General features: G+C 42.5%; 4 protein-coding genes and 1 long non-coding RNA gene across 19 annotated transcripts in view; 4 read left to right on the forward strand and 1 right to left on the reverse strand.

The window, feature by feature from the left end:
- Positions 1-5,308, forward strand: part of MANF (mesencephalic astrocyte derived neurotrophic factor) — a 6,646-nt gene extending 1,338 nt beyond the window's left edge. The window contains exons 2-6 of the mRNA XM_049642228.1: positions 756-1,150; positions 1,231-1,459; positions 2,205-2,332; positions 3,552-3,693; positions 4,881-5,308. Of these exons, the coding sequence (XP_049498185.1) occupies positions 756-1,150; positions 1,231-1,459; positions 2,205-2,332; positions 3,552-3,693; positions 4,881-5,065 (1,079 nt within the window). The 3' untranslated portion in view covers positions 5,066-5,308. The remainder of the gene's footprint in view (positions 1-755; positions 1,151-1,230; positions 1,460-2,204; positions 2,333-3,551; positions 3,694-4,880) is intronic.
- Positions 5,309-5,402: 94 nt separating this feature from the next.
- RBM15B (RNA binding motif protein 15B) lies at positions 5,403-10,663 on the forward strand. Its single transcript, XM_049640559.1, has one exon. The coding sequence runs from the start codon at positions 7,650-7,652 to the stop codon at positions 10,338-10,340; it is 2,691 nt and encodes an 896-aa protein (XP_049496516.1). The 5' UTR covers positions 5,403-7,649; the 3' UTR covers positions 10,341-10,663.
- A 1,463-nt stretch (positions 10,664-12,126) lies between these two features.
- Positions 12,127-103,250, reverse strand: DCAF1 (DDB1 and CUL4 associated factor 1). 13 transcript variants are annotated; one of them, XR_007459855.1, is made up of 26 exons: positions 96,386-96,564; positions 85,849-85,966; positions 80,880-80,956; positions 78,694-78,767; positions 75,926-76,039; positions 65,350-65,487; positions 63,274-63,786; positions 62,855-62,956; positions 58,995-59,153; positions 57,049-57,228; positions 56,230-56,439; positions 55,385-55,554; positions 51,438-51,562; positions 49,023-50,286; positions 47,713-47,911; positions 46,215-46,297; positions 45,564-45,648; positions 41,843-42,076; positions 40,877-40,970; positions 40,247-40,351; positions 39,965-40,038; positions 39,330-39,431; positions 19,405-19,657; positions 15,038-15,130; positions 14,053-14,106; positions 12,131-12,810 (listed from the first exon to the last, which is right to left on the reverse strand). XR_007459855.1 is itself a non-coding variant. In XM_049640552.1 (24 exons), exons 2-24 carry the CDS (start codon positions 85,956-85,958, stop codon positions 15,072-15,074), a joined length of 4,524 nt encoding a protein of 1,507 aa, XP_049496509.1. In that variant the 5' UTR covers positions 85,959-85,966; positions 103,014-103,250; the 3' UTR covers positions 14,163-15,071. The 13 variants fall into 13 exon arrangements, 8 of the variants coding, with proteins under 8 accessions (XP_049496509.1, XP_049496508.1, XP_049496510.1 ...); XR_007459856.1 differs by having other exon boundaries at positions 12,131-12,529; positions 14,053-14,129; XR_007459854.1 differs by having other exon boundaries at positions 14,053-14,129.
- LOC125929411 (uncharacterized) lies at positions 102,245-110,383 on the forward strand. Of its 2 annotated transcripts, XR_007459860.1 has the most exons (4): positions 102,245-102,473; positions 109,037-109,186; positions 109,377-109,467; positions 110,193-110,383. It is a non-coding gene; the product is annotated as an uncharacterized LOC125929411 (long non-coding RNA). The 2 variants fall into 2 exon arrangements; XR_007459859.1 differs by lacking the exon at positions 110,193-110,383 and having other exon boundaries at positions 109,377-109,531.
- A 14,620-nt stretch (positions 110,384-125,003) lies between these two features.
- The window catches only part of RAD54L2 (RAD54 like 2), a 112,124-nt gene continuing 92,948 nt past the window's right edge, over positions 125,004-144,179 (forward strand). Inside the window, exons 1-2 of one of the 2 annotated variants that reach the window (XM_049640568.1) lie at positions 125,005-125,254; positions 127,513-127,657. The gene's annotated coding sequence lies outside the window, so the exon portion shown is untranslated. Of the gene's footprint in view, positions 125,255-127,512; positions 127,658-144,179 lie in introns of both variants that reach the window. The other variant, XM_049640569.1, reaches the window with a different exon arrangement.

Here is a 144,179-nt window from a genome sequence, read left to right on the forward strand (position 1 = left end):
CTAACCTTTTTTTTTTGTGTGTGTATTTATGTTTAAAAAAGTGGTTTAAAAATTATCTTATACCTGTACCAGAAAGCAAAGTTAAGAGGAAAAACAATTTGTACTAGTGTCCCAAAAAGTATTTTACTGTATATATTGTGGTAGCATGTTCTAAATCCAACAAGTAATGTGAATTTTAGATGTAAATATCTGCCACTTGATTCTCCCCCTTTCCCCACTCCTTTGACTGCTGTGATGTGAATTAAAGATGAATACCTGATACTGACCCACTGAATTCACTGAATGGGAGCAGCCCAAGTGCCCCTCTCCATCCCTTGTCGCTGGGCTCCAAGCCCTTTAGCCCCATAGAAACCTCTCTGCACGGAGCACGGAGCCAGCCTTTTCCACGCCCTGCCTTCAGACAGACAGCCAAGCCCTGCACTTGGAAGGGAGGGCAGCCAAAGAGGAAACCCCCTCGAGTGCTCATCGGCTGACTCGCGGGCCCCCACCCAGGAGGCGCCCCCGGCAGCCAGGGATCCTGAGGCTCGGTGGGAAAACCGGAGGCGGCGGGCCAGTCCTTTAGCTCCTCGCTGAGGCGGGCCGGCTCGGATCTTACAGCCACAGCACCTAAGGAGGCCAGGCGCTCCCCGAGGCCTAGGACGGCCGCTCGGAGAGGGCCCTTCCAATGAGAAATCCTCCAGCCCAGCTTCTGTCCACCCCGGCCGGCGTCCAGTTAGCTCCTACAAGACGGGTTCCGGCCTGATGCGGACATTCAGACCGGGTCGGCAGGCCTCGCGGGCGCAAGAGCTTCCGCAGACGTTCCCGAAGCCTGGATCCTCCGCCCACGGTATCGTTTGAAAAAAAGAAAAGAACCTCCCGAAACCTGGCCTGCAGCGGTCAGCTCTCCCTGCCTGCCCTTGGGGCCCCGGGGCGGGGAGGGATTTTTCGGGAAGACGTGGGTCCCAGAGCAGGGACTACTCGGGACAAGTCAGGCGCAAAGCTGAAGCCGAACCCCACACCAGTCCTCTGCGCCAGTCCGCGGCGCCCCGCCTCTGTCACAGCTGCTGCCCCTACTCAAGATGGCGGCCCGGATCCCTTCCGCCGCCTTCGCGGCCGCTTCCTGCCGGCCGCCCTGGTTCAATCAGCGGCCGACAACTGTCTAGGGCCAAGGGCGGGCGAAGCTACCAGCCAATAAGAAAGGGCAGCGTGGAGCCGCCCGTCTGGGCTCCCGGGCGCGTGGACCAATGAGAGCGCGGCGTGTGGGAGGGCGCGGGGTCCGCCCGCCAATGGGGAACTACGGCGCGCGGCCGGGACCCGGAGGCAGCTCCTCACGGCGGGCGCGGTTCAGTCCGGCAGCGGCGGCGGCGGCGGCGGCGGCGGAGGAGGAGGAGGAGGATGTGGGCCACGCAGGGGCTGGCGGTGGCGCTGGCTCTGAGCGTGTTGCCGGGCGGCCGGGCTCTGCGGCCAGGCGACTGCGAAGGTGCGGCGGGGCCGGGGTCCGCTCACCGAGGCCGGCCTGGCGGCGGCTCTGAACCCACCCAGACCACCGAACGGCCGAGAGGCCGGGGCTGGAACGGGCGGGGGCGGCGGCCGTCCCAGCGGGGTCCGCCCGAAGAGGGGCGGACGCCGGCCTAGAAAACAGTTCCTGAGCCTAGGAAACTGGTCCAACAAGAAAAAGTTGGAACTAGATCGTGCAGAAAACTTGGCTTGAAATTGAGATAACGCCGGAGTTTCTTTCCTTTCCCATCACGAGGCAGAGGCTCTCCCTGGCCCAGGTCGGGAGTCCCCAGGGCCGGCCATGGGCACCATTCTGGGGCCGGTGGGCCTGCGAAGCCGCACCTCGGGTTCGATGTTGTATTTGGAAATGAGAAGCGTTTGGATTGTTTTTGTCTTCGCCCTCCGGTTTGGCCTCTTCTGAGGTCACAGTGAGTCCATCCCAAGGACACGTGTTCAGTCTCGGCTTAAACTTTATGGAAGGAGCAGGGAGGAGCCATGTGTGGGTCACTGGGTGATGCTCGTTCCCCATGTGCCCTAGGTGTACCAAGGGACCCCAGCAACCCGGAGGTGGGTTCTGCCCGCCCGTGGGCACCTGAGAAAACCCGGTGATGGAAAAACTCATCTCTCACCTTGTCTGCTATTTAAATTGATGACGGAGTTCCCTCCTGGTGGATTGGGGCGCACCTTGTCAGTGATTGCTGAGCATCTCCCTTCCCTCTCTTTTCCAGTCTGTATCTCTTATCTGGGAAGATTTTATCAGGACCTCAAAGATCGAGATGTCACATTCTCACCATCCTCTGTTGAAAAAGAGCTTATAAAATTCTGCCGGGAAGCAAGAGGCAAAGAGAATCGGTTGGTGAGTAGCTGGTTACCCTCCTTGGCTGGCCCTGCCCACTTGCCTGTTCAGGAGGTTAACTGTTCTGTTAGTATGCTAGTGTGGGACTCCAGTCTCCAGTGTTTTCATGAATTCTGCAGTTGTGAGGTTTTGTTACCCTGTTAGTATTGAATGAGCACGTACTGGGTGCTGGGCACTGGGAGTATCAGTGGGGAGAAATGACAGGCAAACAAATGACAGCAGTGGGATGAGTGTCCAGCAGAAAATAGACCACGGTGCTCTGGCAGAGAGGGTAGATGCTGATTTAGGCAAAATAGTCAAGAATCTCTCTGAGGAAGAGTTGTCATTGCAAGGCAGGAGGGAAGAGCATCCCAGGAAGAGAGAACAACCATGTGAGTGTTCAGAGGCCACGTGCGAGGACACAAGATAACAAAGTGGGCACAGGGTATGCCAGAGCTGAATTGGGACAAGAGCCCTAATGAAATGATTTTTGTAGCTTTAATTTCCCTGGCAATCGCTGGTTTGTCTTTTTTTATTTTTATTTATTTATTTCTTAATTTTTTTAATGTTTTTATTTATTTTTGAAGGAGAGAGAGAGAGCATGAGCGGGGGAGGAGCAGAGAGGGAGACACAGAATTGGAAGCAGGCCCCAGGCTCTAAGCTGTCAGCACAGAGCCAGATGCGCGGCTCGAACTCACGAACTGTGAGATCTTGACCTGAGCCGAAGTCAGACGCTTAACCGACTGAGCCACCCAGGCGCCCCTGTGTGTCTTTTTTTTTTTTTTTTTTTTTTAACGTTTATTTATTTTTGAGACAGAGACAGACAAAGCATGAACGGGGGAGGGTCAGAGAGAGGGAGACACAGAATCTGAAACAGGCTCCAGGCTCTGAGCTGTCAGCACAGAGCCCGACGCGGGGCTCGAACTCACGGACCGCGAGATCATGACCTGGGCCAAAGTCGGCCGCTTAACTGACTGAGCCACCCAGGCGCCCCAAGTGTGTCTTTTTTTTTAAAGGTCTGAATCCTGGCGACTCTTAAACTTATGTGGAGGTTGTCAGCTCTGGGACTGAGCATGTACTAAGAGCCCAGGGTTTACGCTGACTGAATCTGACCGCTGGTACAGAGAGGGCGTGGGGAAAGGGGGTCCTGGCAAAGAGATGTTTTGAGATATCAGTGTTTTGTGGAGGAGAAGGCTTTCAAGGGAAACCTCCTGAAGGTCATTGTCCTTTCTTGCTGCAGTGCTACTACATTGGGGCCACAGATGACGCTGCCACTAAGATCATCAACGAGGTGTCGAAGCCCCTGGCCCACCACATCCCTGTGGAGAAGGTCTGTGAGAAGCTCAAAAAGAAGGACAGCCAAATCTGTGAGCTAAAGTATGGTGAGTGTGGCTAAACCTTATTTAACAAACACGGACCCTCTGAGCTCAGGCATTAGGAGTCGACTTTGTAGCTGGGAGAGGCAGGTGAGAAACGAGAGCCTCGTGAGCTTTATAGCCAGGTAGACTGTGCTAAGTGAGGGGCAGGGTGGATCTGGCCTCATGGGTGGAGGTCTGAATAGGCCTCACTGAGGAGGTGACGTTCAACATACTTTGGAGGCAGGCGGTAGATTAGCCAAGGGGAACAGCTAAGGGAAGAACATTCCAGGCTGAGCAAACAGGCAGTGCAGAGGCAGCCAGAGGCATGGCCGGTAGACAGGGCACAGAGGGCCTTGCAGGTTGGTGAAGATTTGGCTTCAGATCTTTAATCTGAGTCAAGTTGGGAACATGGGATTTTGAGCAGAGAAGGGATGTGGCCTGACCTGTCCTGGCCATAAGCTCTGAAGGCCCAGCAATCTTCCTCATTTTGAAGAGAAATGCTGTGTGTGGACAGGCAGGCCAGGAGTTCCAGCTGCTGCAGCATCTCTCTTGCCGACAGTACTGGTGGGGAAAAGCAGGCCTCAGAAACAGGACCAGGAATAGTTGTCCTCGTCTGTAAAGTTTAAGCAGCACCAGCATGTTTTACTGTGACTTGAGTGTCCAAGGGCCTGTGTTTGTCCACTTGTGTCAAGGATGCCCAGTCTCCTGACTGTGACCTGACAGGCTGTTGGCTCAAGGTCTCTCTGTGGTCACAAGTGGTTGTGGAGAGAGTAAGCTCTTGACCAGGGCCTGTGTTGGGAAATTGGAGCTAGGGGGTCTCTCTGCTCTGTCACCGTGGAGCTGTCATTTTACAGTGACTTGACCTCTACTGTGACTATTTTTCAAGGCACTTGGAGTGGGAACCACATTTCTCCTGTAAGGTTCCTCCTGTAAGAACCATGTAGCCCCCATCCCTGTCCTTGGCAATACTGCATGTCTGGGTGGATGCTGCCAGCATGAGACCAGCCTTCCGGTGAAAGGGCCCAGGCCAGTTCCCCCAGTTCAGGGCATTGGGCACAGACACACACCTGCAGGTGTCTGGAAACGTCTGTCCCCCTCTGACCAGTAGGACTGCTTGTTTTAACGGATGGGAGGCTGTGCTGGGGTGACCCATGCCAGGACTATGAGGGTCCTTGGCCACTCCCACGAGCTCTCCCTACTCTCTCCTCCAGACAAGCAGATTGACCTGAGCACAGTGGACCTGAAGAAGCTCCGGGTTAAAGAACTCAAGAAGATCCTGGACGACTGGGGGGAGACGTGCAAAGGCTGTGCAGAGAAGTCTGACTACATCCGGAAGATTAATGAACTGATGCCTAAATATGCCCCCAAGGCAGCCGGTTCACGGACTGATTTGTAGTCTGCCCGCCCCCCGCTGCACCTGTGGGGAAAGCATTCCACTTGCGTCTTCCCTGCAGCCTTTTTGTAATTTATTTTTTAGGCAGGCTCCTGACAATGTCAGGTGTGAAGCCTGGAGCTCTCCTGCCGATGCTGGCTCTACAGCGCCCCCTGGGGGGTTCACTTTGTTCTGTTGCTGGTTTACTCTAGGACTTCAAAGTGTGTTTGGGAATTTTTTATTAAAGGAAGAACATTTCTAGCTGTCCCTGGAGAATTAAAGTGAATCTGAAATAGGATTTCAGCCCTAACGAAGATCCCAGCAGTTTATGCTTTCCAGTTCACAAGAGTTGTCTGCTATCTTCACATCTGCCCCTTGGCCGCCAGTGCCGGAGATGCCAGGCAGGACACGGGCTGAGGCATGGGGGCTCGTGCAGGACTGGAGGCGAGCCCGGGAGAAGACTGGGTCCCATGCCTCACCCCGAGGTGACTTGGAGTGGAAGTCCCACCTGGGGAGCTGGAGGCCGAACAGCCTCTTGGCAGAGCACAGGGGGTTGAATCTGGTGTGCAAGGGAGGGGCTTATATCAGGGCTGGGTCCGAGCAGGACTGAGGGTATGTTTAGTATGGTTTTCTGGAATGATGACTTCAGTAGCTGCCTGTGTTCAGTACCATCACATTTCTAAAGATGCTCTTGGCCTGGCTTCCTCCACCAAGCACCATCCAGATCTGGCCATCTACTTGGTCATCTGAGTTTGTGGTGTAGGGTCAGTCCCAAGCCTCTGATGCCTAATTGGGGTTTTGTGAGATATGCAGAGGTCAGTTTATACAAAGAGTCAGTGAGAGCTTGCCCTTTGCCTTTGTTTACCCAAGATAAGTCTAAAATAGTTGAGGTCTTGTCCCCAAAGTGTCTCCAGAGTCTGTTTTTTTTAGTTACTTCTGGGGTTGGCTCTTGGGGAACCCAGTTGTCAGCGTAAGCTGTGGCTTGGTGGACACCCCTTTGCTTCTTGGGCCTGCAGAGACCACCTGAAGGGAAAGACCAGTAGTGCTTTTCCAAGAAAGACTTCAGTCTTCCTTTTTTGCAGTTTATAAATTATACAGTTGCTAAATTCAGTTTGCCTACACAGGCCTTGTCACAGCCTGCTGTGGCATCCACTAGTGCAGTGGCCCCACATTTTACACATCTACAACACCACGTCTAAGAGGAAAGCAAGGTTGAGCCACTTCTCAGGCCAAGACTTCCTTGTTTTGGAGAATGAGCTGTTAGGATCTGACAAGCACAGTGTCCTGATCCCCTTACAGGCACTGAGAAAATCCACAGCTAAAGGCAGAAGCCTTAGGAGATGGATGGCCATGGCCTACAGGCCACACTGAACACAAGAACAGGGAAAACAACAACCTCTCCCACTGTAGGGCTGACCCCCGAGGTTATCTATGAAAGGGTTAACTCGTCCCTTCTGGAAGTGTAGGTCAGTTCTGGCAATGTTACAGGTGTTTTTGTTTAAGCTTTCCCCCTTGCACCTGCCTCAGCTGTTCCAGGAGTGGTTTATTTATGGTTGTGGGAGGAGGAGGAACTGGTAGGCTTTAACCCACCCCACAGTTGCCTTGCTGAAGTTGGGTCAGGTTCTGCAATGCTTCCAACAGCTCTCGGGGGAATGGAGCCATCCTGAGGGGGCTTGGGCGCCTGGGCAGAATTCATTCCACCCACCCCACTGGCCCCACATCTCGCCTGGAGGTGAACAGAAGGGCACTGGTCAGCCAGAGGTAAGCGTGGCAAGCTGTGGTAACTACTGGATTTGGCTTTGTCTTCACCCATGGCTCCGTGGCCCTGTCCTTACAGCCCACTGTCTGCTCAGGTGGCTGCAGCAGAGGGCGGGCCCAGTGGCGCCAAGGAGCCTATTCCCACTTGGTAAACAGCAGGTTTGCTGGCTCGCCTGCCAGGTCTGGCCTTGTGCATTCAGAGCCCATGGCCTCGCGGCCTTTACGGCGATCACTGCATAGGATACCAGAACGCTAAGGATGCCTGTTCTGTGGGCGGTGGGTCCTGGACGGGGCCTATGGAGGTTCTCGGGCCTGTCCATTCCGGACCCTAATCGGGAGACGGTCGTGGTGGGGATTAGGGGGAGGCCACGTAAAGAGCCACTGGGTTAAGACCCGGGAGCCCGGCGCCCACAGACGCTGCCACTCCTACTCTACGCGTCGTGGGACGCCCAGGGCCCGCAGCCCACGGGCGTCAGAGTCAGTGCAAGCCAGCCTGGCTCTCAGGAGGGCCATGATTTCCGCGTAGCCCAGAGCCTTGGCCGCGGGGTGGCGTCAGAGCTCACTTTCAGGCCCACCCGGGGTCATGTGGCACGGAGAGGCGCCGTCCGATGACGTATGCCGGCACAGCTCTCGCCCCACCCGCCGCCGGGTCACGTGACAGTCCGGCGCAGCCTGATAACGCGACGCCCGGCCCCTGGGCGCTGCTCCCGCCCCGCCCCGCTGCCACCGCCGCGCTGAGTCCTTTTGTCCAAGATGGCGGCGCCGGGGGCGCTGCCTCCTCGGCCGCCGCCGCCGCCGCCGCCGCTGTGAGGGGCCTGTGGGCCGCCCGCCCGCCCGCTGCGCCGGCGCCATGAAGAGGCAGAGCGAGCGAGACTCGAGCCCAAGCGGGCGCGGCTCGTCATCGTCGGCCAAACGGCCGCGGGAGCGCGAACGGGAGGCGGAGGCGGGCGGGCGGCGGGCAGCGCACAAGGCCTCGGGCGGCGCCAAGCATCCCGTTCCAACGCGGGCCCGCGACAAACCCCGCGGCGGCGGGGGTGGGCATCGCGACGGCCGCGGCGCCGGGGACGCGAATCACCGTGCGAGCAGCGGCCGCTCCTCGGGCTCGGGCGCCGGCGGCGGGGGACGCGGCGGCAAGGCCTCCGGGGACCCAGGCGCTTCAGGTGCTTCGCCCCGCGCGTCTCCGCTGCCGCCGCCTCCGCCACCGCCCGGGACCGAGCCCGCGGGTCCCGGCTCGTCGGCGGCCGCACCTGAGTACAAGACGCTGCTCATCAGCAGCCTGAGCCCTGCGCTGCCCGCCGAGCACCTCGAGGACCGGCTCTTCCATCAATTCAAGCGCTTCGGTGAGATCAGCCTGCGCCTGTCACACACGCCAGAGCTGGGCCGCGTGGCCTACGTGAACTTCCGGCACCCGCAGGACGCACGCGAGGCCCGCCAGCACGCCCTGGCCCGCCAGCTGCTGCTCTACGACCGGCCGCTCAAGGTGGAGCCCGTGTACCTGCGCGGCGGCGGCGGCGGTGGCGGCGGCAGTGGTGGCGGCGGTGGGAGCAGCCGGCGAAGCAGCAGCAGCAGCGCTGCCGCCTCCACGCCGCCCCCAGGTCCCCCCACCCCCGCGGACCCGCTAGGCTACCTGCCACTGCACAGTGGCTACCAATATAAGCAGCGCTCGCTGTCCCCCGTAGCCGCCCCGCCGCTGCGGGAGCCCCGTGCTCGCCACGCCGCCGCAGCCTTTGCCCTGGATGCTGCCGCCGCTGCCGCAGTGGGACTATCCCGGGAGCGGGCCCTGGACTACTACGGGCTTTACGACGATCGCGGGCGTCCCTACGGCTACCCGGCCGTGTGCGAGGAGGACCTGATGCCTGAGGACGACCAGCGCGCCACGCGCAACCTCTTCATTGGGAACCTGGACCACAGCGTGTCTGAGGTGGAGTTGCGGCGGGCCTTCGAGAAGTACGGCATCATCGAGGAGGTGGTCATCAAGAGACCTGCCCGTGGCCAGGGCGGTGCGTATGCCTTCCTCAAGTTCCAGAACCTAGACATGGCCCACAGGGCTAAGGTGGCCATGTCAGGCCGGGTGATTGGCCGCAACCCCATTAAGATAGGCTATGGCAAGGCCAACCCCACCACTCGCCTCTGGGTGGGTGGCCTGGGACCTAACACCTCACTGGCTGCTCTGGCCCGGGAGTTTGATCGCTTTGGGAGCATTCGAACCATTGATCACGTCAAGGGAGATAGCTTTGCTTACATCCAGTATGAGAGCTTGGATGCAGCCCAGGCTGCCTGTGCAAAAATGAGGGGCTTTCCCTTGGGTGGTCCAGACCGAAGGCTGCGTGTGGATTTTGCCAAAGCAGAGGAGACTCGATATCCCCAGCAGTACCAGCCCTCACCCCTCCCCGTGCATTATGAGCTGCTGCCGGATGGATATACCCGGCACCGAAACCTGGATGCTGACCTGCGGGTGCGGGATAGGACCCCCCCACACCTCCTGTACTCAGACCGAGACCGGACCTTTTTGGAAGGGGACTGGACCAGCCCTAGTAAAAGCTCTGACCGGCGAAACAGCTTGGAGGGCTACAGCCGCTCGGTGCGCAGCCGGAGTGGGGAACGCTGGGGAGATGGGGACCGGGGCCTGCCCAAGCCCTGGGAGGAGAGGCGGAAGCGGAGGAGCCTTTCCAGTGACCGCGGGAGGACAACCCACTCCCCTTACGAGGAACGGAGCAGGACCAAGGGTGGTGGGCAGCAGGTGGACCGGGGCTCTGATCGCACTCCTGAGCGCAGCCGTAAGGAGAACCACGCCAGTGATGGGACCAAGGAGTCAAGCAGCAATTCTCTCAGCAACAGCAGACATGGGGCTGAGGAGAGGAGTCACCACCACCACCATGAGGCTCCAGACTCTTCCCACGGGAAGAAGACACGAGAGAGCGAGCGCAATCATCGGACCTCTGAGGCTGAGCCCAAGCCTCTGGAAGAGCCAAAACATGAGACCAAAAAGCTCAAGAATCTTTCTGAGTATGCCCAGACACTGCAGCTGGGTTGGAATGGGCTCCTAGTGTTGAAAAACAGTTGCTTCCCGACATCTATGCACATCCTAGAGGGGGACCAAGGGGTTATCACCGGCCTCCTCAAAGATCACACTTCTGGGAGCAAGCTGACCCAGTTGAAGATCGCCCAGCGCCTGCGACTGGACCAGCCCAAGCTCGATGAGGTCACACGGCGCATCAAGCAGGGGAGCCCCAATGGCTATGCAGTGCTTCTAGCCACCCAGGCAACCCCCAGCGGGCCTGGCACTGAGGGGATGCCCACGGTGGAGCCAGGCCTACAGAGGCGGCTTCTCAGGAACCTGGTCTCCTACTTGAAACAGAAGCAGGCCGCGGGGGTGATCAGCCTGCCGGTGGGTGGTTCCAAGGGCAGAGACAGCACAGGCATGCTCTATGCCTTCCCACCCTGTGACTTTTCACAGCAGTACCTCCAGTCAGCACTGAGGACATTGGGCAAGCTAGAAGAAGAACACATGGTGATAGTTATAGTAAGAGACACTGCCTAGCCCAGACCTGTTTCCAGCTCCGCATTTGTGTCACAAAAGCAGTCATTTTAAAATCTGATTCCCCACCTCCTACTCCCTTGGTTTGAATTCTCTGCTGGGTTATTTTGGTTCATTTGGTGGGGGAACAGAGTCCTGACCCCTACCAACACTAAGTTCTTAGATTTTTGAGGGTTTTTTTACAGCGATGAGCAAAGGGACTCCTGTCACATTGATTTCTAGTGTACAAGATACTGTCTGCTGTGTTCTGTATTTTTTTATTTTTTGACTAACTGTATGGAAAGTTGTCAGTAAAGCCTTTGTCAGAGGATGGATTTTTAATCCTGTTCAGAGTCTTGGTTTAATCAAGTTTTTCCCCACTGCACACAAATGCGCCATCTTTGCGGCACTGGTGTAGCTCAGAGTTCTGATGGATTGTCCGCTCTCAGTCCCTCAGCTCTTTGGGCTGAGTCAGGACTGTGTTCACGTTTTTAACCTTGGCTGAGAGCAGGTGGGCTTCAATTTGCCTCTGGACCCTACCTTGCCTGCCTGAGCAAAGCCCATGCAAAGGGAAGGGGTGAGCCTAAGGTCTATAACCAGCAGCTGTGGTAGTTTTGGAGTTTTTGTTCTCTTGCCCTAAACGTGCGTGTTCATCCACTTGAGGTGTAGCTGTTGGACAAGGTGCCCGATCTTGAGGTCTTTTTGCGAGCCGGTAGTCTAGCAGTTGTGTGGTCTTGTAGTCATGGGGAAGAACAGTGTAATATTGGTGCCAAGGGGCCTCATTCTCACATATCCACGCAGGCTCCCCCTCTTGTTCAGCCTCGCAGCCTTAATGTGGCAGCCCAGGAATGCTCAGTTGGAGACCGAGCTGCCTCAAACTCCCAGGGACACTAGAGGCCAAATGTCGGAATGGAGGGTGAGAGGAAGCTTCTCTGGGCTAATTCTTGAACTTGACCCAATGTTTGTGAATTCTGGTTCTTCCTTTGGTTATTCGTGGCTGATGTGTCAAAGGAACAGGCCTCTGCCCAGTAACTAGAGCTTTTGTGAGGGACACTGAATCCCCAGACCGAAGAATTTTTGCAGTGCTGCAAGGGAACGTGATGGGTTAGGAAGATGCTCTTAACTGGCTTACCTGTTTCTCAGGTGCAAGGTAAGAGAGAGTGCCTCAGCCTCTTGCCCTGCTGCTGAGGTGGAACCACTGGAAGAAAGGTGCTTCTGTGGGGAATGCGGTCACAGGTACCAAGCTTTGGCTTGTTGGCTTGAATGGCTTTGACTAGCACTGCCCAAGCTAGGGGGCAATGTGGAGGCATCCTTGAGCTGGGAGGGACTCTTTAAAGAATTACTAATGCTGTCATCCCTGGTCTCTAGTGAGGTCATAGGGCAAATGAAGCCAGCACCATTGGAGACCAGGGAGGGAAACCAGTCATACAGCAGTTGTCACCATGTCCCAAAAGGCCCATTGTCAGAGCTGAGGGACAGCAGAAGCCCCAGTAAGAGAAATGAACCCCCCAAAGGCCAGGAACTCTAAGTTCTGTGGGCCATGCCACTCTCCTGGCCTGGCCCATTACCCCAGCTGGGGCAAGGCAACACAGGTGACAGCCGGATGTTTTGAGAGAGTTGTGAAGTGGAGGCTGAGGCTCAGTGTATCCTGCATGGAGAATACATGCTTGTCCACAAGGACAATGAAGGAGGTGGCTTTTAGGGACCTTGGAGATTTAAAATGAACAGGATAAGGTGCCTGGACAAGTACTGCTCACTGGGCTAAAGCTGGTACTCATGAGAGAACAACATGTTCACAACAGAAAACCTTAACAAAGGAGGTGTTAAATGTGTTTGTCTGTACTTGATCTGTGGTAACACCTGCAGGGTGTCTAAGCAAGTCTATGGCGGGGGAGGGGGGGGGCAGATGACCACAGCTCCACCATCCTGGGGTAGCTCATAGTGCCAGGAGTGGCCCTTATCTTGTTCAGAGCAAGCGAGGTAGGGGTGACCTGAAGGCACATCACAGGGCTTCCTGCAGATCTTTGAGAAATGCCTGGGTCACACACAGGCCAGAGGTGCCTTGCCCCTTAAGTCCCAAACTTCTTTGGGCTGATCCTTCATAGAGTGGGTGCTCAGAACCCAGAATACTACACCTCCTAGCATTCCCAGATGGAAACCTGGAGAAGACACTTCAACGCTTGACTTGTCCGCTCTTCAGGGATAGGTGTTCTCTGTTCCCAAAAGGAAATACAGAGTTTTAGTAAAGAGCCACGCCTACTCTGTGACCTTCCTCCTCCTCTTCCTTGGACCCTCTTCTCAACCACTTCCTTCCTTTGGCTCTTAAGACACAGCAGGTTCTGTGAACTTCTCTCAGAAAGGCCCTGGCCAGCACTAGTAAGGGTAAGTCAGGTGGTCAAGGCACTGGTTGATTTCAGACTGCCCCAGAGAGAACAATTTAACTGCAGGCATCAAGCACCTCCACCTGGGGGTTCGGGTCCTCTCTGAGGGGTTGCTTTAAAAAAAAAAAAAAAAAAAACCTGAGGCAAAAAAAAAAAAAAAATGTGAAAAAAAGTTTGCCTCCTCATTGGTTTGCTAGTATCGTACAGATTTCTTCCTAAGTGACTCCAATCTTAAGCCCTGGTATAGTAAGAAACAGGGCTGATGTCTCAAGCCTCTCAGGGCGCTTCCCTAAAGGCACGTTGTCAAGTCAACCAGAACTTTGCTTTCCTGCTAGAGGTCCTCATCTCCACCCCAGAGACCCGTAGGCACTCCCAAGAGCTGCTGGCAGAGTTTAGGGACACAGCCAGTGGCTCAGCTGAGTTCCTGACTAGAATATAGCGCTTTTACTACTCGCCTTTTAACCTGCTTTCTTCTGCATCCAGCACCAGCAATCAAGGCTACACCATGGGTCAGGTGTTAGCAACCCATTAAAGCTGAGGCCTCAGCTCTCTAAAGGACCAAGAGCTAGCTACCTGTCTGACACAGGCCCGCGTGTGTGTGTGTGTGTGTGTGTGACAAATTGTATGGTATTCCAAAGCCCGACAGGGCTCTGCCAGCCCCTGGTGAGTTTTAGCCATGTTGTCTTGCTTACTTCACAACCAAATTTGTCCCCTCTTCTCTTGGCAAAGGGAGAAAAAAGTCTCTAGCCATGTGATACCTACATAATAGAAACCAAGAAGCTATTACTTGAGCGAACTCAAAGGAAGAGACAGGTCTGTTTACTGGGAAGGAAAGCAGGGTGAGGTGGGATCAGTGAAAAGGTCAGAGCATGTGGCACTTCCCTGGCAGTAGCGCAGTTTTAACCAACCGCAGGCTGATTTTGGAGGCCCGAGACTGCATCTGCAAACCCAGGCTGCCCAAGCCCCCGCTGCCCCCAAACCACCAAAAGTGAACAACTCCGGTCTGCTATCACTGTCCCTTGAGGAAACTGGTGACAGTCACCCACCCGACTATAGAGGTGGCCAAAACGTTTTCACTCCTTAGCTTTGCCAGCATGTTTCTCCAAAACTCCCCAGGACCCCTAACTTGCCAGTTCCACCAAACATGTACTGCAGAGCTGCCTTCTTGAGTCAGTCTGGGACAGAGAGATGTGCCCACGGTGGACAATGCCCAAGCCTCTCCTCCACCCCACGTGGTTGGTTCTCGGGCACAGACCGTTACTCCCTCTGGAGCACGGCTGCAGACCAGGTTTAGACACTGTGACTAAGCTACTTTTCTCCCCAGAGTGCTTTATTTGGGCAGAATGTGTTCTCACCGCCATCCTGGACTGCCTCTCCCAGAAGGCGTCTTCTCTACTGGCTGGCTAGAGCTGCAGGGAAAGGGACCATCACACTTTGGTAAAGAGAACAGGGAAAGGCCATGAACAAACAAAGACAGACTTGTAGTTTATTTTGTATTTTTTTTTAAATAAATACACTTTACATTAAAGAAAAAAGGCCTTTGATTTGTAATTTCCACATTGGGGAGAAAGGGAAGAAAAAAATTTTTGAAAAACAATCACAAAGAAAAATAGAGGGAGTGAACTTATATCCTAAGTTCCCTCAACTCCACAAAACCAATATCCACAACGACCTTGCTGCCCCCAAACCATGAAGGTGGGTGAACCTGGGAATTTACTCAGCAAACAAGCAGTGCCTTCCTCCCCACCTCGGGCACGAAGGAAAGCAAATTAACCTGACAGCATATGAGGCAACAAAACAGGTTAAAAAATCATATATTATATTTATAATAAAATACTCTTAATCCTTATCAATTTAAGAAACCACGATTTTCCTTTTCATTTAAATACGTATGTAAAAATGCCTCTGTATTGTTCTTTAGACATCATTTTCTTCCATAGAAAATGAAGTGCAGGGACAAGAGACCTGGTGGATATAAGTTCATACCCTCAGTTATAAATGCCTGTTTTTTTTTTCTTTTTAAGTTTTATAAAAAACTATTTCTTGTTCTTTAAGTAAAGAACGTTATACAAAGAAAATATATTGTGAAATAACCCCAGAGACATGTTTTTCCCCCCCCTTGAGGAAAGAGCTGTCCATCCTAGGAGAAGGGGGGAAGCAGAATAGGGCCTAAACCCTGTTGTCTTTTTGTGGTTGTTATTGTTTTAGAAGGACCCTCAGATTCCAGTGAGGCTCTCTAAGCCATATTCCTCTGAATGCAGGGCATGCAGTTCCTTAAAAGACAGCCCTGGGAGATGGGGAAGGGAAGGTGTTCTGAATTCATCTGACTCAGTTTCTCGCCTGTCAAGAATGTCTTCCATATGATGATGGTCCCTCATTCATTCAGAGATAAGATGATGTCATCTTCCAAATCAGAGTTGTCAGAGCTGTCCGCTGAAAGGGAAGACGACAGAGAGACTAGGTTATGCACTAGGCTTACAGGAAGCTTTTAGGAAGGAAACACCTACATACACACATTTATGCTTGAGCAGAGTTAACTGCCAGTTTCCAGAAAGAAGAAAACACAACAATTAACTACTTGGAGCTGGCTCTGGAGAATATACTTGTTGGCAACAGTGGCCACCCTGGGGCCTTTTACTCTCGTGCCCTTCAAAGGGCCTGGATGCAATGCTCTCTGCTTTCCAGAGGTGCTTCCTGCTGGGGGGGGGGGGGGGGGGGGGGGGGGGGGGGGGGGGGTTGGCTAAAGGAACAAGGCAAGCCCTGAAGCTTCTGCATAGCTGCAAAGGGGCAGGGCTGAGGGAGTAATGACTGAGCCCTTTGGCCTCGTGTCCTTCAGGGATGGGTGCACAGGCCTGCCCGATCCCCCTAGGACCACTAAAAAGGGAGGCCAAGCCCAAGCAAGAGTGAGATTTCTCTTAAACTCTCAACAACTCTCTTATCAAAGACCTCATAAAGGTAGAGACTGTCAACCTAGGATTCATTCCTCTGTAAGTTCTGAATATAATCAGCAGGGAACAAGCTCCCAGAAAGGTACAGGCCGGCATGCAGCAACACCAGAGGAGGAGTACCTAGAAACTCTAGGTTGGAGACCAGCAGGGAGTAGCTATGACACCGTGGAATGTGGCACCATGTCTCTGGCACAGGAGGAGCACTCCGCTTGACCATCGGCCTTCTCAGGCAGTGAATAGACCACATTAACACCTCTGGAAGGATCCACTGAGGAATGAAACTAGGCAAAAGAACCTTCAAAATGAGGTAGATACACCATTGTCTGGCTGATCAAGATCGGAGGGAAACATAGTACCTAGGCTCCTAAGGACTCTAGTACTTGCTGAAGGAAGGTGAGGGAAAAGTCTTGGTGCCCCCTTTGATTACAGTTCAGGAAGCCATGAAACCTTTTTAACAAGGTCTCCAAGGAAGTAGACAGATTGTGAGCGGGAGCCTTGCAAATGCCCACAGGCTGTGGGGTTCCCACATAGAGAGGGACACCAATGGTTCCAAAAAATTCCCCATCAGCCTTTCCCAGATACCTGAGAACTCTCAGGAAAGCTGAGGCAAGAACAATGCATGTTCCCAAACCTTCCTTCATTCACTACAATCTCCTTTACGAAGAAAACTGAAGTGGATAAAGTGAAACCAGCAAACAGACGGCTGTGATACAAGAAAGCCCTGAATGTAAACAAGAGGTAACTGGAAAAGTCAGTGCTTCTGGGCCTACAAGGGCACAAGCACGACCCAACTACTGGTGAGGAGCAGGGATGTCAGGGCAGGAAGATCAGAGAACTAACATCTGAGCTGAACCAAACGGCCTTGTCAGCTTCCCTGCTGCAAGAACTCCAGGAGGAAGCGCCAACAGAAAAAGGTAGGGCCTGCTCTCCACAGCCAAGCACAGCACCGTGTCCCAGCCGTGGCAGACCTCCAGGGAGTCCCCTAGTGCTCCTGTGATGTATGATCCAACAATGCCAGACCGCCTGCCTGACACCTGACCGTCAGCTGTGCAGCTGCTAAGAGCTTAACAACTGTGCCTCACATCTAAGGAGTAAAAATGCAGCTGCACAAGGACTGAGACACAATCTTTAAGCAAATCAGGCACAGGGTCTGAGAGAAGCTTCAGGGCCTGGGCGCAGACTCCATTCTTGGTGGTCAGGTGACAGGACATCTTTCTCTAGCTTCCTTAGCCTCTTCTCACCCTCAACTGTTGAAGAGCCCCAACCCCAGACTCTGGTCAGGACCTCTCCTTCTAAAAGGCCCTCTGAGGCAAAGGCAGTCTAGATGTAAAAAATCAGTCCCTGCAGTGTTTAACCTGCTGCCTCTACAACACACAAGCTTTTGGGGAAAGCAGAACTGACTGCAACAGAGAAACACACAAGACTTCAGCATCAAGGTGTTTTCTCTTCCTAAGGCTGGGGCTCTGCATGTGAAACTGATCACTGGCTCTCTATAGGACCTGGGCCTAGCAAAGTTATGGGGTGGCACAGGGCTGCGGTTTTCAATAGTCTCAATGACTTTCATCACATCCTAAAAGGGCTCCTACATGAGCTCAGAACGGTTAAGAGCTAATCTGAGTAGTGTGACACAAAATATCAGCATACCAAGGGTACAGAGAATGCTCCCTCTGCTCTGCTGTAAACTCCGGGAAGGGGCCGGGGGGAGGGGGTTGTTCTCTACAAAACAGACAGCAATGCAGTACATGCTATATCCATGCTGCCTCCATATCACCACTTCAGCTCTGGAGCCCAAGCTGAAATGTCCTCAAGTTGTCGACTATTACAGCATATTCACATCATAAATATTCCCACCAAAATAAAGTAATATTCTCATTGCTAAAAGAATTAAGGTTCACCAGATTACCTCTTGGGCCTGAAGGAATTTCCTAAAGAGTTAATAAAGGAGGCAGTAATTTTACAGGCCAAAAACAAATTTAGTGGCTTTATATTCAAGAATAAAAAAATGAGTGACCATCTCATGTCAGGAGCACCGCTGCCAGCTGCACTCCTGGCCTGTTACTTGTAATTGAAGGAAACACAACTTGTAGCCCATGTGGCACTATTCACAGATGACAAAAAGTTCACTAAAAATTGTCCTTTTACTCCCATCAATACTGTCATGTGTCCATGACCCTTAGTCCCTCTTACCTGGCTCTCTGACCATGGCTAGGGACAAGGCAAGTCCTCCTCCACTGAATCACCTCAACCTCCAATATAGAAAAATGGAAGCTGGTAAAGAGCAGACGAGCAGATAGAGAAGGCATTCCCTCCCAACCCCCACAGAGCCTCCTCAAAATACAACTTCAGCAAGAGGATTTCTGTAACAAAGTCTCCCCTAAGCCAACTGCCTTCCATCTTGAAGGCTAGAAGCACATGTAAGATTTATCCCAAAGAAATTGGATTTGGGTCACTGTGGAATAGAATCTTTTATACATATGTTTAAATATATACCACAACCACCCTCTGCTTACACACACACACGTTCCTCCTACCACCAAACACCAATGATTATAAAAACCAAGCAACTACTATGAAGACGCTTGGCATAAGTTGGGCCTAGGCCAGCACACAGTATTTCCTGTAAATGAATTTCATGTAAATGTTCTGCATCTGTGCTGTTCGAAATGGTAACCACATGTGGCTGCCAAGTACTTCAATTGTGGACATGAATGAGGAAATGAATTTTTAATTTAATTAAAATTTTAATGGCTGCATTTGGTTAGTAGCCACCATATTAGGCATAATACCTGCCATAGTTGTGAGAATGCTGGCCGGGTTAGCTACATGAATATGGCTGGGTATCAGAGAGACTGCTCCCCAGTCAGCCAGGGTAGCACAAGGAAGAACCAGGACCACAGCAAGTACGTCACTGTCAACAGGCAGCCAGATATGTCCTCTTGAAATGGGTAGAGTATAATTGCAGAGCCAGCAAACTCTTAGAACTAACAGCTGGTTTATTTGGGATTCATTAGCATAGTCAGGGGTCAACTTCAGAAACTTGTCCTAAAGAGAAATTAGTAGGAAAATTAGAGGTTGTTCTTGATAACTTTGAGCCGGGGGCAGAGCAGGGGATGAGTGGGCAAAACAGAAGCCAAAAAGAAACATTTGTTGCCTAGCCTCTAAGAAGGCTTAGGCAAAAGCACAGGAAAAGATTCCAACACAAGAGAGCTTTTACTTCTTCGTAACTTTAAAAAGAAGGAGGCACAGCACCCCCATAAGCAGCTGCTGACTCCGGCTCTGCCCCTCAGGAAGAACTACATTCTAAGGCTAATCCTCTAAAGCAGAAATCGACAGACTATGTGGCCCACCGGCCAAACCAAGCCCACCATGCATGTTTGTAAATAAACTTTTACTTCTGAATCAGAGCCACAATCATTAAATTATGTCTTGTGTCTGGCTGCTTTTACACTACAACAGCAGAGCTGAAGAGCTGCAAGAGACACCATATGGCCCACAAAGCATAAAATATTTAACTGTCCAGCCTTTAAGAAAAAGTTTGCCAACCTCTGTTTTACAGATGAGATAACAGCCTTTTAGTTACACAGCCTGGTGAAAGCAGAGGATTGGAGATGCGAAATCGCTTTTCCTCAAGGTGCCAGAGTGGTGAATCTATAGTTATGGGGCACAGAATCCTGGTGTGGCTTGCTGGCTGGGAGGGCGCAGGGAAGGGACCTCTCCCTGGGTACCAAGATTCAGCTTCAGGGTCAGCCCTACACTTACTGTCCCCCAGGATCAGTTCCACTTCCTCGTCCGCATCAGAGTCCTCGTCCTCCCCATCCTCTCCCTCCTCTAGAAGGTTCGCTAGCTCCTCGTCAGAGGGAGAAAAGTCATTGTCCCCATCCTCCCCTGCGTTCTCGTTGTTGTCATCCTCCTCCAACTCCGCCTCCAGCAACTGGTCAGTGTCAAGCTCATCTAGATCATCAGTGTCGTCATCATCTTCATCGTCATCTTCTTCCTCCTGTTCTTCCTCTTCCTGGTAAGAGAGCATGAGGTCCATTAAGAAAACACAGAGGCCTAAGCGCATGTGGGCCACATGGGGAATCTTTCCCTCCTTCTCAAAGGACAGGGGAGGAAACTGTCAGGAGAGAGAGTGGTAATCTAGGTAATCTAATGAAGACTGAGACAGGCCAGACATGTTCCCCAAGATTCTCAAAGCACCTCTCAGATAAGGATTACTGGTCACTCCACAAAGGCATTACTAGTCACACAAGAAAGCACACAACTCACCTCACAGAGGTCTTTGCCAGCAGCATTCTAGGTTCCTAAATAACTAATAACAAAACCCAGGAGGCACTTCTCTCTCTCTTGCGTCAACCAAACCAAGTAAAATCAGTTGGGGCACTGGAACAAAAGCTTCTACTAGAATCTAAAAAGCAATGCTTTAACAAGACAGAGAAAGAACACAGCTGCTGAGTCAGCTCCTAAGCCCTTCAAGTTCTTGCCCTTGCTCTTATAACCAAAGATGTGATCATCTAATTGTCCAACAAAACTGACTTTTACAATACAGAACAGATACCCACATTTTCGGTTATAAGCCACACACACAAAAACACACAAAAAGTATGTTAGAGAAACCATCCTTCCTTTCACATTCTTAAGAGAGCTTTCCAAGGCAGGAAAACTACCAGAAAACTAACAAAATACTTGGTTCTGGGTACCCTGAGCTTTGTAAAGGATACATTCTGGCATCTGCCAGAGTTCAACTTTGCACTAGAATTCAAATTGTGTCCTCTCCTGCTTGAAAGGAAACCAAGACACCTCTGCTTTGATAAGGATGACAGGTGTTCCCAAGTAAATGTAACCAACATTCACTTATCCTTCTGCTCAAACACCAACTGTCAACCTTGCCAGTAGCAAAGAGCTTCTTCTAATTCCTGCAATAAAATATAAAATTCACTTAATACATTGCCCTAATGAAAGCCAAGAAAGAACAAGCCCAACATGCACAGAAAAAAATATGTAGAACACATTTTTAAAAGTGCTGCTACATGGCAATCACTTAAAAACCAAAAATTCTGTGCTCATTTGGCCACTAGAGTTCATCAACTATAATGTAAATTAGGCTCACTCACATTCAGCAGAGTAGCCCTGCTTTACGGACTTTTGATAATTTTGGAACCATCCTTTAGAGACATTTTGACATACTGTTTGACCCAGTGACTTGGACTTTTCAACAATTTCTGGCAGCTATATGGGAAAAACTAATCCCTTTAAATACCCAGTAATCCTAAGGCCTGTACAAACGTGTATATGGTCTAGACCAGAGTTTGTATGCAATTGTGTGTGAAAGCACACGACAGCCTGATAACAGTGTTCCCACAGCCTTGGCCACGTATCACCTCCACAAGGATGGCTAAGTAAGCATTCATCCACTGAAAAAATGCTGAGAGTACTTGGAGGCAGTAAAGACAAGCTCCTCAGCCCCTACAAACACATGAGCTCATACAAATACTGGGAGAAGGCAGAAGGCTCAAAATTCAGGGAAATAATCCAAAGTGCTTACCAAATTACAACTCTTGCCTCTTTTTTCCAGGCATATTTTCATGGCCTTGACCAAAATTAGTTTAATCCATTAATAAAGTACCACAGTTAAAAACAAGTACATTAAAGAAGAGAATATCCAAAGCCCTGTGTTTCTTAAGCCTCTGTGGGACAATATATAAAATTTAAGACGGCATAATTTTTTATTTTTGATTCTAAAATTAATAGTTACTGATATGCATGTTCGGCATTATTTAAAGACTATGGGACAAGGGGCGCCTGGGTGGCTCAGTCAGTTAAGCGGCCGACTTCGGCTCAGGTCATGATCTTGCGGTCCGTGAGTTCAAGCCCCGCGTCGGGCTCTGTGCTGACAGCTCAGAGCCTGGAGCCTGTTTCAGATTCTGTGTCTCCCTCTCTCTGACCCTCCCCCGTTCATGCTCTCTCTCTGTCTCAAAAATAAATAAATGTTGAAAAAAAAAAATTAAAAAAAAAAAAATAATAAAGACTATGGGACAGGCAAAAATGCCCAGGCTTTGGGATCAAACACGCCTGGGTTAGAATCCTGACTTTGCCAATTACATGTTATGTAAACCTAGGCAATTTACATAAATTTTCAATGTCCCATAACTTTTAAAGGTCTACTGTTGAGTGGTTATGTAAAAGGTCACACTGTTCAAACAGGTATCTGTTAGCCAGCAAATTTCAGAAGGCCATTCGCTTTCATTTCTAAAGACATCAAAGCCTAGCTGATCCAAGAGAACTGCGAAAAACCTCCTAAATCAAAAGCAATCCTAGAAAATAACTCACTCAGAGTGTGAGCTCTGAACCATATATAACATTCCAAATTCCTCCAAAAGACTAAAAATCCAACCCTTATTTAATCTTGAAGTAGAAGAAATAGTTTATATATATTCACCCCAGAAGGCCATGAGGTCTCATAGGAGGACCATGAAAGGGCAAGGAGTAGGAAGGGGAGCTGTATCTGCATCTCAAGTAAAACCCATCACTTCATCATTTATACTCTATGATTAATGACCAACGCCGGTTTAATATATGTTGTTACACATGGATATAGCCATAAACTCACTTTCTAAATTTTAAATCTGAAACCCGAATCATGAAACAGCAGCTCACAAGATCTGTCCAAAATACTGTAGAATCTAATTCTGTGGCTGAACTCAATAGAAAGTCCAGGAAATAATTTTAGGAATATTCTCTGCTGGTTTTAAGTACCTGGTTGGTAACATAAGCCCCTCTCCTTCAGTGGAAGCCAGCCTTCCACTCATGCTCCACACAGCGGTCCTCTCTGGATCTCGTTACCACAGTCACTCACTTCCCACCCCACACACCTAAACTTCCCTCACACTTCTCTCACTGGCTTCTCACCTTCTCTGAAGAGGGTAAGCTTGCACAAACCGAACTACTTCTCAATCCACATAGGCTCCACATTACTTCCACCTAAACCCTATTCTAGGTCTCTGGACCCACTGCCACCTGCTCAATCATTAGTCGACTGATACAATACCTGACTTTGGGATGATTTACTCTGCTTCACAGAGCTGTTGCTAGGATTTAAGGGGGAGAAAAACATGTCTGCATGTACGCATAATAATCTCTTTGGAAAGTGCCTGGCATATATGAAGTGTTCAACAATAGTTTGTTTTTCCTATTATAAGGACGGAAACCTATTTCCTATTACAAGAAAAAGGAAGGCCTGAATGGTCAATGGTGGGGCTTCTCTATAGTGACTGACACTAATCCTGGCCTCTGCACTGGGTTCATCTGTACCAGGTCTCTTGCAGATTTCCTAGGCACACAGGTTCCTACAACTTTTATTTCTGTCTTTATATTTCCTAATTCCTAAATCTTGAACTCTCAGACAGCTCTACCCATTCGTACCACAGAAGTTTAAAATCTCTTAATTCTAAAACTGAATTCAAAGCATCTCTAAACCTAGTACCTTTTCCATACTTCTCCCAGTTAGCAGGTGAAAAATCTCATACATCTTTCACTTCTCCCACTCCTATGGCTTCACATCCAGTTGACTATAGTGTTTCCCACAAATCTCAGGTCCCCAGGACTCCCTCCTACCCACTCTCCTTACACTCACCAACCACATTCTCCCTCCTGCTGCCCATCTCTGGTCTCTCCAGCTCTCTATGGTTATCCCATCCCAGATCCAAAACCCCAGGAGCTCCAAAAACACGTCCATGTTCCAGAATTACAACAGAAGCACTATTTACTGAACATTTTTCTAATGCCAACTTCTGTGAATCTCAATTTCTTATTAAAGAGGTGATTTAATTTAATTTAGTCAGTGACTCCTATTCAGATAATGATTCTCAGAATCACCTGGGAAAAAGTTTTCCAAAATACATATTCCAGGCTGACAGAACTAACCTTTATGAATGAAGCTCACACAAGTGGATTTTGGAAAGGTTCCCCAGGAATTGTGAAGTGCACCCCCAATGAAGCACTGCACAAGATGTCCTCTAAAACACCTTCTAGTTCTAAAGTTCTACTTTTTTGTAATAATATACCCTATCCACAGACTCCTAATGACAGAATCAAAAAAGTGATTCCAGGTATTCCAATGACCTTCTCTGCTACATCCAACTGTCTTATACTCTAGGACTTAATGTGATTTTTTAAATTAGTGCAGCATTTGTGTCTAGACCATTCAAAATTCTTCTTGAATACATGTCTCTTTTTCAAGAGAAATAGCTTTTACCAACCTCTTAGAAAACCAAACTTCTGGTCATACTTTAAGAATAGTTCATCTTGGGGCACCAGGGTGGCTCAATTGGTTAAGCGTCCAACTTCAGCTCAGGTCATGATCTCATGGTCCGTCAGTTGTAGCCTCGCATTGGGCTCTGTGCTCACAGCTCAGAGCCTGGAGTCTGCTTCAGATTCTGTGGCTCCCACTCTCTCTGCCCCTCCCCCACTCATGCTCTGTCTCTCTCACTCTCAAAAATGAGTAAATGTTAAAAAAAATTTTTTTTAATATTAATAATAAGAATAGTTAATCTAGGGGCGCCTCGGCTCAGTCGGTTAAACATCCAACTCTTGGCTTCGGCTCAGGTCATGATCTCAATGATTCATGAGTTCAAGCCCCACATCGGGCTCTGTGCTAACAGTGTAGAGCCTGTTTGTGATTCTCTCTCATCTTTCTCTCTGCCCCTACCTCACCCACATTCTCTCTCTCATAAATAAATAAACTGAAAAAAAAATAATAATTAAAAAAAATAAAAACAGTTCACCTAAAAACTAGGATAGTTTGGGGTACCTGGGTGGCTCAGTTAGTTAAAGGCCTGATTCTTGATTTCAGCTCAGGTCATGATCTCACACTTCGTGAGTTTGAGCCCCATCAGGCTCTTCACTGACAGCGTGTAACCTGCTTGGGATTCTGTTTCTCTCTCAGTCCCTCCTCTGCTCACTCTCTTAAACATTTAAAAATCAAATACATACATACATAACCAGGATAGCTTTATAAAATGTAATTAAAACCTAAGCCTACTCTGTTGACATTCTAATGTGTCATATTTTTATAAAAGTTAAACTCCTGCTCCTCCTTTGGACACTTGTTCCTAGTGTTAACAATCATTAAAATAAAAGGTTTATTTCAGAGTCATAAACACTTGTGTTTTTCTCTCCTCATGAGCAGAATCTAATTCATGTACATTTTAAAAATTTAGGGGGAGAGAAAAAGGCCTTTCAGGAATCACTGACCAGGCTTATTGCAGGTGTGTAATCAGTAAAGACTCTTACCATCTGCTTCTAGGCAGTGCAGAACACACAGGAAGCACAGCACACAGTGTGTCCCAGATTCCAAAATAGAGTGGAGAAAAGAGAGCATTATTCCTTTTTAATTTAAGGTTAACTATAATTAGTTGAAATGTATTGCCTTTTCAAATTCTAGGGACAATTATCAATTAACTAATCTTTGGTTTTATAAGTATCCTAAAAGCCAACATCAAAGTTGACTGAATTGTTTTTTTTTAAAAATGACACAGACACCAAAATTCCAATGGATAATATGAGCTTTCACAAATGACTGACTTGTCTGTGCTTTCATCAAATGCCTGAAGGCTAGAGGACTAGCAACCTTAGGAACCAAATATTATGGATGTCAAACACATCATATATGTTTTCATTCAACAATATATTGATTCCATTCATCTCTTCTTGTTAATCTCCAAACTTATTTAAACATAAGGGTAAAAGACAACCATTTTTATGGTATGTAAATTATATCTCAATAAAGCTTTTTAAATAAATAACTATTTAAACAGGTACTTTATGCTGGACCATTTTATCAGGTGGCAGCTGACCTCATTCATACCTCTGATTTTATTTTGCTAAAATGAAAAGGCAAATTCAAAGATGTCAGTCACAGGTGCCAGCATCCCTGAGCCATATAAGTCAGACCTGGGAAATCTGAGAAGACCTAAGAGCAGATATCTAGACTAGGACAAACTTTGAATGGCAAATGACTTGTAAGAAAATTAATTCTCTAGTTTTAAAATTAGGTGAAGTGCACAAAGGAAAAATAGTTAAAAATAAAATCAAGCTGGCAGAGGAAAGACAGAAATCTGATGGCTGGTAAATACAGTAAAAACACTACTGCAAGATTCCAGGAGGACATGTGAATCAACAGAATTCAGGTTACAAGGGGAACTGCTTGAAGAGATATGGTCTATCCCACTAAAACATCTCTAAATAAAAACCAAAATGCCAATGACTTAAGAATAAAACCAGTTCTCTAATAAGGTCCTTTAAATATGAAATGCACCAGACAATCCTTAAGGACAGTGGTGTCAATATGTAATGAAACAAGCCTTGAAATACAGAAGAAATGCTAACTCACCTACATTGCCTGCAGACACCTAGTCTCCTCCCAGCTAAAGGCTTTTAGGTTTTTCCACAGACTGGGCCTTAGGGCCACTCGTTAGGACCCCCTTGAGTCTGCCCCTCTCAACCTTGGTTTTCCATGACAAGAAAGCCTCTATTTGATCCTTCCTGCATCTGAGTATCAGAAGGCCTAACAACTACCCTACCTACCCCTTTCTAATCTCTTTTTCCCTTAACCTCTCAAAAGGAAAGTTAAATAGAAGCACAGGAAAAAAATCAGTAAGTCCTTTCTCTTAAGTTGTTCACAGCTAGCCATGAAAAATTCCCCTCTTATCACTTCGTGTCTGGAGAGCAATGAGGCCAACAGAGGGAACAGCAACTCTCCAGACCCAAAGGTGTCTAGGGCAATGCTAGCTTCTTTTTTCTTGACCTTCTCCTTCAAAGATAATGGGTGCCACATGGACTGGACACAGGTGACAGTCATCAAGTAAGATTATTATTGCCACTCCCTCATAAACTGCAAGGATGTGGGAGGGTAGAAATAATGGTGTTGATAAGTAACTTCAAATAAGCCCAGTTTTTGGTTTAGGTTTACAGGACAACATGTAACATCCGAAAAGCTTGAGATACAACTGATATCTGGTAGTGATAAGATGGTCTGCAGCCACCTTTACCACTGTAATGTACTGACAAATAGCTCAAAAACATCATCTTCTTTATCTATTCAAGGATAAAGTACATCTTGTTTCATGACAGGTAAAGTGGAAAAGAGTATGATGCATTAAGGGAGTGGGATGTCTAAGGTAACAACAGGCCATGAGAATAAAAGAACAGACTCTATTAAGAAACCAACCTAAGGCTCACCAACAATGAAGCAACACAAAGAAATCAAGGAATCGATCCCATTTACAACTGCACCAAAAACCATAAAATACCTAGGAATAAATCTAACCAAAGAGGAGAAAAGTCTATACACTGAAAACTATAGAAAGCTTATGAAAGAAATTGAAGAAGACACAAAAAAATGGAAAAAGATTCCATGCTCCTGGATAGGAAAAACAAATATTGTTAAAGTGTCAATATTACCCAAAGCAATCTACATATTCAATGCAATCCCTATCAAAATAACACCAGCATTCTTCACAGAGCTAGAACAATCCTAAAATTTGTATGGAACCAGAAAAGACCCCAAATAGCCAAAGCAATCTTGAAAAAGAAAACCAAAGCAGGAGGCATCACAATCCCGGACTTCAAGCCATACTACAAAGCTCTAATCATCAAGACAGTATGGTACTGGTACAAGAACAGACACTCAGATCAGTGGAACAGAATAGAGAACCCAGAAATGGACCCACAAACATACAGCCAACTAATCTTTGACAGAGCAGGAAAGAATATCCAGTGGAATAAAGACAGTCTCTTCAGCAAGTGGTGCTGGGAAAACTGGACAGCGACATGCAGAAGAATGAACCTTGACCACTTTCTTACACCATACACAAAAATAAACTCAAAACAGATGAAAGACCTAAATGTAAGACAGGAAACCATCAAAATTCTCGAGGAGAAAGCAGGCAAAAACCTCTTTGATCTTGCCTGCAGCAACTTCTTACTCAAGACGTCTCCGGAGGCAAGGGAAACAAAAGCGTAAATGAACTACTGGGACCTCATCAAAATAAAAAGCTTCTGCACAACGAAGGAAACAATCAGCAAAACTAAAAAGCAACCGACAGAATGGGAGAAGATATTTGCAAAGGACAGATCAGATAAAGGGTTAGTAACCAAAATCTATAAAGGACTTATCAAACTAAACACCCAAATAACAAATAATCCAGTGAAGAAATGGGCACAAGACATGAATAGACACTTCTCCAAAGAAGACATCCAGGTGGCCGACTGACACATGAAAAAATGTTCAACATCACTCATCATCAGGGAAATACAAATCAAAACCACAATGAGATACTACCTGATACCTGTCAGAATGGCTAACATTAGCAACTCAGGCAACAGATGTTGGCGAGGATGCAGAGAAAGAGGATCTCTTTTGCATTGTTGGTGGGAATGCAAGCTGGTGCAGCCACTGTGGAAAACAGTATGGAGGTTCCTCAAAAAATTAAAAATAGAACTACCCTATGACCCAGCAATTGCACTACTAGATATTTATCCAAGGGATACAGGTGTGCTGTTTCGAAGCGACACATACATCCCAATGTTCAGAGCAGCATGATCAACAATAGCCAAAGTATGGAAAGAGCCCACATGTCCATCAATGGATGAATGGATAAAAAAGATGTTGTGTGTGTGTGTGTGTGTGTGAGTGTGTGTGTGTGTGTGTGTACACACACACACACACACACACACACACACTCACACAATGGAGTATTACTCGGCAATCAAAAAGAATGAAATCTTGCCATTTGCAACTATGTGGATGGCACTGGAGGGTATTATGGTAAGCGAAATTAGTCAGCAAGAGACAAGTATATGACTTCACTCATATGAGCACTTTAAGAGACAAAACAGATGAACATAAGGGAAGGGAAACCAAAATAATATAAAAACAGGAAGGGGGACAAAACATAAAAGACTCTTAAATATGGAGAACAAACAGGGGATTACTGGAAGGGTTGTGGGAGGGGGATGGGCTAAATGGGTAAGGGGCATTAAGGAATCTACTCCTGAAATCATTGTTGCACTATATACTAATTTGGATGTAAATTTAAAAAAATAAAATTTTTAAAAAAAGAAAGAAAGAAACCAACCTAAGGCAACCATGTAACATTTGGAGGCTCTAACACCACTTAGAAAACATGAAGGCCATGTCACAAATAAATCAAAGTTCTGAAGTATCCTTCTGAAGACCTCTCCCTTTTACCCATATCTCAGAACTCACGTGAGCTTTAAACACTGCAGGCTCCTCTTACCCATGACCAAGGAAATCACTGAGGACCCTCCAAGCCATGCAGCTGGAAAGCATTAACGGAAATCTCCTTCCCCACTAGGGATCCCTAGCTGCATTGGTTTCAACTCCAGAAGAGTTGAAGTGGTTTCAACTCCAGAGCCTAACGATCCGTTTTAATAAATATGGCATTCAAAAAACTATGGTACTGCTTCTGGTTTCCAGTGTGGCATATAAGAAGCTTAAAGTCACCAATCCTAACACGTAAAAAGCTTGATAAACTGAAAAATCAACAACTCCTCTTAAATTCGACAGAGGTGGGGTCAGAGAGGCACCACTGTCCCCAGAATTGGAGACACCAACAAGAAAATACAGAGAATAGAACTTGTCAGAGCATAAACCCAAAAGGATAAACCTTCACAGGAACCAGTGCCAAGGCAGGGAAACCTGAACTGTAACTGACAAATTGCTAGACACAATTCTAAGGATAAATGTGAGAGATAAAAACTCCAGGGGGACGGAGTCATCAGGGCCCCCACACTTTTGTGAGTTTCACCTCCCAGAGGTTGACCAGGTTCTCACTGTGAATATCAGAGAAAAATCCCCTTGGGCCTCCCACAGGAGGTGGAGGGGGACCATTTTGAAATACATCAGAGCATTCTCTTCTTCTTAACAAGACCTCCCCTCAGGAGAAACTATTTAACCAAAGCCTAACCTGCTGGGACATTATCAGAGCCTAACTGACCTGGGGGAAGGGAAATATCCAACTTCAGCCACTCTAGCCCTCTGATCCCTCCCAAAGGGGATAGAAAAGACTGAGAAATGTGTGAAGTTCACAGTACACAAGTATAGATTCACTGAAACACTGAGACCTACTTATAGAACTGTAAAACACTTCAGGGAGCCTGGGTGGCTCAGTCGGTTGAGCATCCGACTTCAGCTCAGGTCATGATCTCACGGCTTGTGGGTTCGAGCCCCACGTCGGGCTCTGTGCTGGCAGCTCAGGGCCTGGAGTCTGCTTCCGATTCTGTGTCTCCCTCTCTCTCTGCCCCTCCCCCACTTATGCTGTGTCTCTGTCTCTCAAAAATAAATAAATGTAAAAAAAAAAAAAAAAAAAAAAAAACTGTAAAACACTTCCCTGGCCCCACACCTTGCTACCACATTACCAAAGACCAATTTACAGCAGTTCTTTTTACCCAGCACATGATATCCAGGTATCAAGAAAAAAATTATAAGACATACTAAAAAGGAAAAAAAACACAGTTTGAAGAGACAGAACAAGCATCAGAACCAAACTTAGATATGGCAGGGGTTGTAAGAATAAGAATATAAAACAACCATGATTAAGATGCTAAGTGGGCTCTCTAATGGATAAACTGGACAGCATGCAAGAACAGATAGACAATGGGAGCAGGGCAGGGAAATTCAAAGAAAGAACCAAAAAGAAATGCTATCAATCAGAGACACTGTGGTAGCAATGAAGAATGGCTTTGATGGGCTTTATTAGTAGACTACACAGCTAAGTAAAAAATCTCTGAGCTTGAGGATATCTCAATAGATACCACCAAAACAGAAAAGCAGAGGAACAAAGACTGAAAAACACAGAACAAAATATCCAAGAACTGAGGGATGAGTACAAAAGGAATAACATACACATAATGGGAATTCTAGAAGGAAAAGAAAAAAAGGAACAAAAGAAATATTTGAAGCAATGATGACTGAAAATTTTGCCAAAATTAATGTCAGACACCACACCACAGATCCAGGAAGCTCTAAGAAAACTGAGCAAGATAAATGCCCCCAAAAAACCTATACCTAGGCACATCATTTTCAAATTACAGAAAAACAAAGATTAAAAAAAAAAAAAAAATCCTTAAAGAAGCCAAAGGGGAAAAAACATCTTACCTGTAGAGGAAAACAGATAAAAATTGTATCTCACATCTCCTCAGAAATCATACAAGCAAGAGAGAGGGAAGTGAAATACTTAAAATGCTGAGAGACAAAAACCACTAACCTAGAATTCCATAGCCCTGTCCTGTGAAAGTATCCTTCAAAAGTGGAGAAATAAAGACTTATTCAGACAAAACAATACAAAACCTGAGGGAATTTGTTGCCAGTAGACCTGTCTAGCAAGAAATGTTAAATTCTTCAGAGAGAAGGATAATCAAGGTCAGAAACTCCAATCTATATAAAGGAAGAAAAGCACAGGAGAAGGAACAAATGAAGGTAGACTAAACATTTTATTTTTCTTATTCTTTTTTTTTTTTTTAATGTTTATTTATTTTTGAGAGAGAGACAGAGACAGAGACAGAGCACAAGCGGGAGAGGGGCAGAGAGTGAGGGAGACACAGAAGACAAAGCAGGCTCCAGGCCCTGAGCTGTCAGCACAGAGCCCAATGCAGGGCTCAAAGCCATGAACAATGAGATCATGACCTGAGCCAAAGTCAGATGCTCAACCGACTGAGCCACCCAGGTGTCCCTTATTTTCTCATTCTTAATTGATCTTTGTTCAAAATAATAGTTTGTCCAAACAACACCAATAACTTGTGTGATTATGTATTATTATGTATATATGTACATATGCTTATATATAAATGAAGGACAGCAATAAGATATGAGAAATACATGGGAACTAGGATTATTCTACCATAAGGTGCTTGTACTACCTGTAAAGAGAGAGAGTATCATTTGAAAGTGGACTTGGATTACTTGTAAATGTATATATTGCAACCTCTAGGGCAACTACTAAAAAAAGTAAAATTAAATAAATAAATATAACTAATAGGCTAACAAAGGAGTGGAATCCTAGAAAAATGCTCCATTAAAACCACAAAAAGCAGAAAAAGAGTAGCAGACAGAAACAGGAAGAAAAAACAAGGGCAACACATAGAAATCAGCAAGAAATACAGTAGATACAAAGCCAACTATATCAATAATCACTTAGAATCTCATTCCAAATGCATCAATTAAAAGACATTATTGATGTGGACCAAGAAACAAAACCCAGCTACATATTGTCCCCTAGAAACCCACTTTAAATATAAAGACACATATAGATTAAAAATAAATGGTGGGAAAAAGATATACCATGCTAACATGAATTTAAAAAAACTAGGGTAACTGTATTACTTTTAGACAAAGCACACTTCAGACCAAGGAAAGTTATTAGTGATAAAGAAAGGCATTATGTGATGATAAAGGGGTCAATTCTCCAAGAAAACATAATCCTTAATACATGTGTGCCTAACAGAACATCAAAATACACGAGGCAAAACTGACAGAACTGCAAGGAGAAAATAATGAATCTACTTATTGTAATGGAGACTTCAATACCCCTTTATCAGAAATGGAAAAATACATCAGGCAGAAAACCAGTAAGGACACAGTTGAAGTGATCAATACCATCAATAAACTGAGTATAATGGACATCTACAGACTACTTTGTCCAACAACTGAATACACATTCTTAAGCTCACATGAAACATTCACCAAGATAGATGACATTCTGGGCCATAAAGCACACCTTAACAAATTTAAAATAGAAATCATAATAATGTTTGCTCTCAGACCACAATGGCATTAAACTAAAAATCAATAACAGAAATATAGCTAGAAAACCCCAAAATACTTAGAGATTAATTTTTTTTTAATGTTTATTTACTTTTGAGAGAGAGAGAGAGAGAGCATGAGCAGGGTAGGGACAGAAAGAGAGGGAGACACAGAATCCAAAGCAGTCTCCAGACTCTGAGCTGTCAGCACAAAGCCTGACGCGAGGCTCAAACCCATGGACCGTGAGATCATGACCTGAGCCAAAGTCCGATGCTTAACTGACTGAGCACCCAGGTGCCCCAAAATATTGGAGATTAAACAACACACTTCTAAATAGCAAGATTCAAAGAAGAAATCTCAGAAAATACTTTGAACTAAATGAAAATGAAAACTCACATAAAATTTTGTGGGGTACAGTGAAAGCAGTGCATAGAGGGAAATTTAGAGCACTGAATGCAAATTATTAAAAAGGCAGACCTAAAATCAATCAGCTAAGTTTCCACCTTAGGAAACTAGAAATAGAAGAGCAAATCAAGAAACTCTTGGGTGGCTTAGTTGGTTGGGTGTCTGGCTCTTGACTGCAGCTCAGGTCATGATGTCACAGTTCATGAGATCGAGCCCCCATGTAGGGGTCTGCACTGACAGCAGAGCCTGCTTGGGATTCTCTCTCCCCCTCTCTCTGCCTCTCCCCTGCTCACACACTCTCTCTCTCGCAAAATAAATATATAAACTTAAAAAAAAAAAAAAGAGCAAATCAAATCCAAAGTAAGCAGAAGAAAAGTAGGAATAGAAATTAAAGTAGAAATCAATGAAACTGGAAACAGGAAATTAATAGAGAAAATCAATGCAATCAAAATCTTGCTCTTTAAAAAGATATAATAGGGGTGTCCTCAGTTGGTTAAGCGTCCAACTCTTTATTTCTGCTCTGGCCATGATCTCATGGTTCATGAGATAGAGTCCCATAACAAGATCCAAGCTGACACCGCGGAGACTGCTTGAGGTTCTCTCTCCCTCTCTCTCTGCCCATCCCCTGCTCATACTCACTTTCTCCCTCAAGAAATAAAATAAAAAGATTGATAATTGATAAGTCTCTAGCAGGCTAAGAAAAAAAGAGGGCACAAATTACTAATATCAGAAATGAAAGAGGAGACATCATTACAGATCCCATGGACATTTAAAGGATAAATTCTATGAACAGGACACCTGGCTGGCTCAGTTGGAGAAGCATGTGACTTCTGATCTCAGGGTCATAAGTTTGAGCCCCACATTAGGTATAAAGATTACTAAAATAAATAAGTATTTTAAAAATTCTATGAACAACTCTATGCCCACAAATTTGATAACCTAGATGAAATAGACCAATTCCTTGAAAGACAACACCATTTGCCAAAATGCACACAAGAACGTGACAATCTCAATAGGCCTTTAGCTATTAAAGAGACTGATTCAATAATTAATAACCTTCCAAAACAGAAAGCACCAGGCCCACATGGGTTTGCTGCTGACTTCTACTAAACATAAAAAATTACATCAATTTTTTTAATATCTCTTCTAGAAGACAGAAGCAGATAAAATTCTTCCTGACTCATTATATGAAGCCAGCATTACACTAACAGCAACACCAAGGACATTACAGTAGTCCCCCTTATCCAACAGGGATGGGTTCTAAGACCACTCCCCCCAACCCACAGTGGATGCCTGAAACTGAGGATAGCACCAAACCCTGTATTTTTTCCTATACATGTACGCCTATGATAAAATTTAATTTATTAGGCACAGTAAGAGATTAACAATAACTTTTGTGAATATGGTCTTTCTCAAAATCTTATTGTACTGTACTCACCCTTCTTGTGGTGATATGAGATGATAAAAAGCCTACGTAATAAGATGAAGTGAGGTGAATGACATAGGCACTGTGATGTAGGCTACTACTGACCTTCTGACCATACATCAGAAAGAAGACCATCTGGGGGCACCTGGGTGGCTCAGTCGGTTAAGCGTCCGAGTTCGGCTCAGGTCATGATCTCTCGGTTTGTGGGTTCAAGCACCATTTTGGGTTCTGTGCTAACAGTTCAGAGCCTGGAGCCTGCTTCAGATCCTGCATCTTCCTCTCTCTCTCTCTGCCCCTCCCCCACTCACACTCTGTCACTCTCTCTCAAAAATAAACATTAAAAAAAAATTTTTTTGGGGGGGTGCCTGGGTGGCTCCGTCGGTTGGGCGTCTGACTTCAGCTCAGGTCACAATCTCACAGCTCGTGAGTTCGAGCCCCGCATCGGGCTCTGCGCTGACAGCTCAGAGCCTGGAGCCTGCTTCGGATTCTGTGTCTCTGTCTCTCTCTCTCCCCTCCCCTCCCCTCCTCTGCTCATGCTCTGCCTCTCTCTGTCTCAAAAATGAATAAACATTAAAAAAATAATAAAAAAAAATTTTTTTTTAATTTTTTTTAATTAAAAAAAAATGGGGTGCCTGTGTGGCTCAGTCGGTTGAGCGTACAACTTCGGCTCAGGTCATGATCTCACAGCTTGTGGGTTGGAGCCCCACTGTGCTGACAGCTCAGAGCCTGGAGCCTGCTTCAGATTCTGCTTCTCCCTCTCTCTGCCTTTTCCCACTTGTGCTGTCTCTCTCTAAAATAAACAAACATTAAAAAAATTTTAAATATGGGGCGCCTGGGTGGCTCAGTCAGTTGAGCGTCTGACTTCGGCTCAGGTCATGATCTCACAGCTTGTGAGTTCAAGCCCCGCGTTGGGCTCTGTGCTGACAGCTCGGAGCCTAAAGCCTGCTTTGGAGTCTGTGTCTCCCTCTCTCTCTGCCCCTAACCCACTTGCATTCTGTCTCTGTCTCTCTCAAAAATAAATAAACATTAAAATAAATGTTAATGGGGTGCCTGGGTGTCTCAGTCGGTTAAGCGTCCGACTTCGACTCAGGTCCCAATCTCGCAGTCCGTGAGTTCGAGCCCCGCGTTGGGCTCTGGGCTGATGGCTGGGAGCCTGGAGCCTGCTTCCGATTCTGTGTCTCCCTCTCTCTCTGCCCCTCCCCCGTTTGTGCTCTGTCCCTCTCTGTCTCAAAAATAAATACACGTTAAAAAAAAATTAAAAATAATAATAATAAATGTTAATATAATTAATAAATAAATAAATAAGGACCATCTGTTTCCAGACTGGAGTTGACTTCAGGTATCTGAAACCACGGAAAGTGAAACCACGGAAAGCAAAAGTACAGAGGGGGGGAAGGGGTACTACTGCACAAGAAATTAAAACTACAGTCCAACATGTCTCATGACCACAGACATAAAAATCCTCAACACAATATTAGCAAATCATATCAGACACTATATACAAAGAATTATAAAAGCACAACCAAATAGGACGTACTACAGCTATGCAAGGCTGGTTCACATTTTAAAATCTAATTAATGTAATTCACTACTTCAATAGGCTAAAGAAATAAGATTTTATCAACAGATTCAGAAAAAGACTAACAAAACCCAACACCCGTAACTAAAAACTCTTGAGTAAGATGGGAACGGAGGGTAACTTCTTCAACTAGATAAAGAACATCTATAAAAAAAAAAAAACACAGCTTGGGCGCCTGGGTGGCACTGTCAGTTAAGCGTCCAACTCTTGATCTCGGATCAGGTCATGATCTCATAGTTCATGAGTTCGAGCCACACGTCAGCCTCTGTGCTGATGGCATGGAGCCTGCTGGGGGCTCTGTCTCTCCCTCTTTCTCTGCCCCTCCCCGCCTGTGCTTGCTCTCTCTCAAAATAAATAAATAAACTTTAAAAAAATCAAAAAAACAAACAGCTAACACCATACTTTATGATGAAAAATTCAAAACTTTCCTGCTAAGATCAGGATCAAGATCACTGATTTTCAAAATCATACTAAAAGTCCTACTTATAAGACAACAGGAAATAAAAGGGTACATTTTACAGAAATAAAACTTTGTTTGCAGATAATAGGATTGTCTTTGCAGAAAATCCCAAAGAAATGACAATTAAAACTGGATTAAACAGGGGCGCCTGGGTGGCGCAGTCGGTTAAGCGTCCGACTTCAGCCAGGTCACGATCTCGCAGTCTGTGAGTTCGAGCCCCGCGTCAGGCTCTGGGCTGATGGCTCGGAGCCTGGAGCCTGTTTCCGATTCTGTGTCTCCCTCTCTCTCTGCCCCTCCCCCGTTCATGCTCTGTCTCTCTCTGTCCCAAAAATAAAAATAAAAAACGTTGAAAAAAAAAAAAAATTTAAAAAAAAAAAAACTGGATTAAACAATTATAGCAGGGTTGCAGGATACAAGGTTAATTCAGTCTTTCCTATATAACAGTTTTCCTGTACACCAGCAATGAACAAATGGAAACTAAAATTAAAAACACAATATCACTTATATTAGCCCCACCTCTCAAAATGAAATACTTAGGTAATCCATCAGGTATTAGGTAAACCTAACAAAATATGTACAATATCTGTATGAGGAAAACTACGTAACTCTGACGAAAGAAATCAAAGAATTAAATAAATGAAGAGAGTCCATGTTCATGGATAGGAAGACGCAATACTGTCAAGATGTCAGATCTTCCTAACCTGATTTATACATATAAACTCAATGCACTCCCTTCAAAATCTCAGCAAGTTATGTTGTAGATACCAACAAATGGATTCAAAAGTTTATACAGAGAAGCAAACAATCCAGAATAGTCAACACAATATTGAAGGTGAACAGAGTTGGAGGACTGGCACAACACAACTTCAAAACTTACTATAAAGTAAGAGTAATCAAGACAGTATAGTATTGGACAAAAAATACAAACAAATAGATCAGTGGAACACAGTAGAGAGCCCAGAAATAGATCCACATAAAGAAAGTCAACTGATCTTGGACAAAGGAGCACAGGCAATACAACGGGTATTTAAACTGGGCGTCTAGAAGCAAAAAAATTCATCTAAACACAGGTCTTACACTCTTTACAAAAATTAACTCAAAAAGAATCACAGACCCAAGTGTGAAATGCACAACTACCTATAAAACTCCTAGAAAATAACAGGAGAAAATCTACATGACCTTGAATTTAAAGATAACTTTTTAGATGCAACCTCAAAGTCACAATTCACAAAAGAAATAATTGATAAGGTGGACTTTATTAACACAAAAACTTCTGCTCTGTGACAGTGTCAAGAGAATGAGACAACAAGCTATAAACTAAGAAGAAATATTTGCAAATGACCTATCAGATAAAGGACTATTAGCCAAACCATTAAAAAAAAAAACTCTTACAACTCAATAAAAACACAAGAAACCCAATTTAAAAATAGGCCAATGACTCTGACACCTCACCAAAGAAGATCTACAAATGGCAAATATGGAAATGATGCTTCACATCATAAGTCATCAGGAAAATGCAAATTAAAATAACAATGAGAAAGCCTTCCACTTAGAATCTCCCTGAGGTGTGCCTGGGTGGCTCAGTAAGTTAAGCATCCAACTCTTGATTTCGGGTCAGGTCATGACCTGCCAGCTCATAGGATTGGATGGAGCCCTGGGTCATCAGGCTCTGTGCTGACAGTGTGGATCCTGCTTGGGATTCTCTCTCCCTCTCTCTCTGCCCCACCCCCGCTCGTACTTACTCGTTCTCAAAATAAGTAAATAAAGATTAAAAAAGGAAAAAGAAGGAACTCCCTAAAGTGGGGAAGGGGCCCAAAACAGACTGTGGAGAAAGTCTCCTTCCTTTTGGTCTGGTACCAGGCATCAGTAAGGGTGTCAGGAGGTTCAGTTAAATAATTTTCAGAAAACATTTGTAGCAGGCTCATAAAACTTCAAGATCTTGATTCCTTTCTACTCAAAAAAATCAAACCACACATTTTGATTGTGTGTAGAGGTTGTTCAACTAAAGGAACATCTACTAATTTTTTAATTAATTAAATAGTGATATATACTACTACATACCTATTAAAATGGCCAAAATCTGAAATAATGACACCACCAAATGCTGGTGAGGATGTGGAGCAATAAGAATTCTCATTTGCTGATGATGAAAATGCAAAATGGTATAGCTCCTTTGCTAGAGGGTTTGTCAGTTTCTGATGAAATTAAACATACTCTTCCCATACAATCTACCAACTGAACTCCTTAGTATTTACCCAAATACAAAAGCCTGCACATTGATGTTTATAGGAGCTTTATGAATAGAGAATGTAGTGTGAGCCCACTTGACAGGAAAGATCTGCTAGAAGTCAGAAGTTTAAGAAACTCTTCACAACTGATACAGACACACCACATAGGCAAACACCCAGCATAATATGACCGTAACTTAAAATCCCCTATGAAAAAAAGCAAACTAAGATTCTGTGAGACATACTACCTACCCACATTTTATAAATGCTTAATTTCTAAAAGCATCAAAATCTTCTCTCTACTTATAAGCTCCAATCCATTACTGTGAAAAAAGACTATGCTATAAAACTGAGAAAATGCAAACCACAACTTTATAAAGCTTAAGCCATTTCTGTGACCCATCTCAGCAGATTGATTTTTCTGTTTTGTATTGACATTGGGAATATGGGGGCTGCTCATCCTAAAGCCACACAAGGCACTACTCCTGAAAGTGAGTTCAAAGAAATCTCTAAAACAGTATCAGAGATTGCTAACATCCAAATTAATCTATAAACGGAACTCACAGAACTGTCAGGAACTGGGGTTAAAGTTTTATAATAACAAAAATCTACTTTCTTCAAAGTTTTAGTTAGTGATTTTAGTGACAACAGGCCTGCAGAATATGCCAACAGGTAACAAAAGCTGATATTAAAAAAATCCTTACAGCAAACCAGAAGACCATAACCTCTATAAAGTACAGCAACAAGAAATCTCAAAGACCACTGACCTGGTCCTCCTCTTCATCCTCATCCTCTGCCAAACGTTGCCTGCCCACTTCATATAGCCTGCATACTGTGTCCATGTTCAGAGCATCCATGCTGCCTTGGTTCTGAAAATAAAACACCCAATCCACAAAGAGCAGTTAGTTTTCAGAAGGCTCACATCTACATCTCAGTTATAACTGGCACCCATGCACCTTGACCCTGTAACTGTCAAAGTTTCTGATACCCAAAATTCTTGAACTAACTCTGAAAATGTTATACCCAGGCCACAGAAAGGGAAGGAAAACAGGATAAGAAGGCTTTGGCAGGGCAAGGAATATTAAGCAAAAGAGAGACCACCATCCTCAGAATGAACCTGTCTTGCTCTGTCAAGAGATCCAGACTCCTCTCAGAAAGGGATCACAGTGACTCCAAGATATTAGACGATGGGACTGTCCATGATGTTTTATACTGGAATTTTCTTATTATTTCTCTTACAATGTAGATCTCTCCATCAAGCAAGTAGGTTATCAATAATCTACCTTTGGAAATGCATCAACTTTAGAACACATCTTAGATCAGACAAAATGCCTGTAGTATAACTTGAAAATGATCCTAAAGATCAAAACAAAACAGCAGGGTTTCTGCTAGCTCCCTTTACCTCAATGACAGCAAGATAGCAGTCTTTGGTGTCTGTACACAGGTCAAAGATGTTCCGTTTCACATCAATGGTTGCTGGAAAACAAAATGTGTCAAGACTCAGGATTGGACTATTGCTCTGACCTTAAAACCAGCTTTTCCTCTAAAGGAATTTCAAGGTGATTGCTCCTAAATAGTTCCATAACCTCTTGGCTTTTCAATGAAGAATTACAGAAAAGGATGATCTTAAATATGGAAAACCAAAACATGACAAAACGAACAATGTCTGCCCCTTCAAGCTTACCTATAGGTTTGTAGTCAGTTGCATTAAATGTTCGGAAGGATGATCCAAAAGGGCTTTTCATCCTCTCTTCCATTAAGTCATCCTCATCATCTGCCTGCAACATAGCTAATTGGGAGGAAGGGGGAAAGGGGGCCAAGGAGCAAAATACTTTTAGAAATCAGAAACATCCCCTATTCACAAGTGCAGAAAATATTAATGGACAATCAAGACTTCAGTGAGTTTCTTTGTAGTAAATTCATTCTATCTAATTAGTCCCTTTCAACGTATCCTACTAGCATACCCCCGAACAGTATCCTCAACCTTTCATCTAGCTCCCAACAAGTGTTATAACTAAAGGCCAGCAACATCATAAAAGCACAAATGCAACAAGTTCATAAGGATACAGATGGGAAATTAATGCATGAAATTTCTTTCTGTACAAGATGTACTTGTTATCTTCACCCTAAATCAACACTATTTTCATCAATAAACTTTGTCACCATTTGTGCTATCATTTTATCTTTTAGGTTACAACCCTCAAATGCTTTCCAATTCACATTTGAGAGATATTTCCAAACCAAAAGTATCAAATTAATGAGAGGGGAGAGAAGGGAGAAAAAGAATAATGTAGAGAAGTAAAAAGTTTATTACCTCCATACATCACTGTCCCCGTGTGGTTGAACACAACACGACACTGATCCAGAGCAGGAACTGTGTGTAAAAGATGGAAAGTGCGAAGATCCCACTAGGAGGGAAGGGGTCAAGGAAAACTATTTTATACAAAATTTCTTATGTAAACTCAGGAGAAATTCCAAAATATCTCTTTTTTCCTCTCCTGTTGAGATATGAATGCTTTAAAGGGAATGCTTTAAAGGGAATGCTTTAAAGGTAAAGTAAAGAGGAACCTAGGAGGCTCAGTTGGTTAAGCATCCGACTTCAGCTCAGGTCACGATCTTGCAGTTCATGAGTTCGAGCCCTGCATCAGGTTCTGTGCTGACAACTCAGGGCATGGAGCCTGCCTCAGATTCAGGGTCTCCCTCTCCTCTGCCCCTCCCCTACTCACGCTCTGTCTCTCACTCTCAAAAAAAAAAAACAAAAAAAAAAAAAATATATATATATATATATATATAAAAACATGAAAAAATTTAAAAAGTAAATAAATAAATAAAGGTAAAGTAAAAATGCTTTCAAAGTAAACAAAAGCATATAGAATGCTTATTATCAAGTAACACCCTTGAAAATCTCCTATGGTATCCTCATACACATGAAAACTACACGAGCTCCCTTCATCTCAACAGCATCAATTCACTTTACACTTGTGACTTCTGCAGTGCAAAAGTAAAATCCTTCTGAAGATATAATAGTCAACTTAATATGTGGAGAAGTACAAGGTAAGAATCTGGTGGTCACTCTTCTCAATACAAAAAAAAAACATGCTAATGAAAGTTCACTGGTAATTACCAACCATTGGAGATTAACTAACACTTCAAATCAAAAGAGAGGCACCAAATTATTACCTGTGTGGATACTTTAACAGGGTGTGGGTGGAAAGATAAATTATTTCTGCGTCACAAACTAGATAACAAATGGAAAATAAGACATGGGTGTAAAGGATACAATCTCAGTATTAATGATGACCTCCAGCCCATTTGGATGGAAAACGCCACTGATGTTCATGTTGAACTTGTCAAACTTGTGGATGGCTTGTGCAGAGCGGACATCCCAGAGGACGCCATCATTTAAGACAAGATCATCTGTAGGATTAAAGGTGGCACAGTTCCTCTTGTAGTTGTTGGCAAGATCTGGGTTAAACAGAGTCAACAGCTTGTTGCCAGTCTGAATATCATAAATCTTTAGAGAAGAAGGGGTGGGAAGAGAAAAATCAGACCAATCCATCCACTAACAATTCGAAGAGAAGCTGTGTAAAATATCTCTCCATGCTTTCCAAATCCCAACAAAATCACAAAAGCCCTAATACTGTAGAATACCTGGAAAGTACGAAGAGTACACCCATCCAAGCAATGTTTAAGTGCTTTGGTTCCCATTCAAGGTTTGAAAAGTCTCTTTCCCACAAGAAAATGAAAAGAGAGATGGCAATAAGGATAAGAAAACCCTCTTCTACCCCTCCCTTTCAAGAAACAGAAAATGTTTCTACAATAGAAACTGAGAAATTAAATTCATATGGATGGACCAACGATTAACCATAGAATACTATTAAAGAGGGACTTTTTGAAGAAAGGCATCAATGACATACCCCTTTCTCCTTAAAAATCTCCCAATACACATATTTTAGCCCTACAATAGTAAAAGTTCCAAATGTACAATGTGCAACCCATACAAAGACCAGATCTTTCCCATCACCTTACAGACATGCTGTAGTATTTCCAATCTTTAAAAAAAAAAAAAAAAAAAGAATCCTCCTTTAATATAGGAACAATAAGGAGACACAAGAAAACAATCAAATCAAGATCATGAGACAAGACAACTAGCCTGGTCTCTTCAAAAGTCAATGTCATGAAAACTGGAGAAATGGTTCTTGGCTTTAAAACATTAGTAAGACATAACAACCAATGCAATATGTGAATCTTGGCTGGATCCTGGTTCAAAAAACAAAAAACAAAAAACAAAAAACAAAAAGCATTTGAAACCAAACACATCAGGAACAACAGGGAAAACTGAGTATGGAATGGATATTAGATGACACTTGGGAATTACTATAGATTTTCTTATATTTGATAAGAGTATAATTATGTAGTAAAATGTCCTTATTGCTAGAATATGCATGCTGTAAGACTTAGAAATAAAATGTGTTTGCAACTTACTTTCAAATGATTCAGAAATACATACATATTAACACAGGAAGAACATATGGTGAAATATTAAACTGATGAATCCAGGTAATAGGTGTATGTACTATTCTTTCAATTTCTCTACATATTTTAACATTTTCAAATGAAAAGTTTGAGAAACCCTCCCTTCACAACCCCATATTCCCACCATTACCCTCAAGCTACTACACCCCACTTTTCTGTTTTTTCTGCAAAAAACACTTCAGAAAACTTGTCTCTACTCAGTGTCTCCACTTCCCTGTTCTCTCATGAGAACAGATTTTCACCCCAGTGCACAGAACTAGCTCCTGACGAGGTTAACAAGAAGATCCATATTGTTAAATCAAAGGTAATTCTCAATTCTCATCTTATGAACTCATTAACAGTTTCTGACCAGTTGATCAATTCTTCCTTGAAAGGATCTTCCCCCTTGCCTTCTGGGGCACATCTTTTTCCTGAGGTCTCCTGCTGCCCATTCTTTTTGGTCTCCTTCTCAAGTCCCTCCTCACATGGCAAATTCGAAATATTGGCATATGCCAGGACTCTGTCCCCTCAGTTCTCTTCTCTAGCCTCCTTAACGATTTCATCTAGTCTCATGGCTCTATCAACCCGTGAATAACTCCTATATTTATATCCCCTATCCCAGACCTCTCTTCTGAACTCCCATTTTGTATATTCAACTACCCATTCCCTACCTGAATGTCTAATAACAAACTTCCTGTGTCCAAAAACCCAGAGCCCGGCTGTATCACTTCTCATCACCTGTACCATGCCCTCCTGGGCCCAGCCCCACTACAGTCCTCACATGTGAGCTGGCTTGACACACTCCTAACTGGAAAGCCTGCTCTTGCTTGTCTCACAGAAACCAGACTCACACTTTAGGAACTTTACATCCCATCATGTGTCTTCTGCTCAGCCTCCAGTGCCTGCATCTCACTCAGAGAAGCCAAAGGTCCTAACAACACCCTATATATAAGATGCTACTATGATATGTGTCACCCATTCCCCCACAACACTGAGCTGAGCTCTTACCCCTCTTCCTTCTTCCACCTCCAAAGGGCTTTTCCCTCGGTCTTAAAACACTTTTCCCCCCAGATATCTGCATGACACTTCCTTCAAAACATTCCTGGGGTGCTGGGTGGCTCAGTCAGTTAAGCATCCAACTTTGGCTCAGGTCATGATCTCACAGTACGTGAGTTTGAGCCCTGCACTGGGCTCTCTCCTGTCAGCACGGAGCCCAGTTCAGATCTTCTGTCCCCTCTCTTTTGCCCTCCCCTGCTTGTGCATGTGTACTCTCAAAAATTAAAAAAAAAGGTGGGGGGTGCGCCTGGGTGGCTCAGTCGGTTGAGCCTCCAACTTCAGCTCAGGTCATGATCTCACAGTTTGTGAGTTCAAGCCCCACGTCGGGCTCTGTGCTGACAGCTCAGAGTCTTGAGCCTGCTTCGGATTCTGTGTCTCCCTCTCTCTGTCCCTTCCCGCTCATGCTCTGTCTCTGTCTCCCAAAGATGAATAAATGTTAAAAAAAAAAAAATTTTTTTTTAATAAAAATAAAAAAATTTAAAAATTAAAAAAAAAAATACTCCTTAAACATCACCCTATCAGTGATACTGACCATCCTAGATAAAAGAGAAGTCCCTCACAGCACCATCAATTATTTCCTTTTACCCTGCTTTCTTTTCCTTGGCAGCACTTATGACATACCATATATTTGCTTCTCTATTTGTCTCCCCAGTGAGGCTTCATAAAAGCAGGGACTTATATTTCATCTAAAACTTAGTATTTGAGGGGCGCCTGGGTGGCGCAGTCGGTTAAGCGTCCGACTTCAGCCAGGTCACGATCTCGCGGTCCGTGAGTTCGAGCCCCGCGTCAGGCTCTGGGCTGATGGCTCGGAGCCTGGAGCCTGTTTCCGATTCTGTGTCTCCCTCTCTCTCTGCCCCTCCCCCGTTCATGCTCTGTCTCTCTCTGTCCCAAAAATAAATAAAAAACGTTGAAAAAAAAAAAATTTTTTAAAAAAATAAAACTTAGTATTTGAGGGGCGCCTGGGTGGCGCAGTCGGTTGGGCGTCCGACTTCAGCCAGGTCACGATCTCGCGGTCCGTGAGTTCAAGCCCCGCGTCGGGCTCTGGGCTGATGGCTCGGAGCCTGGAGCCTGTTTCCGATTCTGTGTCTCCCTCTCTCTCTGCCCCTCCCCCGTTCATGCTTTGTCTCTCTCTGTCCCAAAAATAAATAAAAAACATTGAAAAAAAAAAAATTAAAAAAAAAAATAAATAAATAAAACTTAGTATTTGAAAATAACTGCTGTGCTAATCATACCTTTCTTAAGTTGTCGGATTAGTTCATGTTTGGTCCCACATGGCTTATAACTACTTTACTACACTTCTAGATTTTATCTGGAAAGAATATCACTAAGTAATTTCTTGCTGCCCTTAGGACTGCCCTTCAGTCCAGAAGTTTTCATTACAAACAAATGGGCATAATCAGTTTGAAAGCAGTGGATTCTTAAGTACTTACGTGGGCAATGTCTCCTTTTGTACCTATGACTCGATCCTGAGAGTGCTTACTGAACTCAACATAGTGATCTTCTGTGAAGGAATGCCTACAAACAACAAAAGTACTTAAGTGATACACCTTCAGGAAACAGTCACTGAGCCGACTGAAAATAAACATGATTCTCAGCCTCCTGCCTGACTATACTCATCTGAGGATTCTCAGCAACCAAAGAGGAAAAACTGTATACTTAAGGTTTAAAAAAAAAATCCCTCCATCAGTTTAACCAAGCAGATCCAAAAGAATTAATTAATTAGCAGGAATTACTTTGTTAAAAAATAAATGGATAACAAGCCACACGTCTTTGAAACATACCCCAGCAAAGAGTACAACTATCATATGTGAACATGAGAAATTACACAGATGTGCCATTTTGGATTAGGGAAGGGTCAGCTGTGTGATGGGACTGGTAAGAATACTTGGTAAGAATATCTCAGAATTAAGGATAAAACCTTATTAAACATGAGCAACAGACAAGGAAGAGAGAAGTTAGCAATAACTCACAGCATTCGTCTTTTCCCAAAAGGCTTCAAGTTGAAGAATCGGATGAAGGGAAATATAAATTAGGTAAATTGTAGAACAGAAAGAGTTGGGTTATAAAAAATACATACATACTTCATATCAAATACTGATTTCATTCCCCAAAGTGCAGACAGAGGCTGGCTCCAAGTAGCAGATGTCAGCAGCAAGGACCCATCCTAAAAGAAGAAGGAGGCCCAAGGCGGGTAGTCACATGTTTATATAAATGCTGTCTGCCTATAGCATTTTAACATACAAGCTCAAAAATTATTATTGTATTATATAGAAAATAGAAAAACTACGAAGAACCAAGAAGTGTTCGAAACTGCTGGGATTTAAGTATGTGCACATGCAATGTCCTAAAAAAAATACCTAAATTTAAGAAAAGACTAACTCCTCCTGAGCTAGTAACAAAAAATACAATAGTTCCAAGGGTAGGGGAAGAAAAAAACTTGGAAAGATGTCAAAGATGGTTCCACCTTTCTTAACATTTGGCCATATATCTCAGTCTCCCTCACCTGAAATATCAGTCAAGTGAAAACATGTCTTAGACTTTCTTAGCTAACAACTCTTAGGATTTTTTCAAAAAGAAAGCCCATGGGGCGCCTGGGTGGCGCAGTCGGTTAAGCGTCCGACTTCAGCCAGGTCACGATCTCGCGGTCCCTGAGTTCGAGCCCCGCGTCAGGCTCTGGGCTGATGGCTCAGAGCCTGGAGCCTGTTTCTGATTCTGTGTCTCCCTCTCTCTCTGCCCCTCCCCCGTTCATGCTCTGTCTCTCTCTGTCCCAAAAATAAAAAACGTTGGAAAAAAAAAATTTAAAAAAAAAAAAAAAAAAAAAGAAAGCCCATTAAGGGGCCCCTGGGTGGCTCAGTCGGTTAAGCTTCCGACTTCGGCTCAGGTCATGACTTCGCAGTTCGTGGGTTCAAGCCCCTGGAGCCTGCTTTGGATTCTGTGTCTCCCTCTCTCTCTCTCTGCCCCTCCCCGGCTCACACTCTGTGTGTGTGTCTCTCTCTCTCAAAATAAATAAACATTAAAAAAAAATTTTTTTTAAATACTTTAAAAAAAAAAGAAAGCCCAATAAAGGCTGAGTCTCCTTTACTCTATCAGGAAAACTATCCTTGTCATCTTAACAGTCCTAACTTTTAGAAATAAAGGTGTCAATTCCATCCACAGAATACTAATAAACCATGACCCACTAGAACCATATAATGCTTTTTTCCTAAAAACTCACAGTACTTTGAGATTTCTGACACAAAAAGAAAACTTCTGTGATCATAGTTTCCATCTGAGGCAAATTAAAAAAGAAAGGTTCACACATACATACACATACGACTCTTAGAAGAAGGTTGGCAAACTTTTTTTTACTTAAAGAGCCAAACAGTAAACACATTAGGCTTTGTAAGCCATATGGTCTGTGTCACAACTACTCAACTCTGCCATTGTAGCACAGAAGCAGCCACAGACCACACATAAACAGATAGGCATGGCTATGTTCCAATAAAAGTTTATGTACAAATTAACAGCCAGCCCACAAGCCCACAGTTACCAACTCATCGAAGAAGAATGAATGAGAACCACCTAGGAAGGGACTCTTACCCTGGAAGGTTCAAGATGTGTGATAGCCGAATTGTGACAGTTATAGCTGGCTTCCTCTTGTCCACTAAACACATTATAGAGCTTCAACTGCCCAGTGCAGGTGCCAAGCATCAGGAACCGCTCCCGTGCTGAGAATGCACAGCAAGTGAAACCACTCTCATCCTCATTGGCTTCCCTGAACACTGAAATAGGACGGAACCTAAGCAAAAAAAAAAAAAAATCAGAGACAACGCACAAGGACTCCAAAAAAAGAAAACTTTGCTAAAAGGATGAAAGAAAAATTAAAAAAAAAAAAAAAGAGCATTTATGTTTCAAATGGGTTCTCCCAAAATATCATAGTGACCTTCAGTGCTTCCTTTTCATTTTAAGTGAGAGAAAAGGACCTCCACTTCCAAGTTTTAACAATAACAAAAGTCCTCATATTTGAAACTTGTGATCCCCTCATCTTTATGTGAGATTTGTAAAGAATCAGAACAGGAAACAACTGGACCAGCACAAAAACAAGTTTGGGAGTCTAGTTAGGAACAGGATGTTGCATGAGTTCTAGAAAACACACTAGTTGTAACAAGAACACAGAGTATCCTTATCCTAATAATATCCTAACAATAACAATCACATAAAGAACCCCTGGTTGGGGCGCCTGGGTGGCGCAGTCGGTTAAGCGTCCGACTTCAGCCAGGTCACGATCTCGCGGTCCGTGAGTTCGAGCCCCGCGTCAGGCTCTGGGCTGATGGCTCGGAGCCTGGAGCCTGTTTCCGATTCTGTGTCTCCCTCTCTCTCTCTGCCCCTCCCCCGTTCATGCTCTGTCTCTCTCTGTCCCAAAAATAAAAATAAAAAACGTTGAAAAAAAAAAAATTTTAAAAAAAAAAAAAAAAAAAAAAAAAGGAACCCCTGGTTGACAAAGGGGGTACAGTCACATTACTCATGTATTTACACAAAGTGACAATCACTGGTATTTCAGACCAACAAATAGTCCAGCTTTCTGGAATCATCACACTTTGATTTAAATAGAAGAATCATGGGGCGCCTGGGTGGTTTGGTCGGTTAAGCGTCCGACTTCGGCTCAGGTCATGATCTCACGGTCCATGGGTTCGAGCCCCGCGTCAGGCTCTGTGCTGACCACTCAGAGCCTGGAGCCTGTTTCAGATTCTGTGTCTCCCTCTCTCTGTGACCCTCCCCCATTCATGCTCTGTCTCTCTCTGTCTCAAAAATAAATAAACGTTAAAAAAAAATTTTTTTTAAATAAATAGATAGATAGATAGATAGAAGAATCATTCCAATTCCCAGGTAGTGAGGTGGCCTCTCCTTACCTGCTAAAGATAAGGTGCCTATCAAAGCATCCGCCATCCACCCCTCCATACTTTGGAAATGATGCCCTGCGGTTTAGCCTTGAGGTAAAGTTTATTGGCGCTTGCCGCCTCTGTTTTGGCTCAGGACACTGATGAGGAGTAAAGAGGGAAAAAGGTGGGCAGGTGGCAACTGGGTTCTTGCAGCGAGCATGCTGCTCTCTAAGATATTCTGTGATGATACTGTCCAGCGTAGGTGGGGAAGGAAGATGTCTGTCCAACTGCTTTTTTATGGCTGGGCTTTGGCTATAGGCGCCATGGTCCGACTTCTGCCGCAACACTCTGATTTTCCTGCCATTGCAGGGTGATGGCCTCTCTCTGATAAAACTGATCCTACCAATCAAGGGGGAATTGCCTGCGTAAGATGGGCCAGGCAAGGCTAGTGAACCTTGCGGGGGCCGTGGCTGAGGATGGGCAGTGGGGGCAGGAGGGGCAGTGGCACCCACAGAAGCATGGCTGCCCAGTCGAGTTGCAATGCCGTTGGCGATGCGAGGTGTTCGGGGAAGAGAGACAGGAGAAGCAGCAGCAGTGACTGGGGTGAAGGCAGAAGAATGAGAAGCGGCAGTCATGGGCAAGTCAGCCTCTTTCGTCAGCACGGTTGCTGTCTCCCCAAGCCCTTTAGAAATGAGATGGTTACGTATCAACAGAAGCAGCTCTTTCTCAGGGAAGGAAATCCTTGACTGGGCAACAACATCTGCTTTTTGCAGTCGTGCCAGAGACACATCAGTGCCAATGAGAAGAGGCTTTCCTGACACTCGTTCAATGAGCTCAGCGGCATACTTGCAGAACTTGACATGATCACTGCGCTTGTCCTGCAGCACAGGCTCCTTCATCAACTGCTGGATCTGGCAGCTGCTGAAAAGGGGCAGTTTGCTGATGATCTGCCGGACAGTGCTACTGCGAGAAAGGCCCACTAGGGCCTTGCAGGCCAGAGCCCTTATCTGGTCTGCATCAGTGATGGGCATCTTGATGGATAATAAGGACAGGAGCACCTTGATGCCATTGTTGGACTGAACCACATTCCACATCTTGGCCAGGGTGTGCTCGCTACTTTTTGGAGTCTGAGGCAGCTTTCTCCGAGGAGTTCCAGAGATAAACTTGCCAATACTGGAAATTCGGTTATCCGGGCCACAAACACAATTGATGATAATCTGAAGTGCTGACTTCTGAATTTCAGCATCATGGATAAAGAACTCACCCTCAGCCACTCCCAAAATAATGCTGATACCTATTGGGGAGAAATACAAAACATTTTATATTGTTCTTCAAAAAACTAACAGCCAAATTCAATGATTGTTCCAGAGTCAAAATTTAGACTTCGATTCATTTTGTTCCACCTGAAACTACTGTACCATTTTATTAAAGGACAAGGAACTTTTTGAATAAAATACAATCAGTTCTACTACAATATAGCTTCATGATACAATACTTCATATGCAGTTGTTAAACAGGGGAATGAGGTCGGTATTATGTGGAAGTTACCAGGGTCATGTGCAATTTTTCCTGGGTTAAGGGGAGCAAAAATAGCAGGAATAAATTAAAACCTTTAGCAGGAAGGAGAAAAACCCTCAGCCTGGCTGCCACAATGGCATCAGAAACCCTTTCTGCTATATATGAATAAAGTTAAAAACAAGTGGCTGCACCTCAGGCTTTCTCCCCAAAGTGGTACACCCCAAGACCCACAGCCAGTCATACCACTTCCCATGCTCACTTTAGCAGGAGCCCTTACCTGACCTGTTCTTAATACGATACATTTTCCTTTTGTTATTATGTATGATAGCTTCTATCCATTCTGAGCTGCTTGCCAATTACGGAGTTAGGGCTCAGATTACAAAGTTGCTTTAAGTTTTCTACTGTCTGCCCTAACCCATTTTTCCCATAAACTTTATTTTTGGCATAAGACTCTGGAGAGTACAGGTTTTCAAGAATGAACCTGTACCATCATAGCACATGTATCACTTAGAAAACCTGAGTTCACCAACACAACTGATTCCTTTATATAGGGGCAACTGGGTGGTTCAGTCAGTTAAGATTCCGACTCGGCTCAGGTCACGATCTCGCAGTTCATGAATTCGAGCCCCGCGTTGGGCTCTGTGCTGACAGCTCAGAGCCTGGAGCCTGCTTCAGATTGTGTGTCTCCTCTCTCTGTCCCACTCCCACTCGTGCAGTGTGCATGTGTCTCTCTCTCAAAAATAAACAAACATTAAAAATAATAATAAAAACAAATAAAAGTGTATAGCACAACTTAGATGGGACAAGGCATTCTCCACTACTACCTTCTGTTCTAATATTGCAACTCAGGTACACAACTATGGCCAGAATTGCAAAAGAAAACAAATCCAGACCAAGCAATCACAAAAATGGAAAGGTACAACCTACCTACAGTGGAGACGGTGGAGCCAGCCTCATCTAGCACATCCACTGATTCTGCCAACTGCAGCTGGATTTTTGGCACAACAGTGAGAATAGCCAGAACATCCAAAGCAAAGCGCACAGTATCATTCCTGGACAGGAAAAACAATTAGTTAAACAGAAACTAGGAGACAGTCAAAACAAAAAAGTTAAACTGAGATACAGAATAGATCAGAACTACTACCTATGTGGCTCTGTCCCTAGCCAAGACATGAAGAGAGCATTTGTAAGTCACCATGACATTACTTTCAAAACAGTGGGGATGGAATTTTCCCCACTGCTAAAATTAAAAACAAAGGATAATCCCTAATGCTGATAAGGATGTATAAGGACAAATGCTCTCAAACTTTTGGTGGGAGTACAAATAGGGCCCTCATTTTGAAAAACAATCTAGAAATAGGAAACAAGATTCTAAAAATGTGCCTAAGCTTTAGCCCAGGAATTTCACCTGGAAGAATTTGTCCTAAGGAAATAATCAGAAATACAAACAAGGGGCGCCTGGGTGGCTCAGTTGGTTGAGCGACCGACTTCGGCTCAGGTCATGATCTCACGGTTCGTGAGTTCGAGCCCTGCGTTGGGCTCTGTGCTGGCAGCTCGGAGCCTGGAGCCTGCTTTGGATTCTGTGTCTCCCTCTCTCTCTGCCCCTCCCCCACTCATGCTCTGTCTCTCTCTGTCTCAGAAATAAACATTAAAATTAAAAAAAAAAAAATACAAACAAGCATTTATGTGTTAAGATGTCCATTATCACATCGTTTAAAGTAACACAAGAATTAGAAAACCTACACAGATAGTAGGAACACATGTGTGTTAAGTTATAGTACACTCATCTGATGAACTATTCTGCAGCTACGGACAGCCCTTCTCAAAGAATTCTAAAGAACAAAGGGAGAGGCTCAAAATACAACATTAATAAAATAGAAAACATAAGATATAAAATTGTAAGCCTGACCATACCAAGTATTGATAAAAAGGCAGAGAAATGAGAATCCCCATATCCTGCTGTTGAGATGAAAATGGTAAAGCAACATCCAATAAAGATGAAATGCAGGCACCCTACAATCCAGCTATATACATCATATCCCCAAAGAGACCCCAAAAGGAGGTATGTGGTATCATTCATTTGATAGCAAAAAAGGAAGTAACAAACACTAAATGTCCATCAATAGGGTAATAAACTAATACAGAAACACGTGAATTCAAATAAATATCAACATATATACATCTCAAAAACACAAGGTTGAAAAAAGCAAGTTGCAAAAGATGCATACAGGATAACATATAATTTAAAAACATACAAAGGAGTATTCTATTATTGCTTATACACACACATGTATGTGGTATAAAAATATAAATGGAGAGATATACTCCAAATTCAGAAGATTGGTCACTGTGGAGAGGCAGAAAAAGGAATTGAGAAAGAAGCAAATAATGCCACCACATGCCAACACTGCATATTGGGTTGTTATGTTAGTCTCTGTACATTTTGTATATTGAATTATTTCATAAAAAGATGAATTTGGTTAAATTCTATGATCTCAATTAGGTATATTTACACACATTATGGAAAAAAGACTAGAGAAATTAACAGTAGCTGAAAATCATTTCCTTCTCTAAGGTTCTGTATATTCTAAACAGAAACAAGTATTTGATTTTTAGAAACAAACTTTTAAAGGACACATTCCCAATATATTTATATTCTCTTAGTAATCAAATATGAATTTGCCACTCAAAAAATGTATTTATAACATTCCTAGTTATCTTCTGAGCTTTCATCATCTTTTCAACAAAGTTCAAGTGAATATAATAATCTACTTTAATACTCTAAAACAGTGGTTCTCAGGGCACCTGCATGGCTTGTTCAGTTAAGGGTCCGACTCTTGATACTGGCTCAGATCATGATCTCACAGTCATGAGATCAAGCCCCACGTTGGGCTCACCACAGAGTGTGGAGCCTGCTTGGGATTCTCTCTCTCTGCCCCTTCCCACTCACACTCTCTTTCTCAAAATAAATATTTAAAACTTAAATAAGTAAATAAAAGTAAAACACAGTTCTCCAAGTGTGGTTAGGGGAACCCAGTGATCTCTGAGACCCTTTCAGAAAGTCCCCTGATATAAAAACTATTTTCAGGGGCGCCTGGGTAGCTCAGTTGGTTAAGCATCCTGGTTTCGGCTCAGGTCATGATCTTGAGGTTCATGGGTTCGAGCCCCATATTGGGCACTACACTGACCATGTGAAGCCTGTGTGGGATCCTCCCTCCCTCTGCCCTCCCTGGCGCACGTGCATGCTTTCTTTTTCTCTCTCTCATAAAATAACCTAAAAAAATTTTTTTTAATTATTTTCATAATAATACCAGGATGTTAGTTTCCTTTCTCACTTTCATTCTCTCACAAGTGGCTACTAGAGCTTTCTGAGGCTATGTCATGTGTGATGTCACAAAAGAGTGAATACAGAAGCAGATTATGAGATATTAGGCAGACATTTAAAAACCTTGCTGAAATCATCTGGTTTTATTCTGGAAACTTTTCATAAAAAATGCTAACGTGTAATAGGGTTAAGATTATTTTTAAGTAAATTCATAAGTATTTTTACATTTACTCAGTTTTACTTTCTAATTGTTAAATATCAACAGATTTAACACAAAAACAAAAGCTCTTTGGGGTTCTCAATTTTTAATACAATAAAAGGGTCCTGAGACCAAAAAGTTTTAAAATGGCTGCTCCAAAAGTTATCTCCCTAGATTTACTATCCTGGCATTTCACAAACAAGCCATATGCACCCTAAATAAGGCAGTCTTGTCTTTATGACAATGAATGGATAGGGAAAGAAGGTAAAGAATCACTCTTCATAAACTTTGTTACTGTCTTCTCTTCAGATTCTATCTTTTCCAAAATATAACTTTCTCTGATATCACGCTCAAGTAGAACCCACCCAAACTCCTGATTCTATCAGCTGTCCTTTTCTGAGCCTCATCCTGCTGTACCCTGACTGCTTTTAACTCAATTGTGAAAATCATAAAAGCACAAAATACAGTTTTCTGTGAAAGAAGATTATGTGTGGCTGTCAGCCAGTAGAGAGATGTTTAAAGTCTAAGTACCAAAAAAAAATACTGAACTGCAGTCTCAAGACAGGACTTCAAACCCACCTCTGCAGCTGTGTAAATTACATAACTTCTGTAAGAGCACAGACCTTGATCCCCATCTTTTGTGCAGTATTCATAATCATCAGAACCATATATATAAACAAAAATTCTGTAAATTAAAAATATTATCTTCCGGGGGCGCCTGGGTGGCTCAGTCAGGTTAAGTGTCCGACTCGGCTCAGGTCATGACCTCATGGGTTCGAGCCCCTTATCGGGCTCTGTGATGACAGCTCAGAGCCTGAAGCCTGCTTTGGATTCTGTGTCTTCCTCTCTCCCTGCCCCTCCTCTGCTCATGCTCTGTCTCTCTCTCTCTCAAAAATAAAGATTTTTAAAAATTAAGAAAAAATAGATTATCTTCGTAGGGGCACCTGGATGGCTCAGTCAAGCGTCTGACTTCGCCTCAGGTCATGATCTCATGATTTGTGGGTTCGAGCCCCACATCAGGCTCTCTGCTGTCATCACAGAGCCTGCTTTGGATCCTCTCTCTCTCTCCACCACTCCCCCACTAGTGCATGCGCACATGCACACGCACTCTCTCAAAAATAAACATTTAAATTATATATATATGTGTATGTGTGTATATATATACATACGTATATATGTACATACGTATGTATATATATATTATCCTCTTTAATCTACTTTCTCAGATTCACACTCAAAATTTCAATTCAGTTCAACAAATGTTTGCTAAGCATACACTATATACAAACCAATATCACCTTAACCAAAAGGCAGAATCTAACTTCATTTAAAACCTCTCTCTAATCCCACCTTGCATAATAGGTCTTCCAATTGCAGGCAATAGAAATAAGCTGCAACAAGAGTTGAACACAAGAAAGTTTGAGGAAGACTTCAGCTGGTTCCCAATATAGCTGCGCTGGACCATACTCTATCAAAAACTCCATCATTTCCACAATCTGTTCATGAGTATATGAACACGCCTATAAGGAGAGATGCATATTATTAAAGAACTCTATTACCTGCTTGCTACCTTCCTCATCACAGCTCAATAGTCAACAAGTTTTGATAAACCTAAGTAATAATAGCTTTCAAATTTCACAATTGAGTCAATAGCCCACATGTGAAATAATGAATATGTTTAATCTTTTACTTATAATTAGACTCATAATACATTTTGCCCAAAATAGGTAACAAAATGTTCACAACTTGTTGGTACATATATTTCACAACTTGGAAAAGAAGTACCACATAAAATAACTGGTTTCTTTTCAATTTGTGATTTTTTAAAACACATCTTTATTCCAAAACACATCAAGAAAGTTAAAAAATGATACAGAAGTGGAGTAACAGACGTGCCCTTTCAGAAAAAAAATTCCACACAGAAGGAGGCAGTATATCTAGTACTTTTCATAGAAGAAAGCCCTTTTATACACACTTCAGTTCATCTTTTAGTTTTAATATCCCAGAGAAGTAGCAACTTACAACTAGGAGCAAAACAAGTCCCTGATACATCCATGTTCAAGTATTCTGCCCCTACACAAGGCAAGTATAATCCAACAATGTACATACTGCATAAACTCCACTGATCTCAATGAGTGTTAGGCCCAACAATGTTATAAGAGTTAACTTTTCCTTTTATGGCAAGGTCCTCTCACCTTGTATGGGGGTTGAGGATGGACAAGAATGCCACCCTCAGTCCTCTGAAGTGACTGTTTTACTTGTTCCAATTTAATGGCCAGGTGAGCCTCAAAGTACTTGCGCAAGGCCATGCAGGTATGTTTCCCAGTTTGGCGGCTAGCAAATATTTCATCATCACTCAGAAGTGCACCCTGATCTTCCAAATTTAGAATCTCCAAAGTACTGATCTATTAGGAAAGAGACAAAAAGATGGGGAAAAAGGGAAGGAAGGAAAAAACAGAAAGAAAAAAGTAAAAGGAGGAAAAGGATTACAGTAAACTTTTATGCTCAACAAGACTAACAAACATCAAAGCATATTTGTCTATAAAAGATGTTAAGAGTTGCCATATATAAGCAAAACATTAAACAGTTACTGAAAAATTACATAGCTTGTAATCATGTTGAAAGACATTCAGGCACAAAACCACTGCTTTAAGAAAGATCAAGATTATGAACACAATTCCCCCTATGAGATTAGTATATTCAAGGCAAGTCTACAATGGCAGAGTCCTCTAACCGCTTAAGAGAAGTAAAAGACTTCATTCACAAAAAATGATAGCAAAATTCTTCTAGTCAAAAGCTGTTTCTTGGGGAGCCTGGCTGGCTCACTTGGTGGAGCAAGTGATTCTTGATCTCAGGGTTGTCAGTTCGAATCCCACATTAGATGCTGAGATTACTTAAAAATGAAATCTTAAAAAAAAAAAAAAAAAAAGGTTCCTCTCTTCTACACTACTGAAAGGCAGCCAAGACAAGCAAGACCCCTATTCCTCACAAAAAGAAGCCACTGAGAACCTCACCAAATTCACCAGACGACGAAGACCATCATAGCGGTCAAAGAGCTCCAACACAGCCCGGAAGGAGAAGCAAATTGAGAAAAACATGGTAGCATGGCAGCATCCTGAGGCATGAGAACATTCCATTAACCACAGAGTATAGTTCACCACATCAGACAGAACATTGTGGGGATGCATACAAACCTGCAAAAAATAAAACAGTTTTTAAAAATTTCAGGCAAAAGAACCTTCAAAAAGGGATGAAAAATTCACCACTGTAGCTAGCTATCTGTGCAGAATACAATGGTCATCACTAATGCAGTCATTCTGAGTTTAAAACTTAAGTTACAAATGAAATTCTGTAACAATCTATTCCAAACTGAAGACCCTAAATTTAGATACTTAAATTTGAGCTATTTACTGAATGCCAAATTTTGCAAATATTTACATCCTCTAACGCTCACAGTGCTCAGTTCCATAGGGTATCAGTTCCCACTTAGAAGGTAAGAGGGTGTCTGAACGGCTCAGTTGGTTAAGCATCCAACTCTTTTTTCTTTGTTTTAGAGAGAGAAAGAGAGAGAGAGAGCAAGCTCAATCAGGGGAGGGACAGAAAGAAAATCCCAAGCAGGCTCTGCACTGCCAGCATGGAGCCCAATGTGGGGCTCAAACCCACGAACGATGAGATCATGACCTGAGCTGAAATCAAGAGTCAGACACTTGACCAACTGAGCCACACAAGTGCCCCATAAGCATCCAATTCTTGATTTTAGCTCAGGTCATGATCTCACAGTAGTGAGACTGAGCCCAGAGATGGCTCTGTGCTGGGTGTGGAGCCTGCCTAAGATTTTGTCTCTCTCTGCCCCTCCCCAGCTCGCAAGTTCTGTCTCACTCTCAAAAAATAAAATAAAATAAAAAAGATGAGAAAGAAGCTCAAAGAGATAAGAGACTATCCATGGGTGATAAAAGTGACTTGAACCTTCTGATACTAAAGTCTACAAGTTTGTTATCCACTCACTGATTCGTTTCACATACATTTCGATGTCTCCTATGGATCAAAACGTCTCCTATGGATCAATGAATTCTAAAGTATTCCCCAGGTTTACTTTTTTATCTTAGCCATAATTAATTTTGTATACACACCTACAGATTAAGTTACTATTCTCAAAAGAATACATATCTTTGCATAATGTTGATCACAAAAGGGAAAAAAATTAAAACTAAAACATTATTAACAAATATGCAAAGATGAATCAAGACATAGCCCAAGAAGAATTTACCAACTTCACTCTACCAGAAGAGCCAAAACACACAGAACATTAGAAAAAATATTCCAGGCATGGAAATGATAAGAGCTTCCCTAGGTGTGTCTAGGGACCCACTACTTTTCAAATGTAACTCATTCAAAAATAAAAAATAAAAATAAATAAAAAATAAAAAAAAATAAAAAATGTAACTCATTCACATTTTTTTTTTTAAATCACTAAATAAACAAGTCTTAACTGGAAAAACAGAAGAACCAGATGGGGAAACTCTGGAGCCCTGAGAACAACGGGAATTATTTTATCTCCACCACACATTATTTGTTAACACATACAAAGCATCATCTGTTTTTATAATAGATTAACTCTAAAACCCAAAATATAACTCCATTAACGACATCTGACAAGAGCCCAAGAACTAATACTAATTCAACAGAAATGGCAAAAACTAAATAAAGCCCCTAGACCTCAATCTACCTTGCTTTTTTTTTTAATTCAAATAGGAGAAAAAACAATCTTTTGTAAACAATTTTACATTTTTAGAATGCTTTGTGAAAGCCATATATTCATCATGTTCTCTAATTCTTTCATTAAAATTATTTTCATTAAAATTTCATTAAAAAACTCCCAACTACTCATTTTTTTCTGTGAAGGTGCTAACAAGTCTCCTCACCAAATCCCATTCCCAAACTCTAAATGGACTGGACTTACTCTTTCCATGGCATCCTGGTTGTAGGACAGGTAATACAAGCACATGGATACACCAGTTGCAGCCATAGAAGGACGAGGAATTTCCAGTAATTTCTGTACTCCACCATGCGCAACAAACTCTGTGGCAAACTTGTTATGGAGCAGGAGAGATGCAAGGTGCTAAACAAAGAGGACACATGTTACTGTGGAAGGATCTAGAATAATCACAAAATCTTTTCACAAAACATTAAATCAAGCTGCTAAATAAAAGGAATCCTCTGAAGTAGACAACCACTCCCTCACAACAGAAATAAAACCAGTACTGCTTAAAGGGAAATAAAAAAACAGAGAAAACCCTCTATGGTATGTGAATTATATCTCAATAAAGCTGGGGGGGGGGGGAACCTATTAAGATTTCCTAACATCCCCTTCTAACACCAAAGGTTTTCATAAAGGTGAAAAACAAGAAATGAAAAATACTGCCATAAACAATGACATAGTCCCACAACCATTTTATTATTACATAGCTTCTCTAAAGGATTTTTCTTAACCTTCCCATTTTAATCCCTTAAATATAATCAGCCCTATGTTCTAGTTTTGGCTCAGTCACAGACTTATCATCTAATAAAATACCAAACTCTGTCTTCTTTTTTTTTTTAATTTTTTTTTTAATGTTATTATTTATTTTTGAAGGAGAGAGACAGAGCATGAGCGGGGGAGGAACAGAGAGAGAGGGAGACACAGAACCCAAAGCAGGCTCCAGGCTCTAAGCTGTCAGCACAGAGCCCAATGCGGGGCTCGAACTCACAACCGTGAGATCATGACCTGAGCTGAAGTCAGACGCTTAACTGACTGAGCCACCCAGACACCCCAAAATTTTGTATTCTTTTATACTGAAGCTCATTATATATAACTCCAAATAACCATCTTCAACAAATTACCAAACTAGCAAATGTTTGGAACTTATCAGAATGCACTTTAAACAGATCTTTAAAAGCATGTGATCTTTCAAGTTTTGTTAACTTCCTGTTCAGTTCCCACTAGTCTCTCTGGGTAGACCTCGTCTTCTGGGCAATTTTAAAGGCAGGAAGTACAATGCAAGCAGCAGGCTACTTCATGACCTTCAACCCAAGCTAATGTGGACAGGGCCTCGGAAGAACTAGAGCTCCCCCTCGTGTTTCTCGTGCCAAGGTGTCTTCCAGATGGTGAAGCAGGCACAAAGCAGAGACAAAACAGACTGGAAAGTATGTAACTGGATACAAATCTTGCCAGGGTTAATGGCAAAAACAACAGGTATGTACCTTCTTCAGAAGTTCTCTCAACACCCAGATTCAGACTAATCCTCATATGTAATTCAAATCTCTTACCTCTTTACTCTTTTTGTCTGTTATCCAAGTCTGTCCTCCAAGTAGCTAAACCACATATGGTTCCCTGCCAACCCTTAGAAGATGGCATGTAGTTTTTCTCACGTCCCTACCATAAAGTGGCAGTTCCACTGCCAGGATAGGTAGAAGAGAAAAGAGAGTAATAAGCAGGTTCAACCTTACCAATACAAAGCCTATAACCTAGATCACTTTGCTCATGTAAGCAAAGATTCTACTTTCTCTCTTTATATTGTATCTCCGTATAAGGTCTGGTTCTTCAAATGACTACATTTTAACCCATTTTTATTTTAACTTCAACACTTATCCCCCTCTCCTATACAACTGAACCTTCCTTTTGAACAAAGGAGTACATATCTTTCTACATTATTTCCCTGTAAGAAAGATCTCTTGCCAACTTTTCCCTGTTCACCCTTATTTCATTTTCTTTAATCCCCTATGACTCTGCATGGAAACAGCTGAATAACAATATCCATTATAATTCCTCATACATAACCTAAGGAAATAGCAACTGCCCAAATCCCCTCTTCCACTATCTCCTGGTTCAGGACAGGATGCTGCATCTGAAAGCAAGACCTTTGGACTAGAGAGAACTCTGACCTCTAGCTGCATTCCACTGTTGAAAGTATAATGAATTTACACACACACACACACACACACACACACACACACACACACACACACTACATCCACACACAGGGATATGTTATACAGGGTATGTCTGACCTCCTCCAAGTTTAAAATTTCTGGCATCTGAAAGGCAACTTTCCTCACCTCCATTTCATTTCAATATACTCTGGAACTCTGCTGTCCAATGCAGTAATCATTGGCCACACGAGACTAAGATAAAAAATTCAATGCCTCAGTGACACTAGCTACATTTTAAGTGCTCATACAGCTAGTAGCTACTGTATTGAAAAGCAGAGACATTGGGGCGCCTGGGTGGCGCAGTCGGTTAAGCATCCGACTTCAGCCAGGTCACGATCTCGCGGTCCGTGAGTTCGAGCCCCGCGTCAGGCTCTGGGCTGATGGCTCGGAGCCTGGAGCCTGTTTCCGATTCTGTGTCTCCCTCTCTCTCTGCCCCTCCCCCGTTCATGCTCTGTCTCTCTCTGTCCCAAAAATAAATTTAAAAAAAAAAAAAAAAAAAAAAAAAAAAAAGCAGAGACATAGAAAATTTCCACCATTACTAAAACTTTTTTTTAATTTTTTTCATGTTTATTTTTGAGAGACACACACACACACACACACACACACACACACACACACACAGTATGAGTGGGGGAGGGGCAAAGAGCGAGGGTGACACAGAATCTGAAGCAGGCTCCTGGCTCTGAGCTGTCAGCACAGAACCTGACACGGGGCTCGAACTCACAAGCTGTGAGATCAAGACCTGAGCTGAAGTCGGATGCTTAACCGACTGAGCCTCCCAGGCGCCCCTCTACCATTACTGAAACTTCTATTAGATAGCATAGCTCTAGAATATCAAAAATAAAGTTGTTTCTTTCTTTCTTTTTTTTTTCCTTAAAGTTGTAACTTTAAAGAGCCAGAAAGAGCATCACTTCTTTTTTCAGAGGTCTTTTCTGGAAACATTTCTCAGGAAGAAGACAATACTCCTTCCTTTGTGCCCCATACTTTTTCCACAACATCTATAATATCTAAAAGAAATCATAGGCTTACATGACTGTCTTAAGCAAACTATAAAGATTTGATTTACCTAAAAGTGTAAACATCACAGAAAGGTACTCTGTTCATTATTAGTTACCTGTTGAGTAGAATTATATGATAGCCACAATGTTATTCATTCAATTTATCTCTCTCCATTCAGATTACTTGAATAAGTATGAATTTCGTGGGCTAGCTAACCTGCCCTCCCCTATTTAGTGCCTCTGCAACTCAGGAAGTCACTTACCTCTACTGAATTTAGGTCTGCCTCTACTTCTTTACTCATTTTCCAATTCACATTTTGTTTACTCTAGATAAGCTAACATCATACGCTATGTAAATGATGAAGAATTCAGAAAAAGTAATGTTGCCTGACAAAGAATATTTAAAAAGTAGGATATAAGGTACTATACACATAGTTTTCCACTCCTATGCAGCAAAAATAACTGAGGCCATCCCCAGATCTAGATCCACTCTCTACCATTCAACCCTGTAGGACAGACTCCTGAATTTCTGTGAAACCACTTGGTAAGTAAGCCTCATCTCTTCTACCGAAATAAGAAATTTTCAATTGTTACTATTTTGACACATCTGGCAATGAAAATGCCCTGAGCAATAAAACTCAGAGATGCTATACACCAAAACACATGGGTACATCCATGTCAATACAACACTCAGTACCTAACATTTTCAAGAATTTTACCCCAAGTGGGGCACCTGGCTGACCCAATCAGTGGAGTGCACGACTCCTGACCTCAAGGTTGTGACTTTGAACGCCATGTGAGGTGTACAGATTACTTAAAAAAAAAAAAAAAAATCTTAAAAAAATTTTTTTACCTTGAGCGCCTCAAATGTAAGCAGGACATCATTAGTCTGTTTCAGGTCAATATAGAACATCATTAATTCCCGTGATCCAAGTTGCATGAATATGGGAAGTAACTGAAATGAAAACAAAAATAAATCTTAACACTGGGTTTATTTTCACATATTTCCTGTTCCATTATGAAGACAAAAGATTTTAAAAAAATGAGGTACCCCCCCCACTCCCTTATAAACATACAAACCCACTTTTATCAAATAGACCTACATCTGAAGTGACCTAAGACTTTACCAGTGGCATAAGACTTCACCAGTTTGAGGCAAAGACTTTTCTGTATTAGAGTAAAAACACCTCAGAGTATAAAATGCTACCTAAAATATCTCAGAAATAAGCACTAGTCCCAAAGTGTGAACAGCATTCTTCCCAATAAGCTTACCTCCTGATATTCTCCTAGGGGGGTCAAATACTGGAGAATGAGTCGCTGCTCAATAGCAGGAGTCATAGGATAAAGAGTATAATTGGTGCCAATCACCCAAGGGGACATTTCTGACCAGCTGCTATTAGATAGCTCAACAAACATACGATCTGGATCAGATGCTGAGAAACCCAACTTCTGCTTGGCTTTCCTAAAACTCTCTCTGTCACCCTGTTTTGCTGACTTGTTTTTCCTCAATCCTCCCTCGTCAGGTTTGGCTGCTGAGTTCACTCTACTACTGGTCTTGTGGCCTGAATCAAGATGAAAGGAAATCTCCATGTCCCCAGAGGCTTCCTCTTGTTCACCATCCACTACATCTACAGCCATGTCGCCATAGTCCATATCCACAGCTTCTTCATCCAGAGGCAAAAGGGGTTCAGAGGAGAGCTTTCGCGGGCTGGGACGCTTGTTTTCCTGCCTCAAAGCCACTTCCTGAAGTTGTAGCTCCCTCAGTCTTCGAAGTACTATTGCCACCTATCAACAGATATTGGAATAAAAGGCCTTATTTCTTCTGCATCTTAATTTAAATGAGTCTTAATAAATAATTCTTATTTCCATTTAAGGAGAAGTAGACCCTCATGCAGTTATTTCAGTATCTGGAAATGGCAAAGATTTGATAAATACTTTGACCTAATTCCTACAGCTTAATGAAATAAACAGCTAAAACTCTCATTCCTCATAAAATTTCCCAGAGAACCCAAACCACATTTGCACATCAGACATCATTCATAGCTGATCTATCTGGATCAAGCTGGGCTGGACCATCACACCTGAAGAGGCAGACACTAGACATATTCATGATTTTAAAAAAATGTCCAGGGGCGCCTGGGTGGCTCAGTCGGTTGAGCGACTGACTTCGGCTCAGGTCATGATCTCACGGTTTGTGAGTTCAAGCCCTACGTCGGGCTCTGTGCTGAGAGCTCAGAGCCTGGAGCCTGCTTGGGATTCTGTGTCTCCCTCTCTCTGTCCCTCCCCCACTCATGCTCCCTCTCTGTCTCAGAAATAAACATTAAAAAAAAAAAAGTCTGAAAACATGAAGGCTTCTCAAACTTATATCTGTTGTAAATGCATTGTTAGATATTGCCATCTACATAATTATACAATCTATTTTTCAAGTTCACTACTTTTTCATGTTTTAAGTACTTATTTTATTTTTTATTTATTTTTGAGAGAGAAAGACAGGGTGCAAGCAGGGGAGGGGCAGACAGAGCGGGAGACACAGAATCTGAAGCAGGCTCCAGGTTCTGAGCTGTTAGCACAGAGCCTGATGTGGGGCTCTAACCCATGGAACATGAGATCAGGACCTGAGCCAAAGTCAGACACTCAACCAAAGGCACCCCTTAAGTACTTATTTTTTGAGCCAACACTAAAATATAGCATTATGCTTAGTTTAAAAAAAAAAAAAAAGAAAGAAATTATGCCTGCAATTTACTTCAAACTACATAAAAAAAAAAGGATGGTGGATGAAATAAAAGAAAAGGTGGATGGATGGATGGGTATGCACGGGTATAGTAAAATGTTCACAAACAATTTAAGTGGTATGTACACAGCTGTTCTCTGTAAAATTCTATTTTGCTGTATGTTTGAAAATTTTCATAATCCAAATGTTGGGATATGATCCTTGATAAGATGAAAAATGGCTATTTTCAAGTTAAAAAAAGTAAAATCAAAACTATTATGAAAAGTAATTTTGAGGGGTGCCTGGGTGGCTCAGTCAGTTAAGCGTCCAACTCTTGATCTTGGCTCAGGTCATGATCTCACAGTCTGTGAGATCAAGCCCCGCATCGGGCTCTGCACAGACAGCACAGAGCCCGCATGGGATTCTCTCTCTCCCTCTCTGCCCCTCCCCAGCTCGCTCTTTCTCTCAGAATACACAGACTTTAAAAAAAAAAAAGTTATCTTGAAATGTCAAAATTATAGCTATATTCCAGTACCATATAATGAATAAGATCTACCTTTTCGAGTTCAGGTAGTAAGGAAAGAACTTGTGAATACTCTCCCACCTTATACAAAAAGTAATTCTAACATAGTCCTTACCAGCTGTGAATTCTCATCTCTATAGTTGGCAGCAATGTCTTGATTCTCCATAGCACCTCCTAACAGTCCAGTAGAATACGTCCTCAATGGCTGATCAGCCTCTCGGGCCCATTTGAAAAGATTCTCAACAATTCCCTCCTATAGTAAAGGAAATTAAATAGTACAATTCAGCAAAGACCATTTTCATAATTAAAGACATAAGCAAAGATTTTAGTCTTATGAAAGAATCTCTTAATAAGATATTTCAATGCTGCTCATAAATTTAAAAATGCAAGTAAAGTGTCTAAGTGGATTAAAGCATCTGTACATCTGTGAAATAGATTCCTATCTAGCCACTGAAATTCAAGCTAAAGATCAATAATCACATAACAGTCTTACCTTAGATGTTTGAGACCCAAAATATTCCATGACCAAGTGGGAAGCACTAAAACTTCTATATTCTTTGAAGTTCACAATGCACAATTAACATTACTAATGAGAAGTCATCCATCAAAGTACTTAACACCACATATCCCAAACTCATTTTTCATTAGTTTTTTTTATGAAATAGTACACATAAACATACATACTCCAGGGGCAACTGAGTGGCTCAGTCAGTTAAGCACCTGACTTCAGCTCAGGTCATGATCTCATGGTTTGTGGATTTGAGTCCCGCATCGGGCTCTGTGCTGATAGCTCAGAGCCTGGAGCCTGCTTTGGATTCTGTGTCTCCCTCTCTCTCTGCTCCTTCTCGCCACGCTCTCTCTCTCTCTCTCTCAAAAATAAATTAAACGTTAAAAACAATTTTTTAATTAAAAAAACATGTATAGTCCAATCAAAGAAAATGAAAATCACCCACGATCTACTTGAGATCTTCCATGTGTTCTTCCTTATACCACCTGTGTCCTCTCTTCCCAAAAGGTACCCATGTTACTAAATTTTAACAATTTTCTCATTAAACTTGTTAAAGTTATATGCTTTGAACTATATAAACCACATGATACTGCATTTTTCTGCAAGTTATTATTCACCATTATGTTCTTTACATTCACCTATATTATTACATGTAATTGTCACAAATAGCATTCAACATAAGACAGACTTTAGACACAATTACTTATTAACTTCTATCAACCTTACGTGATTAGGTAAGTATTTACTGAAAAGGAAACTGAGTCACAATAAGGTTAAGTAACACAAGTGAAAGAGCTGGGGTCTGATCCCAGGCAGTTGACCTCCAGATGTTCTTCACCTCCGTATTTTGCCGCTATTTTGTTGGCTTAAAAACCACAACTCTGTGAGTCTGAGCCCCACAAGAGGGCTCTGTGCTGACAGCTCAGAGTCTGGAGCCTGCTTCAGATTCTGTGTCTCCCTCTCTCTCTGCCCCTCCCCTACTCGTGCTCTCACTCTCAAAAATAAACATAAAAAAAAAAAATCTTTAAATAAAAAACTAAAAAAAAAAAAAAAAAAGAAAAAAACCAACTATTTTTGTGCAAGCCTATCCATAGCTATCCACAGAGCAGACATCTAGGATCAGAACTACTAAATCAGGGGGCACCTGGGTGGCTGAGTCAGTTAAGCATCTGACTCCAGCTCAGGTCATGATCTCACAGTTCGTGAGTTCGAACACCAAGTGCTAACAGCACAGAACCTGCAGCCTGCTTCAGATTCTATGTCTCCCTCTCTCTCTGCCCCTCCCCTGCTTGCACTGTCTCTCTCTCTCTCTCTCTCTCTCTCTCTCTCTCTCTCAAAAGTAAATAAACATTTAAAAAAAAATAAACTACTAAACAGGGGCGCCTGAGTGGCTCAGTTGGTTAAGTGTCCAACTTTGGCTCAGGTCATGATCTCACAGTCTATGAGTTCGAGCCCCGCATCAAGCTATCTACTGTCAGCACAGAGGCAGTTTCGAATCCTCTATCCTCCTCTATCTCTGCCCCTCCCTCACATGCGCACACTCTCTCTTTCTCAAAAATAATTAAAAAAAAAAAAAAACCTGCATCATGGATGTAGGATATGTGCATGCTCAACTTTACCAGAGAATGCCAGGCTATTTTCCAAAGTGACTGCAACAATTCACATTTCCACCAACAGTGAATACTTTTTTTCTACATCTCTGTCAACACTTGACCACAGTCATACTTTTCACCTTCTGTAGTCTGGTGGGTATAAAAACAGCACTGCATATAATTTGAATTCATCATTATTAATGAGGTTCAGCATTTTTTCATTCCTGTTGACCATTTAGGCTTCCATTTCTGTGAAATACACAGCTTTTACAAGCGTTTTATGATAAACACAAGCTCATAATTTTTATGTAATCATACTTAACAGTATTTTCTTTTAAATTTTGTGCATTTTGTATCTTAAATTCTTCCCTAAGGTCATGGAGTCATTATCCCATATATTTCTAAACATTTTAACCTCTTTTCAAAAAATTAACACTCTGAAAAACACATGCTGAGAAATTTTGTTTTAAAATATTGACATGAGGGGTTCCTGGGTGACTCAATCAGTTGAGCTTCAACTTCGGCTGAGGTCATGATCCCACAGCTGGTGAGTTCAAGACCCGTGTCCAGCTCTGTGCTGACAGCTCAGAACCTGGAGACTGCTTCAGATTCTGTGTCTCCCTCTCTCTCTCTGCCCCTCCCCTGTTCATTCTCTCTCTCTCTCAAAAAAAAAAAATTAATGAAAACATTAAAAAATTTTTTCAAAAAAATATATTGACATGAGAAGTGCCTAGGTGGCTCAGTCGGTTAAGTGTCTGACTCTTTGTTTCAGCTCAGATCATGGTATCACGGTTCTATCTTCAGCTGTGTCTAAACTTCACTCTAATTCATCTACTATATTTTTAAATTCAATAACTGTAAACTTTATACACACTAGCTCTCTGTTTCCTTTCCCAAATGGCCATTTTTCTCCCATGGTCTTGGACTTTTGTTAAGAATTTAGATTCTTTTTTTTTTTTTTTTTTTTTTTTTACATATCCAATAATTTTGAACCTTTTAAACCATTCTTAAGTGTACAATTCAGAGTGATTAAGTACATTTACAATGTTGCATAACCATCACCACTGTTTTTCCAAAACTTATTATCCCAAACAGAAATTCTGTACCCCCACTTTCAATAATAGATAGAACAACCAAACAGAAGATCAGTAAGGAAACATAAGAGTTGAACACTATAAACCAATTACACCTAACAGACACACAGAGAATACTCCACCCAACAAGACCAGAATATACATTCTTCTTAAGTACACATGGATCATTTTCCAGGATAGACCATGTTAAACAACAACAGGGTTAATAAATTAAGAAGAATAAACTCTTACAAAGAATTTTTTCCAATCACATTGAAATTAAATAAGAAATCAACAACCTAAGGAAAACTGGACAATTCATATGTGGAAATTAATACACTTTTAAATAACCCAGGGGTCAAAGAAGTCACAGGGAAATTAGAAATACCTTGAGATGAATGCATACCAAAATTTGTGGGAGGTGTCACAAGCATTGCTAAGAGGGAAATTCATGGCTGCAAACATACATACAATTAAAAAAAAGATGGATCTCAAATCCCTAATAACCTAACTGTACACTTTAAGGAACTAGAAAAAGAGCAAACAAAACCCAAAGGTAATAGAAGCAAATAATAAAGATTAGAGTGAAGATAAGTAAAACAGCAAATAGAAAAATACAGAAAATGAAACCAAAAGTTGTTTCTTTGAAAAGATCCAACAATATTGACAAATCTTGAACAAGACCCAAAGAAATTTTAAAAATAAAAATAAAAAAGACTCACATTACTCTCAAAACTGAAAGAGAGGAATGCCTGGGTGGCTCAGTCAGTTAGGCATCCAACTCTTAAGTTTCAGCTCAGGTCATGATCTCAAGGTTCAGGAGTTCAAGCCCCACATCAGGCTCTGTGCTGACAGTGTAGAGCCTGCTTGGGATTCTCTCTCTCCCTCTCTCTCTGCTCCTCCCACTCTCTTTCTCTCTCTTCCTCAAAATAAACAAACTTAAAAAACAAATAAAGGGGCGCCTGGGTGGCGCAGTCGGTTAAGCGTCCGACTTCAGCCAGGTCACAATCTCACGGTCCGTGAGTTCGAGCCCCGCGTCAGGCTCTGGGCTGATGGCTCAGAGCCTGGAGCCTGTTTCCGATTCTGTGTCTCCCTCTCTCTCTGCCCCTCCCCCGTTCATGCTCTGTCTCTCTCTGTCTCAAAAATAAATAAAAAACGTTGAAAAAAAATTTAAAAAAATAAATAAATAAATAAATAAATAAATAAAAAACAAATAAAATTTAAAAATACAAACAAAAGTTTGTACCAATCTTACTACCAATCTTGCAGAAATAAAAAAAAACATATAAAACACTATAAACAATTATATACCAACAAAATGAATAACTTAGGTAAGATGACAAAATGGACAAATTCCTAGATACACAATCTACCAAAACTGATTCATAAAGAAAAACTGATTAAGACCTAAGTAGTAAGGAGACTGAATCAGTCATCAAAAATCTCCCAAAATAGAAAAACTCAGGACCAGATGAATTCATTGGTGAATTGTACACTAAACATCTAAAGAATACCAATCTTTCTCAAACTCTTCCAAAAAATAAGGGAACACTTCAAACTCATTCCATTAGGCCAGCGTTATCCTGATGCCAAAGAGACTATAAGAAAACTATAGAACAATATCCCTTATGAATACTGATACAAAAAAACCTCAATAAAATACCACAGCAGCACAGTAAAAGGATTATACACCATGATCAATGAATGGATTTATCCAGGAATGCAAGCATAGTTCAACATACAAAAACCAATCTAGTACACCAAACTACACACAATAAAATGAGTGTGAAATTACTGTGAATTAATGGAAAACCATCTGACCATCTCAACTGATACAAAAAGAATCTGCCAAAAATCAACACACTTTCATTAAAATACTTAATAAATTAGGAACAGAAGGAAACCTCCTTAATATCATAAAAGCCAGTTATGGAAAATCCACCCACACTCAACATTATACTCAACAATCAAAAAGACTAACAGACTTTCTCCCTAACATCAAGAACAAAACAGAGGCGCCTGAGTGGCTCAGCTGATTAAGCATCTGACTTTGACTGAGGTCCATGGGTGTCCAGCTCTGTGCTGACAGCTCAGAGCCTGGAGCCTGCTTCAGATTCTGTCTCCCTCTCTCTCTGCCCTTCCCCTGCTCATGAGCGCACACATGCTCTCTCAAAAATAAGCACTAAAAACAATTTTAGGAAAAAAAGAACAAGACAAAGATGTCTGCTTTCACTACTTCTATTCAACACAGTAAGTTCTAGCCAGAACTGGACAAGAAAAAGAAATTAAAGGCATTTATGTTGGAAAAGAAGAAATAAAATTATCTCTATTCACAGATGACATGATATTTTATGTAGAAAACTTCTAAGATTCCACATACAATGTTAGAATAAATGAATTCAACAAAGTTACAGCATACAAAATCAGTTACATTTCTCTTTTTTTTTTAATGTTTATTTTTGAGAGAGCATGAGCAGGGAAGGGGCAGAGAGAGAGGGAGACATAGAATCCAAAGCAGGCTCCAGGCTCTGAGCTGTCAGCACAAAGTCCAACATGGGGCTCGAATACACAAGCCGTGAGATCCCTGAGCCGAAGTCGGACACTCAACTAAATGAGCCACCCAGGTGCCCCATCGGTTGCATTTCTATACACTAGTAATGAAAAATCCAAAAAGAAAACACATCCAGTCATTTAAAAGGGACTTCCTAATATCTTTCAGATATCTGTTCTATTTGATTCTTCTCTTTATTTTTATTAATTCCTAATCCTGAAAAATTATTTCCTGGTGTATTTTGTAATGTTTTTGTGAACTTACTTCACCTGGAAATTGCTGTTCTCTGAAATCCATTATAGCCTGGATTATGAGAGCTTTCCCCAAGAGTAATTTTACATTTGCTTTTGTCAGACACTCAAGGAATATGGTTAGTTCAGGACAATTATTTTGTTGTTAATTTCTTGACTTTGGGGTTCCTATTCATATGGCAGAAATTTCAAACATACACCAAAATAAAGGTTGTGCCCAGAGTGTCTCAGAGATTTATCCTCCCCTACCCCACACACTCACCCCCTGCCATCAGAGTGGAGTCACAGACTGAGAAACCAGTCACCTTCCATGGCAGTAGGCAGATACTTCTCTTTTGCACTGTTTCATTGAAGGTCCTTTGGGAGTACTGGTTTTACACAGGGGTCGAGGTCCCAGTTCCAACTGTTCAGCCAAGGTTTTATCTCCTGTCCTCAACTACCACTTTGTTTTTACAGTTACCTCTGGCACCTAGGGATTTCTCTAAGAGTTTATTGCAATTTACCTGGAATCTGTATGTGCATGCAATAGGAAAGTTTCCAAGTTATCCTGGATAGATCTGGGTCTCCTCCCTTCTTTCTTAAAACCATTTTTTTTCCCTCTCAGCTTCTGAAAGGTCATATATTCATGGTTTTCTTCCTACCTCACAGGATGCTGTGAGGACTAATACATGATGCAAAACAAATGCTTAGCACAGGGCTAGCACTTTATAAATGGTAGCCATCTACCTATTAAATGATCTCATGGACACTTTTTTCATAAAGCACCTATTAACATTTTAGAGGAATCTTAATGTTCCAGAATATAAAATCTGAGAAACACTCACTTACAGATTATACTTTCTGAGACCTCAGTCTCTCTGATTTTATCCCTCCCACCTTCAATAATTTAAGGACAACCTCAAAGAGAAAAACATCAAAACAATACTTAAAAAATAAGTCCCTAGGGGCGCCTGGGTGGCGCAGTCGGTTAAGCGTCCGGCTTCAGCCAGGTCACGATCTCGCGGTCCGTGAGTTCGAGCCCCGCATCAGGCTCTGGGCTGATGGCTCGGAGCCTGGAGCCTGTTTCCGATTCTGTGTCTCCCTCTCTCTCTGCCCCTCCCCGGTTCATGCTCTGTCTCTCTCTGTCCCAAAAATAAATAAAAAACGTTGGAAAAAAAAAAAAATTAAAAAAAAAAAAAAAAAAGTCCCTAGAGGCACCTGGGTGGCTCAGCCCATTAATCATCCAACTTCAGCTCAGGTCATGATCTGGTGGTCCATGGGTTCAAGCCCTGCATCAGGCTCTGTGCTAACAGCTCAGAGCCTGAAGCCTGCTTCGGATTCTGTGTCTCCCCCTCTCTCTCTGCCCCTCCCCTGCTTGCGTTGTCTCTCTCTCAAAAATAAACATTAAAAAAATTTTTTTAATAAAAATTTAAAAACTTTTTTAAAAAAGTCCCTAAAAGTCCTGACCTGACTTAACACTGACAAACTTAACCATAGGAAAAACCTAGTACAGGAACACCTTGGTAGCTCAGTGGGTTGAACATTCAACTCTTGATTTTGGCTCAGGTCATGATCCCAGTATCACGGTATCAGGCCCCACATTGGGCTCCACACTGAGCATGGAGCCTGTTTAAGATTCTCTTTCCCTCTCCCTCTGTCTCTCCCCTGCCTGCATGTGTACATGACCTCACATGCGCTCTCTCTTAAAAGAAAAGAAAAACCAGGGCGCCTGGGTGGGTGGCTCAGTCGGTTGAGCATCCAACTTCGGCTCAGGTCATGATCTTCCGTTTCATGAGTTCGAGTCCCACATCGGGCTCTGTGCTGACAGCTCAAAGCCTGGAGCCTGCTTTGGATTCTGTGTCTCCCCCTCTCTCTGCCCCTCCCCTGTGCTTGTGCTGTCTCTCAAAAAAATGAATAAATGTTAAAAAAAAAAAAAAAAGAAAGAAAAACCTATTACATAAATAATATTAAAGTGCTCAGTTCTGTAACACGCTTAATATAATGAAGAAAACTACAGTCAAATAATTGTAAATAAAATGTAAAGCTATTTCACTATCTCTGAAAGTACAAATAAGCAACTTTTTTTAAAAAATAGTGGCTAAAATAGAATCAATTTAGTGAAATATCAGAATGTATCACACAAAGAGTAAACAATGTTCAAAAAACTTTTTTCATATACTTACTGTATGTACTGGGTTGCAATGTAAAAACATGTTACTACAGTTCACAAAGTTTAAGAAATACTGCTGTAAAGCAGAGTCTGAACCAGAGCTTTGTAAAACACCAGTAGCCCATCTTTCCAAAAATAATGATCTCTAACTCATTAATTTACAAGTTATAATTGTATTTTAAAGTAAAATATTGGTTCACACCAAAAAATTTGCATAGGATACTTCTGAAGGATAAAGATCATCATGTAATCCAACATTAAGGCCTCACAATCTCAAAGAAGTTTGTAATCTGTGCTCTAGGACACTGGATTCAAGGCTAGGTTATTTCCTATCTAACATGTGATTTTGCTTTAATAATTCACTTCTCTCACCAGAAATGAGTTATTATGAAACAAATTTTATTACTCAAAAAAATCCCTCAGTGTTTCTGACATCCAAAGGGTATTTACTTCATTCTAAATATACAATGATGCAACTATAAAGAACCAGAGATGACTTTCCTACAATGACAACCAGGACACTTTTACAAAGCACAGTAAAATCATCTATGGTCTTCTACAAATCTTGCATATACAAATACACTGCTATAAATGCTTCATTTGTCATCTTGGTTTTCAAAAGAATGCATATTAAGGGGCAGCTGGATGGCTCAGCTGGTTAAGTGCCCAACTCTTGCTTTCAGCTCAGGTCAATCTCATGGTTTGTGGGATCGAGCTCGAGCCCCACCCCCACCCCCACTCAGGCTCCGTGCTTACAGCTCGGAGACTGCTTGGGATTCTCTCTCTCTCCCTCTTCCTCTCTGCCCCTCCCCTGGTCACACACATGCTCTCTCTCTCAAAATAAATAAACATTTAATAAAAAATGCATATTAAAATATTTCTGAGAAGTATATAGATGTTTTTGGTCTCCCACAATCATAACTAATTGGAGATTTTTAAAACTTGTCTGTATACAATGTGCAAATCACAACATTAATTACAATGCTATTCTCTAAGATACCTTATGTGATACAATTGCGTAACAATTTCCTTAAAAGTTAAATGATGGGGAACTTGAGTGGCTCAGTCAGTTAAGTGTCCAACTCTTGATCTGCCTCAGGTCATGATCTCACCATTTGTGAATTCAAGCCCCATGTCAGAGTTGTCAGCACAGAGCCTACTTGGGATTCTCTCTCCCTCTCTCTGCCCCTCCCCGCTTGCACACACACTCTCTCAAAAAAAGAAAAATAAACTTTTAAAGAAGTTAAATGAAAATCTATTTCTAGATCTTTCATTTGGTTTCTACATTTAACTACACTAAGACCTCCAGATTGTTTCAGAACATTAAATTTTAATATCTTTGAGAAAAAGAAAATTATGTGACATACCCAATTCACACTGCAAATTCTTAATGCTGAGAACAAAATATCTGTATTACTTCTAAAAACAGAGCAACAAATTTTTGACATTTGAAGTATACACACACACTCACTATCACAGTCACTATCAAATTACCATTTTCTGGTCTTCGTAGTACTTATCCTTATTTGAAATTATCAGTTTATTTGTATGTGCCCTCCCAAATACATTATGTGAAATCTTCCATCTTGCTGACAAAAGTATTATCAACACCCACCATAAGACACAGCACAAAACAGATCTTCAAATATTAACAAAATATTAAATACTACCCCCAAAAAATTAAAAATAATAAATACCACAAGAATAGAATGGGTTTCCTCAAAGTAGAAAAGTCCTTCCTCACTAAGGAAGACAACTCATGAAGAATAAGAGTTTGGATAATATCATAAATCCATTCTAAAACCATACAATCTTAACCAGGGCGCCTGGATGGCTCAGTCAGTTAAGCATCTGGCTTCGGCTCAGGTCATGATGTCACGGTTCATGGGTTCAAGCCACACGTCAGGCTCTGCTGACAGCTCAGTCTGGAGACTGTTACAGATTCTGTGTCTCCCTCTCCCTCTGCCCCTCCCGGACTTGTGTTCTATCTCTCTCAAAATAAACATTAAAAAAAAAATTTGGGGGGCGCCTGGGTGGCTCAGTCGGTTAAGCGTCCGACTTCAGCTCAGGTCACGATCTCACAGTCCGTGAGTTCGAGCCCCGCGTCAGGCTCTGTGCTGACAGCTCAGAGCCTAGAGCCTGCTTCAGATTCTGTGTCTCCCTCTCTCTCTGACTCTCCCCCATTCATGCTCTGTCTCTCTCTGTCTCAAAAATAAATAAACATACAATTTTAATAATTGTATATTATTATATACAATTTGTATATTGTATACAATATACAAATAATATACAATTGTATATTATTATATACAATATAATAATTGTATATTATTAAATAATAATTTAATAAACATACAATTAACATACAATCTTAAGACTTAAGATATACTATAGCACCTAAGCAGTAAGTACTCATGAAAACAATTACTCTTATATTTTTATTGATTTCTTATATTTCTATAACATATTATTGTCATAAAAATGTGTAACAATTATCTTAACAAAGACAAATCAAACAGATCAACATTCAATTTAAAAATAAAATGACTTTTCTTTTTAGTAAGTACCTTTTCTTGAAAGACAACAGCAGTTTCCAGCCCTGGCATGATGTCCAATAGAAGTCTGCAAGCTGCAGTGTTCAAAGGGGGCTCTCGGCTTGTCATCACATATGCATTCACCAGCTGTAAAAAAACAGAGGAATACTTTTCATCTGAAATTCAACCCAGGCAAATTAATGAAGTCTAATAAACTCAATACATTCCCATCACTTCCCTAAGAGGTATTTAAGAAGATTATACCTAACAATTACTAATTAAACCCTGAATTATTATAACCCACTGAGCCATGATGGGATCATATATTTCTTCTGCAGCTTTAATGTCAAATCCTCCCAAAAGAACAAATCAGCAACCACAGAAATTAAAGCTCAAAGAATATCAAGAAGGGGGGCCTGGGTGGCTCAGTCAGTCAGTTAAGCATCTGACTCCTGATTTCAAATCAGGTCATGATCTCATGGTCCTGAGATGGAGGCAATGTCAGGCTCCAAGCTGGGTATGGAGCCTGCTTAAGATTCTCCCTCTCTCCCTCACCCTCTGCCACTCCCCCACTTGGGCACATGCGCTCTCTCTCAAAAAAGAGTATCCAGAAGAAATCACTCCCTATTCTTTTTTTTAACCCCTATTCTTACATACACTTTTTCAGAAGGATAAAGCAGGGCAAGACAACCAACCCCCTCCAGATTCTTGACAATAGTTAATGAAAAACTTGAATTTTGTACTTCTACTATAAATACATTTAATATTATATACAAATTATAAACATATATAAATGCGTTAATAAAACTTCCTTCTAGGGGCGCCTGGGTGGCTCAGTCGGTTGAGCGTCCGACTTCAGCTCAGGTCACGATCTCGCGGTCCGCGAGTTCGAGCCCCGCGTCGGGCTCTGGGCTGATGGCTCAGAGCCTGGAGCTTGCTTCCGATTCTGTGTCTCCCTCTCTCTCTGCCCCTCCCCCGTTCATGCTGTGTCTCTCTCTGTCTCAAAAATAAATAAACGTTAAAAAAAAAAACATTAAAAAAAAAACTTCCTTCTAGTACTCAAATATTATTGAATTTCTACTACTAAGTGGCACTGTATTCCGTGCTGGGTATACAACAGTGAATAAGATGCAGTCCCACCATCAAAGGGTTCATAATCCAACAGAAGTGACAGTTGGAAAAACAAATATCATGAGTATACAATGCTACAGAAGTCTGTAGGAGGTCACACAACCCCTGCAGAGGAATCAGAGAAAGGCTTAGAGGGGGAGGGATTTCAAGCTAGAATGTAAAGGACAAGTAGGAGTAGCTAAGGAAGAGTGGGGAGGAGAGGCGAGACAAAGGGCAAGAATTTAAAATTAAAAAGAACAAAAGCCAGAAAGATTGGGTTTATAAACCGAGGAATTTAAAATTCATCTTGAGGCCAATGGGAAACCACTAATAGATTACAAGCAAGAGGATGCCATGATCACTTTTTGCATTTTAGAAAAATTTCTGGGCTATAAAGTGAAGAATAGGTTGGAAGAGAACAAGACAAGATGAGAAATCAATTAAGAGGTTATTAGGATCACCAAGAGAGAGATGGTAGTGGCTAAACTAAGGTCTGGCAACAAGGACATAAAGAAATGGAGGGATTTATGAAGTTAAATGAAAAGGAATGATAAGACCTGTAAGTTTAACTGAATAAGGAACTTGGAAAAATAAAGTTGTCTAGCTGGCTAGACAAGGACATCATTACTGAGCTAGAGAACAAGAGAAACAGACTATACAGCAGCACACAATTAGACAGGTGGAATTCAAGGTGCCTGTGGGGAATATCCAAGTGGGGATATCTAGAGGACAGCTCAACATTTCCAGAGAAGCAGAGAAGAGACACTGGTGATCAAGAAATAAATTGGAGTTAATACAATACAGAAAATAATAGTTAATACAGTACAGATAATAATAATAGTACTTACTGAGCCCTCATGTACCAAGTTCTGTGCTAAGCACTTTTTTTTTTTTTTTTTTTTTTTAGCATATGTGCTGCCGAAGCGAGCACGGCACTTTTCATGACTCATTTCATTCAAAGGTTACAAAAATATTTTAAAGGGAAGATCATCCCTATTTTATAGATTCGGAAAATAAAGCTTGGAGAAAATGAAGTTTGGAGAGGCTTAAGTTGCCTCAAGATCAAACTGTCAGTGAACAGTGAAGTTCCATTTAAACCCAAAACATGGACCCCAAAGCCCATGCTCTCAAGGATCATGCAATTCGGCCTCCAAAAACAAACCTAACAGCTACAACTTACCGAATAATTACTATCTCAGGCCCTGTGAATGCTATATATATTCCCCCCACCTCATTTATTTCTCAACAGCCCTGAGTTAGAGAAGGTACTTTTGTCTCCCTCCACATGCCCAATGCACACACCACAGTGTCAGTGCAGAATCATGCCTCATACATACATCACTCTGAGTTTTCTATTCAGAAATTCAAGAAAACGTCTATATTCCCAAACTCAAAATCATCTTGCCCTAGGATGAGTACAGATGCCTTGGGAGTCCTTGCCATATTCAAACAATGAAAATACACACCAAAGAGAAAACACTTTGGCCATGACCAGGACTTTGGTAAGAAAGAAATCCATGACGACTCTTAGCTTGTTGGACCAATACCAAACAAACAAACAAACAAACAAAATCTACCCACACTATTCCCAACTTTGTCAAGACCTCAAGAGAAAACAAACTATTTACAAACAATAAAGGTATAGCATCCACTGATGATAATCTCTGGAGAAAAGTAAGAAGCAAACCTACTGCATTCATGAAATCATCATTCTTGAAGAGTATTCTCAGCAAGTGGCCCAGCATACACTCTGGATCAGCTCGACCTACCAAAAGAAGAGGGGAGGAACAAACAAAGGAATGAGTAAGTCATCCCAGTCAAGCAACTCAGACCTCTAGAAAGGCACCTGGGTTATTACAAGTACCATTAAAATGCCAGCAAAAATAAACAGAAAGAAAAACTTTTTTGATGAATCAGATTTCATAAGAAACATTCTCTAAAATTAAAAGTGACAATATAAAAACTTGAGACACTGCTCTCTAACTTTCCCATCTCCCAGCACATTGCCTACACAGCCATGCCAAACTAAATAAATGTGCAGTAGACCCAGACCAGCATTACTAAGAGTACACAAGGTCTAAAAAAGAATCATAAAGGAGCCTAAGAGAAAGAAAACCCCTGATTTCCCAGCCAGGTTTAGGTAGGAAGCACTTCTTTTGATGGGTGGCCTGGAGGAGGTAAGACTCCAAATCTAATCTCTTTTTCAACTATATACCAAGAGTAGCAGAAATGCATCCTCAAACCTGTAATGATATTCCAGGTTGTAGGGGCAGGCACAGGAAGGGAATCCCACTAAGTAATACCAACTCTAAAGATATGATAAGTTTGGCCATCTTAACTTCTCAGCTCCTGGGGAAAGAAAGGCCAGGAACCTAGAATCTACTCAATACAGGTAAAAGAAGTAATGATTGGTAGAATTATTGGTTTTTAAAACAGATACCATCTATTTTAATTTTCCTTTAAGATCATTAGAGTGGCAAATTTAGTCAAACTCAAAATACAATTTAGGATAAAGAGAAGATGTGAGCCACTGCTATGAAGTTTCTACCAAGCTATAATCAGTATTCCAAGGTAAACCACAAAAAGAAAAGTTACAGAATGGTATCATAAAAACTAGATGAAGACCTCAGATTACCTTTCTCTCTTAATAAATGACAAAACTGGCATCCTCATTTTTATTAATAGAAATTATACCTAATAACATAAGAGGTAGGGGGGAAAAAAACTGTCTTTAAAATTTTCTCCTGAAAAGCGTATCAATCATCATTCTGTCTCTCCCTTCTTCATACCATTTCATCCTTTCCAAGGTCACTAAGCATGATCATCTCTCTTTTAATTCTTTTCATAACCCCATAAGTTAACTTAGTTTCTTCTCTCACATTCACATTTATACTTATGCTCTGATTGCCTCACTGAAGATAAGAGTTAAATAGGTGAATAGTTCTCCAAAGTCACAAGTGAGGATGTCTAGGACAAGAGCAACAGGTAACATCACATAAATAACTAGACACTCAATTTGAAATGCCTAGCTTACTTATATTTGAGAACAAAAGTCTAGGAAATAGAAATAAACCCTGTACCATTCAGGTATATATACAATGTTCTTATTTTTATAAGTCCCACTCATTCTCATCTCTCTCCGCACATACAGTATCTCTTTCTTCCACAAAGGACTGCTTCTCACTTCACACAGAGAAAGTTTGATTTAAGCTTTCCCACTGGTACTCTTAGAGAAGACATAAAATGGCAAAGTCTCAAGTCTCATATAGTTCTGTATCATACCAAATTCTATGCCAAAGCAGACTGGATTGTCATGGTTCTAATTAGCCCAAAATAAAACCAAATTAACATGAAATGGCATACTTCAGCTGCTGAGATACTAAAGCAGACATCAAGAACCCTATTTATTATTCAAGGTTCCAAGTATCCGTTTCATAACTAAAAGGAAGGCACTGAATGTATTCAACTACATTTCCTCAGAGTAAAAGGGTAATTATCCCTTTTATTTCTTCAAAGAATCCAAGTTCATAACTGTTTCAAACTTGTTTGAAAAATTAAAGCACAGAGAATAATCTCTTCTGTGTTAAAAGTCAGAAAGGGAGAACATTTTCCTCTTTTTAAGTAATCCTATCAATGGAGTCAATAAGGTACACCTACATAATTTAGCTCCTTAGTTATCCTCTATTTGATATGTAAATATTACAAAAATTTCAATTTTTCTAGAAATTTATTTTTCCTTACTACCTCACCTTGAACAATATTTTAACAATTAGATGGTCTTAAAACTTAGCATGAAAGATGCTATTTCAATTTTCCTATTAAGCTATCTTCTTTTGTAAGAAAATTAGAACCAGGCTTAAGAGAACACAGGTCTCACCAGGATGTCGGTCATCAAATGGGTCTGGATCCCCCTTACGATATTCTTCAGTTTCTTTTTCAATCAATTCAGACATCCTAGCACAAAGGGAAGACAGGGTCAACTCTAGACAAGCATACAAAAAAAAAATGTACTACCACCTACTATAGTCAATTCAACAAAGTGTAAAATAAAAGTAAAAAGTGAGAAAAAAGATATTTTCCTAATGAACACAGAGATCTAAATAAAACAATGTCCACTCCCAAACTCATTCTTCTCTCCACTTTCCTGTCTCAAAAAATTGGACTACCATCCCCTCAAGGAGCCAAAAACCTAGGAGTCATCGTTAAAACCTTCCCTTTCTCCTCACTCCCACAACAATTCTTTTTGGCACTACCTACACAGGTATCTCCTGACTTCATTTTTTTTTTTTAAGTTTTGTTTATTTTGAGACAGAAAGAGCTCAAGCAGGGGAGGGGCAGAGAGAATCCCAAGTAAGTTCCGCGCTGTCAGCATGGAGCCTGACACAGAGCTCAAACTCAAGAACCATGAGATCATGACCTGAGCCAAAATCAAGAGTCAGGCACTTAACCAACTGAGCCACCCAGCGACCCTCAATCATTTCTTTAAATCTTGACCATTCCTATCCCTGCCCAGAACACCATCATCAAATGCCTGAACCACCTGCGACAGCCTTTTCTCCAAACTTCTTGCTTCAATGTTTGACAATTCATTCTCCAACTTCCAGCAACTTACCACAATAACTTCAATTAAATCCAAGTATGACCATGGCTTATACTAACCCAGCCTCTGTTGGCATCTCTGACTTCTACTCTCCATTCCAGTTTAATAAGCTTCAGTCACATGGTCTTCTCTGCTCTTCAGAGAGTTCACAATTGTTTCAGGGCCCTAAGTGCTGTTACTTCAGCTTGTGACATTTTCCCCCCACCCCCACTCCTAAGCTCCCACCCATATCCCAAGCAATCACTCATCTGCTTTCTATCATCACAGATTAGTTTTGCCTGTACTAGAATTTAATATAAATGGAATTGTTTACACTATTTTTATGACTGGCTTCTTTAGCTCAGCATATTTTGCGTGATCCACGTTATTTGTTACATGTATCATTAGTCTTTTTTTATTCATGCCTTCTTTTTGAAATAAGAAAAATCACATTTTGAATACTCTAAGACTGATATTTTAACCTATTATAATGACAATCAAATACAAGGTTTTCACACTCTCCAGTATCTGTCATGCTCTGTCCTAACTCAAACTCTCCTATATGCTTTATGTCTACAAAACCATACTTCCTAGTCTTAAAAGTTAAGCAACCTGCAAAAACTCTTGCCCATTCTGGTATATTTTTCCCCAGTAAGTCTCGAAAGTATTTCTACTTTTTCTACCCTTCCCTTTAAACTCTGAGAATTATCTTTGCCACAAAGGGCTGTGACATAAAATGTTTAGAATTACATACCGTAAGATCTACTAGTATCTTCAGTTGAAACTAAGCAATACAGCACAGAAATTAAAAACATGGATTCTGGAGCCAGATGGCTAAGGTTCAAATCATACCTTTTCCACTGTGTGTGACTTTGATCAAGTTATTTAACCTTTCTGTGCCTCATCCGTAAGATGAGGGGAATAGTCCCTACCTTAGAGAGTTTCCTTGAGGTTTAAGGTAATATATGTACTCTGCTTTGAACAAAACCTTACACGTGAGAGCTAGTTAAGTGTGGTTACAATGAAAACTAAGAATCGAAAAAAAACAAACAGAAAAACAATTTAAGGTAGATTTGACTGGGATGGGGCAGGAAGGAGTCTTATGGAGGTAGTACTCAAGTTCTTTAATGTGATATAGATGATAGTTTTGCAAGTAAAGAATCCATCAAGCAGAGTACTGTACAGTACATGTCTCAATGATATGAAAAAACAAACCGTAGAACTTGGGTAACGCTCACATAGCTTGGCCCAATTCCAGTCTCTTTTCACAGAATCAAGTCAAAGATTTGACTATAATAAATAAAAAAACATAAATAGTAAATAAAAAGTCTAAGATAAAAAAACATATTTTTCTTAGGAAAATTGCCAGAAAAGTAGTGAAAGTTGTGGCAAATAAAAGAAGAGGCAAGCCTGAAATTCATTTGCTGTTCATGGAATATACCAAAACACCCAAAACATGCAGTCAGTTGAGGTGGGGGTAAAGAAGAGACCACAGACATGTGAAAGAACTTCAGGAAATATCCAGTGAACTATCACACCCACAATTTGGATGACGGGAATTGCCCATTTCAAAAATACTGGACTTTTAACACATCCTACTAGCTCTTAAACCTGTCTAACGTTGAATATCCTTAAAGATCTTGCTCCATGTAACTTTATTTTCCACTCCTACCTTATATTCGCCCTTCACTATGATAGAGGGCCCTTTCCTCACTGCCACAAAAACATGCCCCACACCTTTTGGGATGAGCACTGGGTGTTGTATGGAAACCAATTTGACAATAAACTTCATATATTGGAAAAATAAATAAATAAATAAATAAATAAATAAAAATTTAAAAAGAAAATGCCCCAGTTCCTTCTCCCCTCGATGCTTTTTCTAGTCACATTTTTCACTTTTCCTAGAAAACCTTCTTTCTCTGCTTCTCATCAAGCTATATCCATCATCTTTCAATTCCCTATTCCAAAAAACCTTTACCACAGGAATTAGGAGTTAAAACCCAAAATTCTAAGCTTAGGTCTCCACTGTCTGGCTGTCTTTTGCAAGCAGCTCCAAGGAAGGGTGCCATTTAACAATGCAGCTCTAAGTGATACTTTTAGTGACAAATGAGGAAACTGAGGTTCAGGGAAGTGTCTGATAGTTGCAACACACAAAAGGTCCTCAAATATTTGCTGAGTGAATAAAAGAAACTGACTCATTAACATTCTTTCCATACTCATAACCATTGCAATATTAAGGAACCATACTGCCCAATTTAACACTTCATTAGATATTAATTTGTACTACTACTCATTGTTTTGTATCTGCTAGTTGCCCCCCAGATGGTGATCTCCTTGAAGACAGAGCCCCTCTAGGCTTTGCACTACTGAATATCACAGCACAGTGACTACGTAGAGGGTCAAATATGATCATGAATGTGAAATATTCTTCAAAATAAAACATTGAGTATCTTTAGTATATGTACTCAATAAATACTTTTTCCAATTAGGTGAAACTACCACTAACATTATTATCCCTATTTATGACTCTCTTCTTTTAGTTACAGCAATAGTTCATATTTTAACTGCACAATACTTAGACTCTTTAATTCACTGTGGCTGCATTTCAAGTATCTTGTGATGAGTAGTTCTTAATCTCCAATGTCCCTACAAATTAAAATCCACTTTCCACCAGTCAGCAATAATCCTGTTCCTAAAAAAAAAATAAACTGCACTTTTCACATGTTCCCCATGTATCAACAGCAACAAAGCATTTATCCCTATTTAAACTTTCAAAAGATCATAGTTCTCTTTATTCCTATAGAATACATCATTGCATAAACAAAAGGCTTTTTTCTCTGCTGTATCAAAGATTAGATGTTAAAGATCCCCATGTTCCAGTGACCTCCTCTTTAGAAAAACCATGGGCATCCCTCTCCAGCCTGTATTTTTCATTCTCCTGTTTAATACAATCATTTAGTAAAATTATGTCCCACATAGTTATTACTATGTACCAGGCATACAAATGTCATTGTCCAAGAAGACACCAATAAAAAAGGTGTAGTACCTGTCTTTAAAAAAATTACAATTTAGTAAAGTGACACATGAAAAAAAAAAAAAAAAGAATTATAGTACAATGTGATTAGAGTTAAAATGAGGGGAATTATACCACATTTTATATGTGTGTGTATATGTGCATATACATGCATACATATATATGAATGACAGAAGTATTAAAAAAGAAAAAAAGGAGTGCCCAAACTTACCTGGGAATGTCAAAGTCAGAGAAGGTTTTACAGACATGATTCTCAAAACTGATTTTTTGCCAGGCAGACAGACATACCAAAGAAAGGCATTTCAGGCTAAAGGAACACAGACATTAGAAAATACCATACTATTCCTTACTGAAAGAGACTAATACTATGAGGCAGAAAAGGGAAGCGGGGGCCAAATCATAAATGGCTTCCTAGACTACTCTACAAAGTTTATATTTTATTCTGTAGGAAAAATGGAGTCAGAGAAGAATTACAATCAAAGACATAAAAATCAGATTTGTGTTTAGAAAGAGGACTCTTTCAGCCAATAGAAGGATGTATTGGAGGAGGGTAAACTGGATATGGAGAGAAAATTCACACTGCCTAAGAGGCCAATCAAGACATGATAAGTATCTAATGAACAAAGTGGTAAGGGGGAATAGGGAAGAAGAAGAAAAAGCAGAAATCCTGCTTGGGGGCTAAACTGTACTAGAGAGGAATACACTGGGGAGATGGTTTTCAGGTTTTTAGTTTGAAACTATGTACAGCAAGCAGGGAGTACAAAAGCACAAACTGTGAAAGAAGGCGGAGGCAGGATGAATATGATAAGCTCTATTGTAGACATGGTATGTTTCAGGTGTCTGCAAATAGCCAGGTAAAGATGGGTACACCAAGCAGCTGAGAAAAGGGTCTGAAATTTTTAAAAAGAGGAGTCTGAAGCAGAAATAGAGATTTTAAACTGAACCTAGGAATAATGTTTTAAATCATGGACAGGAACAAAACTAGGTAGAATATTCAGGGTGAAGAGAAAAGAGAACCACTAACAAAACCCTAGGATTGAAACACAGACAAGACAAGAACCTAAGAAAGAGAATAAGAACTAACAGCCTCAAAGGAAAAGTAAGAAATGTAAGAGCTTCAAGAAGTAGTGAGACAAAGATGGATTTAGAATTCACATTCAAGATAAAAATGTTCGCCTACTCTCCAATTTTTCCTTTTTAAATGAATTTTTAAAAATATATAATTGTTTATACCTGGTAAGGATAGGTACCATGTCCTGCCCACTGCCATGTTCCTTTTCCCACTGCTCCAGCAGGGTAGTGAGCTCAGCTTTGGAGTCCACATGCACCGCTACTGTAGTCATGGCTTGGCCTAAGGAATCAAAAATATAAGTAAATAACACATGAACACAGGCAAATAAACTGGACATACTTCCTACGGTGATAAAGGGGGAGAAAAGGGATGAGCGAGCAACAAAAACTTAACTCTGAGACCCCCCCCTCAGATAATTTCATTTGTGGTACAGTGGGAAACCCAGCACTGGGAGCCGGAATACTCTTCAAGTCCTTTCACCCCCTCCCAACCTCGGTTTGCTTAACTGTCAAATGACACAAACTGGATGAAAACTGTGATTCTTACCTTTCTAGGATCAGGAACCCCTTTTGAGAATCAGACAAAAAGCTGGGATCCCTTTCTCTCCTCGAAAATGCATACATCTACATACCACACATACAAAAATCCCTTGACTTAGATCTCTGAGGACCAAAATTCTGAAGCTACATATTTTGAGAGAGAACGAGAGAGAGAGCACGTGTGCACAAGCAGAGGAGGGTCACACACACACACACACACACAGAGAGAGAGAGAGAGAGAGAGAGAGAGAGAGAGAGAGAGAGAGAATATCCCAAGCAAACTCCATACTATCAGCACAGACTCCAATGCAGGGCTCAATCTCGTGAACCATGAGATCATGACCTGAGCTGAAATCAAGAGTCAGACACTTAACCGACTAAGCCACCCACCCAGGGTCCCTGAAGTTTGTTTTTTTTTTTTTTAATAGAAAATGTAGCAAAAACCACTCCCCAAAATATTTTGCTCTCGTAAATCTTTGGGGGAAAGTTCTATGAAAGATAAATAATATATTCCTGTCAATTCTTAACAAAAGGCCAAGAACTAAAGTGGATCATTACCAACATGAAAGTTGAGGAGCATTATAAACCCATTTATCCTTCAGGCTTCCTAACCTCTCTCACAGCTGATTTCCTAGGAAGAGCATGAGAGGATGGAAAGAAGGAGAGAAGTTGCTAGGTTGAGTGGTCAGTCCACGGATACAGAGGGACAGGGAGCTGAGACAAGCTTTGAAGGAGATGCCATGAGACATCCACATGAGGAAGAGAAGTTTATTTATAAGGGGCTCCAAAAGGGATAAATAAGACTCAAATGTTTAGATGGCTTACAGACCAACTTCTTTGCCAAAGTAGTCTTAAGATCAAAATGTCAGACTTTCCCTGCAAAATTTGTTTTCACAGAAATAGCAACCACTCCATAAAAACACTTTAACACTAGAAAGGGATTACTATCTGATCTAGAATTATTAACTCTTCTAAAGATATCTACCATAAGACCAAAGGAAATACATGTGAAAAATACCACCAACTGTCTAGAATGTAAATATTTGTGGAGCACCTGGCTTGCTCAGTCAGAGGAGCATGCACATCTTGATTTCAGGGTCATGAGTTCAAGCCCCACATTGGGTGCAGAGATTACTTAAATAAATTAAAAAAAAAAAAAAACTTTAAAAAATAAAATAAAATGTAAATATTCGTGTTTTAATAAAGTAGAGGCACTTCTAACAGTACACTGTGATTCATGTCACCAAAGGAGACTATTTCCAAATAAAAATTTTTTAAAGTCTTCTTTTCTGCAGAGAAGAATCCACATTTTTATTGTTTTAACTTTTTTATTTTTTCTTGAGAGAGAGCATGAACGGATGAGGGGCAGAGGAAGGGAGAGAGAGAATCCCAAGCAGGCTCCAGGCTGTGAGCACAGAGCCCAAAACGAGACTTGATCTCACAAACCACAAGATCATGACCTGAGTTCAAGTCAGCTTAACTGCCTGAGCCACCCAGGAACCCCCAAGAATCCACATTTTTAGCCTCTCTAGCCAGAGTCACAAAAAAGGAAATACTGCAGGTGTGACTAATACAGACCTCTGATTTTAACTTGAGAAAACCCAGGTTGTATTTTTCAGTCACCATGGACTATGCATTTTTTAAAATAACTATATTTGGAATGATTTTAGATTCATAAAAAAATTGCAAAGGTAGTAGAGAGAATTCAAATATACCCCTCATCCAGTTCAGTTTCCCCTAATGCACCATATTAGTTTATAGCAGCACAATATCAAAATTAAGAAACCCAACATTGAGGGGCATGTGAGTGGTTCAACTGGTTAAGCATCAGAGACTCTCAGTTCTATGCATTGGCATATATGTCTATCTTAATGCCAGCAGCACAGTGTTTTAATCACTGTAGCTTTGTAGTAAGTTTTGAAATAAGTGTGAGGGGCACCTGGGTGGTTCCGCTGGTTGAGCATCTGACTCTTGATTTCAGCTCAGGTCATGATCCCAGGTTGTGGTATCGAGCCCCACTTTGGGCTCCACACTAAGCATGGCGACTGCTTAAGATTCTCTCTCTTCCTCTCCCTGGTTCGTGTTGGAAGGAAGGAAGGAAGGAAGGAAGGAAGGAGAAGAAAGAAAGAAAAAAAGAAAGAAAGAAAGAAAGAAAGAAAGAAAGAAAGAAAGAAAGAAAAGAGAAAGAAAGACCCAACATTGATACTTTATCATTAAATAAACTCAACTTAATTCAGATTTCACCAGGTTTTCCATCCATGTCCTTTTTCTGTTACAAGATCTCATCCAGGATACCATGTAGCACTTAGTTGTCATGTCTCCCTAGTGTACTCTGGTCTACAAGAGTTTTTGAGTTGTTTCTTGTTTTTTCAGGACCTTCACAATCTTGAGGAATACTAGCACTAGGAGTTGGGGGGGGGGGGGCACAATAATTTAAGCCAATTTTTTTAGACAGTAAAATTTTATGATGAAGATCTAGAAACCGGGCAAAGCAGTAACAGCAAAATTAATCTCTTAAGACACATCCCAAAAGTGTTAAAAAAAAAAAAAAGATGGCTTTCCTGGTGAACTCTAATAAACACTTAAAGAAAATTAACATCAATCCTCAAATCCTTTCACAACATAGAAGAGAAAGGACACTTGCTAATCTATTCCATGAAGCCAGCATTACCCTTATGCCAAAACCATATAAAGCCATCACAAGAAAACTACAAATATCTTTCATCAATACAGATGCAAAAACCCTCAACAAAATACTAGCAAGCTGAACACAGCAACATGTTAACAGAATTACAGATCATGACCATGTGGGATTTATCCTAGGAATGCAAAAGTGGTTCAACATACAAAAATCAATGTAATATATTAATAGGATGAAAAAAAAGAACGCATGCTCATCTCATTAACAGAGAAAAAAAAATCTGATAAAATCCATTACCCTTTTGTGAAAAAAGAAAAAGTAAACAAACTCAAACTGGGAACAGAAAAGAACTTCCTCAACATGGTAAAGGGTATTTAAAAAACCCACAGAAGGGCACCTGGGTGGCTCAGTCAGTTAAGCATTCGACTCTTGATTTCAGCTCAGGTCATGATCTCATGGTTCGTGAGTTTGAACTCCATGTCTGGCTCTGCGTGGACAGGGATTCTTGAGATTCTCACTGTCTCTCCCTCTCTTTCTCTGCCCCTCCCCCACTCACACTCTCCCTCAAAATAAATAAACTTAAAAAAAAAAAAAACCCACAGGTAACATTACACTCAATGGTGAGAATGAAAGCTTTCTCCCTAAAAATCACAAAAAAAGACAAGGATGCCTGCTTTCACACTTATATTAAACACTGTACTGGAGTTCTAGCCAGAGCAATTAAATAAGAAAAAGAAAGAAAAAGCATCCAAGTTGGAAAAGAAGTAAAACTATCCTTACTCACAGGTAACATAATCTATATATAGAAAATCCTAGAGAATTCACAAAAAAAAACGCTAATTAACAAATTTTAGGAACGTTACAGAGTACAAGATCAACACAAAGAATCAGTTGTACTGCTACATGCCAGCAACAAACAATCCAAATATGAAATTTAGAAAATAATTTTGGGGCACCTAGGTTGACTCAGCTGAGCATCTGACACTTCATTTCAGTCATTTCAGTCAGGTCATGATCCCAGAGTCGTGGAACAGAGCCAAATTCCCTCTTGGGGCACCTGGGTGGCTCAGTCAGTTAAGCATCTGATTTCAGCTCAGGTCATGATATTGTGACTCATGAGTTAGAGCCCTACATCGGGCTCTCTGCTGTTAGCATGGAGCCCGCTTTGGGATCCTCTGTCCCACTCTCTCTGCCCTCCCCCACTTGCTTTCTTTCTCTCAAAAATGAATAAACATTTTTTAAGTTTCATTTATAATAGCACCAAAAATAACAAAATATTAAGGAGTAAGTTTAACTCCAAAAAGCACAAGATTTATACACTGAAAACTACAACATATTGCTGGAATAAATTAGAGAAGACTTGGGGGCGCCTGGGTGGCGCAGTCGGTTGAGCGTCCGACTTCAGCCAGGTCACGATCTCGCGGTCAGTGAGTTCGAGCCCCGCATCGGGCTCTGGGCTGATGGCTTGGAGCCTGGAGCCTGTTTCCGATTCTGTGTCTCCCTCTCTCTCTGCCCCTCCCCCGTTCATGCTCTGTCTCTCTCTGTCCCAAAAATAAATAAAAAACGTTGAAAAAAAAAAAAATTAGAGAAGACTTAAATACATGAAAAGACACCTTATGTTCACGTTATTAGAAGATTTAATACTGTTAAGAAAGCAATACTCTCCGAAATGGTCAATAGTCAGTGCAATCTGTATCAAAATCTTAATGACATTTTTTTGCAAAAATGGAAACACTGATAACTAAAACTATCTTTAAAAGAACAAAATTGGAGGATTCACACTTCAGATTTCATTTACTTATTTTAATCTGAGAGAGAGAGAGAGAGAGAGAGAGAGAGAGAGAGAATCCTAAGCAGGCTCCATGCTCAGCACAGAGCCCAATGAAGGGCTCGATCCCACAACCCTGGGATCATGACCTGAGCCGAAATCAAGAATCAGATGCTGAACCAACTGAGCCACCCAGACACCTCCCACACTTATTTCAAAACTTACTACAAAGCTACAGTGATCAAAATAGTGTGGTACTGGCATTAAGATAGACATATACACCAATGCAACAGAACCAAGAGTCCAGAAATAAAAATTCACATTTATAATCAACTAATTTTCAACAAGTATGCCACACCATTCAATAGGGAAAGAATTTATTGAAAGACCAATAGACCATTATTAGAAAGACTAATGGTACTGAAACAACTGGATATCCACATACAAAAGAATGAGGCTGAGGCCTTGACTCATACCACATACAATAATTAACTCAAAATGGATCAAAGACCTAAATGTGGAAACTTACACTATAAAACTCTTAGAGGTACACATAAGGGTAAATCTTCATGGCCCTGAAATTGGCAAAGGATTTTTATTTATGACAGCAAAAGCATAAGCAACAAAAGAACAAACACATAAACTGGACTTCAATGTTTAAAACTTTTGTGCATCAAGTGACATTACCAAGAAAATGAAAAGACAATCCATGAAATGGGAGAAAATATTTGCAAATCATATCTGATAAGGATCTAGTATCCAAGATATATAAAGAACAATTCAACAACAACAAAAAAACCTGACTTAAAAAAGGGCAGAGAACCTGAATGGGCACTTCTCCAAGAGATGCTCTATATCATAAGATGATCTATATTCATCAAAGAAATGAATATCAAAACCACAATAAGATACCACTTACATCAACTAAAATGACTAGAATCAAAAAATCAGAAAAGAATGATCATAAGGGTGCCTGGTGGTTCAGTGAGATAAATGTCCAACTCTTGATTTTGACTCAGGTCATTATTCTCCCAGTTCACGGGATCGAGCCCCGCATTAGGCTCTGTGCTGTCAGGCTGTGTGCTGTCAGCTGCTTGAGATTCTCTCTCTCTACCCCTCCCGCTCACACACAGATGCTCTCTATCAAAATAAACATTAAAAAGAAGAAGAAAATAATGATCATTGGCATGGATGTGGAGAAAATGGAAAGCACACTGTTGGTGGTAACATAAAATGGCATAACAACTATGGAAAACAATTTGGTGCCTCCTCAAAAACTTTTTAAAAAGTTAAACATAGAATTACCATATGACCCAGCAATTCCACACTAAGGTATATGCACAAAAGAACTGAAAAAGATACTCAAAGAAGTATTTGTACACAAATGTTCAAAGTTAGCATATTCACAATAGCCAAAAGGTGGAAACAATAGCCAAAAGATGTTTATCGAAAAATGAGTGGATAAACACAATGTGGTTACATTTATACAATGCAATATTACTCAGCCACAGAAAGAAATGAAGTACTGATATATGTTAGAGCTGTGAAAGAAAACTGAAAATATTCAGGGCACCTGAGCGGCTCAGTGGGTTAAGCATCCAACTCTTGATTTCAGTTCAGGTTATGATCTCACAGTTCATGTGATCAAGCCCTGCATCAGGCTCCATGCTGATGGTGTGGAGCCTGTTTGGGATTTGGGGATTTCTGGCTCTCTCTCTCCATCCTCCTTCCAAATAAATAAGTAAAACTTTAAAAAAAAAATTGAAAATACACTAAGTGAAAGAAGCCAGACACAAAGGGTTATATATTTTATGATTCTATTTACACAAAACATCCAGAATAGGTAAATTTATCAGAAACTTGCCTACTGGTTGCCAGGGGCTTGGGATTGGGGGAACATATGGAGTACTGTCTAAAGGAAATGGGGTGATGAAAACATCTTGAAACTAAAAGACATTGTAATGGCTGCACAACATTGTTAGTCTACTAAATACCACTGAATTGAACGCTATAAAATGGTCAGTGGTCAATTTATGGTATGTGAATTTGACCACAAGTTTTTTTAAGTGGGAAAAAAATCAGGAGGGAATGCCTCTTGGATAACTTAAGAGATCAACATAGAACATATAAAGGCAAAGTTTAAGGAAAATATTATGTTTAATAAAGGTTAACTCAAGGGGCACCTGGGTGGCTCAGTCCTTAAGCCTCTGGCTTCGGCTCAGGTCATGATCTTGTGGTTCAAGAGTTCGAGCCCCACATCAGGCTGTCTACTCTCAACACAGAACCCCGCTTCAGATCCTCTGTCTCCCTCCCTCTCTGCCCTTCCCTGCCTCACACTCAATCTCCTCTCTTAAAAATAAACAAACATTTAAAAAAAAAATAAAACTAATGGGGTGCCTGGGTGGCTCAGTCAGTTGGGGGTCCGACTTCAGCTCCGGTCATGATCTCACAGCTCGTGAGTTTGAGCCCCACATCAGGCACTGTGCTGACAGCTCGGAGCCTGGAGCCTGCTTAGGATTCTGTGTCTACTTTCTACCCTTCCCCCACTCACACTCTGTCGCTTCTTCAAAAATAAATATTTAAAATTTTTTTAAAAAATAAAAAGTTTAAGAAGAAAAAGGTAAAATCAAGGGCACTGAAATACTAAAATTTTAGAGTTCAATTTAGAAACACATATATTCTTTTGGCATCATTTTCAAAACTTCCATTTAATTATGTTTATGAATAACTATAATTTGGGGAATAACTTTCACTTGCCCAGGCAAAACTTAAACTTGTAATTGACTAAATTAATATTGGGGTGCCTAGGTGGCTCAGTTGATTGTGTGCTCAACTTTGGCTCAAGCCATGATCTCACAGTTGGGTGAGTTCGAGCCCCGCATAGGGCTCTGCGCTGACAGCCTGAGATCTACTTTGGATTCCGTGTCTCCCTATCTCTGTCCTTCCCCCGCCTCTCAAAAATAAATAAGCATTAAAAATAATTTTTTAAAAATATCAATGATAATTTACTTTATTATCAATGAAAGACCATTAATATAAAATGTTAAAGGTGCAGTCATCTTGTTATGCACATGACAGTGAAGGTACATTACTCAATTCACCACGTTTTAAAGTGAGCTCTTTAAGTGGTACACAGAATTTATGGCCTATCCAATAGTGACACAATAGTTACCAATTACTGAATATTAATATGGGACATTTGGCTAATTTCTAATGTTATTCTGAATTTTGACAACAACCCTACCCTTTTTTTTTACAGATAATAAAAGGGGCTCAGAGAAGTCCCAACGACCAATCAATTGGTACTTTGGTAGAAAAGGATTTCAAGCATTCATATGCCAACTCTGCAAATATACCCATGAGATCCTGGGTCAAGTTATTTAACTTCTCCAAATCTCAATTTCCTTATCTGTGAAGTGGAAGTGGTTGTTCTGAAGGCTAAATGGTAATACTGTCCATGCAATGAAATAAAGGCCCACAAAAAATATGCGGAATGTCCTAAACCTAAAGGTTGCCTGCTAAAGTATTTAGAGATGATGTGTCTGCAACTAACTTCCAAATGGTTCCACAAAATAAGAAATATACACCACACCTATAGAGAAAACATAACAAGATATTAACAATCATTGAATCGGAATGGATAAACAATCATTTAAAATTTTCCATAAAAGTTGAAAAAAGGGGCGCCTGGGTGGCTCAGTCGGTTGAGCGTCCGACTTCGGCTCAGGTCATGATTTTACAGCTCGTGAGTTCGAGCCCCGCGTCAGGCTCTGTGCTGACAGCTCAGAGCCTGGAGCCTGCTTCTGCTTCTGTGTCTCCCTCTCTCTCTGCCCCTAACCCACTCGCATTCTGTCTCTGTCTCTCTCAAAAATGAATAAACATTAAAAAAAAATTTTTTTTAAGTTGAAAAAAATAAGAAGCATTTCCTTTACTAATTTGAACCAACTCTTAAATATGTGTCAAATGAGAAAAGCAAAGTGTGTGTGTGTGTGTACACATTCACGTACACGCACCTTACCCTGGAATAAAAGATCTCTGGAAAAACACACAAGCACCAGATAATATCTACTACTTTTGTGAAGGTAACAAATTTTCTGAGATAATGAAAGGAAAAACATTTTTCAGTATAGGTTGTTAACCTAGCTCTACCATTTTTCCACTATTTTGTAACCTTTTGTAATTTCTTAAATCATAAAATCTGTCCTCCCCAAATACACAATACTTAATGGCCTACCTGGCAGAAACTATACCAAAGCCTAAAATAAAGTCCATGTTAAGGACAGATCTTGTAAGGCTAAAATCGTGGAACAAATGTCTCAAAGCATTCTTAGTTTTTAAATAAAGTTTGAAGATTCAAGTAAAATTTACCCAATAATAAGGATGACAAGATCACATATAACGATTTTCTATTCGGCGTCCATAACAATGACAAAATAAGGAAATTGATAATAAACTCAACTTCATTCACTCCAAACTATCTTGTGGTTCATTCTACCAGTTTCTTCCTTTACTAAATTTAACTGTACAACAGAACACTGCACTCAGCAACTACTCAAGGGATTTTGAGGATAAAATTACGCCCTTTATATTCCCCAATTTCTGTATTATCTCAACATCCAAAAATGTATCACCAAATAGATAATACTGCTACATACAAAAATCTTGACAGCATCAAGAAAAAAAAATACGAAATCAATTCCTAAAGAGTCTTAATATACAAGCTTATATAAACCTTAAAGGTAAAGTTCAGTACACTGGAAAACGAAAATTACAGGACATTGCCAATGAACTCCTCGCTCTGTACATTAACAAAGCGTTTAGAACAGGAAGATGATGCTAATAATTAAACGTGTATACTAATTAAAAGGCTTTGCTGAAAAGACTCAGTAAAGAAAAACTAAGGCCAATGTGACATGGACAAAGACGATTCATTTGGGACTCAAAAAGAACCATTACCCACACTCCAAAATTATTCTTCAAATTCGAAACCCAAGAGCTAGCACTACAGTAAGAGGAAGTGAGACGGAAACCGTCTAGGAAGAGAAGAGTTGAGCAAATGCCTGTCACCCTAGTTGAAAACGACCATAACCCCCGGAAATACGCTCCCGGGAAGCTCGGCAGGCACTCCGAGGTTTGGTTCCCTGCAGTAGGACCCACACGCCTCTCCCTCCATCCCTCCCCTCCACCATAGGGGTGGGAGGAGTGCTCGGAAAGCTCCGCCCCCCTCGCCCGGTCAGAGAGCCGGGCGGGTGAAAAGGGAGGTGGCACGAGGCCGAGGGAGGGGAGAGCCCGCCCAGGTGACTGGAGCTGGAGGCGGAGACACAGCCAGGGAAGGGGGCCGCCGTACGGCAAGGAAGATGGAGCCCCCCAGCCCGTACGGAACGGAAAATGGGAAGACTAGGACGAAAAAGGTTAACGAGGGGAAGGGGAGGCACCCCTCCTCCAGGCAGGGGCAAGCACACCCCCGCCCCCCACTCCGGGCGGAAGAGTTACTCTCGGGAAGCTTCTTTTGCGGACTGAGACAAGAACGTGGAGGCCCCGCCCCCGAGCCAAGAATCTGAAGAAGGAAAAGTCCTGTCAGGCCCCAGACCCAGCCTCCCCGGCGGCCCGGCCCGCCCCCTCCTCGCCGGCGGCCCAGGCAGGTGCCGCCCCTCCCCCAGCCCGGCGCCCACTCTCCCTCCCGTCTTGACCACGCGCCCTGTCTCCTCTCGGCCCTCCCAGAGATCCGTCTCCCTTCTTCCCCCACTCACCTTCCCGGGCGGCTCCGCCGCTCCCCCCTGACCCCGCCAGCGGCCACAGTTCACACACACCGCCTCAGGTCCCGCACTCACTCTCCCTCACTCACACACAGCGCGACCACAGCTCCAGAGCGGCCCACATATTATGCGTCACTCGCGCGCTACGTGCCGCGCGCGCGCGCGTCCCGACTTGGCGCGAGGCTCGCTGGAAGGGGGCGGGAGGAAAACGCCAGCGCGAGGGAAGAAAAATCGAAGAGCCCGGGGCCGCCTGGGAAATGAAGTTCCTCTTCTAGGGGCGTAGCCCATCAGTCTTGATTGGCGCTTGAGTACTTACTCCCGGAGCATTGACTTCTGGGATTTATAGTTTTCCCGCCTGGATGCGAACTGCTGTGTACTCATTGGCTGCTTCGGAAGGCGGAAGCGCATAGTGAGGCACCAGAGCCACACAAGCTAGCGTAGGCTACGACCAAATGACACCTTCTCAGTAACCTTATTCTGCCCTGTATGACTGGAGTGAGCTGCTGTTTTATTCTCTCATTTGCCTTTTATACCTAGAGTATACCATTATCTAGGAAAATATTTGCTACAAGCTTATCAGAAAGCACAGCATTCATGAAACAGAAGACACTGGTTTTGTCTTCCTTTCTATTCAAGACTTAACCTGTGGGATCAGTATTTATCCTAGGTGTCATATGAGGCAGAGAAAAGGAAAAAATTAAAAGGCCATAGATTAAGGCAGGGTCATCTAATTTAATTCCTTTATTTTGCAGCTGGGAAAAGTAAGGCCCAGAGAGAGTGAAATGACTTACCTAGCATCTCACACCCAATTAGCAATGGAACCAGAACGATTCTTGCCTCTGACTCAGGTATCCCTTTTTAGGGACATGAAAAAATATATGTGATTCCACAGCTGAGCAAAATCTCTCCCTGATAAGATCCTACCCAGCTTTTCTCTCTCCAGGAGAACTGAACAAGTTTTTATGCATTTCTATGGAGTCCTCACAGCCAACACTTTCACAGGGGGATCAGGAACCCAGCAAACCTGCCTGCTGCTATACTCAGGTTCCACAACTAGTAAGAAGCTGGCCAGAGCCTGGATGCTGGATCTCTTGATTCCATTCCCCTTTTTCCAGAAAAGAGACCTCCCTCCTCATTTAACTATGTAACTTGGAGCAGCTGTTCAGACACAAAATTCTAGACTGTGGGGTGGCAGCGCCAGACTTGTCACCTCTCTGCAACCCTTTTACCCGCAATGACGGCACAGCTCACTTCTTTGTGCTTTTGGAACTTTGCCTATGTTAGTAATGGCCACTACCATTTCCTTTGATTTTACAGCAGGCTCAGTTCTGAGCCAAGTGTTTAACCCACACTTTTTCCTTTAACCTTCACTACTACCCCACAGGGTAGATACAGTTAGCCACCTATACAGATGAGAAATCTGAGCCCAGAGAAGTGGCCCAAGGAACGGGGATCAGGTTTGTGGGTCCAGAGGCTGCACTCACAGCTTTCCTATACCTATCCTCCAGCACTCCTTGAGCTGACTTTCTTACTGTGCCTCCCTGAGCCACAAAACCAAAATGCATGAAGTTAGCGCATTTAAGCCTTAGATACCCTCCCTCTGTCCATGGTCTAGGTAACACAGCTGTGATTTCCCCACTGGCTGGGAACCTGAAAGAGCCCTTGTGGGAACCCACGGTCCCACTCACCTGCTCCTGGTGCAGCCTCAGTCTGCCACCAGATGGCACTGCTCCCCTTCAGAAACTCAGAATGGGGCTTTGGGTCAATGATGGGATTGAAGAGCATCACAGAGGGACTTTGGAAAAGCCAGGACCTGGCACAAAAACAGACACATAAACCAATGGAATAGAATAGAGACTCCAGAATTGGACCCACAAAAGTATGGCCAACTAATCTTTGACAAAGCAGGAAAGAATATCCAATGGAAAAAAGACAGTCTCTTTAACAAATGGTGCTGGGAGAACTGGGCAGCAACATGCAGAAGAATGAAACAAGACCATTTTCTTACACCATTCACAAAAATAAACTCAAAATGGATAAAGGGCCTAAATGTGAGACAGGAAACCATCAAAACCCTAAAGGAGAAAGCAGGAAAAAACCTCTCTGACCTCAGCCACAGCAATTTCTTAGTCGACACATCTCCAAAGGCAAGGGAATTAACAGCAAAAATGAAATACTGGGACCTCATGAAATAAAAAGCTTCTGCACAGCAAAGGAAACAATCAGCAAAACTAAAAGGCAACCAATGGAATTGGAAAAGATATTTGCAAGTGACATATTGGACAAAGGGCTAGTATCCAAAATCTATAAAGAACTCACCAAACTCCACACCGAAAAACAAATAAGCAATGGGCAGAGAACATGAATAGACACTTCTCTAAAGAAGACATCCAGATGGCCAACAGGCACATGAGAAGATGCTCAACGTCACTCCTCATCAGGGAAATAAATACAAGTCAAAACCACACTCAGATACCACCTCACGCCAGTGAGAGTAGCTAAAATGAACAAATCAGGAGACTATAGATGCTGGTGAGGATGTGGAGAAACGGGAACCCTCTTGCACTGCTGGTGGGAATGCAAACTGGTGCAGCTGCTCTGGAAAACAGCATGGAGGTTCCTCAAAAAATTAAAAATAGAACTACCCTATGACCCAGCAATAGCACTGCTAGGAATTTACCCAAGGGATACAGGAGTGCTGATGCATAGGGGCACTTGTACCCCAATGTTTATAGCAGCGCTTTCAACAATAGCCAAATTATGGAAAGAGCCTAAATGTCCATCAACTGATGAATGGATAAAGAAATTGTGGTTTATATACACAATGGAGTACTACTTGGCAATGAGAAAGAATGAAATATGGCCTTTTGTACCAACGTGGATGGAACTGGAGAGTGTTATGCTAAGTGAAATAAGTCATACAGAGAAAGACAGATACCATATGTTTTCACTCCTATGTGGATCCTGAGAAACTTACCAGAAGACCATGGGGGAGGGGGAGGGAAAAAAAGTTAGAGAGGGAGAGAGCCAAACCATAAGAGGCTCTTAAAAACTGAGAATAAACTGAGGGTTGATGGGGGGTGGGAGGGAGGGGGGGTAGGTGATGGGCATTGAGGAGGGCACCTGTTGGGATGAGCACTGGGTGTTGTATGAAACCAATTTGACAATAAAGTTCATCTTAAAAAATTTTTGTAATTAAAAATAGGAAAAGCCAGGACCCAGGAGGCTGGAGAAGCAGAGCAGGAGCTATACATGGCCTGTAGAGTGGTCCTCTCTAGAACCTTTGCTCCACAATGCCTGCAGCCTCCCTACCCCTGCCAACACACAGCCACACAATTGATGGCACTCCCAGACTGCCACTCTGGGAAGGGGAGGAGACGGCACCCTTGTTTTCCAGGCTGCAGATGCATTCCAAGCATATTCACTGATACATTTCACAGCACAGGAACGTGTGCCAGATACACAAGCATGCACACCTATGCATTGGCACCAGGCCTCACAGACAACATTTTGACATCTAAGCACATACAAGCATAAATCCACAGATGGTCCAGGCCCACACACCTGGTTTGGTTCGGCACATTGTCTGTGAATCACTGGAAAGAGATTCCTTGGCCTCTTTGGAAGAACATCTCTGGACTGTCCTCCCCTGCTCTGCCTGTGCTGAAACCCTCCCTATGGTGTGCCTCAGAAACAGCAGGCACCATCCAAAAGTCATGCTTACAGGGCTGCCTGGTGACATATAAAGGGCAAGAGCAGCCCATCCCTGGCCCCAACACCAAGAGCTACAGAGTTGGGTATGTTCTACCTGCCCTTACCCCTAAGCATGCCCATGTACTGGAGTAGGAAAATCAATAGCACCAAGTCCTCTGGGCCTCAGGATGTTCCACCCCTCTCTGCCACCCCTTCTTTCCAGTCACCTACTTCCAGGCTCACTAGATCCGGGTGTTCTCACCAGCGCATTCCCACACTGGTGCCCACAGTTCCTGGGCCTCCTCCTACAACTCCTTGGGACCAGAAGATCAGGCCAGCTATCCCACATCAACCCCCGCTCCACTGTTGGCTGAACAAGACTGCTTCCGCAAGTGTCCAAGTGTCACAGGAGCCACCATGGAGTAGCTTAGGGCTGTGAGGCTCTGAGGGCCCCAGTGTGGACAAAGAGGGAATTCCAGTCATTCATTTGGTGCCCTCCTCCTGCCTGGGAACCTTGGCAGCCCCCTAGAAAAATAGAACACTTACCACCATTGCCCATGAGGTGTGCAAAAAAACATTCCTATATGACAGCATCCACATCCACCACTCTTGTTTTGCAGAGGGAAAAAATGAGACTCCACAAAGTTTGAACCCCACCTTGTCCAGTGGCCACAGTAGCTGTGGTCTCCAGAAGTCAGTCTCTGCCTCCTATTCCCACAGGTTCAACTTCATAGAGGGGCCTGAGGCTCAAGTAGGAAATGAAGCAGACCACCCCCCCCACCCCCCCCCCCAGCTCCCACCTACCAGGGTCTCAACAAGACTGAAGAGCCTCCGGAAGAGCCCCATGCAATCTTTAGGACATACTTGTATTTTTTTATATATTTTTCATCTGAAATTAAAAGTGAACTGGTCATCCTGGGGCACCTGGGTGGCTCAGTGGGTACGGCATCTGACTCTTGATTTTGGCTTATGTCATGATCTCACGGTTCACGGGACTGAGCCCCGTGTCAGGCTCTGCACTGACAGTGTGCAGCCTGCTTGGGATTTTCTCTCTCCCTCTCTCTCTGCCTCTCTCGCAAGCATTCTCTTACTCTCTTATCAAAATAAATAAATAAACATTTTTAAAAAGTGAACTGGTCATCTTATATTTTATCTGGCAACACCACCTCAGAACCACTGCTCAGCCCTGGACCCCAAGGACTCCCTGCATGTGGTCCCCAGAGCCTCTCTTAAATCATCTGCAAAATAGTTAGAAGCAAATAAGAACAGCTGTCTCCCAAAGGGTTTCATTAGACAGGCAAAGCAGTCAAGGCTCCTTTAGCCACAAGCTGATGATGTGAGTGCTATTAGGCTCAAATTCTTCCCATCTACCTTTCTCTCTTTAACCCCATTGGTTGTGGTCAAGAATAAGAAAATAGTTTTTCCTCTTTACTGGGAAGAGTTTGCAGATGGAGATGGGTCAGCAGTGGAGTCCAGCCTGGGAAGAAAATAGACCTGCATCCTAATACTGGTGCTCCCATTTACCAGCTGTGGAACCTTGGCCTAATCACTCCGCCTCCCGAGCTTCAGTTTCTTTTGCTGGAAAGTAGAAATAACATCTTCTTTCTAGCATTGAGGATTAAATGTGATAATGCATGTAAAATACTCAGCTTGAGGCCTACCACACAGTAAGTGTTAGAGAAGTGATGACTATTCCTATTTTGATTATTCTTGGTCTAATGCTGTCCCTGTTTAAGTTCTTCAGCTGGTTTCTCTTTGCTCCCGGGACTAGCTGCTGGCAGAGCTCAGGTTTTCCTCATTTAAATGAGAAATGAGCTCCTAACCAGAAAAAAATCCTAGGGCATATTTTCAAAAGTGCTGGGAAGTAGCAAAGGAACCACCCTGGGGGGGATCACCTGTCCACCTCTCTGTCCCACCCCAGAACTGAAAATTGCACGGGTCAGAGGGTGGTTTAAGAAGATCTGTTCCTAGGCCTCCAGATGCTTTAAGAGCTTTAAGAGCTACCACTGATCAAAGGTGAAAGTAGTCAAGGCCAAGGAGCCCCTTAGATGTAAAGCCAGACATGTCACCTTCCCAAACCAGCCTATCCACCCTGCCTCCCTGCTGGGAGGCCTGTATCTAGAATCCTTGCCCAGAGCACACTTGCTTCTTTCTCTGGGTCCTCTGGCAGGATGGTGATGTCACAAAGTAGAGGGCAGAGGGGGTGGCCATAGATATACCCTGGACTACCCTCACAGTGAACCTGCCCATCACAAACAAGGGCTGCAGCATGAAGGGGGCCAACCTCTGCCTTCCAGGTACCTGCACTACCTATCAGATGACAGCCTGGCTGCCAGTTAGCATCCCTGCTGACTCCTGTGGCCTGCCCTTTCCAGAGACTATGCTCCAGGTAAGAGGGTGAGGAACAGGTGCAAGGAAGGTAAAGAGAAAGCACCCCCAGCCTCTTTTGCCTCACGTTCCTGGAATCATAAGTTCTTCCAGGAGGAACAACAGTGGAGTCAGAATTGGAGAGAAAAGACCTTGGATTTTTGACAATACCTGTTTGTGGCCATGAAACCTTTCTATGGAATTCAGGGATCTCAGTCCTGACCTATTTGAAGGTACTCTGGAGACCACAGGGGAAGACCCTGATGAAGACTCAGGTCACATAAAACATCTATCAGTCTTTTTACTTTGAAAATCCTAGAGAAGATTAGCTTTGTGTAATGGAAGGAGGCTCATCTGACTTCCCATTCAGAGGCCAGAGACCCACCGTCACCACCACCACTTGAAGTATCCACCACCTCCCGCCCCTCCCTAAACCTTGCTGCAATGGGCCTGGACCTCTGAGACATATTGCCAGGGTAGCCAGGAATATCCAGTTAGGTCTGGGAGTTGAAGTCATTAAGGAAAGGTGTTTCTAAGTGTAGAAGATGTCCTGGGCTCTTACCATGAGGCAGTTCCTCTTCATTCCCTCAGAGGTGGGGGTGTCTCTCCATGAAAAGTCACATGGTGTTTCTGGGGGGAGCCCCTCTGTCTAGTTCCTGCTTCATCTGGTCCAAACTTGTCACAAGATGGCCTTTTGTGAAGTCACAAAGCTGGCTGCCTCCCCACAGGACCAGGGACCAGGACAACCAGGGATTAGTGGGAATTACTTGGGGCTATGGAGGGCTTCAGAAGTGGCCTTTGGACTCTGAGGGAGGTGGGGGGTCTGGAGGGGCTCAGGTTGTAAAGCATGAGGGGGTCAGTCGGAGACCTGGGGATGAGAACAGTTTCTCAGATCTTGGTCATTGCAGGGAGGTAAGAACAGCAGGCGCCTGGGTCTGTGGTCTGTGGTCTTTGGCCATCATCCTGTCCCTTGAGACCCAGAGGAAGAGGGTGAATAGAGGGCCCCACCCCAACTGAATACATATAAAAGTTCTGATCACTGATGTTCTGGATGTTCCATGGCAAAGAGAGGTTAAGACCTCTGAGCTGAGGATTCAGTCTTCCCCTCAGTGCAATCCATCGATGGTCATTCACTTGTGGTTGAATTTTCCACCTGTTTCCTGGGCAAGCGCATGCTCTCACATTCTTCTGCATTGATAAGCAGCCCCGTTGGCCTTGGGATACCCTCACCCGTTGGACTGCTCAGAGGAAGAAAAAGGTTGGGAGAATAAATGGGAATACCCAGAGCCCACTCTCTCCAGGGTATAGAAATTTCTACCACCAGAGAAGCTAACCCATAAAAGAAAACAGGAGGGAGAAGAAAGTTTCACTACATATAGTATACAAAGTCAACCACTGCTGTGGAAGGTCACAGTTTGTAGTGGGGGGGGGGGGTGAGATTCAGGAGAGCCACTTGATTGAAGTCTTGTTTAAAAAATTTGTTTTAGGGGCACCTGGGTGGCTCAGTCGGTTAAGTGGCCGGCTTCGGCTCAGGTCATGATCTCGCGGTCCGTGAGTTCGAGCCCCGCGTCGGGCTCTGTGCTGATGGCTCTGTGCTGATGGCTCGGAGCCTGGAGCCTGCTTCTGTTTCTGTGTCTCCCTCTCGATGCCCCTCCCCCATTCACACTCTGTCTCTCTCTGCCTTTCAAAAATGAATAAATGTTAAAAAAAATTAAAAAAAAAAAAAGAAAAAAATTTGTTTTAGTATTTATTTTTAAGAGAGAAAAAGAGACAGAGCACTAGTGGGGGAGAGGCAGAGAGGGAGACACAGACTCTAGGCTCTGAGCTGTTAGCACAGAGCCTGATGCAGGGTTCAAACCCATGAACCTTGAGATCATGACCTGAGTCGAAGTCAGACACTTAACTGACTGAGCCACCCAGGCACCCCTGAAGCCTTGTTTAAAAAAAATCAATAGGGGTGCCTGGGTGGCTCAGTCAGTTGAGCCTCCAACTTCAGGTCAGGTCATGATCTCACAGCCTGTGAGTTCAAGTGCTGTGTTGGACTCTGTGCTGACAGCTCGGAGCCTGGAGCCTGCTTCAGATTCTGTCTCTCTCTCTTTCTCTCTCTCTCTCTCTCTCTCTCTCTGCCCCTTCCCCACTCACTTTCTGTCTCTCTCTCTCAAAATAAATTTTTTTAATCAATAAAAAATATTTTCTGTGAAGCTAAGGATTCCTGAGTTTCAGCTCTATGCCTCACCTTGTATCCTGTGTCACTTGGGCTGAGGAGGATGCAGCACATGATGGAGATGACATGTCCTGCTCTCAAGGGCCCACAGTCTAGGAGCTGAGTGACTGTGCCCAGCTGCCTTCCTTTTTTTTTTTAATTTTTTAAAATGTTTTATTTATTTTTGAGAGACAGAGAGAGACAGCATGAGTGGGAGAAGGCAGAGAAAGAGAGGGAGACCCAGAATATGAAGGCTCCAGGCTCTGAGCTGTCAGCACAGAGTCCGACATGGGGCTTGAACTCACGAGGGCCGTGAGATCATGACCTAAGCCGAAGTCGGAGGCTCAACCCACTGAGCCACCCAGGTGACCCCCCCCCCCCCCCCCCAAGTTGCCTTCCTTAAAGAGAAAGCTATGGCCCAGGAAATGGTGGGGCAGCCTGGAATCCCTAGGGCCCTACCTCCCAGGTCAGGTCCCTACATTTACCTGAAGGTAAGAACAGACTAGAATCACGAGGGCTTTTGACATTAGAGCCAAGGCAGCTTCACACTGTCTCTCGGGGGCTGAAGTTCTGGGTCTTGGGGTCATTCATTCTGTTAAGAGTGGCCCTCCCCCATGTGGCTCCTCTCTTGGCCATTTTTGTTGCAGCATTGAAGCCATACTTCCACAGAGGGTCTTCTACTGTATACTCTATGGAGCCTGCGAGTGTGCTGTGGGGACAGGCCTGGTCTAAGGGGTAAAAGACTAGAGGGCGACCCTGGGCAAGTTTCCCCATCAGAAGTTTACTAGAGCTACGGTTTTTAAATTTTGTTAGTATTATTTTAGTGTAGAATCCTTTTTTTTTTTTCCCAGTGAAATCTTGTACATCTGTTCATTAAGTAGAAAAAAGAAGCCATGTTGGGAGTTGGAGGACACCGTGTGGCAGAGTTCCTACCAATTCTGAGGAACTCCTTAGGATTCTAAGGAACTCAGTTTGAAAACCATCTGTCATGTGGCTTCCAGACCCATCTTGGCTTAGCCTGCCATAAATCTGTGACTTCAAAGCCCAGGCTTTAAAAAGAAAGAGAGCAGGCTAAGGAATACCACATTTAGTGGCCACCTCAGAGTCCTGTCCTGAGTAACTTCCCCCACTATCACTTCCAGTTCCTGGTCCTGGCTCGGCTTAATTACAACCGCCAGTACATCTCCAACCCACCTCTCACCTAGCCCTCTACTCCTAACTTTGATTCTCTTTTATGGGTTCTGAAATCAGCATCCAGGGCTCTGTGGCCCAAAGCCCACATAGGTGTCCTAAGTCAGGAGCACATCAGGCACCTTTCTGAACCTGAGTTCAGTAGGCAGGAGACAGGAGATTCTCATTCTCTGGGTAGCATTCAGATTTGCCTCTCTTCTGAGATTCTTGTAGCCTCCAGAATTGTCCTTGTCCTTTTTTAAAGTTTTTTTCGGAGTTTTTGTGTGGGTTTTTGTTTTTTTTGAGAGAGAGTGCACACGTGCATGTGAGTGGGGGAGAGGCAGAGAGGGAGAGGAGGAAAGAGACACTCAAGCAGGCTCCACACTCAGCACAGAGCCCAAAAAAGGGGCTCTATCTCACAACCCTGAGGCCATGAGTTGAGCCAAAATCAAGAGTCAGAACACTCAACCGACTGAGCCACCCAGGCGCCCCTCTCCTTGTCCTTTTTTGAATGCAGGACATACTAATTTCATGGGGCTGCAAGCCTTACCTAGGAGCCAGAAAATACTCAGGGCAGCCTGGGTGGAGAGCAAACCCTGCCCTCCCCCATTTCTTTTCCTCAAAGATGCAGAGCAGAGAGCAAGGTGGGCTCCCCACCCCCAAACCTGTTAGGACTGGATTCCAGGGGCTTTAGTTTCAAAGAATCCATAAAAAGCATCATGGCCTTGGCTACTCTGAGGAGGACCAGAAATTCAAGAGGGCAGAGTAATGGTGCTGTGGACCTTGTTACAGAGAAAGGTAGTTACATTGTAGCTGAAAACAAAGGCTACTGCTTTTTCTCTGCCCTGATGGCTAGGGAGGCAGGGCAAAGACAGCAGACATTCCCTAGGGCCAGGCATGGTGAAGCAAAAACAAGGCTCTTCAGTAAGCTGAGAGGCTAGTACAAGGTTCTCCGCCCTAGCTGCACATTTGAATCACCTGTGGAGTTTTGATGATCTCCCAGTGCCAGGAGCCTGTTCCAGATCAATTAAATCAGTATCTCTACAGATGGGTCACAGACACTATTGTTTCCCAAAGCTCCACAGGTGATTCATTCACAGCCAAAGCCAAGAATACTGGTCTGGGGTGAGAAGCTGGCATCAAACAGAATGTGGATGTGATGCTCTTCACCCTGAGGTGGGCCTGGAGACTTGAAATCCTGGGGGCCTAGTGAGCTGGGCCCTGCTGCTACTGGAAGCCATGGGATCCTCTGTTACTCTCCTACCTACATACCCACTCACCTGCCACACACACACACACACACACACACACACACCAGAGCACCTATTCCAGTGAAAGTGGGACAGAAGGCTCAGTGATCCAGCCCCAGGGAAGGAGAGCATGCACCCTGATTTAGAATCCTGACCCTGCTCCTCTTTAGCTATGTGGCCTGACAACACTTCTGGGTCTCAATTTCTCATCCATAAAATGGGGCAATAATGCTTACTTTGAAGGTGGTTACAAGGAAGTACCCAGCTCACAGGAAGAGCACTAGAGATTGGGCCGCTAAGCAATAGGAGCCCAGACTCCCTCTGTCAGCTGAGACATGGCCATAGGGATCAGCTGTCCAACTCTCTGGTTTTTCACATGAAGATCTCAAAGTCCAGAGGGGAGAAGTTTTCCCAGGATACACAGCCAGCCAGAACCCAATCTCCCTCTGCCCCAGGAGCTTCGCATCATGGCAGCCTTCCTGTGTTGGGCTTTAGCTCTCCTCATCCAGCAAAAGTCCAAAAATGATCTCTAGGGCTTCTAAAGAAGTAAGCAGGGATTTTATAATAACCTTTAGAATGTCTTATTGGAGATGCTTGGCTGACCTTGGGGTAGAGGGTATCCAATCTGGCCATTTGGCCCCAATGGGCTATTTGTCTCCACTCCCTTCTGATAGTCCTTATCCTAAAAAGAAGGTTCATCACCTCAGTGCTAAGGGTGAATCCCCCCCCCCCCCCCCCCGCCGGCCTCCCGAGGCTGAGGACTACAGAACAAGGATCCACTCTGCCCCTGAGGCCTGGGCCTTGGGTTAGAAAGAGTGGGCAGGGCAGATTGCTTTTCCATATAAGCTCTTTTTGTACTTTAGCTTCGAAGCCACTGAACATGTACTGCTTTGGTAAAAATAAATCGTATTGAAAAGTAAAACTATACATGTCACCATACATTTGTCCAAATCCATAGAATATACAAACACCAAGAGTGCTAATAAACTACAGACTCTGGGAGATGGTGATGAGTCAGTGTAGGTTCACTGATTGTGACAAATGTACCACTCTGGTGGAGAATGTTGGTAATTGAGGAGGCTGGGGTGAGGGAGGAGGCGGGTGTGGGGGGGAAGTGTGGGGGCTGTGTACTTTCTGCTCAATTTTGTTGTGAATCTAAAACTTCTCTAAAAATGTTAAGTAGAGGGGCACCTGGGTGGTTCAGTCGGTTGAGTGTCTGACTTTGGCTCAGGTCATGATCTCGCAGTTCATGGGTTCGAGCTCCACATCGGGCTCTGTGCTGACAGCTCAGAGCCTGGAGCCTGCTTCGGATTCTGTGTCTCCCTCTCTTTCTGCCCCTCTCCTGCTTGCATTCTGTCTCTCTCTCAAAAATAAACATTAAAAAATTGTTTTAATAGAAATAAAAATAGTAAGTAGATAGAAGTAAAACTGATATATACAGAGAATAATAGTACCCTTCCCATGGTGTCTGCAAGGATTATATGAGCTAATGAACATTAAGGACTTAGCCTGACCCAGGTAATTGCTCAGTATGAGTTGGCTTTTGTGTTTTATTCTAAAGCCATCTCTGTCCCGTGGTTTCCTCTCAGCTGCCACTCATGAGAGGGAGATGGTGGGAACAGATCTTTCCCACCCTTTATCTCAGGATGCTGAGGCACCAGAGGCTTTGTCACTAGCTCACTCACATGGTTTAACTGGTGATGCTACAGCCAGGCCTCTGGTGAAAGTTACTGACCTTTGTGCAGCTAGAGTTCTGCACTAAGTCCAGGCAGACACAGAGCATCTCCTTTGAGCAAGGTCCCATGCTCAGACCCTCAAAGTGTTCTTTCAACAGTCCTACAAGGTAGGCATCATTGCTCCATTTTAACAGATGAGTAAGCTGTGGCTCAGAGAAATTAACTAACATGTCCAAGCCTGCTCGGCTATAAGGACAAAGTCCAGAACTCCTGCTTTCTCCATCAGGAAAGGAGGCACAGGAGGTGAGCATTCGGCCAGTACCCTAGCTTAACCTACGGTACTTATCCCCTCCTCCAGCAGCCTTTCGAAGATGCCACCTTGGAGGACAACATCTTCTTCCCAGAAGGACTTGAGCAGCCCAGTGGCATCCCCCAGGTCTGTTGGGATACCTGCTCTGGGGAAGGATGAGGAAGCATCCCAACCCCTCTCTTTTGGAGTCTGGAGTTGGAGATGCTGGAGTATAGAGGGCCTGATTCCCCATCCTCCCTCTCCCAGCCTACCTAGCTGCCTTTTTAGGCAGCTCATTCTTCCCTGTGTTAACTTTCTTGCCTACTTCCTTCTTCAGGTGAAAGGGAAATGATGAAGATGAGTTATCCTGGAGGCCCAAACCTTCAATGTGGTAGCTGGGCATAATCTGGGAAGGCTTCCTGCAAGTGGTAAGGGTCAGGGCCAGACTGTAAAAAGTGGAAATAAATAGATGGAGAGAACCATGGGAAGAACCCAAACTGTGATTTCCCTCTCCTTCTTAGAACTGTAGGTGCATCACCTCCTAATAGACACTCATTTGCTGATTCTTTCATTCATTGATGGAGTACCATGTGCTGGGTAGGAAACAGGGTTCTACCTCATGTCCACAGGCTCTTCAGGCTGATAGCCACACAAACAGCCATACAATGTGACAGTGGCTGTAATGAACATGTTCTGGGACCCCACAGGCTGCTAAAGCGCATCAGAGCATTCAAGAGAGTTGACATGTGGCTCCTTAAGGACCAGCTCTGTGTTTCCTAAACCCCAGATATACTTACATAGGAAACAAATGGTTTTTATAAAAACAAAAAGTTCACTTTGCTCTCACACAATATTCAGTGTTCCATTGTGTTTGTAACCCCACATCCAACTATGGAAAAGTTTCTCTGGATCCCAGTAGTTCTTAACTCTTTTTTTTTTTTTCTGTTTTTTTTTTCTTTTATTGTGATAAAATACATATACATATAAAAGTTTACCCTTTTAACCTTTTTAAGTGTACAGTTCAGTGGCACTAAATATATTCATAATGTACAACCATGACCACCATCCATCATCTTCATTGTAGCTCTTTTATTTTTTAAAATTGAAACTCTCTACCCATTAATATTAACTCCCCATTCTCTGTTCCCCCCAGTCCCTGGCAACTACCATTCTACTTTCTGTTCTGTGAATTTGACTGCTTTAGATACCTCAGGTAAGTGGAATCTTACAGAGGCGCCTGAGTGGCTCACTCGGTTAAGCTTCCAACTTTGGCTCAGGTCATGGTCTCGGGGTCTGTGAGTTCCAGCCCCACGTTGGACTCTGTGCTGACAGCTCAGAGCCTGGAGCCTGCTTTGGATTCTGTGTCTCCCTCTCTCACTGTCTCTCATGCTCTGTCTCTCTTACTCTCAAAAATAAATAAACATTAAAATTTTTTTTTAAAAAGTGGAATCTTACAGTATCTGTCTTTCAAATGACTGACCTCAAGATTCCTCCATGTTGTAGCATGCAACAGGATTTCCTTCCTTTTAGAGGCTAAATAATATTCCACGGTATGTATATATCACCTTTTGTTCGTGCATTTATGCATCAATGGACACGGGTTCCTTCCACATTTTAGCTATTGTGAATAATGCTGCTATGAAACATGGATGTATAAATATCTCTTTGAGATGCTGTTTTCAGTTCTTCGGGGTACATACTCAGAAGTGGAATTGCTACATTATATGGTAAATCTAGTTTTAATTTTTTGTAGAGCCACTGTACTGTTTCCACAGTTGCTGTGTCATTTTACATTCTCACAAACAATGCAGAAAAGTTCCAATTTCTCCACTTCCTCACCAACACTTGTTCTTTCTGTTTATTTTTTTTTTAAGTTTATTTATTTTTGAGGGGGCCTGGCAGACAGAGAGCGTGAGACACAGAATCCGAAGCAGGCTCCAGGCTCTGAGCTGTCAGCACAGAGCTTGATAAGGGGCTCAAACTCATGAACTGTGAGATCATGACCTGAGCCGAAGTCGGACACTTAACCAACTGAGTCACCCAGGCACCGCTATTTCTGTTTATTTCATTGCTAATGTATAGAAATGAAACTTATTTTGTGTGTTGACTTGTTTCCTGCTACTTTGCTGAATTCATTTATTAGTTCTAGCAGTTTTTTTGTTTGTTTGTTTGTTTGGAATCTTTAGGGTTTCCTACATATGAGATCCTATTATCTTCAAACAGGGATTATTTTACTTCTTCCTTTCCAACTTAGATGCCTTTAATTTCTTTTTCTGGACTAATTTCTCTGGTTAAAATTCCAGTACTGTATTGAATAGAAGTGGCAAAAGCAGGCATCCATCGTTACCTTGTTCCTGATGTTGGAGGAAGAGCTTTCAGATTTTCACCATTGTGATTTGGGCTTGTTTTTTGCTGTGGGTTTTTTTATATATGACTCCTATCATATTGAAGTAGTTTCCTTCTGTTACTCGTTCTTTTAGTGATTTTATCATGAAAAGGTGTTGAATTTTGTCAAATGTTTTTTCTCTATCAATTGAGATTATGTGCTTCCTCCTCCTTCATTTTGTTAGTAATACCCTGATTGATTTTAGTATGATGAACTATTCTTGCATTCCAGGAATAGATCACAATTGGTTGTGGTGTATATTCCTTTTAGTATGCTGCTGAATTTGGTTTGCTAATATTCTATTAAGTATTTTTTCATCAATGTTCATAAGGTATAATTATATGTAGTTTTCTTGTAGTGTCTTTTATCCGACTTTGATATTGGCAATGTTGGCCTTGTAGGATAAGTTAGCAAGTGTTCTTTCCTCTTCATTTATTTGGAAGTTTGAGAAGGATTGGTATTAGTTCTTCTTTAAATATTGCATAGAGTGGCACCTGGGTGACTCAGTTGGCTAAATTGTCTGGCTTCGGACCAGTTCATGATCTCACAGTTTGTGAATTTGAACCCTGCATCAGGCTCTCTGCTGTCAGCACAGAGCCCACTTTGGATCTTCCCTCCCCCTCTCTTTCTGCCCCTCCCCCCACCTCTCAAAGATAAATAAACTTTTTTTTTTTTAATGTTGGGTAGAATTCACCAATGAAGCTATTAGGTTCAGGGTTTTATTTGTTGGGAGACTTTAGATTACTGATTCAATCTCCTTACTAGTTGTAGGTCTACTCAAAATTTCTATTTCTTCATGATTTAATCTTGGTGGGTTTTGTGTTTCAAGAAATTTGTCCACTTCATCCAGCTTACTATGTTCATAATAATCTCTTACAATCTTTTTTATTTCTGTAGGATCATTAGTAATGTTCCCACTTCCATTTTTTTTTATTTTAGCAATTTGAATTAGATTTAGTAATCTCTTTTATTCTTGGTCAGTCTAACTAAAGTTTTGTCAACTTTATTGATCTTTTGTTTTTAAGTTTATTTGTTTATTTTTGACAGAGAGAGAGAGAGACAGAGAGAGCAAGTGGAGAGGGGCAGAGAGAGAGGGAAAGAGAGATAGTCCCAAGCAGGGTCCACATTGTCAGTGCAGAGCCTGATGCAGGGCTCGAACCCATGAACTGTGAAATCATGACCTGAGCCAAAGTCAGGCACTTAACCAACTGAGCCACCCAGGTGCCCCTATTGATCTTTTCAAAGAACCAACTTCTGGTTTCATGAATTTTCTTTATTCTCAATTTCATTTATCTTATAGGTCTTTACCTTGCTACAAATCCTCTCCCCAGAAAACTACCCATACATCTCAAAGTCTACATACATATTGAGGGGTCTTCACTGATCCGTAAAACCGAGGGATCTCCACTGACAGATTAAACTGGGTAGAGAGCAGGACAAGGAAAAAGGAATGGAGCTGACACTCATGACTCATCAGGTGCTATTTCAATGAGAGCCTCTTAAACTTTATTGTGGTAGTTTGGGTTGGGTCCTTAGCATCTGTCTTTCTAACAAGCTATCAAGTGAGGCCAGGGCTATTGCTTCTGGTCCCTGCTTTACACAATGAGGCTCTAAGCAACCCTACCCTCTCTAGCGCTGCTTCTCTGCCTTTCAGGTAAGCTCCCCTCTCCACAAAAGTCATCCCCAGGTAGGCAGGTGTCACACTGACTCCTCCCTTCCCTTATCCCCACTTGTAGTTATGAAGACCAAACCATGCCATTTCCTAAACAGTGCTGACCCCATTTGTCCATTTGTGCTCTCCCACACCCTCATTTTAGGCCAGCAACATCTGCTGGGATCATCACGGAGTTCTCACTACCCATGGTATGATCCCCTAACCTTCACTGTTAGTGCAATTTTTTTTTAGTTTATTTGTTTATTTTGAAAGAGAGAGAGTGTACAAGTGGAGAAGAGGCAGAAAGAGAGAGGGAGAGAGAGAATCCCAAGCATGCTCCACGCTGACCGTGCAGAACCGGATGCAGGGATCAAACTTACAGGCGGTAAGAATATGACCTGAGCCGAAAAGAGTCAGATGCTTAATCAACTGAGACACCCATGTGCCCCATATTTTTTTCCAGTTTATTTATTTATTTTTGAGACAGGTGGAGGGGCACAGAGGGAGGGGGACAGAGGATCTGAAGTTGGCTCTGTGCTGACAGCCCTGATGCAGGGCTCAAACTCACAAACTGCGAAATCATGACCTAATTCGAAGCTTAACCAACTGAGCCACCCAGATGCCCCTCTTAGTGCAATTTAATTGCAAGTCGTTTTAGACTTCAATGTGCCTTACAAGGGCATGTGTGACCCTAGTCCTGGTCACAACTCTAGTCTTGTTTCTTTCCATCTTACTCGCACAGTTCCTACCTCTTGGCTTTTGCCTATTCTGTTCCCCCCTACTCAGAATCCTCTTCCCTGCCTTTTATCCAACTCTCACTCCTTCTCCTGACCTGGTCTGCCTGTCCCCCCACCCCTTCCTTTTAGCTCAGCCAGGTTGGGAGCCTACCTGACCACTCCTGCCTCAGTTGGGGTCATTTTGATGATGCCTAAAACCCCTGAAACTCCCTTAAGTAAAACAAGGTGCTGAAGAGAAGGGGGTACTTTCTGGACTTCTCCAGCAGGAGCCCTCACCTTTCCTTCCCTCCCTCTTCTGAGACTCCCAGCCCAATGCCCTCTGACTGGTTGTGTCATAGCTCTCTGTACCTTCGAAACTTGAAATTCTTGGGATATAGAATCCAATTGGCCCATCTGTAATTAGGTATTCTCCCTGGGCCAATCAGCTACTGCTGGATAACTGAGACATATAGCATAAACATAGCCTCCAGGCCCCATTCCTGAGTGGGTGGGAAGTTTTGGAAAGGGGAGCGTGAGCTAAGTAGTCTCCAAGATGTCTCCTGCAATTCTTAAGGTATTTAACCTGTGCTTCCGTCTCATAGTGGTATAACTGCTTGCTCCTGGTCTGCCTTTCCCAGTGGACATAAGCTCTAAGGACAGAGGCCAAGCTGTATAACTGTCTTCAGGGCTGAAACAGAATGTGCCCAATAAATATTTGTGGAATGAAATGCCAAGAAAGCCCAGAGAAAGGACTGGCCTTTATGTTCATGGAGACAACCCGGAAGAGATGACATTTGGGCCAGGAATTAAAGGAGAGTGAGTTTATGGGGCACCTGTGTGGCATAGTCTGTTCAGTGTTGACTCTTGATGTTGGCTCAGGTCATGATCTCATGGTTCGTGAGTTTGAGCCCTGCATCAAGCTCTGCACTGATGGTGTGGAGACTGCTTGGGATTCTGTCTCTCCTTATCTCTGCCCCTCCCCTGCTTGTGCTGGCGCTCTCTCTCTCTCTCTCTCTCTCAAAATAAAGAAATAAACTTAAAATTTTTAATTAAAAAAAAAAAAAGCAGAGTGAGTTTACTAACCGGGAGTAGAGGTTTAGGTTTAGCAAGAGGGAATGGTGGTCCTATGGTCTGAGTTGGTCCAACCACACATTACTGAGCACCCAACAATTAACAACACATTGGGTGATTGCTGTGGGGCCAAGGTAAGGCCTGGAAAGGGGTGAGAAGTAACCAAAGGGGAGATTAGATTCCTAGAGTATCTAAACCAAATATTCCTTCCCCTGCACCCCCACTGGTAGTTTGTTCTCACGGGGATTAAGGCTGTAAAATAATTATGTTTGTGTGCCTGTATCCCCCAGGAGTCTCAGGGGCTGTGGTTTTTAACCTTTATAAAACAAATCCCCAGGGTTTTTTGATGAACCTGAATCCCCTGATGGCAACATGAGGACTGTGGACACCCCTAATATTCTGTTCAATACATGTTAATGGAACCCAATTTTGTAGTAGACTTGGGGCTACTGAGACGGACCAACCTGGTCCCATCTGGAGGAGTCAAATATAATTTACAATAAGAATGAAATAGGTGCCCAAGATAATTACAGCAGTACAGCTGAGTCTTGGGAATCCCAGCCAATCTCTTGTAGAGGTGAGTGTGAGCTTGTGATCATCTCTAGAAGATAGTGGGAGTGACTTAACAGTGAAAATGTTAGCCTAATTTTTTCTGAACTAAATAAACGTGCACATACATTTAACACTTCCAAAGAAAGTTTATAGCCATTTTCTCATTTCTTTTTCACCATTGCAAGCATATTATTTGCATTTTACAGATGAAGAACTCATCTCAGGGAGGTTAAGTGATTTGCCCAAGGTCATACAACATGTGGGAGGAGATGGTTCCTCCCCAACCTCCATTCTTGAGGAAGAACCCTTCACTGCTTGGAGAGAGTTATAACTCCTTCCAGATACTCCAAATTCTCTCCAGACCATGGAGCCTGTAAATGATGACCATTTCAGAAAAAGAGCTATTCAACACCTACTGTGTGGAAAGCATCATTTCTTCTCCCTTATAAATAATAAGCATGCTCTCAGAAAAAAAACAGTATAAGTCATTTACCCTTGAAGTAAATAAATTCTCCCACTTTCCCTAAACATCTTAAAAATATGTATGTATGTATTTAATTTGAATTCTCAGATCTGAGTTCAAATTCTGGTTCCACTAGTTAGTGGCTGTGAGATCTCATGCAACTCAACCTCTCTAAGCTTGTTTTTTGATTTTTTAAAATTGAGGTAAAATTGGGGCACCTGGGTAGCTCAGTTGGTTGAGCATCCAGCTTCACCTCAGGACATAATCTTGCGGTTTATGAGTTCAAGCCCTGCATCTGGCTCTCTGGTGTCAGCATGGAGCCCACTGTGGATCCTCTGTCCCCCTCTCTTTCTACCCCTCCCCTGCTCACACTCTCTGCAAAATAAATAAAATGTTAAAATTGAGGTAAAATTCACATAAGTTAACCACTTTAAATGAACAATTCACAATATTATACAATCACCACTTCTATCTGCTTTTAAAATATTTTCATCACCTCAAAATAAAACCCCATATCTTTTTATTTTTATTTTTATTAATTTATTTTTTCAGTATATGAAGTTTACTGTCAAATTGAAAACCCCATATCCATTAAGCAATTACTTTCCATTCCATTGCCGGCTCCCCCACCCCCAGCCTTGCTTTCTGTCCTATGGATTTACCTATTCTGTATATTTCATATAAATGAAATCATACAACATGTGAGTTCTTGTGTTTAGTTCATTTACTTAGTGTATTTTCAATATGGTACTACATGTCATAGCATGTAGCAGGACGTCTTCGTTCCTTTTTGTGGCTAAATTACATTCAATTGTATGTATATACTACTTTCGTTTATCCATTCATCTGCTGATAAACACTGGGGTGTTTCCACCTTTTGGGTACTGTGAATATTGTTGCAATGGACTTTGGCATACAAGTATCTGATTGTGAGTCCCCATTCTCAATTCTTCGGGGGTACATCCCCAGGGATGAAATTCCTGTGTCACAATAATTCTATGTTTAGCTTTTTGAGGAACTGCCAAACAGTTTTCCACAGTGATTATACATTTTACATTCCTATCATCAAGACACAAGTATTCTAGTGTCCATATCCTCTCTAACACTTATTATTTTCTAGGGGTTTTTTGTTTTTTGTTTTTGTTTTTGTTTTGCATTATTTTGTAATAGTCATCCTGATGGGTATGAAGTAGTATCTCATTGTGGTTTTTATTTGCATTTCCCTAATAATTAGTGATTTTAAGTATATTTTCACATCCTTACTAGCTATTTGTATATCTTTTATAGAAAAATGTCTATTCAAGTCATTTGCTCATTTTCAGTCTGGTTACTTGTATTCTGTTGAATTCTAGGAGTTCTTTACATATTCTGGATATCAATCCCTTATCAGATACATGATTTGAAATATTTCTTTCATTCCATGGCTTATCTTTTTCACTCTTTGTTGGTGTACTTTGATGTACACCAGTGTTTCATTTTCATAAAGCTGAATTTATATATTTTTCTTTTTTTTTAATTTTTAAATGTTTTTATTTTGAGAGGGAGAGAGCATCAGTGGAGGAGGGGCAGAGAGAGAGGGGGAGACACAGAATCTGAAACAGGCTCCAGGCTCTGAGCTGTCAGCACAGAGCCTGACAGGGTGTGGTGGTGGGGCTCCAACTCACAGACTGTGAGATCATGACCTGAGCTGAAGCTGGATGCTTAACTGACTGAGCCACCCAGGTGCCTCTATATATTTCTTTTGTTGCCTGTGCTTTTGTTGTCTTATCCAAGAAATCATTGCCAAATTCAATGTCATAAAGCTATTGCCCTATGGTTTTTTTTCTTTTAAAAAATATTTTTATTTATTTTTGAGAGAAACAGCACTAGAGGGGGCAGAACAGAGAGAGGGGGATAGAGTATTTGAAGTGGACTCTGCGCTGACAGCAGCAAGCTCAATGTGGGGCTCAAACTCATGAACCATGAGATCATGAGCTGAGTGGAAGTTGGATGCTCAATCAACTGAGCTGCCCAGGTGCTCCTGTTTTGTTTTGTTTTTTGTTTTAAATTGTTATTTATTTTTGAGAGAGAAAAAAAGCAAGGGAGGGACATAAAGAGAGGGAGACAGAGAATCCGGAGCAGGCTCCAAGCTGTCAGCACAGAGCCTGACGTGGGGCTCGAACTCACTAACTGTGAGATAATGACCCCAGCTGAAGCTAGATGCTCAACCAACTGAGCCACCCAGGCACCCCTGTTTTTTTTTTTAAAGAGAGAACACAAGTGGAGGAAAGGGAGAGAGAGAGAGAGAGAGAGAGAGAGAGAGAGAGAGAGAGAGAATATTAAGCAGCCTCCCTGCTCAGCACTGAGCCTGATGGGGGCTTGATCCCACAGCCCTGGGATTATAACCTGAGCCAATATCAAGAGTTGGACATTCAACTAACTGAGCCACCCAGGAGGACTTGCCCTATGTTTTCTTTTAAGAGTTTTATAGCGATAGGTTTTACATTTAGGTATTTGATCCATTTTGAGTTAATTTTTGTATATGGTGTAAGGTAAGGGTCCAATTTCCTTCTTTTGCATGTAGATATCCAGTTTTCCCAGCACCATTTATTGAAAATACCATCCTTTCTCCCACTTAATAGTCTTGGCATCCTTATAGAAAATCATGTGACCATATACACGAGGCTTTATTTCTGGGTTTTATGCTATTCCATTTGGTCTATATGCCTGTCTATGCCAGTACCACACTGTTTTGATTACTGTAGCTTTATAGTAAGTTTTCAAATCAGGATCATTTCCAGCTTTGTTCTTCTTTTTCAAGATTATTTTTGGCCATTTGGAGTCCCTTGCAACTCCATATGATTTAGGATGGATTGTTCCATTTCTGCAAAAGACAGAAACAAAAACACGTTGCAATTTGATGGGGACTGCATCAAATGTGTAGATTGTTTAGGGTAGCATTGAATCCAACAATATTAAGTCTTCCAGTCCATAAAAACAGAATGTCTCTCCATTTCTTTGTATTTAATTTCTTTTACCAATGTTTTATGGTTTTCAGAGTACAAGTCTTTTGTCTCTGGTTAAGTTTACTCCTAAGTATTTTATTCTTTTTGATGCTAATGTAAATAGGATGGTTTTCTTAATTTCCTTTTCAGATTGTTCAGTGTTTATGTATAGAAATGCAACTGATTTTTGGGGCACATGGGTGGCGCAGTCGGTTAAGCGTCCGACTTCAGCCAGGTCACGATCTCGCGGTCCGTGAGTTCGAGCCCCGCATCAGGCTCTGGGCTGATGGCTCGGAGCCTGCAGCCTGTTTCCGATTCTGTGTCTCCCTCTCTCTCTGCCCCTCCCCCGTTCATGCTCTGTCTCTCTCTGTCCCAAAAATAAATTAAAAACGTTGAAAAAAAATTAAAAAAAAAAAAGAAATGCAACTGATTTTTGTATATTGGTTTTGTGTCCTGTACCTTTGCTGAATGTTTATTAGTCCTTTTTTGGGTGGTGTGGAATGTTTAGAGTTTTCTACATATAAGAGCATGTCATCTGTGAACAATTTTACTTCCTCTTTTCCAATTTGGATGCCTTTTATTTCCTTTTCTTGCCTAATTGCTCCTGTTAGGACCACCAGTACTATCTTGGATAGAAATGATGAGAGTGGGCATGCTTGTCTTATTCCTGATCTTAGAAGAGAAAGTTTCAGTTTTTCACCATTGACTATGATGTTAGCTATGGGCTTTTCAATAAGACCTTTATTATGTTGAGGTGAGTTTCTTCTATTCCTAGTTTGTTGAGGTGGTTTTTTTTTTTTAATCACAAAAGGGCCAATTTGGATGCTTTTCATTTTTTTCTTGCCTAATTGCTCTGACTAGAACTTCCAGTACAATATTAAATGGCAGTGGTAAAAATAGACATCCTGGTCTTGTTCCTGGCCTGGAGGAGAAAGCTTTCAAAGCTTTCAGTACTTCACCATCAAGTACAATATTAGCTGTGGATTTTTTATAAGTGCCCTTTATCATATTAAGGAAATTCCCTTCCTTCCTAGTTTTCTGAGTGTTTTTATCATGAAAGCAAGCCCTACCTCTGAGAGCATCCATGTGTAGTAAGGGCAGGTAAATCTTCATGGCTCTGGAGCCCAGGGCCCCTCACATTACCCACCCAACCTTAACAGAGGGTGGGTTAAATAGAACCTCAGCCACTAAATCTAGAATAGAAATCTAGAATCCCAATTCATCAAGCCAAACCCTGAAGTCCAGCTAGGATGACTTCTTTTTTTTTTTAAGTTTTTTTTTTTTAATGTTTATTTATTTATTTTGAAAGAGAAGGGAGCATGACTGGGAGAGGGGCAGTGAGAGAGGAAGCAAGAGAATCCCAAGCAGGCTCTGCACTGCCAGTGCACAACCTAACATGGGGCTCGATCCCATGAAAGAATGCCTAGAAACAACATGAAAACATATGAAAGTATAAAACTCATTGATAAAGTTAAATATACAGTCAAATTCAGGGCACTCTAATATTGTAATGGTGGTGCATAAATCGCTTTTTAATTTATTTTTTAAACTTACATCCAAGTTAGGGTTTTTTTTTTTTTTTTAAGAGAGAGCGCATGAGCAGGAGAGAGAGAACCTTAAGCAAGCTCCACACTCAGCATGGAGCCTGGTGCCGGGCTCAATCTCACAATCATGACCTGATTGGAAATCAAGAGTGGGATGCCCAACCTGCTGAGCCACACAGGTGCCCTTAAGTTTCTTTATTTTATTTATTTAAAAATTTGTTAATATTTATTTATTTTTGAGAGAGACAGAGTGTGAGCTGGGGAGGAGCAGAGAGAGAGGGAGAATCTGAAGCAGGCTCCAGGCTCTGAGCTATCAGCACAGAGCCTGATGTAGGGCTGGAACCCATGAACCATGAGATCATGACCTGAGCTGAAGTCCAACACTTAACTGACTGAGCCACCCAGGTTCCTTTAAGTTTTTATTTTAATCACCTGGTCCTCATCACAAGTACACTCCTTAATTCACATCACTTATTTCACCCATTCCCCCCATCCTCTGGTACCCATCAGTTTGTTCTCTAGAATTAAGAGGTAGGATGACTTAGTGCACCTGGGTGGCTCATTTAGCTAGGCATCCAACTTCGGCTCAGGTCATGATCTCACGGTTTGTGAGTTTGAGCCCCACATTAGGCTCCACATTGACAGTGCAGAGCCTGTTTGGGAGTGTCTCTCTCCCTCTCTCTCTCTCTCTCTCTCTCTCTCTCTCTCTCTCTCTGCCCCTCCCCCACCCATGCTTTCTCTCACTATCAAAATAAATAAGCAAACTTAAAAAAAAAAGTAGGATAACTTATTTCTTGTCCTTTTAGATCCCTGATTTTCCCCATGCTGTTCTGCTATCCAACACATTATCCTTAAAGGCCCTTCTTCTTTCAGCTGAAGCTGAAAGCTATTGAGCTTTTCTGTACCTCTTTTAGGGCTTGGGGATCTTGGTAAGATTGACAAGGTTCCTTGTTCCATGGACCTCACAATCTAATTAGGGGAGAGAGATGATAAACCTATGAAGAAAAATGTCAGGTAATATTAAATTTTCTGCAGATAGAGAAAATAGGGTGGTTTAATGGTCACTAGGCAGTTACTTAGATTGAGTAGGTAGTCATGGAGGGCTTCTCTGAGTAAGCTGATGAATTTGATGGAACTGAATGGAATTATTCTCTGTAGGACTTTTTAAAAAGCAACTGTTTCCATGACAACTATCTATGGACTTAACAAATGTGCATGGTCATTTATAAGTATAGTAACGTGTGCTACTTTCCTAGGACAGTTGATCAACAGCATCTTTCACACCATTTCCAGCCAGTGCCAGCCCTAAAAAGCGATCCCTCAATACCACGCAATTTGGGAGCAAGCTACAAGCCACTTCTCTACTCTCTAGGACAGTCATCTGAGGTTCTCACCACACCCCATGCTGCCCCTGAGCTTTGGCCCTTCTGCCTAGAATTCTCCTTTCCTGAGCCTTTACATGCTTCTCTGTAGCATTCTTGGCGTGCTTACCTCATCAGGGTCTTATTAAATGCCTCCCCGCTCCTGATGGCCTCTCCCATAGTCTCTGTTTTATGTTCTTTTCAGCACTCATTAGAATTTGAAATTATTTTGTACTATTTGTCTCTCCTGTTTAGAAGGTAAGATGCTTCAGGGCAAAGATGTGTTTTCTTTTGCTCAGCACTGTGTTCCCTGGGGGCCTATGTGAGCACCTGAAATACAGTTTGGGGACAATAAATGTTTGCTGAATGAACATCCACATGGAACAGGATTGTATTAGCTAACACTCTACAGATGAGAATCTTCCAAGCTCAACTGTAAGCATAGTTCTTCATTCACTTCAGTGCGTGGTTATGAGAGTGGGCTCTGGATCTAGATGTCCTGTACTCAAACCCCTACCCTCTTCTTACTTGTCAAGTAAGATCCCCAAGCACTTTTTCCAACTTTGAAGGGATGCTAATTGTATATACCTCAATGTCAATGTAAAGATTAAATGAGTTAATACCTATAAAATGTTTATAGTTATGCTTGGCATGTCTTGTTACTATTCCCTAGTATCCAGTGCAGTGCCTGGTACCCAGTAAGTAATTGCCAAACATAAATGAAATTTTATGGTACAGCAATTATTCCAGGCTTTCATTAGACATTGTGGTGGATTTCTTTAAAAAGCTTCCCAGAGGGGCACCTGGCTGGCTCAGTTGATAGAACATGCGACTCTTGATATCGGGGTCTTGAGTTCACACTCCACATTAGGCGTGGAGCCTACTTTAAAAAAATTGTAAAAAGCCTCCTAGAGATTATAATCTAGTATGAGGGAAGTGGTGTGTAAACAAAAAGTTTAAAAAATATCCCAAGAATAGGATGGCTATTGAAGAGACAAAATTATCTGCCACTTTGGAACCTGGTTCATAGTGATGATGGCATCTAGGATCTTTGGCATCCAGAAGCGGGGATGGGCTCAAGTTTGGCTGATGGAGGAAGCATTGAGCTGGCTTCTATGGAATGAGGAGGTGGTGAAACAGGGTAAAGGTAGAGGGTGTTTTTTCCAGGTGTGAGTTCATAGTGATGGAGAAGGCCTAGTTCTAGTTTCTGATTGACTAGGAAGTTGCTGATGTGTTTTGTCTCAGGAAGATCTCAGATTTTTAAACCTCGTTTGAAGGTAGGGCCATCAATAGGTAGGTATACATGTAACTCACTCTAGAAATTCCCCCCCAATAGAACCCATTTTCCTACAGGTGGATTGGGGATAACATGATCTCCAAAGGTAGTTGTGAGAGCATAACATCATCCAAGTAGTCAGGGAAGCTTTGGAAGTCAAGGAAACCATGATATCACAGAAGGGCAATAGCATCTTGGGAGGAGGAAATGGAAGGGGCTTCTATTACCATGGGAGCCAGCCCTGGCCCTTGTTGCTCCAACCTCAGTGACAAAGGAGGAACGTAAGTGTGGGTATCTTTGATGGTTGTGTATTTAGTCTTTTAGGGGGGAGATAAACAATAAGATTCTTTTTTCAAGCCTCTGCCCAGCCTCACTGGTCTCTTTCTTCTCCCTTTGGTCATCTTTAAGATTCTTGTCTAAATTTGCTTCAGCCCTTGAGACCAAATCTGTTTATGTGCCACATACCAAGAGTCCAAGCTAAGAGACCAACTGGGGAAAATGCAAAGCGTGGAGCAGAAAGGCATCAGAATGCTAATCTGACCTCAAGATGCTGAGAGAAGTGAACCAGCTTTTGAGGGATCCTTTGTCCTTTAAGAGCCTAGGATGAATTCCTCCTACTTGAGGGAACGCAGAGCCTTCAAAGGTTTTGAGTGTGCTTTTTAACCCAGGAGACTGATGTTTCCAAATGGCTATCACAATGCCTTTAGACAGGCAGAGCCCTTTCCTTACTCCCAGGAGATAATCTAGAAGGAAATATATGTGTGTATATGTGTGACACAGTGACAAAATTTCATTCAGGTACAAGTGACTGATATCAGAGGCCTTTGGAAAGTCTCTTCAGACAAGGGAGAAGGGTATCAGGGTAAACTTTCCTGAGTGTCAGTAGCCACAGGACTGAGAATGGGAAATTTGAGAACGTGTGAAAGCTGTAATACTTTTTGGAGCACCTCTGAAGATATAAATTCCCACCCATAGTTTGGAACACACACTTGTATTTTTATAACCTAATTTGTTCCAAAAATAACTATGTCTGATATCCAGAAGTGTGAAGGCTCAGAAGAAAAGGGAAGTGGGGAAGAGAAAGGATTTTTTATCCTCTTGATTTTGTGAGGAAAACAAAACAAGTCTTCCAAAAAAAAAAAGATCTGCTTTTATAATTTTCTCAGCATCTTGCCAGTGTTCACTTACTGGGAGGAAGAGGAGGAGGAGGAGGAGGAGGAGGAGGAGGAGGATAAGACCTGGGGCTGTAGTGGAGAGAGCTGACAAAATACACTCTTCTCATTAACTGGCGCCCACAGGGCAGCAATTCCCAATTTAAGGAAGGAGAATCTGCATCCTTACCCTTCCAATCGCTCCATACCCACCAGCCCTCCGCCCCCCCCTTCCCCGTGTCAGTGATTTAAAAAGCCCTTTCTTGTCCCTGCTGCTCTTTTCAGGAAATTCTGAAGATAGCCTCAGACAACAGGAAACGGGACAGGAGGTGGGGGTGGAGGGGGGGAAAACCGACAGTTACATGGTACACATCAATTTCATGGGTCCTTGAGGGCTGTGCACAACCTCTGTAATGAGACGGTAGTAATAGCAGCGATCATCATTGGCAGCATTGCCAATGACCGTGCCTCAATGTTGAACCCCATATCTCCGTGCCAACCACTTGCATCATCGCATTCAATCCTCACAAGCCTCCCCCAAGCGAGGAATGAGGAGGAACCGAGGCTCAATTGAAGCACTGGTGGCTGGTGGGGTGCAAACCCATTCTGTCCCACCCACCCCGGAACCGTTCCCAGGTGGATTCAGGCCTGGGATTTTCGTGCCACATTCACTCCTGAAACGGTCATCTGTAGCACAGATGGTTCTATCTAGGGACGAATTACGGTCCACCCGGCACTGGGAAAGAACGGCCTCCGGGCAGCTCTCAGCGGAACTTTCCTGTCGGCGGCGCGTGTTCCCGTCCGGGCGGCCGGGCGCGCGGTCCAGGAGGGGGACACTTTCTGGCGCGGACCGCGAGAGGAGTCTGCGAGCGCCGCCGCCGGAGAAGACCGACTCTCGGCCCGAGCCAGCCCGCGGCGCCCGGGCCTGGCCGGCCGCTTCCCGCCTCAGCCGCCACCTCCGCCCCCGCCGCCGCAGACGCAGCCGAGCAGGAGAAGCGGGAAGCGCAGCCAGTTGGCCCTGCCCGGCCCGGCGCGGCCCGGAGCCGCGGCGCAGGAGGTGAGTGCCGGTGCTGGCCCCCGGCTCCGGGCTTGGGCCGCCGGGACGGCAACAATGGGGGCCGAGTGGGGACGCGGCCCGGGCCCGTGGCGCTCAGCGGCCTGGGGCAGCAAGCCCGTCCCAGCGGCCCGGGCCTTGGGGCGCTGGATCCCCACTGGGGAACTCCAGTGGCCGGAGCCTTGGCTGGGGTTTTGGCCTCGACCCGGGGCCTCTGTGGCTTGGTATTTAGTATCTTGGTAGCCAGGAAAGGGAGTCACAGGGGCTCGGAGACTTAACTCCAGTGGTGTGCGCTCTTGACGCTTAATGCGGACACCCTGGAAGCTAACCATAGTGGGGTGGATGTTGGGGGGGGGGCTTGCGTTTGGAATTCTAGGGCCCTCCGTGTGCCTGGTCCCTAAGGCACATCGGGATGTGTCTCCCCCCGCGCCCCCTCTGTCCCACGTCTGTGAGCTTGGCCGACTGGGGTCTGGCTGGGGAGTAGAGGCACTGTGAGTTTAGCTTCTCTGGGGTAACCCGTGATTGGTTCCTGGAACGACTGGAAGCTCAGCTGGGCACAGAGGAGTTGAGCAAAGAGCTGGATTCTCTGGCCCAGATGTATCCTGGCGTTGAAGGGTTCTCAGGCAGGGAACTGAATGTCACCAGAGTGTCACGGTGAGTAGCGTTGCCTCCCTTGGTGTTAGGGTGAGCTGGAGTTGTGATTTGGAGAGTGTGGAGAAGTGTTGGTAGGCTGCCGAGTTTGGTAGGTTGCTTTATGTGGGCCACGGTGATGGCAGCCTGGGAGATGAACAGGAGAACTTTGCAGAGTGGGCTTTCTGATAGAGAATGACCTTTTACTGCGGGGGAGTGGGTGACTCAGATCTGTTAGAATTCCCGTGCTTGCTAGTGGATGTGGCTGACTATGTTAGTGACTGGACACCAAGGTGGATGGGGCTGGAAAGGGCTTTTGGGGGCTGAAAGAGTTTGTTCCAGAGTAGAAGACACTGTGGAATCATTCCTTTTCACTCCAAGTCAGAATGGTAGCTGTCCTTGACAGTATTTTAAGTAAAGAATTTCTTTGTGGTATTTGGATCCAAAGCTTTCTTCTGTACTTTTCTTTTTTTTTTTTCCTCCTGTTTTTGAATTGTGACTCATACTTTCATTTCAGCACTGTGGCTATTGTTTGTAATGCTAGACAAACTTAGACACCATAATATATGTAAATTCTAGGGGTTTTCAGTCCAGTTCTTAGAAATCTAAATTAATTTCAGAGCCTGTTTTCACTAATTTGTGTGTCATTGTTTAATGTGTGCAACTCTACAGAGGGATGTGAAAACCCTAACAGTTTATGTTGTTAAATGTTCTTTGTATCCCTAATCCATGAAACTTCATTTTCTCCTGCTGCCATGAAGTCATTATGTTGAATCTGGTAAATCTTAGTGACTGCCATTTGAGCTTTTACAGAACATTATCTTCTTCACTAGAAGTGTTGTCCGTCTTCAGTGAATTTGGTCTGCACACTGTGTCTCATCTGTATTATTGAAGGCAGTGTGCAAACTCCAGCTCTGAGGCCTGCAGCTGTGCACCAGAGCTCTGTGTGTAGCATTCAGGCAAAGTTGGTGTGTTGTCTGTAGATGAGGTATGAAACTCTATACAACAAATGGCAGTATCAGACCATTGCACCTTCTGAGTTTATTTAGAGTGTTAAGAGGTACTGCCCAGTTGGAGTCTATAAATTTTCAGTGAAATGTGAGGTAATTCTGACTATCTGTAGGTTGTACTAATAGTTCTGGTTTCCCCCCCTTAATCTTTAAAAAATCCTGTATGTCCCTTGATTTCTGTCTCTCTTAAATTTTTATATTTTAAATAGTTAACTCTTTCATAAACCAGTGTCTGTTGAATTATGACAGGTACTGTGTTGGGCATCTTTACAATGGTAATATTTTTGGCATTTTAATAGTAGTTCTTAGTTCAGAAGTGGCTATAGGTCTGTGAGAGAAGAAGTGGTTCAGGTATATTATGCTTTTAATTGGTAAAGCTGCTGAATGAAGTTTTTTATACAGTATTAATTTTGACTAGTGAAAATTGATTGTCTTCATATATTTTCATGAAAAAGGTGAGCTATAATGTGTTCACATTAGTATGGGATTGTTTTTGCATTAATTTAAATACACCTGTTAACTTTAAGTATTTCTGTAGACAGACCACAGGTAACATTTTGTTTCTGTGTGTGTTTGTGAATAGTGATTTATAAATACTGTATATGTGCTTGGGTTCCCCAGGAAGCTGTCACACTTTCCTTTCCACTGTGGTTTGGGAGCATGAAGGCGTTGCTTACCCCCTTTGTCTGGTTCACTGTATGTAGGCTGGGAGTGTCTGCTGATCACTTGGAGTGCTGTCCCCTAGAACAGGAGGAATAAGATTGAGGTAAGGCTCAGTCTATTTGAAATTGCTTGCCTCTTGGTTTTCACTGCATACAATATAATGTAAATTATATTTGAAAAAAAATTTTTGCCTTAATCGTTAATCTCCATTCTGATCTAGTAGAATGAAATTCTGTCCTTTGCTCTCTTCTCTCTCTGTGTTTATATTTTGGCCAAAAATCCAAGGCACTCACATGATAAATTCTTTAAAATATCTTTCATTTTCTGTCTAGAATGTTCACTTGATCAAAGAAAAGAAAAAATGGTTTACATATGTTGTTTTGAAAAAAAATTTTTTATTATTACATTTTATTTATTTTTGATAGACAGAGCACAAGTGGGGGAGGGGCAGAGAGAGACGGAGACACAGAATCCAAAGCAGGCTCCAGGCTCTGAGCTGTCAGCACAGAGCCCAATGCGGGGCTTGAACCCACAAACCGCGAGATCATGACCTGAGCGGAAGTCAGAAGCTTAACCGACTGAGCCACCCAGGTGCCCCAACATATGTTGTTTTAAAAGCAAAGTGATTGCTGAAAGAAGTGTTTTTGAATACCTCTTAGTCAAATGGATTGACTTCAGAAACTCTTGGAAAGAAGCCTTAGAGTTTTTGCTTTTTTTTTTTTTTTAATTTTTTTAACGTTTATTTATTTTTTGAGAGACAGAACTTGAGCAGGGAAGGGGCAGAGAGAGAGAGGGAGTTACAGAATCCAAAGCAGGCTCCAGGCTCTGAGCTGTCAGTACAGAGCCCAATGCGGGGCTCAAACCCACAAACTGTGAGATCATAACCTGAGCCGAAGTCGGACACTTAACTGACTGAGCCACACAGGCGCCCTGTGATTTTGCTTTATGTAGGAAAATTCTGAGGTGTCTAGTACAATAGGAAGGGCATGGTCTTTGGAGTCATCCCACCTCTACTTCTTTCTTGCTTTTTGACCTGGGTAAGCTGTTAACCTTTCTGAGCCTTGTTTTATTTATTTATTTTTTTCCTTCTGTAAAATGAGGATAGTATAACCTTCTCTGCAGATTGTATTGGGGACTGAAGATGAAGGCCTAGTACTTTGTAGGTAGTCAGTGCTTGCTGTTAGTAGTAGTGTCTTGCTCTTAGTAGCTGTTAGTGTAGTTAGAAGTAGTAATGGGGGCACTATTTTCAGTAGTATTAGTAGTAGGAGCATAGCCAGGTGCTGTGCACGGATGAGGGGCTCAGTTTCTTTGTCTGGTGAGGAAGGCAGCCTGCTGTCTGCACCTGTTTGTACTCTGGACAGGTGAGAGAATTGCCGAGGTAGTCTTTATCTAGTACTGGTGGGCAGGAGTCCACACTATAAAGTCCAAGGTCATTCCTGGCACTGGTAGGTTTTTTTTCCTGGCAGTTTCTATGGAGAAGCCAGGAGGTAACTGTTCGGCATGTCCTTGTTTTGAGAACTGTAAGCATTCCCATTTACACTGCTAGAGTATGACAGGCAGCATCATGTTCTGTGTATCCCATGGTCAGGATGTTTCTCTAGCTTTCGTCTTATCAGAGACCTGGCTTTGGTCTTTTTGCTAGGAAGGCTCCAGATGCTAGAGAGATTTGTCATCTTTCTCTAATTTGGGGTATTTTGATAGAATATAGCACTCTGTTCAGAAAGTTTTTGGTGAACAGAAGGTTGACAGCCTTTGTTACAGAATTGTTCAGTTTTATTTTTTCCCTATGGGAGGAAAAAAAGAAGTCAAGAGAAAAGTAAGAATAAGTATAAGCCAGATAGAAGTAATTAGAAATAACCGGCCATACAACTCTTCCAGTTTTCCTTAGTCAAATCCCTCCTCCATTGTGGCTGGTCTTTAACTTCTGTTAAAAGTAAATAATATTCCTTTAGCCTTAAAATACTGTGAACATCTAGATCCTAGTATGTCTCTATTTCAACATCTCACCTTTAGACTCAGCCACTCCTGTGTCTTCTTTCTAGTCCCTCTTCTGCCACAATTTCTCTGGCACTTGATGCTGTTGTTACAGTGAACTCCTTGAACATCCCAGCATGCTGAAGCTATTCCTCTCCTAACTTTCTTCCCCATTCTAGTGATTTTCTGACTCTTAGTCTTGCATTTACCAGGAATTAAGGCACCACCATCTCTTAAAAGATTCTTTGATTCTTTCTGGATTAAGCTGAATGCCTCTCCTTTATCTGGCCATTGCAGTTCTGTCCAAGCTTCTTTCATAATTACTCTGTACACTGTACTCTTAACTTTTGGTATATTTGTGTGTTTTACAGGCTAGGTTGTAATCTGCTTGAGAGCAGGACCTTGTCTTATTTATCCTTATATCCTAATACCTAACCATCTCTGGCACTGAGTAGCTACTCAGTAAATCTTTGTGGAATGAACAAATGAATGACCTCTGCATGTGAAGTGACAGGAAATCATTCCTTGTGGAGCTGGTGGTGTGATGAGTGTTCTGATTTTAAGGCTGTGTCTGATCCTGGCTGAAACAGTGCTTCTGCCTTTGTACTTACAGGTTGTTAAAAGCAATACTTTATTTTGATTGAAAATGTGTTGCTTATTCCATATGTTCATAGTTTTCAGGCTGGGGGGGCTATTACTTGCTTTCTGTGGGTCTGGCAAAAGTTTCATTTGGAAAAAATGGAAGTTTTTCGTTGGTATTATCTAGATTTTCCTTTGGCCATTTACTGCTCTGAGCACTTTGTCCTCATGCACGAAGAAGAGTGACTAGTCAGTTTGGGTCACAAGGTCTCCAGACAGCTAGTGGCCAGCCTGGGAGTGTGTAACGAATTTAACACCAGGATGTTGTGACTTTTACCGGCTGATGGACCTTTTGGAATTGAGCTCAATGTCACCATTTTCAGGATACAAGATTAGTTGCTCAAACTTTATTCAGGAATTTGAACTCAGTGACTATGAAATTATCTGTACTAGTTCTTTGCTTAGCCTAATACTGTACTAAAACTGGAACTGATGAATTAATTCTTTGTTAGGAGGCTATGTGTTCTGAGTTACTAACCTAGAAATTATGGAATTGTGCCAATTTCATAAGTCACCCTCTTGGTTCTTCTTTGTGGTAAGATAACTTGAGGGTGTACTATCTAAATTGATTTACATTTTCATGGTTGATCAGATCACATAAGAATCCCACTGAAGGCCAAGTGTGAGGAACCTTATTAAAGCCTATATAATGTAGTCTTCTTTCATGCAGTTGACAAATATAACATACTGCAGAAAAGGAAAGCATGAGAAGTAGTTAAAGGTAAAAATTGATATGAGATAAGGAAAACTGAAACAAAGTATAAGGCACATTAAGTGTGGCAAGCAACTGTTGAAGATATTCTGTGAGCAGTGTTAAGATTTTGAGAAGGAAATTGTTGTAATGTAGGTTAGAAGCAATAAAAACAAAAATCATTTCAGCCAGCATAGGCACATTGGCTTTACTAGCGCCCACTTATGGTCTTAAAACATCATCAGTGAAAGTTATACATAGGCAGAAATGAAAATGTTTGCTTTATAAGTATACCTTGCACATGTATGGTATTACAGCTCATAACTTTCATATACATTTCCTTTACTTTACCCTCCCAACAACCCTGTGAAGCAGGTAGCCCCATTTTACAGTTGACGAAACAAACACAAAAGTGAAGTAGCTTGCTTTCAAGTGCACAAAGCCATTAAGAAGAAAAGCTTCTAGGTTTTCTGATACTAAGTTTAGGACCCCTTTTATGTCCTTATAGGATATTGTTAGGGCTTCAGTTTGGGGGGACAGTTACCCCTTATTCCAGGCTTCTGGCCAGGAAAGGATACCCACAAAGAATATAGTGCCACGCAGGGAGTAGAGCATCTGCTCTGTTAACAGTTGCCTGGAAACTCTGGAAGAGGCTGAATGGGGGAGGAACCTAGAGGGAGAGGAGCCCCACTGTCCTCACACATCACTTATTGGTCAAGAGAAAAACCCAGAATCAGGTGGAAATGTTTTTTTGCAATATTTGACACTAGTAGTGGTCTTCCTCCTAACATAATGATGTATAGAAATTGGACCCCAAAAAATGTGGGAAAGAATTCTTTAGGTGTGATTCTGACTTGAGCTCAGGCTCTCTGCCCTCATTGTGCCTTCCAGTTCCACTGTGTTCCCCACACTGTTTCTCCACCTTTCTCTTCCCCACTGTTTCACCCACCTCAGCTTGGATGCTGGTTTGCCATGGCCCACAGTTTCAGTGCTGCCTTCCCTGGGTCTGAGAACCCTTTGCCTGCCTGACTTTGTATACCGTCTGTTCTGCCAGTTGCCATCCCTAAACTTTCACCTCTGGCTTCTTTTGTTAACCCTAGGTTGCTTAGTGTTTCTAGGGAATCAGGAAAATAGGATGTGTTGACTGACCACAGTTCCCACTGCTTCAGTTGAGTTGAGCTCTGACCCTCATGGTGCTCCTGTGCTGCCTTCTTAGGGTCCCATTCCCATAGCAACTGCTTGCATGTTTCCCAAAGCTCATTTTTTCTTTTTTTTTTCTTTTTAAAATTTTTGTTTGTTTTGTTTTTTATTTTTAATATTTATTATTATTATTATTTTTTTTTTATTTTTTTTTTTCAACATTTTTTATTTATTTTTGGGACAGAGAGAGACAGAGCATGAACGGGGGAGGGGCAGAGAGAGAGGGAGACACAGAATCGGAAACAGGCTCCAGGCTCCGAGCCATCAGCCCAGAGCCTGACGCGGGGCTCGAACTCACGGACCGCGAGATCGTGACCTGGCTGAAGTCGGACGCTCAACCGACTGCGCCACCCAGGCGCCCCAATATTTATTATTTTTGAGAGAAAGAGAGGGAGCTTGCACATAAGTGGGCAAAGGGCAGAGAGAGAGGGAGACAGAGGATCCGAAGTGGGCTCTGTGCTGACAGCAGAGAGCCTGATATGGGACTTTAACTCATGAACACAGACCATGACCTGAGCTGAAGTCAGAGGCTCAACTGACTGAGACACCCAGGTGCCTCTCTCTCTCTTTTTTTTTTTTTAATTTTAAATTTTTAATTTTTTATATTTTTAAAGTAATCTTTACCCAGTGTGGGGCTTGCACCCACAACCTGAAGATCAAGAGTTGTAGCTCCACTGACTGAGCCAGCCAGGCACTGCCCCAAGGCTCATTTTTCCCTTAGGCCCTAGACCTGCCCTCCATCTCCCTCATTCATTTTTTTTTTTTTTTAAGTTTCTTTATTTATTTTGAGAGAGAGAAAGAGAGAGAGAGAACATGGTGTTGGGGACAGAGAGTGAGGGATAGGGAGAATTCCAAACAGGCTCTGGGGAGGGCTTAATCCCAGGCACCGTGAGATCATGAGCTGAGCTGAAACCAAGAGTTGGATGCTTAACCAACTGAGCCCCGGGCTCCCCTCTCCCTCATTCTTGACCGTGACCTCACTTTAAGGCTTGTGCTCCCTATTTTTCCCCCTTGTCTTTGTATCATGACACTTTCATTGCTCAGAGTCTCTTGCTTTGGAAAGTCCTTAACTTTTTAACCCCACCCCCACCCCGCTGATTATACCAGTAATATATGAGCACGGTAAAATTCAGGCATTTTTTAAGTAAGGAAAGGAAACCAGAATCCCATGTCTCAGTGTTAATCACCATTAAGAATTCAGTCTATATTTATTCACATTTTTTTCTACTATGTATGCTAATGTGAATGTATGTGAAAGAGAGAGGTAAGTAATTCCTTTTTACAGAAATGGGATCACAATATAGCTACTCCTCTACAAATATTTTTCAATATGTGTGTAACTAATATATAATATATAACTATATTTCCTTACCACCTGTTTTATCTAGGTCTCTTAATGCTTTGTGGTTTGGCTTAATGGTTTTATCTTGAACATTTTCTCCTGTTTAGTACATGTATCTATCATATATTTTAATAGTTACATGGTATTATATTGCATTGTATCAACTTTTCTAGTCCCCTGGTGACAGACATTTGTTTCTGTCTTTGTAGCAACAAGCATCCTTGTGTGTATATATATACATGTATATGTGTATATATATACATATATATATGTATATATATACAAGATGCACCTCTTTGTATACATTATATACATCTTTATATACATTGTATACTTCCTAGGCAAACTCCTACAAATAGAATTTCTTTGTCAAAGGATACACATGTTGGGGTGCCTGGTTGGCTGAGTCAGCTAAGCATGGTACTTCAGCTCAGGTCATAATCTCATGGTTTGTGAGTTCGAGCCCCGCATTAGGTGCTGTGCTGATAGCTCAGAGCCTGGAACCTGCTTTAGATTCTGTCTCCCTCTCTGTCTGCCCCTCCCCTGCTTGCACTCTCTCTCTCTCTCTCTCTCTCAACAATAAACAAACATTAAAAAATTAAAAAACAAAAGATATGCATGTTTAAAATTTTTCTAGCAATAGGGGCACCTAGGTGGCTCGTCAGTTAAGCATCTGACTTTGCCTCAGGTCATGATCTTATGGGTTGTGAGTTCGAGCCCCCACATCAAACTCTGTGCTGATAGCTCAGAGCCTAGAGCCTGCTTCGGATTCTATGACTCCCTGTCTCTCTGCACCCCCTCCCCACCCTCTGCCAACTCACGCTCTGTTTCTCTCTCTCCCTCTCTCTCAGAAATAAATAAACAAATAAAATTTTTCTAGACGTTACCAAATAACTTTAAAAAGATTGTATTTTTTCTTCTTTAGCACTGAACATTATCAATATATTTAATCTTTGCCAATTTGAAGCCTGTGTAACTAATTTGTTTGAAGCCTAGATAACATTTTCTTGTTGAGGAGAATGAGCATCTTTTCATGTATTTATTTCATACATTATCGATCAATTAATTAGTTAGTTGATTAATCGGTGTCTCCTTTCTAGCATATTCCTGTTCTCTCCCCTTTTAGTTTTTACCTTACATGCAAGGTAGAACCATAATAACTTTACTTAGTTCTGGGCCTCTCATGCTACCCTAGCCTTCTCCTTCCTATCCTTGTTTCTTATCTAAAATGCAGTTTTACTGCCATTTCCGTACCACCTGTTTTATCTATGTGTCTTAATGTTTTGTGTTCTGGCTTCTGGTCTTATGTGTCTCCTGAACACTATTTCTGAGGTGAAATCCATGTTGTTGGGACAACATTTTTTCTTCTGGGTGTTTGTTCTCCCTTGTTTTGACCAACTTCTCACTCCCCACCGTCTTTGCAGGGAGGGAAGTCACGCATGAATGAACTTTTTACTATGGAAAATTTCAAACATATACAGCAACAGGGAGTATAGTGTATTAACCCCATGTACCTATCACCCAGTTTCAACAATTATCAGCATTTCCCCAATTTTTTCTTTCAATTGTCCTCCTCACTTTTTTGTTGTTGTTGGTATGTTAAATTTTTTTTAATGTTTATTTATTCATTTTATTTAAAAAAAATTTTTTTTAACATTTATTTGTTTTTGAGACAGAGAGAGACAGAGCATGAACGGGGGAGGGTCAGAGAGAGAGGGAGACACAGAATCTGAAACAGGCTCTAGGCTCTGAGCCATCAGCACAGAGCCCGACTCGGGGCTGGAACTCACGGACCGTGAGATCATGACCTGAGCCGAAGTCGGACGCTCAACCGACTGAGCCACCCAGGCGCCCCTCATTTTATTTTTTAATGTTTATTTTTGAGAGAGAGACACAGAGTGCGAGCAGGGGAGGGGCAGAGAGAGAAGGAAACACAGAATCTGAAGCAGGCTCCAGGCTCTGAGCTGTCAGCACAGAGCCTGATGTGGGGCTCGAACTCATGAACTGCAAGGTCATGACCTGAGCTGAACCGACTTGGCCACCCACGTGTCCCTGTTGTGGGTATGTTTTAAAGCTAAATCTCAGACATTGTCATTGAGTGTATATGTCTTACTAATAAGAACATTCTGTTTTTTTTTAAACATCATTACCTTGCCATTTTCTACCCTACTAAAAATTAACACTATTTCCCAGATAGTGAGGACTTGATTTTTAATCCTGACTCTGATACCTGCTGTTTAACTTGGGCAATTTATAAGTTTGTTTTCTCCTCTTGAATGGTAGTGAGGATAATCATGATAATTCTGTCTCATCAGATTGTTGTGAGATTATCTCATATACTCCCACATAAAGTGCTTAGTACAGTGCTTTACCTACGTGGGGTGCAAACATATTTTGTCTCACTCTGTCTTTATTCATCCATTCATTCATTCAGCAGATATTTTTTGAACATGTGTGTTTTAGCTGAAGAGGAGACATTGACCTTGGCTTCTAGGATTCTGCACTGTCTTAATTCTCTGCCTTCCTCTCAGATGTGCCTTTGTAAAAGTCCTTCCTTTTGTCCCGTGGATATGGATGTAACCCAGGTTTGTTGTTTTCCTTCTATTCCCTCTGTATCCTGGCCCTCAGAGACCTAGCTCTTCCACTCCCACCACCTCAGGCTCTCTAAGTGACTCAATTCTATAACCCTTGTTTCTTTATCAAGCAGTAAACCCACATTTCTTCCTGGCTTTTGGACATTTTTGTCTGACCAGGGGAATTACTGTAAAGTGCACTGAATTGAGTCTGCAGACCAGGACTGCAGCTACATCTTGGCCACTAACTTCATGGCTTGGGCAATTCAGTCACCTCTCTTGGTCTTGGTATTCTCGGTCAGAAGGACAGAAGGGCTGAGTTAGAGTCTGAAGTCCTATCCAGCTTTAAAAGCCTATCAGCTGTGAGGAGGTGGTTTTAGAAGTGTTCTACTCAACATATATGGAACCATAGCCACCATTCTGCTCCCCAAACAAGTTTCTGGCTTCCCCACCTGGCCCGTCCCAGGAAATCCAGGCTTTACCCTGTGGCTCTTCCCTCTCATTTGTCCTCAGCATAATAAGACTGGTTACCTCATGGCTAGATCTTCAGTTAGTCTTGATTCCTGGCTCTTCCTGGAACATACCTTTGCATCTATATTCACATTGTTTCCTTTGGTTATGTTCATGTTGTTTCCCCTGAGTTCTGGCCATTGAAATTATGACCATCTTGGTAGGCTTAGTTCAGGTGACAGCTTTATCCATATTGGAAGTGAGTCTTCCCTCCTCTGACTCTCATGACTAGCAGTATATCAGTGACATTTTACAATATGCCTGGTACTTCAGATATTTGCATAAGTTTTTCTTTTTTCTTTTTTCTTTTTTTACCTTCTGGTTTGTAATCTCCTTTAGTACAGTTACCACATTTACATTGTGTATTATTTTTCATCATACAGTATTTAGCATAATTCATTGTGCTAATAGTTTTGCAATAAATGCTTTTTGAATAAGTGACTGAACTAAAGTGGACTTTGCTTCAAGGTAAGAACATTTATAGAATTTTTTAAATTTTTTAATGTTTATTAATTTTTTGAGGAAGAGAGAGAGAGTGAGTAGGAGAGGGGCAGAGAGAGAGAGAGAGAGAGAGAGAAGAGAGAGAGAATCTAAAACAGGCTCCTGGCTCTGAGCTGTTAGCATAGAGCCTGATGTGGAGCTTGAACTCACGAACTGTGAGATCATTATTGAGCCAAAGTCAGATGCTTAACTGGCTGAGCCACCCAGGCGCCCCTACAGAAATGTTTTTAAACCCCAGAGTTCAAAGGATGTGATAATTAAATAGTCAAGAATGAAGAAGGCCTAGCTTGTGAAATGGTACTAATGGTACTAATTTAGACACTAATTCCTTGATTTCAAAATTCAAAGAATCCTCTCGTTTCCTGTCTTGTCTCAGAGTTGGGAACATTTTTGACTTTTGGATAATATGACTTAGTTTCTCCAAAGCATTGCTGTTAACACTGTTGTCATCATGGAGTAGCTAAAGATAATCAACATTTATTGGAAGCTAACTTAACCATATGCTAGGCAATGTGCTATTTTTTCACTTAATTTAAAAAATAATCTTATATGAGATATACACTATTACTGTTCTCATTTTATAAATGAAGAAACCTATGTTTAGAGAAATTAGGTAACTTCTTATTTATTTATTAACATTTTTAAATGTTTATTTTTTTTGAGAGAGGGAGTTTGTGTGTGAAAGTGCTTGCAGGGGAGGAGCAGAGAGAGAGGGAGAGAGAATCCCAAGTAGGCTCCATGCTCTTAGCACAAAGCCTGAGGTGGGGCTCGATCCCAGGAACTGTGAGATCATGACCTGAGCCTAAATCAAGAGTCAGAAGCTCAACCCACGGAGCCATCCAGGTTCCCCTTTTAATGTCCTTTAGATAGAAAATGGCAATGCTGGGACTCTGACTCAGGCCATATCATCTTAGAGACCATATTCTTTTTTTTTTTTTTTTTTTTAAGCTTATTTATTTTTGAGACAGAGAGTGTGTGCACACGCATGTGGGAGAGGCAGAGAAAGAGGGGAGAGAGAGAACCCTAAGTAGGCTTTGCACTGTCAGCAAGGAGCCCGATATGAGGCTTGAACTCACGAACTGTGAGATCATGACCTGAACTGAAACAAAGAGTCATTAATTTTTTTTTTTAATTTTTTCTTGAATGTTTATTTATATTTTAGAGAGAGAGAGACAGAGAGTGTGTGTGAGTGGCAGAGTGGCAGAGAGAGAGGGAGACACAGAATCTGAAACAGGCTCAGCCGAGCTGTCAGCACAGAGCCCGATGCCGGGCTCGAACCCACAAACTGAGATCATGACCTGAGCCGAAGTTGGACACTTAACCGACTGAGCCACCCAGGCACCCCTGCCCATGTTCTTTTTTATTTTTTATTTGTGGTTTTTTTTTTTTTTTTTCAGAGCCCGTATTCTCCTCCTCCTCCTTTTTTTTGTTTTTAATTTTTTTTTTCAACGTTTTTTATTTATTTTGGGGACAGAGAGAGACAGAGCATGAACGGGGGAGGGGCAGAGAGAGAGGGAGACACAGAATCGGAAACAGGCTCCAGGCTCCGAGCCATCAGTCCAGAGCCTGACGCGGGGCTCGAACTCACGGACCGCGAGATAGTGACCTGGCTGAAGTCGGACGCTTAACCGACTGCGCCACCCAGGCGCCCCCTTTTTTTTTTTTTAAAGTAGGCTGCACACCCAGCATGGAGCCCAATGTGAGGCTTGAACTCAACGACCCTGAGATCAATACCTGAGCTGAGATCAATCAAGAGTTGGACCCTTAACTGAGCCAACCATGCCCCCTAGAGACCATATTCTTAATTGGTTTTACTGCTTTCCTGTCCAAAACACATTTACTGCCAGTTGGCTCTTTTGGCATTTATTTTCACTCATCTCTTATCCAATAACTTGCATGAGTTTCTTCATTTTTCCCTTCCCAATACCAGCTATGCTTCTGTTGTTCTTCCTGATTTGGGTGAAGGTATGCCTTTGTTCTTTGGAGTCATCCAGACTTCAAGCCTCAAAGTCCTATTTAATTCCTCCCTTTCCTTCCCATGCAGCAATTGTTTGAGTTTTCCTTGGTAGTGCCTTACCCTTGCTCCATTCTTTCTGGTTTCTTTGCCTTCCTCTTAACCTAAGCCCTCCAGGTCTAGTCCTGGATTGTGACAGCTGATCTTTTTCCCTCCATTCTTTCACCTTTGCAGTTCTGAAAGGATTGCCTTTCACCCTTCTCTCTCCAGTTAAAAATCCTTGTGTGGTTCCTGTATCTGAGGTTTCTAAAAGCCAGTTTTCAAATAGTGTCGTAATCATGTGTGGGACTTCTTTAAAGCATGTTAAGTCTTCAGAATAAAACTATGAGGCTGATGCTATTATTTACAGTTTAGAGATGGGAAAATGGAGGCTTAATGAGACTGAGTCACTTACACAAGATCACTATTGGTGGGAACTGGGGAACTATGTATTTTTAATAAGCTCTTCAGATTCTGATGCCCTGAAAACACCAGGTTTAGGAAATACCAGGCAGCCTTTAACTCCTTTTAGAATCCCTTCCCTAAATATCTTTGTGGTTCCAGTGACCCCACCATATCTGAAATTTTTGTAGCATTTGACTCTTGATTGTGCCCATCTTGCTGATGTATTTCCTGATAGTGTACTTCCCTGGCTGGTTCTTTCTCTGCCTCTCTGACTTTCTGTGCAGGCTGCTATTCTCTACTCCCTCATGGTTTGGCCCATGCTTGGCTACCCTTTCCCTTCTACACATACTCCCTGAGTCTGTTCCATATTGGTGCTTCAGCTACCTGAATATGGTAGGAACACCCAAATCTGTTTTTCTGACCCCAGTTCACTTTCCAGCTATTTCTGGGATTTTACCATTAACGACACTTTATATAGAGAGAGTAGGGAAGGGGCAGAGAGAGAGAGAGAGAGAGAGAGAGAGAGAATCCCAAGCAGGCTCCATGCTGTCAGCGTGGAGCCTGACGTGGGTCTCTATCCTAGGAACTGTGAGATCATGACCTGAGCCAAAGAAATCAAGAGTCAGATCCTTAACCGACTGGGCCACCCAGGTGTCCCTATTAACAACACTATTATCTGCACCATTGTTTGAGCTGGAAACCTGGGCCATGGATAAAAGCTTGGAGTCTGGAGTTATAAGTCTCAGTTGAAATTGAATTCTACTACTCTCTAGCTGGGTAAAATTGGGACAGGCCACTTAACCTCTCTAAACCTTAGATTTCTTCTTTGTGGAATGGGGATAACCTTACTTTCCTCATGGTATTGTAGTGAAGATACTATGAGAGAATGTTGATGAAACGTTTGTAACGATTTGGTTGATATTTATGGTGCCCTTCCTGTGTACCAAGGACTGTGTTGGGTGCTGGGGAGATAGTGGTGAGTAAGGCTGCCCTCATGGGGCTCCAGTTGACTACTGAACCCTTACTGTTTTTTTCTTCTTAGTCTCTAATATTTCCTCTTTTCTCCTTTCTCATTGCCACTACTGTGGTTCAGGGTGTCCCCACCTTTTGCCAAGTGTTATAGCAGCTTCCTGCCTAATTTCCTTGCCTTCACACAGCCACCAGTGTTCCTTTTAAATTGGGAATTCAGATGATGCCACTTATCTTTCAGTGGCTCTCATTAGGGGCATATAGACTATGGGGAGCATTGCATAGAGATTGATATCAAGTCCATTTCTGAGCACAGCAGAGAAGGACTCATGGTATACTAGTTATATCTGCCAGAGACATAGAAAGGAAAGTGTTACCAAGTGCCACATGTTTGCCAATCCTTGTATAGGACAAAGTTCAGGCTTCTTAGTAAGGTCTTCACGATACTGCTAGATCAGGATCTGGCCTGTCTGCTTCTCATCTCTTGCAATTTCCCCATTTATTCCCCCAACCTATATTCCCATGGAACTGGACTTCAGCATATGTCATTCTCTCTCTCTGAATGACTTCATCCTTCTCTTCTTAAAGCTCTAATATTCAGATCCATTGCCTGCTCTGGAAAGCCTTCACCAGCTTTTCAAGGCAAAATTATCTCCTCCATCTTGTAGAACCTTATTTGCTCCTTCCTTCCCTTCCTTCCTTCTTCTGAAATATAATTCACATATCATGAATTTCACCATTTTTAATTGTTCAGTTGAGTGGCTTTTAGTACATTCACAAAGTTATACAACCATTACCACTGTCTAATTCCAGAGCATCTCATTACTACAAAAAGAAACCCACGTTTATTAAGCCATCACTCCCTATTCTCCCTTTCCCCCCATCGCGTGGTAACCACCACTAATCCACTTTCTGTTTCTATGGATTTGCCTGTTCTGGGCATTTCAAGTAAATGGAATCAGACAGTATGTGGCCTTCTGTGACTGGCTTGTCTCATGTAGCATGATGTTTTCAAGGTTCATCCATGTTGTAGCATGTGTCAGTACTTCATTCCCTTTTTAGTTTATTTTGAGAGTGAGTGAGCTGGGGAGGGGCAGAGAGAAAGGGAGAGAGAGAATCCCAAGGAGGCTCCATGCTATCACTGTGGAGCCCAATATGGGGCTTGAACCCATGAACCATGAGATCATGACCTGAGCCAAAATCAAGAGTTGGATGCTTAACCAACTGAGCCAGCCAGGTGGCCCTGTATGTACTACATTTTGTTAATCCATTTATCAGTTGAACCTTAGTCACGTGTTGTATTTGCCAGATTGCTCACAGTGTGTGCTTACATATCTGTGTCAGTTGATGGGATGATCCCTGAAGGGTTCTAGTCATCACTCTATGTCCAGGATTCTCTCTGTGTATCTTCAGTGTCTACGAGTGCTGGTCAAAGGAGATGTTTAATAAGTATGTAGTGATGAATCATTTTATCTCCCTTTCCAGAAAACCTGATACTTTCTGCCTTTTCAGTACTCCTCAGATCCAAGCCATGATTCCTATGTGGAATGTCCTCTCCTTCCCTCTTCACTTGTCCAGTTCTGTTTTTTTGTTTTTTTTTTTTTTTTTTTTAAGATTTTATTTTTAAGTAATCTCTATACCCAACATGGGGCTCGAACCTGTGACCCCAAGATCAAGAGTTGGCATGCTCCACTGACTGAGCCAGCTAGTTAAGACAAACTTAACCCCCTTGTTTGTCTAATTCTGCTTTGCTTCAGGGTTGTTTCAAGATCTGCCTCTTCCAGAACCCCTTCCAGCAGCATTTAAACCTCAGATGCTATTGCTTTCTTCTCTGAACTCTGGTGCATTTGGGGTCTCTATCATTCATTAGACACTTAATAAATATAATCTTAACTCTGTCCTTAACTAGATTGACAGTAGGCCCACCAACACTGATTCCTTTTTTGCATTCCCAATAAAAAGGTACTATAATTATGTAATGGAATTACATCTAACATTTTACCTTACTCAAATTGAACTATTGTTTGCAAAAGGAGAAAAAAGAGAAAGAAATAATGACTTAAATAGTGAGGTAATTTCTACTCAGTGAGTAAGTACCCACAGGCAGTGTATGCAGGCAATGTTGTTAATATGGTTGACAAAAATCTATAAATTTAAAGAATTCTTGATCATTTGCAGAAGAGAAGTTGTTAAAGTGGTATGCTGATGAGTTGGTAAGTATTGTACCAAAAAAAAAAAAAAAAAAGAATTGGGGGCCTTAGAGAATTGTTGACTTAAAAAGATTTGGAAATGATAAGGAAGAGGACGAATAAGGAAAGCTTGCAAGCTGGAATCTTCATACAATTGCTTGACTGGTCCAAGCAGCAAAACACATGAGGGTTTAACTTCTGAACATTGTAACCCTTTGGAATTATTTTCAGTGTATATATCTATATGAGTACATACATGAAACTATTTATACTGTATTTATGTGGGCAATTGAATAGGTTTTTCAAGGGTGACTATTGATGGTCTTTTTTCAGATGCTGCTTTAGGCCTTCATGTGAGCCCTAGCTAAGATGGGGCCCCTGTAGTAGGTACCCAGTTAATTATTGTTGGCAGTTTGAGCACATGGTTCCTGGATGTGGATATGAATAGGGGCATTCACAGCCTGGAAAATATGATGCTACTAAGGATGGGGATAAGGCCAAGGAGGATTTGTTCGCTGACAGTTTGACTTTAATGAAAATACATGTATAAAGGCAAAATGCTGATTTTACAATTATAAACTAAAACAAAAGAAATAAAAATAACATTTTTTAAAAGTTTATTTCTTCATTTTGAGAGAGTGCACACGAGCATGTGCACACATGAGCAGGGGAGGGGCAGAGAACGAGAGAGAGCAGAGCCCCACTCTGAGCTTGATCCCATGAACCTCAAGATCACCACTGGAGCTGAAATTAAGAGTCAGCTGCTTAACCAACTGAGCCACCCAAGTGCCCCTAACTTTTTGGTAAAACTACCACCCAGAGATAAAAACAGTTAACCTTTTGGTGCATTTCCTTTTTTTTTTTTAATGGTTATTTTTGAGAGAGAGAGAGAGAGAGAGAGAGAGAGAGAGTGCATGCGAGCAAGGGAGGAGCAGAGAGGGGGTACAGAGGATCTGAAGTGGGCTCTGTGCTGAGAGCAGAGAGACCAATGCAGGGCTCGAATTCATGAACCACGAGATCATGACCTGAGCTGAAGTCAGATGCTTAACCGACTGAGCCACCCAGTTGTCCCAGTGCATTTCCTTTATTTCCTTCTTGTCTTTTTTTTTTCCTGTGCATGTATAAATACTTGGAAGAATGTCATTTTGTAAAGTGGGATTTAAGTATTAATAAGCTTTTTGTGTGCTTTTTATTATAACATTATATTGTAAAAATTGTCTTGAAACTCTTCCCCTGAAATTTGCTCTACTGTGTATGTTCTCAGAGAGACCCTTCCTCTAACAGGTTAGAAGTCTTTTTGGCAGAGCCATCTGTTTCATATATTCGTAGATTTATTTGTTCAGAACCTCACCAGGCCTGTTTTGCAAGCTCTGGTTAGGGCAAATTGGAATTCACCAATGCTCACTGAACCAGTGCTCTCAGCCCAAATTCTCAATCAGAGAGGCCTGTGGCAGGGTCACATCTGTCAGATGGCCCCTGCTAGACTTGCTTTTCATCTATTGACTCTATAGTGGATATTTCAGGTTAAATGTTTTTAAAAACATTTTAGATCGTTAGAGGAAGGCTTGATTTTTTTCCTTTGTTGTTGGTTTTTTTTTTTAATTAAAATTAAAACCATGTGCTATGGCAGCATCTTAAA

The sequence above is a fragment of the Panthera uncia genome, chromosome A2 (genome assembly GCF_023721935.1).
Source record: "Panthera uncia isolate 11264 chromosome A2, Puncia_PCG_1.0, whole genome shotgun sequence".
Lineage (NCBI taxonomy): Eukaryota > Metazoa > Chordata > Mammalia > Carnivora > Felidae > Panthera > Panthera uncia.

What these genes read in the sequence shown, in the direction of transcription:
- RBM15B (XM_049640559.1), top strand. Translation starts at nt 7,650, where the DNA reads ATGAAGAGGCAGAGCGAGCGAGACTCGAGCCCAAGCGGGCGCGGCTCG.
- DCAF1 (XM_049640552.1), bottom strand. Translation starts at nt 85,958, where the DNA reads ATGACTACAGTAGCGGTGCATGTGGACTCCAAAGCTGAGCTCACTACC. An exon ending in ACCAGGATGCCATGGAAAGA is followed by an intron (nt 57,229 to 58,994) that starts GTAAGTCCAGTC and finishes TATTTTTTGCAG; the next exon opens with GTTTGTATGCATCCCCACAA. An exon ending in AGGATGAAGAGGAGGACCAG is followed by an intron (nt 19,658 to 39,329) that starts GTCAGTGGTCTT and finishes CTCTCTTACCAG; the next exon opens with GAAGAGGAAGAACAGGAGGA.